The following is a 144,179-nucleotide window of genomic DNA, read 5'->3' as shown; positions in this document are numbered from 1 at the left end:
TTGGAATGAGCTGCTTTGTGGAGAAGGAAGAACAAATTAAAATTTGAATGTGTGAATATTGGCTTTCCCATACGTGTGTACTATCAATACTGGATATAAACCATTATCATTGGTCTTTCAGCTCTGTAATGGTGATAGTGTATAAATGTGACCAAATGAACCCGTCCCATTTGTACACTCTCCGAGATAAATAACACAAGGATGGCTTGTTTCAAAAGATACTAAATAAATAAATAAATCGAATAATAAATAAATAAATCTAAAGAATTCAAAGGTCACAAAAAAACACTTTTAAAAAGTAGTGAAAATTGCAGATGTACAAGTTCACGATGTAGCGTGAAGTGACCTGTTGTGAGCTTCATAATATGTTTTAATTTGTCCCACTCTACCTGTGAGCAGGAACAGAACGGTATAGTCCCTCCCGTTAGCGGCCTGGACCCACTGTGCAGCCAGGTGGCTGTAGGACTGGTCAGGTGACACCATGGTCAGGCTGCGTCCCACTGGCCACACGCTTTCATCAGCCAGGAAGTTCTCTTTGACAAAGCGAAGGGTGTTGTCCGAGGCGTTGTGGAGGCCGCACTGGATAGAACAAGGGCAACGATTAGAATCTATTAATAAATTGCGATTTGTTCGTGATTCATTTTTGTTTGGCAACACTTTATATACAGTTCATAAAAGGGTATCCGGAGAACTCGCCAGTTTACCAACTCGCCGCAATTTAGTGCATTTTAGTTTTACTTCACCTTCATTTAAATTGCATTGAATTGAGAGAGAGAGAGGATAGTTGTTTAGAGTTAACACTAGAGAAAGTAGGAATGCTAAAATGTTAAACACCAAAGTACCGAAACAATGTAATTAATTAGTAAACATCCTGAAATGGTAGGCCTACTTGTCATTGGTATTCACACATAGGGTACTCACCTTTTTATCATCATCTGGCTGACCATTTCATTGCACAAAATAATTTGATCACTAATGAAGACAGCGTGTTAGCATAACAATGAAGACATTGATGAAGAGTCTTCGCCGCAGCGACTTGATAAACTGGCGAGTTCTCCGGTATCCCATAAAAGTGAATATATCAACAGAAAACATATGTTTATTATTTATTTTTTCTTTCTTTAATGAACAGGACACATCCAAAGCATTCAGTACTTTAAGCCCCTGACATTTGTTCTATAAAACGATGCTACCATCTGCAGGCTCATTACTGAACAACTTATATATATATATCTAGCCTAGACGTAAACATATATTTGTTTCCTTGTCTTGAAGGGCCACGTGTGACCGTGTTGGGTTGTCAGATAATGTCAGACCCTATTATAGATGATACACTTCTTGCGTCTTTGGTCTGACTATTCCTTAAGTGTTGTTATCAACTGGTAGAGATGATGGATTACCTCTCCTGGATTTGCGATTTTCTCTTGCACTCGTGAGCTCCATCGCAACGTGTCCCGATTCAAGACCTTGTAGTTGCCAGAGAAGACCGCTTTGATGTCACTGAGACTGAACGCACACACTGCTGACCGGCCAGAGTTCACCGACCTTAACAGGGGACAAACAGAGACACTTGGTGGATCAATGCAGAAAACACACATCATGTCATGCAGTTAAGACCTGAGGCCGATTCTAAAAAGAAAATCTTCTAAATCGTTCTAAAACTGTTTTCCGATATGTCAAGGATCCCCAAAACAATATGTATTTGGCCCCGACCCCATCTCAAAATACCCCAAAGAAGCAAAGATTTTAGTTATAAATGATCGCTTTGAAATATTTATATAATATATAAATATTTGTATATATTATATTCAAAATGTTGCCCACATTTTCGCGATTTTTCAAGAATAGCAGATCTACAAACTCATAGTGTGGCACAAATGTCTTTAAATCTTCTGATGAATTGAAAATGGAGGACCCTTATGTAAACAAGTTTTTGCTGGTTTTATCCTCTTAGCATATTTTGTATTGACCTGTACTTTCGTTGAACTGTACCCAATCTATCTAACATTTTCAATCAATCAATCAATCGGCAAAATATAAAATGATGCTTTTTATCTCAAAATAAAAAATGACACGGATGCTTTAAGGGCCTTGCAAACGGGGAGCGATAAAACGCGCCGGCTATAGTTCATTTTCAATGAGACCGGAGAAGTCGCGGTGCGACAACGCAAGCGTATTTACGTGAGTGCGGTCACGTGAGATCGTTGCGTGTGTGCTCGTTACGTGCACACGCCCGCGACTCACCAGACCTGGATTCTGTTTAGCTTTTTTTGTTACACTTGCGTTGTTGCGCCACCTCTTCAACACACCTGGAGAAGACCTGTGTTGATCCAGGCAACAACGCCTGCGTTCCTCGCTTCACGTTTGCAAGGCCCTTTACCGGTTTTAATGGGTTAACAACCCAGCCAGAAATGTATTAATTTATTAGAAAAAATTAAGCATTATGATTTCAAGTTATAATTGAACCAAAAGTATGAAATACAAATATTTTAGATCACTCACCACTGAGAACGGAAGATGCCATAAAACATTGTGTCGTGCACAGGGGCTCCCTCTGGTGGCAGTAGGGTGACCACATCTTCAATGACATTGTAGGGCAGCTCGTTGTCAGACTGGCAGAGCAGCTGAGCTTTAGCGAACGTGGTCCATCGTCTTTGCAGGGTCCGCTGGCCCCCCACGTCACTCTGACATCCAAGAGGACAAAAACAAACGCTCGATAAGTACAAAAGAAAAGTCATAGTATAAAATAGACAATAAGCTTCTATTAATATATTGTCCCTGTTGGGAGGACAGGGCTTATGGTAGGGGAAATAGCCAATAATGCGCTTTTGCACAAAATAACACCTGGACCTCTTTGGTGGGGACGAAACAACTACAAATAAAGGTAATAAAGCCTTCTAGCATGGAATTCTCCTTTAAATATGCCAATTCAAGACAGGAAAACTGTGCCGTCATTCCTACCGTGCAGATCTGGGCAATGCGAGAAACGGTGAACTTATCGATGAAGTCGTACTCTCTGCCCACTTCACTGAAGAAGAAATACACTTTCTCCTCACTGGGGATGAAACTGGAGCTGATGAAAGTCGGATCTACCAGTCAAGTAAAAAAGAAAACATCAATGTCTGATGTGTGTTTCACGTCATGTTGGCACGATATTACGGGGTTCCAATCAAAACAAATGACAAAATCACCACATTCTTTCTCCCAACCCAGCTGTGTTTGTGGGTTGTGAAAGGGAGTGATGTTTTTTGCAGAGAAGTAAAAACCATCCACACACATGGACCAACAATATTGGCGGGTTCCTATTCTGGGAATGCCATAATAGGCAAAACTAGCCAATCTACAAGCTCAAAACGTTGTCACGTTGCAACATGGTGTGGGCTTGTAGATCAGCTAGTTTCGATGAATGCATTTGGTGAAGAGGGGGGAAAAGGAGGGTGCCTGTGTGTGTGTATGTGTGTGTAAAATTTGAGGCAGCAGACTCACCCTCCAGCCAGCCCAGCGTATCGTCCAGCTTGAGGTCAACATGGCTGCCCACGCTCAGGTGTCTGGAGAACACCGGCCGGTTCCCTCTGTAGTCTGCCACGGTTCCAGTATATAACTCTCCATCTGAAAAACACACATTAACACTGCAGTCTGCTACGGTTCCACCATGTAACACATGACATGCCACTGTCCCCATCTACTGTACACTGACATGTGTCACCTCAACATGGCATTTGTTACTTTGACATTTTACGATTTTGAAGCTTAAAACTTCTGCATGTGTGTTGTTGTTGTTGTTGTTGTTGTTTTGTGGCTAACCTGCCACCTGCCACCACTTCACCATGTTACTGCATGTTTCACATGTTTAACCTGCCACCTGCCACCACTTCACCATGTTACTGCATGTTTCTCTGGCTGTTTCTCACAACACGTCTTGCATTCTTAGTCTTTTTTACTCTACCACAAATGTACAGAATGTGATATAGATTTCATGTTAATTACTAGACAGATCATGATTTGCCTGGTATGTTTGTGATTAATTAACTTGTTTATTGTAAGTCCCTCTGGATAAGAGTCTTTGTTAAATGACTAAATGTGATATTATAAATTACATGCGACGAGTTGTGAGTTTATACATCGGCTATTATCAGTGCGTGCAACAATGTTGTATGACGGAGCAGCATTACACGCCCCTGTGTCGATCCACGGTTCATTGGCTCTCATCGGACCCCCCAGGACCCCCCAGGACCCTAAACATTTCTCCTCTGAGCTACACCAATCATTCAGAACTGCGTATGCATGACTCTCCTTATGAAACATGTCTTACCCACAGTGACGGCAGTGTTGCGTTGGTAGGGATCATACGGACAGCGGCCTCTTCCTTCCTCTGGCTTGAGGCTCGTCATTGACAGCATCTCTGTGGTCTGAAGATTCATGACAAGCAAAATGACAAATGAGGAGGATCAAAGATGCATGATTAACACTGTCAGGATAAATTATATGTAGCTTGCGGAGCTAGTTCAGTCAGATATACTCGAGGGGTTTCATGCCGTGCTCAAGGGCGCACACATATGGGGTTACTATGCTGCTTTACTATGTGGGTGTATTCAGTGTGTGCCAGACCCACACGTCATTCGCTGATGTGGCAGTCAGCTGACCAATTGGGTGGGCTACTTAAGCTCACTAGACTGCATGCTCTTCCTGCCTTCCTTCTGCTATGGTTCCTGGTTGTTATGTGATGTTTGCTCCCAGCACCACCCCCACCGGTGGGTGGTTTATGTTCCCCATGGGGGTTTTATTATATATCTATCTCCTTGCTCTTAATGATGGTGTTTGATTGTGCCAAGCAAAATGTAGCAGAGCCAAACGCCAAGATAAAATATTATATGCACACTATTCTATATTCTATAATAAATATTAGTTTTAAATCTATTTGTGAGTTATGTGACTGAATGATAATTATGCACTAAACATCTCTGAAATGGACAAAATGCTACCAGCTCTTCTATTATGTAAAGTCATAAATGACAGTACAGTGGTCAGTTGGCAAATTATGAATCCTTCTATGAAGAGATGAGTCAATCACCCAGAGAATTAAAAAAAATACTCCTTTAACTTCTACGAGGTTTGTTTGTAGGTCCTCCCGCAGCAGGAAAATGCACATCACACCTACCAGAGCTACAAGCATCCTTATCATCAGAGCTATAAAGAACTCTCAAGTTAGGAAATAGATATTTACAGGAAGTATCACCGTTTCAATAAGGAACACAAATATCTTACAATGTAGGTGCAGCGCGGGCTGAAGGCGAAGGTTCCACAGGCGTACAGGTGCGTCGAGTTAACAAACTGCAGCACTCGGATGAAGTTGGGACAATCCATCTGCAGATGGAGCAGAAAATCAGGACAATAAATCCAAAGGGCCTGATGTCACCTCTGGAAAAGCCCGGCACATGATGTGACATATCAACATGTCTCCTAATGGTGGGCATCAAACATTCAACATTCTCACACAGCTTGTAGATCTGCTATCTTTGGCGAATTGATTTGTGTCGAGTGAAATGCGAGCGTACCAAATGCATGTCTTTACAGGTCAGTTTTGTCAAGTATAGTGTTTAAGTCCTACTGAATTTGCTGATTTATTTATTTTTAGCCGGTACAGATTTTTCTCAACCAAAGCGAATTCATCATAATGTATGAGGGGAGGATAAATAAACATCTCAGCGATATGATTATTGTGAACGATTAAGATAAATGATAATTTAATAATTATCGTATCGATAATCGTATAATTATTGTCCCATCCAAACTCACCCCCCCCTATTACAACCTGTGGGTGAGAATATAGAATATATAACATGACTTCCCAATGATCCCAACACCTAAACCAGTTAGCAAAGGTTTGCATCTGCAATATCACTTCTCCAGACTAGTTTGGTGTAGTGAAGTTTGCTGAATAATAAGATTATAACGATTACCTCTTAACAATTCCAAATTAACCCTTACAGATCTGTAACTCTGATGGAACCAAATGGACCCTTATTTGTACACTCTCAGAATTATGCTGGTACTTGAAATTAAGAAAGTTTGAGAATTGTAATTGTATAGCAGATGTGAAGTCCACGTACAGTACCAGCTCTGACAGTGTGATAAACCCGTTCCGTAAACGGTTCTAAATGTGATGCCATTCCCATTTTGTATCCGGTTCTTACGGATATGTAATATTTAACAAAACTAGGACAGGGAAAAGATGTTCTTGACTTGCCATTTTCTTTCCTTTCATGGAACATTGTTCCAGGTCTTTCTCTGACGGAGACCAGTCCAGCTGAGAGAGGAATGAAGAAGAAAGGAAGACAATCAGGTCAATGTCACATCACATGACCCACACACAGCTGTGTTTGTCAAACCACTCACATCTCACATTGCCTGTACTTAATTAAAACTTAAAACAGACAATTCTATTGATTGTCACCAGAAATTAGTTTCACAATGCTATTTAAGCACCTGTCCACAGGAAGTTACAAAATGAATGAAAATTCATCCAGCATTGTTTTTAATGCATTTACAATACCAAATCAATTATCATTTGTACTGTAAATCGTTATTGGTGTATAAATATCGAACCAATGAAAAGTATAAACAAACTTGTGACTAAACAATAAGTACATTCGATCTATTGGAACACAGGTTAGTTTCTTTCCATTTCCAGTCGTTTGGACAAACAAAACAACGTTTCCAACTGACAGTGATGATATATTTCCACAACATGGTTAACGTTAGGAGATCATGTTGCAAACAGATCATCACAGAACACACGTAAGTTTGTGCATTTGGTGTCCAGCAGTGGTTCCCAAACATTTTCATGCCAGAAACCCCAAATGAATGTGTTTGGCTGCCGACCGCTCTGAAAATATGTGTTGCTCCAGGGACTCCTGGAGGTAGCATAATATTTAATAGGGTTAAAGTGGTTAAACCGCTTTTGACACCATATTAACTCATTTCAGGACCACCTGGAACCCCTTCCCAGGACCCCTGGGGGTCATCAGACCCCACGCTGAGAAGCCCTGGCGTCCAGGGCCAATCAGCCCTCCAGCTGTAAATTGTAAATTGTACCTTGCTCCTCATGAGCAGAGCGTCCTGTTGGCTGACGTCCAGTGACAACACCGCGTCCCTCGCTCCCACATACAGGGTGTCTCCGTCGTCGCTTAACAACAGCGTGGTGGTGTTGCTAATATCAGCGCTGCTGAAGTGGGTGAGGGTCCTCCCCGTAACACCTGCCATTGACAAGGAAAGAGTTAAAGGAGCAGTGCGTGAAAGGAGGTACGTGAATACGTAAAAGGAGAGAGAGAACTCATACACAGGATAGAGGATAAACAAGTGAGACTGGCAGTGATGACACAAAGAAATCAGAAAGCATAGTGGAACACTATAAAATAAATGGGGGGATCCGCACGTAATTCCGACGGAGCATTAGTCCGACGGACATGCTCTGCTCCCGTGCTTGCCGTTATGGTTAGGTTAGGGTTTGAGGTGGGTTGTCATTCGTCGGACCAATGACTAGTCTGAACTAAGTACTGCACCTGTCGACTACAGACATCATTTGGCCAATCATATTCGACTATACGAATCCTTAGTCGGGGACAGCATTAAACAGGACTCCTGTAAGACTGAAGTTATGTATCTCTCAGGACCTTTCACTGCTTCGTCTCAACCATTACTCTATGGCTCTGGTCTCAGCCACCGCGGTGTATTTTTTGACATTCCGTTTCTCTCCAAAGTTGAATGCTGCCACTACTGTTGGAGCAGCCATAAACTACACAGGTTCATCCCGATGTTCTGGGCATCTTTGTACAGTTAGTGTTAGTAAAGAGCAGGTAAAAGAGTAACGTTTGAGCAGACTAACATCAGTCACTCTACCATTCAATGTAGTAGAAGACCTGCGAGTTTACACCACAGATATGTCGTCTCCGCCTACAGGAAATACGTTTGCTGCGACCATGAGACCCGTTTCTGAATTTGTCGTAGTAGTAGTAGGCAACTACAGCAAAAAGAAACATGATTTGACAGAGTGGCAGTCGAATCAGTTTGATTGCATAACATAAAAAATGTTATGCAACAGAGAATCATTATGTCTGACTTGCTTTGTTTCTCCCAATAAATCATGAAACTATTTGTTAATTAATAAAACAAATTAGGCCAATCTCTAAGTCGAATCATGCAATCAAAAAAAGAAAAAATCATTGTCACAGCCCTGGCCACAGTCTGTGCCACACCCACTCATCCACTGCCCTGATGACTACCTGGGCCCACCTGTGTGTCTCACCTCACCTGCTCCCTAATGAACCTAGTCTATATATAGCCCTTGATGCTCTCATGTGGTTGTTGGTTTATCAGTTTGCTCTGCCTTGTGTATTCATTTATTCTTGCCTTGTAAGGTGTACCCGATTTCTACTTTTGCCAAGTAAAGACTTTAAGTTTATTCCTTGTGTCCGTGAGTTCTACATTTTGGATCCTTACCTGGGATGGAAGCCTGACAATCATAGTAAACTAGAGATTGGTAGTCGACAGTACGATTTCGATTTTGAATTGTCGACAAATCGACTAAACAAGGTCAGGCCTACTCCTGTTACTGCATTCAAGGACTGCCTGTAATCATAACAGTCCAATGCTTTCATCAAGTTTTATAGGTACATATGGCCATCCATAATCCTGAACCAAAAGTCTGGTTCATGTTGTGTAGGCCACAACATGGCCTACACAACCAGCATTTGGTTGTGTAGGCCAGAGGCCAGAGGCCTACACAACCAAATGTGCTCTAACATCAACACGTTGCTGTGGGGACAGTATGTACTATCCTGAACACCCATGAAGTGAAAGAAAAATCCATTTGTCCGTGTTTCTGCTCTGTTCCATGAATCATCATCCATTTGTTAATCTTTGTGATCTCTTATCTCTCTCTCTCATGGCAGACGAATGCAAATGGTTCGTGTCATTTGTAAGTAAGCCTCTGTTCATATTTCCAAATATACTGATAAGAGTCACCAGTCACCAGAATACAATCTTTGTGACAGGTTGTGTTGGTGGAGTAGACACGCACAATCCAAAGAATCACCGACACACGCTCTTCACTTTCTTATTAAAGCTACTTAATAGGCAACTTTAGGTCACAATCATGGCATTTTAGTTGACGATTAATTGACAAATTATTACGATTAGCAATTTAATTGTGTTTTTGGCATTGGAACAGTGCATACAGTATACACATAAAAATGGACGTTTCTTTTTGGCTTTTAGGCAGTTTTCTTTTTTGGTCACACTGAACCGGGTCTTGTTGTTTCACTCTATTGACAGCAGGTGGCACCTCTCATCCCTGAGCTGGATTTGTCTGTATCTACTGCTTTTGTTTACATGTGATTGTACTATTACATGATGGCCCTGGAGAATAGACTGACACCACGGCGCGTATTCAGAGCGTCAAGCTGTGACTCCGCCCACCCCCGGGGGAAGTTGTGATTTGCTCTCGTTCACTGCGATGCAATTTGCTGCATTTCCAAAACAATAATGCGCAGAGTAGCGATTATCAAACGTATTTGCAATGCCATACGTTGAAAGATCTGTTGCCCGTGGACAAGGCACGCTACCTCTGCAAGTTAGATATTATCGGCATAGATGTTTGTCCGTATGTGATTAAGGATTGGACCAAGTTGCATTGGCAGCCAAAGAAAATTCTTACCCCAGGCTAAAACCGGATGTGACATTTGTGGTCATTACTGTCTAGCGTGGTGTCAGTGTATGGTGTTTTCAGTTCACTGTACATTGTGGAGCGATGTACTTAGTTTGTTTTCTAAAACAGGCCACCACAGGCACAAATAAACTTGTGTTGGGGAAATTATTTTAAAGATTATTTAATGACGTTAAAACCAGGTTATTTATACCACTATCACAGTAGAAATGTAAGCCCTATATACACTTTGTTGTATGACAAATGTGCAAAAATGTGCTCCTATTGTTTTTGAACAAATTTAAATGTGTGGCATTAAAATGTGCACCTACATTTGATTTGAATAGTTTATTATAATTAATATAATATGTATATTAAAGATAAATGTTTAACATTTCTTGCAGCTATATCCAGGTAATATATGCCAATAACACTGCAGAAATGTGACTATTATTTCACCTTTAGCACTCATTCAAGTGTTCCACTCACCCATGGGGAAGGAGACTCGAGGGGTTAAGGCACTCACACCGCGTGGGCTGAGGAGGGTGACCAGAAGGAACAACGTGAGGGACAGCAGACCTCGGAGCTCCATGACAGCACAGAGGAAGCAGACAGACGGCCCTGGTGTCACTGTGTTGGTATCAGAGACAGTAGTGAGAAGTAACTAAGTCAATTTACTTGGTGTTGAGTCCTGTACTTAAAAAAAGATTTTGGTCATTTTATCGTCTACTCAGGCTTTTGTGAACACCCCCAGACAGTTTCAGTTTCAGTCACCAGAACCAAGGACGGTGTTTTCGATGAATCTTGTATAGGAAGGGGGCGGGCCTGCTAAAATGAATATCAAAAATCTAAATACTGAATCAAAGGTAGGGAATCAAACTGGCTGGGGTAGACGATGAAATTACCAAAAGTTTTTATTATTTTTTATTATTATTATTATTTATTTATTTAAGTTGATGACTTTTACTCCTTAACATTTCAAATAGAAATACTGTACCTTTGACTTTACTGCATTGAAAAATGTGTACATTTCTGAACATGTACTGAAAATGTACTTCGTATTGACTACTAACGTATTTACTTGAGTATATACTTTGCCCACCACTGATCAGAGACGTGTTGGACAGGGCGTCCGCCACAGCGCAACCTTCTTCCTCTGGTTTACGAAGCTGCACGCCATTTCATCTGTAACAGGAGGAAGTCAGAAGAAAAGAGAAGCGTGTACAATTGTTACCTCAGTGCATTCGGAAAACGTGATTCAACGCGTCATGGAAATTCAACCTCTCCTGTATAAGCACTCCTCACGCCAACCCAAAAACCGATTACCTGACGGAAAGGAAAAGAAAAGCGAGCGAGTAGCCAACAAATCAAGACAACTTGATATTTTGTTATATGAGAGAGAGAGAGAGAGAGAGAGAGAGAGAGAGAGAGAGAGAGAGAGAGAGAGAGAGATGTTGCTGTAAGTGAAAGTCACGTTCGTTAGTGGTAGGCCTACATGCTTTTACAGGCTTTGAATACTCTGTTCTCACACAAGTTTCTAAATACTGCCTTTGTGTCACAGCAACCTTAAACCTATTAATACTTGTTATTAACAATTTGAACATTTCATAACTAATGTTCATTCTGCTTTAATATTTAAAATATAGCATACTTAATTATGAATTACTCCCACATGTAAACGGATAAAAAATAAGCCACCAAAAAGATGCATCTCAATAAACATACTTTAGGTCAGTGTGTTCACATCTAGCTAGCGGCTACGCATAGTGAATGCCTCACTACATCCTTACCTAACCTTACTTAACCACACCAAAGCCATGACTAAGCAATACTTTTATAGTGTGTGTCTGCATTATAAACACGACAGTCCCGGCACCTGTGGTGTCCCTTACTTACGCCACTGGTCCACACTCCATAGCCTAATGCAAATCATCAATCTGTGGAGTCCTTGAAATATACAGTAAGTTTGAGAATCACTGAACTAAAGTATACTGAAATCCTCAGTGCTTATTTTACTCTTAGTGTACAAATGGAACCAAATTAACCCGTAACCCGTAAGCGTCAGTTTGGACCGCTGCTGTTCCCCGGACCCCGAGGTAGAGAATCGGGTCCTTACAGTTCACACTATAGCAGCTACCAAGCTACAGCAGGCCACAAGTGATTTCCAAAGGGCGCCAGTGACATGAAGGCATACTGTATGTCAAACTGACACCTGACGTCTGTCGCTGCATGAAGAGCTACAAAAGCTACAAATAAACACTAAGCTGTGCTTGGGTGGCTGTGTGCTCACCACCGCAGAGGATGTGGGTTCGAATCCACCGTGGTGCATCCGGCTTCGCTGAGTGTCTACACAAACATTGGCCCGTGTTCGTGGCAGGGAAGCCGAGCGGGCAGGGTGATATTAATCACTGCACAAATTCCTACTAGCTGGGGCGGCACCTGTCAGCAAGGGAGTGTTGGAGGAGTAGGACGAAGCGAAGGGTTGTCTAAGTCCTCCCGGTGGGAGTTCCTCACTCGCAGGTCAGCCAGTACGATACAACAGCTGTGACAACACACCAAATGTATGTGGGGAGCATTGGGGACTAGCATTGGGGAGAAAAGGGGTTAAAATAAATATGGCCTCAACTTTTGTCAATGACTTGAAGGGTCAATCAGTCTCTAGTCTCTACAATTCCTTCTTGTAATGGAGTGGGGGGACTCACTCTTGGCGTCAACCATGTTCTTTTTTAAAGCAAGAAGAAATACTGAAGCCAAGCTTCTCTATTTGTATGCAAGGTCATGATTAACATTAATCTTCCAAATGTTTATTTCACAAATGTTTCCTTGCACATTCCAATCAAATGATTAATATATATGTGATGTGGCGTTATGCTTAATTTATCCTCACTTATGCTCGCTTGATAAAAATAACAAATCTACATGGTTTCAAAGTGCGTTGCACTGCGACGCTGTGACACTGCCACATAAAATGGGTGAAACAATGTATTTCCTGGCCTGGTATGAGTATGAAAGAAAATTAAACATACTGGGGAATAACAGGGGAATCAATATGTTGGTTAAACTAGGGTTGAATATTTAACACTGAAATGTAGTGTACGGAGAATACAATATAAAGGGTTTTGTGTAGTTGAACCATATGGTCATCAATTTTCTGTTGACAAATGACAAGGTTTGATCACAAGGGGAGCTGTGGGGAAATGTGTGTGAGCAATATTTTTTAGGAAGCTATAAAAGAACAGGAAATGAGGCGCCGAGCCTGGGTTCCATTTTGGGCAGTAAGAGGTTTGGTGTGATTATGTTGCTTCTCCAAACACACTCTTTTAAAGGCCAATACTATACGCCAATTCAGAAGTGAACACAAAAAATGCCTGTCTGACCGAATAACTTTGCTAAGGGAAGGAAAGAAAGTTTGGTAGGGCAGCTTCTGAGGTGTTGAGCTCTGACAAACAATCAGAGATTGTATAACAAAGGACCCAGCAGATGATTCCGGATTTAAAGGTCGGGTGAGCAGCATATATCATTTATTTTTGACGGTATAAGCAATGCCTTTTTGTTTTCTAACTTTTTTCTGACTACCTAATTGACTAAAAGATGATCTACAACGTTTGGATTACTTTGGATACTCGGATTACCTTTTGGAATACTTTGACTTTGGGGCACCTTTGAAGGGACATTGTAGGGGAGAATTTAAAGGGAATTGAACATTTAATTTACATTTTGAAGGGATTGATTGCTCAAGTGTATGATTTTGGTTTGATCTATCTTTAAAGAATATAAAGATATTGCAATTTCAGTTAAAAGTAAATAGTTTTGTGTTTTCTTGTGCTCTACAATACTGTTAGTTTCCAGTATTTAGAGTTGCTGTCGCAGGTACAGGACCTTTATGTCTATATTTTATTTAATATAACTCAGACTTATTATTTCAATAGTCCTGATTGTTATAACGCGATGATAGCTTGCAGATCTGTTCTGTTTTGGGAGGTGATATGCAGTCTAATGGAGTGAAGCTGCACGATTGTCTTTGTATTGTATTTTGTCTTCTGCAAGATGATAATCCTGATCAGTGACAGTGTTGGTTTGCTTCAATCTACCTGGTGAAATTAATAACAGAGCTGGCTGGAGTATTGTAACTCTTTCAATGGTTCTAGACAGAGTCCTCTCCTGTGGAACTGGATATTATTAACCCAGGAAAGTGTTTTTTCAGAAAGCTCCTAGGATTTAGAACAGTGGTTTAGAGCAGTATAGTTCTCAAAATAGCAGATCTACAAGCACACAGCACGCCACTGGAAAAGCGGGAAACTAAATGATTAAGGAACAGCTCTTTCTCTCTCTGCCAGTTGGAGAAAAACAGTAAATATGTGCAGTAATTCTGCAAAGGTTTATTATATTAACCTAATTTACTCTGTAACTATGTTGTCTGTAGCTAATTTGACCCGCACTGCCCAAACTGACTACAGTGTTGTTACACACGCTGACGCAACTCTATTAAAGTGGGATGCTCAAAATGCTGTTTACACAGAATACACACTAGCCATGTGATTACGACCCGGAAGTTTCATTTATGGTAGTCATAACGATGAGTCTGTCTCTTTTACAGCCACAGGTCTCTAGCCCAGTGCTTCTCAGGCTTGTTTCATGCCAACTAAGGGCCCCCAAATCAACATGTACTGGGCCACAGACCCCCATCTGAAAACAGTTTGTGCCAGGGACCCCAAGAAGAGAAGATTAGAACCAATGCTATAGAAGACATTGTCCCTTTAATTGCGACCATGCATAGGTCACATTTACTATGATATATGGTCACGCCTCGTGACATCACGCCTCCATCTCCAGTAAGACGCCACTACATATTTTCTTTTTTTCTTTCTTTTATTCCCTGAACTGGAAATAAGCCTATAGGGGTTTATGCCACTTTAACCCATTCTGAACGGGAACCCATTTTGGTGTTAGCATCATGTTATGCTTTAGCTATTTAAAAATAGCAGATCTACAAGCTCATAGCGCGCCACCGAGTGGCGCGCTACGAGCTTGTAGGTCTGCTATTTTTGAAAAATCGAAGAACGACTGTGACATTTTTAGAATCTGATCTCAGGTCAGAATGGGTTAATCAGACCAGTGTGTGTCCAGTGGAAACCTCGTATGAATCTGATCTCAGGTCAGAATGGGTTAACAGTTTAACACTACTGCCTACTAGTGACTAGTACCTTATGATTAATGGAGGCAGGAGAGTCATCATTACTATGAAATCCCCAGCATGTGACTTTGATGACTATTTACTTGGAAAAGGAAGAAATACATGTTCATTTGATTCAGTGCTGCTGTGTAGGGCTGCAGCCATCCAGCCGTTCATTTATTTTTATTTTATCTTTTTAATGTTTTATATATCATGAATTGACTAACAAATTAAATAAATAGCTCAAATAGTTGATCTACAAGCTCACGACACTAAAACTGTTTTGACATGTGTTTTTCCTTTTTTTTACATTTCTCCTATGACATGCCTGAAAGAGATTGATGGTTAATCAATAATACTGCTGCTATTGAGCATAGAGGATAAGCATGACAGACCAGCTAACTATCCAACACTGTAATATGCCGTTTCCTTTCATTTGACCATGTGAAGATGATTCACAGCAGCACACCAAAGTGTCAAGGGGTTTTCTACAAGAGGACCTGCCCCCAAACACACTCTGTTTCAGAGTGTCAAGAATGATTAACGGCATGCAGTATTTCCGCTATTTTCGAGAAAATAGCAGAAATAGCAGACATGACATATCGCAACGCGTTGTGAGCTTATAAAATAGATTGGCTATTTTTACTACATTTGTATTTAGACCCGTTGAACCCAAGGGGCCAGTGAGGCGCTCCAACATTGAAGCACTGGGCCCTAGTGGTATGAGGAAGGATTCATGACGAGGAAACCCCGTGCAGCTGAGCTTTAACATTGAGCGCTCGGTTGCACTTCCGCATTTGACCACCAGAATTTGGAGGTCAAATGCGGAAGTAGACGTTCTGAGACGGTCCTTCCGTGTGCTTCAAAATGCCACTGAGCAACTTCCACTGACATGAATAGTGGGAGCTTCGCACCAGATCAGTCTCTATCCTTCTCTATACTCTATGGTTGAACCACTTAAACCCTCTAGGCTTATTGCAGTGGTTTTCAACCCTTTTCATACCAAGGCCCATTATTTATTTGGAATTTGAGCCACGAACCACCATTTGATGAGATTTAGGGCCGATTGAAGCCCTACACACACCGTCTGTGAACGCCGCGCGTCAAAACAGCCGCCTCCGTTATTTTCAATGAACCTATCCCACACCGGCGGCGTCCGACGCGCGTTCACGCCTCGCCTGACGCTCCGATACGCCACCGTTCTATTTTCCAGGAGTTGCCGCGCGGAAACGCCACTACAGCGCCGAAACAGCGGTAAAATAGGAGTATGAATCGGCCCTCCCCTTAGCCTCTCAGACCCAAAACTACGATATTCTGTTATCGTTGGATAAGATTTTGATCACAATTGAATGTATTGCTGATGGTACAATTAGGAGACATAACAGGCAAACGTTGATCAAAACAACAATTCTTCTACATTCTCTAATTGTGTAGACTTTTTGTAAATTAAGTAATGCAACTGGACCCTTACGGGTCCATTTGGTTTCATTTTACACTCAAGAGTTAAAGATCTATAATGGTCCATTTTAGTTACCAACTCTCCATCATTGCTGGAGACCAACTGGAACCCCCTCAAGGACCACTGGACTGGTTGAAAACCACTGGCTTAGTGAACTGTACTTGGAGTGGACCGCCTTTTTTCCATCTACGCCAACTCTCTTCACCAAAAATAGCCAATCTACAATCTCACAACGCATCGCCCTCAACGTGTTGTGAACTTGTGAGCATACTTTTGGCTAATAATTATATAAAATATGAATTCTGGGGTTCACGTGGTTAATTCTGGGCAGTCTAAGTGTAGAGGTCCGAACAAGAGTACTGCAGTCAGTGTACATCAATATCATTTAGTTCTGGTCATTGATTCCTAATCCCTGCGTGTTTACTCTTTTTATTATCACCTTTTTTACTGCTACTGTAGCTGTATAGCCTGTTACATATCCTTTTCTGTATCCGCGTTTCATAACTGCTGCTTTCATACTGCTGTACTGTAGTGTCTTGATGTCGACTGAATTTACCCCCACGGATGTCTGTCTGTCTGTCTGTCTGTCTGTCTGTCTGGGCAGAAAACCTCTAATCTCTTGTGAGCTTGTAGATCTTGTGAGCTTGTAGATCGACTATTTGCTATTTTAACTTGTGAAAAAACATGAAAAAGTTTAAATAGGGATATACAAGGGCTTCGCCTGTCAGCGACGATATATGGTTTAAATAAACAAGACAGATTGCGGGCGGCGGTGGCAGAAGGCTCCATTGACAACACAAACTCGAGACGGGACTGCCGGAGGCACGTCTGCTACATCAAAATACCTTACAGCCATTGTGTCGGATCAAAGGTAACCCCACCTCTGGAGGGACAGAGATGGGATGGAAAGGAAAGACGAGACACAGCACAAGACAAAGACTGCGGAGATTCACGCTTTGATCCCTGGATCCAGGGGACATTTTCTGTACTGTCAAGGATCCCCAAATTGATATGTAGCCTATTTTGACTGTGGGCGTGCAGACCCAAGATTTTAACTGATACTAGTACGGCCACGGCCAGGCAGGCTCTACCACAATATCAAGAGGCAGACCGCCAAATTTCTGAACAGTTTCCACCCGGCTACCGTTAGACTGCTGAACAAGCCCTGATAGAGATAGCCCTGATAGAGATAGAGAGAGGGGGGAGAGAGGTGGGGTTGATAGCTGGAGGGAGAGGGGGGGTGGGGGGGGAGCCTATTTCACCCACGCATTAACCACTGAAACCTGAACGCGCTGATCAGACGCGGTGTCAGCGCAACAACCCCCGCCAACGCCACGCAAGCTGATGTTTTCTGCTTGTGCCTTAAGAAATCACTGCCAAATTGACGAAAGTACTGTACTTATTAAGCACAGTTTTGAGGTACTTTTACTTTACTGGAGTATTTCCAATATTCTGTAACTGTTCTTTTATCACTACATCAAGGCAAATATTGTACTTTTACTCCACTACAATTATTTGAAGACTTTAGTTAGTTACTAGATTTTTAGAAAACATACCGGTACATTAACCACATTAACATACATTAATATAATAGCCGATGTGCAGTACTTTTGCTTAACCCATTCTGAACGGGAACCCGTTTTGGTGTCGGCATCGTGTTATGCTTTAGCTATTGAAAAATAGCAGATCTACAAGCTCATAGCGCGCCACCGAGTGGCGCGCTATGAGCTTGTAGGTCTGCTATTTTTGAAAAATCGAAGAACGACTGACATTTTTTTAATCTGATCTCAGGTCAGAATGGGTTAATCAAGACCAGTGTGTGTCCAGTGGAAACCTCGTATGAATCTGATCTCAGGTCAGAATGGGTTAAGTAAAGAATGTGAGTACTTTTTCCACCACTGCAAATTCCATTTGACTGTTGCACCACGTCTGAACTGTTGCTGTCACGTCTGTGATGCACTGTGACCTCAAGTGAAACAGGCCAGAGTAAATACAGTGTATCGATATTAAAGAATTTTGCATGTCATAATATCAGGTGTTTTTAGCTTTAATGTTCCAGATTGTTTTGAAATAGCTAAAGTTGGAGGCTATATCATTATCTACAAGCTCGGCCCATTTCAGTGACACATTTTGAGCTAGAGCTGCTAGACAATTTTAGCTACTAATACTGTCACAATATCAACATTGAGGTATTTGGGAAAAACTCAATATTATCATATGAGGTTTTGTATGGTTTTACAAAGTTTAACTGAATGTTGAAAAGCACAGTTTCGACTGCCTCTTTGGACCAAACAGAAGAAGAAAAAGTATTCCAGGTATTCCATATGCAGGCAAATCCTCAGTGCTTAATTTCAACCGTTGTAAACGGGTCCATTTGGTTCCAAACACTTTCAGAGTTAAATTAACACGTGGATTTTAGAGGAGATTTGGAGAGGAACCGAACAGCTGTTTATCTCTCCCTCTCCCTCTCTCTCTCCCTCTCTCTCTCTCTCTCTCTCTCTCCCACCCCCCCTCAGTGGCTACCTCCTGTTTTTCCTCAGAATAGCAAACATTCATGAACTCTCTTACAAACAGTAAAATGCTAGTAAGCAGATGTACATGCAGACCTTGCCAAGTTCTTCACTCCAAATGTCACATGTTTAGGTTTTGCGTGCGCCGTGTACCGTTTATTTATTTAAATTCCTGACCTGATACCGCCGGCACCACATTAATGTAGTATTATTACTATCGGCGTTGACAAAGTAACATGGAAAGTTATGATATGATTTCATTGATATAGTTACAGTACAGTTACTACGTCTTGGCGCCATACTCACACAAATGTGATGCTCTCAACGCCCTGTGCATATGCACGGTTTTGCAACGTGACTTTTTAAGGCACAAACATGGCAGGCAGGCCAAGAGCGAAGCCTTAAGGGGTGCCTGAGTGACCCATACTAGGCAAGCAAGTGATCGCACCGAGCAGCCAGTACGGCACACCGATGACCGCGCTGTCCAAGTTGTGGACAGAATAGGTCATCAAGACATGTGAAGCAAAACAAGCGTTCCCCGGGATCTGGGTTTTTGGCATGCCGTTCTGGCTCCGACGGTAACACATGCTAATGCATCCCATGTCTACAATGCGTTATAAACATAATGTATAATGCATTTTAATGTGCTTATACAACTGTATAATTGTAGTTATAAGCCCACACAATACTACTAATGATTTAACGGTAATCATAAAGCATTTTCAATGACTCATAAAGTATAAATGCATTGTAAAATAAAATGGATGCTTATAACACTGCAACAGTGCATACTAAAGTGCTCTTGTGTGCTTATACTATAGGCCTAGTGATAATTGTTATAAAGCATTATGCGTATTTGTGAGCGATTATAACTGTAATTATACAGTGATAAGTAAATGATAATGCATTATAATGTTATGTGCATTATGATGTTTAGACATGGCATGCAAGCAAGTTACCAGGTTTTTTCTGCTGTATGGGTGTGTAAAAGGCGTAAAAAATAACATATTACTCTGTAGACAGTAAAAAGTATTGCATTAGGCTATTTTAAAAGAACAGTATAGCCTAATATGCAATATTACATCTAGAGAGAGAAGAGGCAGAAAGCAATTAAGTACATTTACTGCAGTGCAAATTTGAGGCACATTTTTCGATTCCCACTGTCAGCAGCCATTTTACCATTAGTGGTGAACTTGAACACATTAATGCATTGCTAATTACAATCCAATGATTGTGAACTGTACCCTTCGCACAGCCTATTTTGACATAATTTATCATTGTGTTCCCAGTTCCAATGTTATTCACTCGTATATTTGTTTCATTACTTCCAATTGCACAAATATATATAGCCCTATATATATATATATAATATATATATATATATATATATATATATATATAGGGCTATATATATATATTTGTGCAATATATATATATAGCCCTAATAATATATAGGCCTATATGACACCTTTTAGTCCTTTATGTTTTCTCTCTCCTTGATTGAATGAAATTGGTGGCCTTCTATGTGGACCTATGTGTTTTTTTGCACCTGGTGTCTAAAAGCACATGCAGTATGCCTACCTAATTTGCTGGGGGGGGGGGGGGTGTGCTACATGTGTATACAGAAATATTAGAATTTTCCATGTTCCATTTCTGTTTTCTCCATTGCTCTTCCTCTCTGCCCCACTTTTCTTTCCTGAAAACAACGAATAATATGGCTTGTACAAAAACTAATTAGGACTACTACACCTGTAAACCTGTTATGTGACACACACACACACACACACACACACACACACACACACACACACACAAACAATTCTTGAAAATGTATCTTCTATTTACTTAAAAAATGGGGACTCTGTGAAACCCATGATACTGAACAAACACTCTAGCATATCACTGTCAGAATATACACCATAGTTTAACAAGTATGGAAAATATATAACTTACACTTACAGCAGCTTTAAGTCAATAATCCACAATGTACCCTATTTCTTCCAGCCCTGTTTGACTTGCCCAACAAACACACTGGTGGACTCTAAACTGCAGAGTGCAGCAGTCTGCACACAGCATGCGGAGAGAACACGTGCTGTCCTCAATTCAGCCTCAACCTCAACTGTAGATCAGCTCTAGTCGGCAAGCGACACCAATGCGACACCGTCGTACGACGCGGAGTAGCTGTGAAGAAGGCTTTAAACTAAAGCATCACTGTCTGAAACGCAGGCGAACAACCGTGCGCGCTTCGTTTGAATGTAAAACAGGGAGGGAGCATGATGCTGTGCTGTTGATAACAGACATAGTATTATGGTCTGTTTAAACAGAATTAAACAGCAGTCAGTGTGGTCTTACTCTTACATATCTTCTGTTGTTGTTCTTGTTGTTGTTGCATAGTATATCCAGCTCGGCCAGCACTTTCTTTAGGGACGCTTGTCTTTTCTCTTTGGGTTCTTGTCTTCTTCCTATTTTCTTTTCTGGTTAATGTGTGTTTTCAGCAGGAGAACATCGTCCATAATGTTTCTAACCACAGGACTTTGCTCTCTCTCTCCCTTTCTCTCTCCTGCTCCTCCCCTCCACACACACACACACACACACACACACACACACACACACACACGCTGACTGACTGACTCAAACTCGCTCACACGAGAGCAGTACCAGTCTGCGACCCTCTGACACTTTAATCCAAACAGCGCCATCTACAGCAATTTAGCAAGTCATGGAAACACGCACATAAACGCACGAGCGCGCCACGCAAACACACACACAGAGAGAACAGCGACCCACGAAGACTGACTGACTGACTCATTCATTGAAATAGGCTCTATGCACAGCAGACATATTAGACGCCTCTTCCTTATTACTTCCTTCACAGATTTTACCAATTATACTAGTTGTTAATTAAGGCTCTGCGTTGTCTGTTCCATTCTGGTCAGAATCAGGATGCACCCAAAAGCTGCCTGGATAACCACTCCCCCTTGAAAACATTTAATTCTCGCAGATTGGAATGAAATGTTTTCAAGGGGGACTCTGGGGGAGTGGTTAACCAGGCTACACAAAAGCCACTTTAAGATGTAAAAATGAACCCAGAAATACAGGCCTAAAGTCAAAGTAATAATGCCACAAGGCAGAAAAAGTACAGGTAGTTTACAAGAAAAATAAATGTTCACAATAAAAAAAACGTGCTCAGAAGGCGATGATCTGCTATTGTCAAAAACCTTGGAAAATTAAGTTTGAAAAATGTGGAATATTTGAACACAAATCTTGTATGGGGTCCCTCCCTGGCACAACATATTTTCAGATGGGGGTCTTTGGCAAAAAAAATTGGGACAATTGACATGAAAAAGTAAAACACATACTTTACTATAATTGATATAGCCTACATAAGCCCCAGTGAGGCCACAGTGGCTGGCATTGATGCTACACCTGCACTATCCCAGCTGATTTAACCTATTTTTTCTCTTCTGCACACAATGTTGTACTGTGGAAAAACACTACTATTCCCATGAGGTTTGTACAGACAGGTTTGTGCATATAGGCCTACATGTGTAAAAATGTGTGAACAATGGAGATAGCATACTGTATGAATTAGTCTATGAATTTCATAGCCACAGTCGTGTCTGCATACTTTGGCCTATTTTGTGAAATACAACAGCTAGGCTACTTTTATGTGTTAATACTAGTATGTATCAAAAAGAAAATCATCCTCAACCCTTCAGTTAAATTCAAAATGCCTGTGTACTTATAATGGCCTTAATTGCTGCCCTTGCATTCAGCCTTTGTGAATTCACCCCACCAAAGCCAAGTGGCATTGCCCCTAAATTCATAAAACTACAGGCCTGGTACAATAGGTCCATACTGTGTACATTATTTTAATTTAAATGTTGTCCATTCCAAGTTGTACTCACTTGACTTTAGAAGGTCCCAATGTTGCATTCTGGGTCTCCCCATGGACACAAACCACTTGTTGCACGATGTTTGGATTCCCACGTGGGAGACCTGGGTTCGAATTCCAACCAGGCCTTACATAGACGTGCACGACACAGCAAGGGATTTTGCAGCTTGTTTACACAGTCATTTCTGGCCTCCAGCTTAAAGGCTGAACTCTGTGGATCCTCTGGTTGCGTCTTGGTTTTTCATCTTCATTCCTAATACTGAACTTCTTCCACGTGCACTTGGACGTTGTGTTGAGCAATTATGAAATGCATTAAATCCACCTGTTTTGTTATGACGAGCGGAGCTGCAGCTTACAGTATAAGACTAGACGGATGGTCACTCTCCCTGAGGACTGGCCGGGTAAGATGGCAGGCTAATATGGGAAAAGGAGATTTGAGAGGCTTAGCAACGACCTCGAAACGGCTGTGCAGCACACGATGCAGGGAAATGATCCAGTCTATCCTCACCCATATCTAGCGTCAAATTACTGGCATATAGCTTCATAAAAGATTATGTAAAGATATTGAATAAATTAGAGTAGCCTAAATGCATTGTCAAACAGACTATTCCGGAGTAATCTAACTTCTGCTGTGATTGGCCGAGCTTTGCATAACGTTTGTAGTAGCTAATTGGCTATTCCGGCGTAATCTAACTTCCGCTGTGATTGGCCGGGCTTTGCATAACGTTTGTAGTAGCTAATTGGCTGTTGTTGGTTACATAACCAATCTATGTTTTACAATTGTTTATAAAGACTTCCATTGAAGGGGAAGAAGACCAAACTATTCAAGCGTTATAGAAGTTTTCAAATTTGGGAGGGGCCTATGTAAGTGACTGCGGCAACCACACTTTTCTAATTATTATTATTATTATTATTATTATACATATTGGTATCATTGACTGTCTAACCAACATTTCACTGCACATAGAAGCATGACAAATACATCTTAACATTACCATAACACTGACACATTATTATTATTATTATTATTGGTTTACAATGAAAACCTGCATTTCCGGTCGGTCGGTTGGTCGCCTCATGACATCTATAAGGTCACGAGGAGTGATGAGGTCAGGGTCGTGATCTTCATATATAATGTGAAGATCACGACACTGACCTCATCAAACCCTGGATAGCCATACATGGAGAAGACTGGATAGAGCCAGTAACTCTACATCTGACCTCAAACCTCAAACCCTTCTATATATGGAGCTGACCTGTTCTGACACTTCATGTTGATCCTACCCCACCCGTCCTTCCTCTTCGATGCCTTCCTTTTGACTGATACCTTTCCATTCAAACTCTAGACAGGCCCTCCCCAAAGTTATTAGTGCAGCCACGCCCGGCAGCTGGCGAAAACTAGAGTTCTCAACAGGCCCGAAAATTAAGGCCCGACCCTACCTGTGCCCTCATCAAACCCTGTACACTCAAGACACTGCCCCCACTGCCACCCTTTGATCTCCATATATGGAGCTAACCATTTTGTTGGGACATAACTTTTTTTTTACGTAAACCACACCAAGGAGTTGCATTGGTGTGGTTTACCTTAAAAAACGTTTTGTCCCAACCCAACCATCTCGTCTCTGACATTCCATATGTTGATCTGACCTTGTGTCTTAATTGTGTGTTAAATATGTTCTGTCCCTTTAAGACAGTGCCTTTAGACAGAGTTTAGTCTAGTTAATTAGTTGAGGGCATACATGTGTGTTGAGCACTGGTTGCAGCCTGCTAGTACTAATCAGTTCAATTAGTCAATGAGTCAGTTCTCAGTTGGAAAGCAGCAGACAGTGCATTTCTCCTCTTATGAGCCACAGGCCCAAAATTTTACAGGATCTGTGATGTCATGCCGTACTTTTTATTGTGTTTTTTCTATTAATGTCATTAAGGTCCACAGAATGAGAGGCCTGCTCTGCCGGAAACATTGCGAAAAAAATAAAGTTATGGCCATTTCTGTATACCACACCATGTAGACAACCAATATAAGGCAACATTCCCCAAATTTCAAGTACCATGTGACAATGGTGACATGTCAAACTAGGGGACTTTCATGATTCTGAATACATTCCAAGCATTTGTTTTGCACGGAAAACACTCCTTGGCCTAAAAACGGCCATAGCCGTCATCACAAATGTGATGAGGTCAGCACAAAAGTGATGAGGTCACAAGTGATGAGGTTATGGACATACAAAAATGTCCATAACTTCTTTTTCGTGATGTTTTCGGCAGAGCAGGCCTCTCATTCTGTAGACCTTAATGACTCAGGTGCTCAGGTCAATCGGGTCAATGGTTGAGTAGAGTGTGCTCCAGCTGCTGGTATGGTTTTTAAGTGTTGTAATTCTCAAGTGAAAACAGGGACCTGGTGATGTAGCACTGCACACATAATGTTAAGCCTTAATTCTTTGTCTTGTTGGTTTAAATCCAACTGGTGTAGTCAGTATTGTGTGTTTCGGTTATAGTCACCAAATGCAACCTGATTGACTATACTTTTTAAGGTATGTCTATAGGTGTAATGTAAACATGGCACAATCTGCATTAGGCCTACATACCGGTACTCATAGTGTGGGAATATGTTATAAATTATTTTTAAATTGCACACTTAGCAGTTAGTAGCACAGTAAATTCAGTAATAGTAACACAGCTACAGTATTAGTAGCTCCCAAATCACAGTGACTGTTGTGTGCAGAATCTGATGCATTTGGCCTGGTTACAGCGTCCAGCCACTAGAGGGTGCTGTTAGTTAAGGAGTGAAGGAGCACATGCTTTTTGTGAATAGCCTAATATTGAGCATTACAGTCTGGGTGTTTCCAACTCCATGTTATAAAAAGGATCACACTCGTGTGAAAGGAGTGGTGCCTTTAACATGATAATGTATAGATCCACATGACGTCACAGGGGCGGAACAATGACGAATAGACCTACACACAAATAATAAGGAATAGACTTACAAACAAATAATAAGGAATAGACATACATTTAAATAACAGCAAACTTTAAATGTGTTAATCCTTCACCGCATATGCAATTTTTATTTAACCTACAGCAGGCTATCCATAAACACGTGTCCTGTTACCAGTGAACCATGGTGGGGACAAAATCCCCTGGGGCCTGCAGCGGGTTGCCGACTGGCCGTGAACCAGTTCACCAGGTGAGGATTTCAGGTAGCATAAACCTTGTGCTATACTTGTTTTTCAGCTATAGTTTACCTTATGCTGGACCAGCATACACCCACAGATGCCTGTTATGACCCAGCTGCTATATCTTTGATTCTAGTCCTGTAGTGGTGTCTACTGTCTGTGAGAGGCTCAGGTGTCCCCACTCCCCACCGTATATGGCCTGGCCCTGGACCGATAAAGTGCTTTGTCTCTGCCCTCTCACTTTTATAAATCCCATTCAATCCCATTCCAAACTCTGCACAGTCTGGCGGTGAAGGATGGTTTATAGTCTCTCGAGACAGACTGTTGAGTGTTGACCCCGTCAAATGTAAAGGAAAATGGCACTGTTTTACCTTTGTTTTGCCGCTTGGTTCCCAGATTGTCCAATTAGATTACTATCCATTGGTCGGGGGGGTAGGACCAAGGGATTTGGGATTAGTTTATAAACATTTTGGTATTTGTTTATAAACATTTGTGATTTGTTTATAAACATTTGTGATTTATTTATAAACATTTTGGGATTTGTTTATAAACATTTGGGATTTGTTTACAAACATTTGGGATTTGTTTATAAACATTTGGGATTTGTAAGTCTCATGGGGGGGGTAGGACCACTACCAGTCTCATGGTCGGGGGGGTAGGACCAAGGGATTTGGGATTTGTTTATAAACATTTTGGTATTTGTTTATAAACATTTGGTATTTGTTTATAAACATTTGTGATTTGTTTATAAACATTTGTGATTTGTTTACAAACATTTGGGATTTGTTTATAAACATTTGGGATTTGTTTATAAACATTTGGGATTTGTAAGTCTCATGGGGGGGGTAGGACCACTACCAGTTTACCTGTAGTAAGTCTCATGGTCGGGGGGGTAGGACCAAGGGATTTGGGATTTGTTTATAAACATTTTGGTATTTGTTTATAAACATTTGTGATTTGTTTATAAACATTTGTGATTTGTTTATAAACATTTGTGATTTGTTTATAAACATTTTGGGCTCTGTATAATATGTTGCCTAGGGCCTCAAAAGGCCTAGAACCGGCACTGCTGGCCCTGGACCGATAAAGTGCTTTGTCTCTGCCCTCTCACTTTTATATATCCCATTCAATCCTATTCCAAACTCTGCACAGTCTGGCGGTGAAGGATACATGGTTTATAGTCTCTCGAGACAGACTGTTGAGTGTTGACCCTGTCAAATGTAAAGGAAAATGGCACTGTTTTACCGTTGTTTTGCCGATTGGTTCCCAGATTGTCCAATTAGATTACTATCCATTCACCATACTCGTACACCCTTCAGTTCAGATGTCAGATGTCAATGAGAGAAATGATCTGTCTATACTTTCTTACAATTTGTACACTAGCATTGTTGCACTCGGCTCACTGATCAATAAAGAACACTTATATTTACTTATCTCATCCTATGCTGATGGTAAATAGCTGATGGAGTCCTGCACTGTCCCATATGTGGCAGGGACCCCCAGGGGTTCTGGGGTTCATCAGGAATATCTAAGTGTAAACGCTTTAACCCTCAGCTCTCAACTTGTCACAATTGCGTTATGAGCTTGTATAAAAAAAAGTTTTTTTGTAGTTTGTACGGGTAGCCTACCCCAGGCCAAATATATCCTAAAGGTGCAGTTTCTTGACATGACAGAAGTCTGATAATCACTGCCATAGAGAACACCAACTTGTTATCTCTACGCTTATGACGGCACAGAGGGCATAGCAGGGCAGACCATCAGGTAACTGTGGGTTCTAGAAATGAGTGGTGTAGCCTACAGTATGTTCCTTTAATTTAACCAGACACCGCGTGACGCTGCTCGCGGTTTCCTTCCAGAACTCTGCTGTGCTGCATGCCCTTGAGTTACATCCAGCATCATTCACTGACAGCCTACAGTAGGCCTACAGGTAATGTTTAGAAAGCGGCATAGGCTAAAAGTTCTACGCGATTCATGTAACATTCTATAGGCGTTAGGCTATGAATGAATAGCCTAATGTCCTTGATGCTGTGATGATGCCCTATATCAGCAATATGGGAGCAAGTTTATATAGCCTACAGTTTCAACCATATGGCTTTGCAAAAATGGTAAAGGCTCAACTTGTATTATTAACGGGTAGAATAAGACAACAGTCTTGCACTGTAGCGCTGATGACTGTGTTGCTATGCAATCGTTCTGCGATCTGCATAGTGCAGATGGCAAAAGCGATTGTGAAATAGGGGAAATTTCCCTATTTCATAATAGAATCGCTGGGGATTGGGGAATTGTGCGAAAGGAATGGATGTAGCTTACAAAAAGAACCAATCAGTTATTTCGGGGGGCGAGCGACACCCTCGTACGGCGGAGAGTAAACGAGCCGCTCCGCTGCAGCGCATCTTTCTACTGCAGTGAAATAACGTCCCGTTAGCGACCAGCACACACCCATGCAGTCAGTCAGTCACCCACTGACTGCTGCTGTAGCCTATACTCCTATTAGCCTGTTATCTGTCACTTGTCACTGTCACATATGATATAAAGGACTAGAATACTATAGTGACGGGATTAAAAAATATATACCTGCTTGTCTGATCCAGAGGAGGTAAGACAAAGATCTTATATTGTTGTTAAAACTGCATGGGACCATGCCATGGGACGCGATGATGACGATGTTGATGATGAAGGTTAGGCTGGATATCGTAGCCTACATTCCTTTACATAATTTAATCATCATGGCATGGGCCCAAATAATACAAAAATAAAGTGATCTTTTGTCATAGGCCTGCAGCTATTTCTGATCAGTGTAGGCTATTGTTATATATTGGCTAAGTTAGATGAAGTCAGACATGGAGTCAGGACAGGTTCACATGTATATGATGGCGCAGTGTGCCTGGAGACTTGCCAAAATGTGACTGTGTGGTCCTGTATAGCATGCAGTGTAGCTGACTGTACGCCTATAGCTATGGGTGAATGTAGGCCTATACTGCCATGAAGCATGCTGTAAACTATAAGAACAGATGATTGGCTGCATGTCAATTTCATGTTTTAGATCAATTGTATAATTTCCACATGCTTGCTTTGATATAGTGTTTTATTCTTAGATTAGATTATTGTGAAAAAGTATACTCAAATAGATTCATTTTATTTTCCCTGCAATTTAACTGATTAGCAGGCTGTAGGCATATACTGGTGTAGTGGTATATCATTATTTTAAATAAATGTTTACCTTACAAAATTAGCTCCATTTAGTCTGTGTAAATAAAAACAAACCAGTTCGTATTAACCAATGGAGGTCCCCCTCCCGTCCTCCATGCAGAAACATATGGCCTACAGAAGCAAACGCTCAAATATATTATTTAAAATATTGTTGCATGACACTGTATAATGGTATAAAATATAGGTATTTCCCACTCACATTTCAATCATATGCCTTCACAAGGCTTGTATTAGGTGTTATTGATGTCAATATATATTGCCATTTAAACGAAGAGATTCATCGTTTGCTGCAGATGTTTTGGATAGATCTATATTCTATATTGTAATGACCTGCATGGGGCCCTGATCTATTGTCATGACAACAACTTTTGTATACAGGAACACACATGGTCCTCGCAAATTAACCCCATCTCCCACTGTTTGACACATATCAATTATAACACAATACAATACAACAATTTCACAACAAAGCAAAATTTTTCGGGTGAAAAAGCAAAAAAGCCTTTATTAAGGTGTTTACTTCATCATTGAATTGGGTTTAAAGACACCGATTTAACTGTGTTATAACCAGACCCACCTCTGAAGGGTGCAGTGCATTATTCATTTGTCAGACTTTATCAGTTTATTTCAGCTATTTATGGTTTAAAAAAAGACGAATGTCAGTATAAAAGCTCAGAACGGATCACAGGGTGACAGTCACTGCCTTAAGCACCATGGACAGTGACATGTAGCCTACCATGACACACTCAAATAAATAAAATATCCATTGGTTGCAGTATACCAAATTATGAAAATATGTTTTTGCCATTGTAGTGTGTCACATGTACTGACTGAAATATCAGAGGCTTTTAATAGTATTGTTTTATTTAATCAGTCAACAAAACCTCAAGTGACCATTATCTTTCCAAGATAGGATTGACTTAGCCTGGAAACCAGATGAATCTGCCATAGGATTGACTTAGCCTGGTAAACCAGATGAATCTGCCATAGAATTGACTTAGCCTGGAAACCAGATGAATCTGCCATAGGATTGACTTAGCCTGGTAAACCAGATGAATCTGCCATATAATTGACTTAGCCTGGAAACCAGATGAATCTGCCATAGGAAAAACTAAATCCCTGGGGAGATTGGTATGGCATCCCTCAGTTTGAATTAGCCTAAATTTAGCTCACCCCAGAGTTGTGGCTGACCAATCAGAGACCATTCAAAGTGAGACGTTTTTTTTTGTTGACGTACGTTGGAATCCGTTTGTAACCGCCCCTTGGAAATACATTATCCACACCAAAGTTCCAGACTAATATCTATGGCATGCAGGGATATTAGTCTGGCCATAGGATTGACTTATTATTACGACTGCAGGTCGCAGTTAACTATGAAATTGTGCATTTCTCGTTGGTCTCAGTCAGCCAGTCTGTCAGTCACGCTCCGGCGAAAACTAGAGTTCTCAACAGGCCCGAAAATTAAGGCCCGGCTCTACCTGGGCCCTCATTGTACACTCAAGACACTGCCACCGCTGCCACCCTTTGATCTCCATATATGGAGCTGACCTGTTCTGACATTCCATGTTGATCATGACCTCGTCCAACTCTGTACACTCAAGACACGCTCCATATATGGCCAGCACAGAATTCATTCCATTTGTTGATCTGACGCCCTGTTCCAAAGTGCACAGCAGTCTACTGTCACCCAGGCGGATAAAGGGCGAGGTCGCTTCTCGGCCTCAGGCGTCTTACTGGTCTATGCAGTCTAACAGTCATATTACACTAGTATGTCCTGTCACAAAACTAAATCTGCTCTTTGTCTAAATTAAATAATAAATAAAATGGTAATAACATTAATCGAAGAATAACAGCATTGATCTCTTGGCTGATCTCTTTTCATGCTTGGCAGAAGAAATAAACTGTGGCCTGCCCCCTGCTGTTTGCAATGTTTCCGGCATGAGAGAACCTCCATGAGTATAGGCTATATAGCTATTAAAATAAAGCTCACTCAAATGTAACATACCGGTAACCACTTTCAACCTGGCATTCCTAATTCATTCATATGTCATTGGTTGCGCTTGCCTGCGGTTGCAGACACTAAACACAAAAACAGATGTCCCATGGTACTGATGCCACACAAATGGTATTCATTCAATGTTCACATTTTTGGTGACACTCATGGCATATCTTGCACAGAGTCACGACCACCCTTCCTGGCGAAGGAGCGGCTGGGTGAGCCATCTGCCTTGACCATTAAGACAAAAGCGTTGACTGTTTAAAATGTCACCCATGATTGTTTTTGACCCAATTTGTGAGAGCGTCTGTGGAATCTTTTGACCAAAAGGCTACAAGTAATTGATTGTATTCATGTACTGCAGACTGTGCTCTTGAGACGATGTCGTAATGTCATGCGATTTTGAAATTATGTCTGAGAGATGTCTTTGTGAAAGTCTCCAATAAGTAATGAACGGTCACATTTGGGAGCTAGCTAATATGCCGAACGCTCCGCAGAGGGATGCTTTTGCTTGGTAAATAATCTACTTCTAATTCAACACTTTGGACGCTGTCATCGGGAAATTCTATCACAAGGGCACCCCTGTAAATAACATTTTCATCCAAGGAACCCCTGAATTACATTGTTAGAACCTTACATTTATGTCATATACTATTTTGGTACACAAATATGTAAAACGTTCCCCCTAAATTTGAGAGAATAGTAATTTCCATTACGACAGACAGACAATAACTCCTTACTTGACATTTAATCCCTATCCCTAAAATCTGAAGGAGTAATATTAGAAAATGTGTTTTACATATGTCGGCCTCCTGGTGGCGCTGGTGCAGATGTGAAAAATTACATAAGTTACATTGTAGACTTTGTCTTTGCTCTGTTACATACAGTCACATTTCTTTGCACCATACGAGGGACTCTAACATCAGACCATGATGGCGAAGGACATGGCACCCCCGGTGTCCACTCTGTCCCCGGCACAGGTGGATTCTTACCACCGGATGGAACCCAAAACACTCGGGGTGAGCAACCTCATTCATGGACTGCACTCTTTAAACACACCACATACACTTGCACAACACTGCACTGATATATGCACACTGTGTATAGGAACCATGCAAGCACACAGCATCTTCTATGAACATGCCTATTCTCTTTCGTACTGTTGTTGCTATTATTCTTAATTATTGCTTTGTTATTGTTGTTGTTGCTGCTACAATATTGAGGCACCAAAACCAAATAATTGTACTCTTGTGTACTCCTATAGAACATGTTACATGCCTGCACGCACATGCACACGCACACTCGCATGCACACACGCACGTACGCACGCACAAACACACACCTACACCAAATGCACTGATTCATTCTATCTCCTCCCAGGCCATCCAGATCATCATCGGAGCTCTTATTCTGTGTCTGAGTGCCTCCGTTCTGCAGATTCATGAGGTCCACTTCACCTCAGACGTAGCTCTGTTCCTCATCGTTGTGGTCCAGGTCAGTGCCAACACACACACACACACACGCACGCAGGCATGCACATACACACACAGTTCTATTATTATTATTATTATTATTATTATTATTATTATTATTATTATTATTATTATTATTATTATTATTATTATTATTGTTGTAGTAAAATGTTTCATTGTTGTGATGTACAGGTGTCGTTGTCTGGTTCAGTGCTGGTCCACAGTGGGAGGTTTCCATCTCTCTTCTGGGTGAGTTTTAATTACAGAACAATGAATAATGTAAACCACATTTACCGTACCGTCCCAGAAACATTCAAAATATTGTTTGTTTATACTATTTTGTACACCGATTAGCCAAGGTATACTGTACATACAACATTGCTTAATAAATAGTTAATTATGTGATTAATAATCTCACTCCTGATACCTATGTATGACAGAATAATAATATGTTAGTAAACAATTATAGTTTACTAATAGTAATGCTATGTCACACTTGACTTGAGTATAGGGTACTGTGATTGCCATATCAGCAATGATTTAAGTTTGGTATTGTATGGCAACTGACCAATCAGCCTCACACCGTTTGAAGTCACCATGTCAAACATGAAATAATCAAGGTTGCCAACACTATTGATGTTGCATTACTGGGTGTGTACAATGCATACTGTGTATACATATAGGCAGGCAGGCAGGCAGGCTGACTGACTGACTGACTGACTGATAAGAGATGCTGTTTGAAACTCACTGAAATCACTGTGATGTGCTATATGTATGTGAGCTGCTTGTTGCATGCCATGTGTATTGTGTAGGTGAAAGTGGTGCTGGTGCTGCATCTGATCAGCGCTGCGTTTGCGACGGCCGCCCTGGGCCTGATGTCCAAACACCTGCCGTACCGCCAGGACTCATACCACTGTGAACACTGCCGCAGGTTGGAGCTACACGCTGTGGTATAAACTCTTCATTAGCCTTATGGGCATGGGCGTTTTTGATGACACTTAAACTTGCGATAGCCGATTTACGAGCTCGCAGTTGTGAGCTTGTACATCGGCTGTTTTTGGTGTGGGACACCTTCGCGCGATGAGTTATAACTCAAGCTTTAGCTTCTACTAACCTTGTGTCACCACGCTTTCCATTGTGAAGGAAAGCCTCATTAACTCTACACTCTACTCTACACTCTACTCTAGATCCCATCAGATCCTTGTCCATTTGGGTGCCACAATGTTATTGTTCCCCTATATACACGACAAAACAAAACATTCCAAAAAGTACTTCAAGAAACTTGATGGATTCATGAGTTTTAAGCCCTAACCCTGTCATTCAGGAATTATGTTTGGGAGCGCAGATCCCAAACATAAACTGGCTGATTCTAGATCGGATCAGAAAAGTGTAAAGCGAGTTGATCCCATCATCCCATACTAGTCTATTTAATCTCTGGGCCCAAACTTTTGGCCTTTCGGCCTGGCGGAGACAATTATGTGAATTATTGCATGTCTAATATAGCAGATCAATCAGTGTATTGGTATTTAATAGCCCCACTCAATCCACTAGCTTACTGTGGTCAAAGATATACAATTAAATTCTCTGTCTCCAAGTGATAATATTTTTGGTATATCTACATTCGGATTCATTAAAATTTTAAATGTGATGAAACTGAAGGTCTCATCGGTATATATGACCTTGTTGAAGAATTGTGGTGAATAAATTAACAATTTACACATCAAAGTGCAACTATACACACACTTGCCTGGTGCAAGAATGAAACAATGTTTGCATACTGTAGAACAATTCACAGACACTGCTCATTCACTTGTGCTGCTCAAGTTCCGACAATCATGTATGGGCTCATCCAGGGGCGGCCTTAAGGATCGGGAGGCCCCGTTCATGACGTCATCATTTTAATAATTAATAATTGTATATATAAAAATAAACTTTAAGGTATAACTGGAAGGCAGCATAGGCTATACAATGATGCAATCGCAACTGTCAGCGCTGCTAGTGCAGTGAGTGCACACACTGGGAAGTGGGAACAATTGCAACCAAACACAGGTCAACATGACATGACAGGTCAAGTACCTGCAGTGATTATTAGCTGCTGCCAACTAGTGGTAAGTGGACGTACAGGATGAGGCTGAATAATTGACAAGGCTGATTGGAACGTTACGATGCAATGCAACATTACTACTACTACTACTACTACTACTACTACCTTACTACTACTACTACTACTACTACTACTAGCCTACTACTATACTACTACTATTTCTTTTTCACAAACAAAAACACAAAAAAAGGCAGCCACTGGGCTCATCTAAAAATTTGTCTAAGTAAATTCATGGTTTTGCGAATGAATTAACACGTCATTACACTCATTGTGAAATACATTGCAGCATACTGAACATGATTATCAGTTTCTACATTTCATCTTAGCTCCCTCTTATATTTTTATTATGTGCAAAAGCTCCTAAAGTGTTTCACTTTTATTCTTGTTAAAGGGTAAGTTTGGTGATTTTAGGCCTATATGTTATTTGCATTTTGCATAGTGCTTGGACCTGCAGGGAATAGTAGCTGGCATCCCTATTGTGTAATTTGTAATTGTGCTCACAGTTCATATAGTAATGTGAGTTGTGACCTTTTGTGAAATCACCACATTTACACTTTAATTTACAGCAAAGGTGTGCATAAATAACAATTATTATCAATCAGTATAATATAACAGCAAATGGCATGTATCATTGATGAGACACTTTATAAAACAGATAAAGGTTGGCCTGTTAGATCAATGGTAGATCTTTGACCACAGATAATTGTTAAGGGGGAGCTATTTTGAAATAATAAACACCACAAATCAAATTCAATCATATTCAACTGTATTGTTGAATACACTCCAATGTAGGTGAATCAAATCCACAATAAAATAATAATAATAATAATAATGTACATTTAATTAAAAAAACAAAAACAGATCCCATAATTATGTCTTTGTCTGCAGCAACATTGTTTCAGGAAATGCACTGGGCTGATCGAGCAAAAGTGTAAAGTAAGTAATGCTCTTATCAAGCAATACCTTTTTGTTTTCATCCAAATGTATTGAATTATAAAGGACTCTTCGGAAGCCTTATGAAATGTATTGTAAAAGAAAGACATGCACTGTGACTGAACCTACAGCATGACTGGTGTAATGTTGGTTGTGTAAAAATTGTTTTTTTGTTATACTTGAATGTAGCAAAAAAACAAGGAAAAACAAATGTTTATTACATTTTCTCACAGAATGTCTGTCACCTAACATGTTTCTTTTTCAATGCTGATATTGTCAAATTGTGCACAACAACAACAATAGGACTGTAGTCTAGGGTTTCGAGAAGTTGACATACACAAGTCCTGCCTGGGTTTACTTTCTCAGAGCAGTTCTAATTCCATAACCATCTAAGTCCATAATTTATTCTGTCCCCTCCCCAAAAAGGCCTATCTGTCCTGACCTTATAGTATATATATAATAGAGAAGGCACCCAGAGGAAACCCTGAGGCGAAATGGACATAGTGGCCGAATTTGTCATTGCAGCTCGAGCCAGCGCTGCTCCGTTGACTATCATTGCGCACGTTCATGTGATTGAGGCCATGACACGTGAACGAATGTTTCATACGTGAACGCGCACAAACGGCACAATGATAGTCAACGGCAGTCAACGTATGTCCACCATGCATGTGATTGATATGTGTCTCTTCTCGTGGATGGTCGTGGTTAGCTGTTGATCGACGGCATCCTGGGAACCCTGGTGATCTTCTTGGTTCTGGAGCTTCTGCTCTGTATCACCGCCATGATGTTTGGACTGAGTGTCATGGCTGCTAGTGGAACTCAGGTGAGTCCACGTGCACTTATTTTTCTCTGCTCCTTTTGTCACACTGGACAATGCTGTGCTAAATGTCTTTTTATTATTATTATTTTCTATTTTCCCTTGTGACTGCATGGGACCCTGGGGCTCTGCAAGTATTCCCCTCTGCACCAAATGTCTTTGCCAAATACAGCATATTTACAACTTCACGACGCATCGCAATGTCGTGTAGATCCACTATTTTCGGCAAACGTTCACCCCATGACGCTATAGCTATTCAAGTTAATTCCTTATGTGTCTAAGTTATGCTACCTATAGACAATTCCACAGAGGCTTGCCTGGGTGCGGCCATTACTGAGGTGTACCATTAAGTGCAGCAGCACTGATTAGCTACACCTGGCCTACGGAGCACCTGCTTCATGGATTACACCTCAGTAATGGTGTGCACACCTCTGTGAATTCGTCTATAGCCCTTCATTAGCAAGTGATGTTACCAGCTCTTCACACTGTTTCGTTCATTCATTCATTCGTTCGTTCATTCTTGCAGGCTCCCAGCCATCATCGGCCGGTCTATCCTCAAAGCCGCCCTCCAGCCATCCCTGCAGTGCAGGCTGCTACAGCTGCTGCTGCAGTGATGCCAGCTCCATCCCCTGTAGCGCAGTCCCCTGTGGTGCAGCCTGCAGGACCACAGGTAACTCTGATTATTATTGCTTTATTAGCTTTAGCAAACTGCATCTTTGTTGTGTTCTTATATGTAATGTTGTGTTCGTATATGTAATGCTCAAGCATTACAATGAAAACATTAGAATTTATTGTGTAATTAATTCTATAACTTAAAATAGAACTTGTTAGTACAAAATACTGTTTTTCCTGACAAAGACTCAGGGATTCAGATTCAACATATCTAATGTATGGGTGCGGTCCAACACTCACAATTTCATCATGCATTCAGATTCAACATATCTAATGTATGGGTCCGGTCCAACACTCACAATTTCATCATGCACTTAGTTTCCTAAACTATAAAACAGTTAGTCGTGTTTTCACATCCTTTACTGCACATGTTTTAAGTGTGTTCACTGAGTAAGTTGTCTCTGTCTCTCCAGCAGGTGGCAGTAGTTGTGACAGAGCCAGACTTGGAGCAGCTGGAGGCGGAGGAGGAAGCCACCACCCCACCTACTGAACCACAGGTGGAGCCCATTGAAATTGAGATCATTGCTACAGAACCCTGAACCCCCGCCCCGCCTCCCCAACTGTGTATTTAAAGGGATAGTTCACCAAAACTATCGATTACTCACCCCATGGAGACTTGAATTCAAGTATATTTTTTTGTTTTTGTCTGATTCCTAAGCCAGCAGTGGTTACGTCTCCATAGAGAGAATAGGGAGCTGGTCATCAAATTATTGGCTTGAATGCGGACAAAATTATCCCTGAATTCAAGTCACCATGGGGTGAGATAGAAAATAATTCAGATTTTGGGGGTGAACTATCCCTTTAAAATCCTGTTTATTTTATAGTGTTGGTGAGAACAGCAATGTCCCAGCCTGGACAGCTCCTGTGTACGGTTCACTTCATAACATACAGGGACGCCTCAACGACTCACACCCACACTTAAAGGGAAAAATCACACTTGTGTGAAGTGAGGGGCACTCTTATCATCATACATCATTTCATTTCATCATACATCATTTCATCATACATCACATTCCGTGCTCAGCCAATTTGCTGAGCACTGCTCATACACACAAACACCCAAAGCTAGGAGGGGCTATAGCGCCCCTAAAAAATGTTTTCAACATCATCTCCATATATATATATATGGGTCCTCACCTATTTGTGACCGTGGCATTTGTGGCATTGCTGTCTACATTCTCTGTGTCTGTGCTCTGTATCTGGACGGTTCCACTGTGTCACCATCATGGTCATTTCAAACAAGATTTCAAACAAATGCTTCTAGTTCATCATGCTAAACCTACAACCAGGACGAGAAACGTTGTTGTTTCTATTAGCTTTTCAGAATTTAGATGATGGCATCGGTATGCAGGTTTCTGAACTGTCCATGCCCGCCGCCTCTGAGAGTGAGTAGACAGAAATGGTGCCATCTTATAATGAGCATTAATGAGGACCAATTCATATAAATATGAGGTTGAAAAGTGCAGTAAGTAAACTTGAGGTGTGTTTACCAGTCAGAATGGATGCTGGGGAGATTAAGCGTCCATATAGCTGCTGCTACAGGAATGATGTCATCGTGTTCTAAACCAACCACAAGTTTACCTCCAACATGTGCTCCAATGGAATCTTTGCATTGGGTTTTGGTTTTAGATGAATTAAGAAACTCAGTAGCTTGCTCTGTAGCGAATAGAGGAAGATGTATCCACAAATCAACATTTAACAATTTTTGAGCCACACATCCAATTAAAAGACGTTTAATATTATGTTTAAGGACACTATGGCTCCACAATTCACAGTTGAGATATTATCGTGTGTGATTTATGTCGTAGAACAAAATGTACAATTCTATAGACTTATACTAAAGCTGCACTATGTAACTTTCCTCTTCTCCCCCGGATTTGAACCAGGTTCATGCCTGCGCAAGTGCTGCATTTTTTTTTACCATTGAGCTAATAGAGCTGGCTGCTTGCTCAGGGGAAGAAATTAATCTTGACCATCAGGTCAAACTTTGTGTCAGATCCTGTGTCTAGGTGAGACATGACCTTCCACGATCTAAATGTCTCAATAGAAGAGCAGGGAGACAAAATACAACCACCCCAATTGTATATATTGTATATATTCTCTACCATTATTATATGCACTTTGACAAAATAAAAGTGTATTCATTAAATAAAGTTACATAGTGAGGCTTTAAATATTTTCCAAAGAGCATTTAGTAGTGCAGGATCACTTGGCTTTGTTTCTTTGCTGTCACTCTCACTTCAGTGGATCAGAGAACTATGCCAAGCTACCGGTTAGCTAGTCTGGTTACAAAATACTATGTTTGGGCTACAACGGCAGCAAAAACGGCCACTAACAAATCTACTATACTGTGAAAAACAATCATATCACCGTCCCAAAATGAAGGACCGCCCTAAGTCTTTGCATTGGTTCTCCGAATTGTTTCCACACAATTTTAGTCCATTCATTGCATTTAGATGTCACCAGACATACAGTATAATTCTCAGCAGGCTTATGTATGATCGTGTGGCTGTACGTCAAACTACTCTTATTTGCAAAGATTCAGTGCGAGATGACACCTTTTCCCTATTCATAGACCTAAAACATGTTCCCTCACTTACTATACAACTGCTGAAATGTTTGATATAGTACGTGTATGTTAATTTGAGGATATTTAGAAAGTTTAAGAAGTTATGATATTCAAAGTTATATGAATGTAAACACTATATATAACTGAAGCGTTGAAGCATTGTAGTTTTCCATGCCCTAAATGTCATATTGCGTTAGCGACGTCTAGCGAAGGTAATTGATGTTGACCACAGACACTGCTGCATGTATTGTTGGTGAACACAGAAGAATGTCCATAATCTTCGACGAAAATACCACGAAAATATATAGACATAATGCAATGCACTGTATCTACAGCTGCTATATGTTTCTTAGTTTATCATGCCATGTGTACAGCAGTGTTTTTCAAGCAATAGGATATTACCCACATTTTCTGTCGTGATATCATGCAGGTTTGTCTGGGTTCAGAGTAATCCAGCGAATCAGTGCAGTCATATCTACGGTATATTCAGTATTAGGCCTTTCTCGTTAGAACTGGGCTTTTCTCCAGACCCTATGGTGCTTTGATTGATCTTCTCTTTAAAAGCTGTGGTCAAACAATTTAGCTCAATCACTCTGTTGTGTCTGGGAATATCTGTTTGTTGAGGCCCCAAATGTTGCACTTATTGTCCACAGGGACAGGGTCAAGATCCCAGTATTACCCTCCCGTCACACATACTTATTTTGTTTTTTACTTATGAATAATAAGACATCAGTAATTATTTATCAATCTACAGTATCTATCTATATCTATCTCTTCCATTGGCCATCCATTTATTTTGGATTGTTAAAGGTACTACTGTGTTTGAATAAAAGGTTCCATAAATTCAAATATATATCGTGGATATGGTTTTCATTGTTTTGTGTTATTGTCATTGCAGATACAATCTGTGATTGTGTTAACACATTTTATTCTGTAAAGATTGCCAACATGTTTCGACCAGTTAAGGTCTTTGTCAGTTCTCGCCCTGATGAAGACCATAACTGGTTGAATTTTCTTTTTAGAATAACTTTCTTTATAGAATAAATTTGTTTTTACTTTATTTCCTCTCCTCCACATTTTTTCTCCTCGATCTCCTCTTCTTTTTTTAATTCTACATTCCTGCTGATCCTAGACGCAAACAAACTTGTATGAGCATGCATGTCGTGCCAAAATCCACAGCCTGTGCAAAGCCCTCTCTGATGTGTCACTCTTATCAGCTAAATTAGTTTTTAGTTGTTCACAGTGTTGATAAAAGCTGATTAGATGTCAACAAAGAAGGAAGTGTTATCCACCTTGTTTATGACGCACGTCATACAGAAGGGAGGGGAAGGGAATGGAGGGGAGGATACGCCATTAGATTAGAACCTATACAAGTGCTGTGGAAGGAGGTGAGGTTGGCGCTGTGGGTTGGCGGAGTGCACACCAGGGAGCTCTCCCATCTTCAGGACAAGGACATACAATACAATATATATACAATACAGTATGGTGCTTGAGTAGGGCAAAGATAATTATGAAGGACAAAGGACATCCTAGACCTGGACTGTTTGGACAAGATGTCAGAGCCCTGAACGAGGACAAACAAATTAAATTAAGAAAAAAAAGCAAAGAAGTTTAGGGATAATGGGTTTAGCGTGTAGCCTACGTACTGGAGCACGTGTGTTTGCTTTGGATACACTGATTCTTCTCGTGCTATTTGGTTACACCTTGTATTGTGCACTGACCCTTATTTTGTCCGGTCAATTCTTTGTCTCTTTGTGTTATATGTCTTCTGTTAATAGTAGACGATTAACAACGCTGTTAAAAGTTCCGATAACAGGACAATAGCCTGGAGTTATTGAATGCTATTGTAGTGTAACACACCTCCACCTTACATTCTGATAAAGCAACAAATTTGTAATATCAAGAACTCAGCTGACAACAACTGACAATATAGTCGCTCATTGAAAGACTTGCGTGTGCGCTTCTGAAGAGGTCTCATTGCAATTGTTTAAATGTCACTGTAATAATACTATTAAGTAAAGGCGTGACTCATTTCCATTTTCCATTCTTCTTATGAATAGTTTAACTGGGTTAACTATAGTTTAACTCCGTAGGTTAACTCCTCCCTGGTTTGAGCCAGTTGTTTCGATAAACACTGCAGTGGTTTTGAGCATAATACTCAAATACTATCTCTACATCAGTGGTACTGGTTCCAAAAGTGGGGTCCGGGGACCCCACTTTGGGGGAGTTCCAGGGGGTACCCAGCTAAATGATAGATTAGAACCAAATGGACCCTTATGGGTCTGTAACTCTGAGTGTACAAATGGAACCAAATGGACCCTAACAACATCAAGGAAGTATGGCTACGCAGATGACCTGGCAATTTTGCTCAGCAAACCAACCTGGGAAGCAATAGAGGAAGGCCTCTCTAAGGACATGAACATCCTGTCTTCATACCTGAAGGACTGGCGCCTGAAGCTCAGTGTTGAGAAGACTGTGGCAACAATGTTCCACCTCTACAACAGGGAAGCAACCCGTGAAGTCAACACCCGGCTAGAGCCCCAGTCCTCCCCGACATACCTTGGAGTGAAGCTCGACAGAACTCTGTCCTTTAAGCAACACCTGGAAAGCGTCAAGGGAAAGACCACCGCCCGTGCAGCACTGATAAGGCGTCTAGCTGGTACGACATGTGGAGCGTCCACGAAGACGCTGCGCATCTCCACCGAGGCCCTGGTGTTCCCCACCGCTGAGTACTGTGCCCCAGTCTGGAGCCGTAGCCCTCATGTCCAAAAACTGGACGCTGCCCTCAACAGCGCCCTACGTACTGTCTCTGGATGCTTACGAGCCACTCCAACCAACCAACTGCCAGTCCTGAGGACGGGTGTGGGACGCTTTCGTGCATCCATGCAGAAGTGGGGTCTCACAGACAGTGCCCACTGCGAATGTGGGGACCCATTACAGACTGTTGAACATGTGCTGACCAGCTGCCCTATATACCGGCCACCGAATGGCGACTGTGGGCTAATTGACCTAGACAATGACACACTGGACTGAAGGTCTAAGGACATACGACAGAAGAAGAAGAAGAGATTTACATTAACATTGATTTAACAATATAAATTGGGATCCCAGAGATAGAAATGGCATTATATGGGGGTCCATAGACTAATGCATGTCAAACTGGGGGTCCTTGAAATTTAACTGGTTGAGAATCACTGCTAGAGCTGTAAAAATCTTCTCTTCCCTGCATGGCATATCTTTTCAAATGGGGGTCCGTGGGCTAATTAGTGTCAATTTGGGGATACTTGACATGAAAAAGTTTGGGAACCACTGCTCTACATCATGTATTACAATCCCCTAGCCAGTGGTGTAAAGTAATTAAATAAGCACATTTACTCATGTACTGTACTCCAGTGCAATTTTATTCCACTATATTTGACTGTTGTAGTAGGCCTGGCTAGATTAAGATTTATATTATTAATAGAAAACATAAGTCATGCATGATTGTGTATTATTATAGGTTAAGACACCCACAGCGCATGGTAAATTAAAGGGGAATTGCAACTTTTTATTTAATTTTTATGTTTTCACATAAAGATGAATCAAATGTATAGATAAAGTGAGGAAAAACTAGAAAGGTATAAATTATAAGCACAATACAATAAAACAGACAAGAAAAACAAAAAGCACAGAAACAATGCATTTTCTAGCTACACAGAGAAGCTTATTAAGTAGCTTAGCCCTTCTAGGATCTAGACCCGAAAAGGATACCAAACATTGTTATAAGCAACCTTTTAATGTCAAAGGCAAAATCTGAAGCATGCAAAAACGGCCAAATTAGCCCAAGACACCTTGATTTTATTCAATATTGAATTAACAATAACAGCAGTTTAACCACTTAAAACCTACAGTATATACTATACTTTGACTGGAGTCCCCAGGACTATATACTGTAAGCCACCCTCCCCACCAAATCTTATCACCAAAAATTTCAAACAACAAGTTCATAACCCTTGCTCCGGAATATGGGACGATAGCTCAACTGTTGTAGTCGGATGGTAATCCGTAAATGGGGTCGTGCAGCTGCAGACATTTTGAAAAGAAAAGATAAATAATACAGGGATTATAATTATATAATAATAATAATAGCTCAGATTTATATTTATATGCACACACTCAATATATTTAAACACACACCTACAGTATACAGTATGTGTGTGTTTGCCTACCAACTAATGACTTAATCAAAAGAGACCCTCCATCTGCAGCTGGGCGGTCTGCAATCCCCATCCAGGCCAACCTAAAGCTCCACCACACCTCTGATCAAAATGATGCTGTATTCTTCTAATGATATTTGGTTACACCTTGTATTGTGCACTGGCCCTTCAACTGTCCCTGGTGTGTCCATTCCATTCGCTGACACATAATAGCTTTCTGTCTTAGAGGAGCGATTAATAACTTCAGATAACACTCTGGACAATAGTGTTGAGTTTATTGAACGCTATTGTATTACGTAGTACAGTAGCACTGGCTCATTCATGATTTATCTTTGTCATTTACATTCTGATAAACCATTGTTTTATATCAAGAACTCAAGCCACAATAAAGCGCTCATTGAAAGACTTACGTATGCATTTCTGAACAGTGCCGCTGCCGAATTCTCACACGATAACGGACTTTGGACAATGGTGGCTTGGACTTTGTTAAATGCAACTGTGAATACTATTAAGTAAAGGTGTGACTAATCTTCATTTTCCATTATACTTATGAACAGTTTATTGGCTTCTGGTGACAATATTTTAACAAGAAAAGACAAACCTATACCTCCATCATTATACTGGTTTAGCAGAGACATACAGAAACATTAAATAACTAATAAATACATGTATAAACTTTCAATGTACATGACAAGTAAAATAGCAAAGACCAATATGGGCACTGTAAATGGTACAACTCAACTAATGAAGATACAGATCGCAGCAGCAATACACATCAATATACACATCAGCATAGAAAGTGAATGTGAGCCTGCATGTTCACAACTTACTGTAAACGCTACAGTACTTTTACATTCTTATATTTCATTGTATGTTTCATTGGATTCACTAGCCTCTTAAATATGTACATTAATTAATTACATATCAACTAGCATACATGGATAATGTATTCATAATGTTTACATTTCACCTTAATAGATGTACAATAAGACATACTGCATTGAACAATAGCATCAATTTCACCACTCAACCCCTATACTTCACTGACTAGTGTTCCCCAGGGCTCTATACTAGAACGCACTAGTATTTCTTACCAATTTTTTGGCCGAAAACATCTACAAACCCACAGCGTCTTGCAAAATGTTTGCTCCAGAATAGAGACTCTATAGCGTTGGTGTGGTTAAACTATACTAATACATACTAGTGCAGGTCTTTGACTGTTGATTGGAGCTCGATCTTCTTTACTGTTGTTCAGATGGTCACCTGGAAAAACAAATCCATATTGTTACATGCTGCTAATTAGCTTACTGTAGATACAATATAGAAGACTCTCTATCCACCAACGACTTATACCCCATAGTACTTTCTGTAGCGGAGTCCCTCCAAGTCCCTCAAATAGCAGATCGACAAGAATATGCAACAAATATTTTCTACGATTTTTAACCCCCCTCCAAGAATTCGGATCCTGGGGTTAATTAAGTGCACCAAGGCTTACGGAAATAGAAAATCATATTAATGTGATATTAAGTAATTCTGCGGCACCCCTGAAGTTGTGTAACGGTAACGGCACCCACTTTGAGAACCATTGGCCTAAATAATGATCTTACCTGCTGCTGCTGCTGCTGCTGTGGCCCCCGCTGACGGCTCCATCTCAGGGGTTGACTGAATAGAAACCTGATTTGTTCCTCTTGGGAGCGTCGCCCTGTTTGCAGAAGAGTCACACCTCAAACGGTGAGATCTAGAACTAGCACGCAGTGGTGTAAAGTAACTAAGTACAAAATTTACAATTTTGAGGTATTAGTAGTTTACTTTACAATTTCCACTCTCTCCACTACTCAGGGCCGGATTAACACCTCTGAGGGCCCCTGGGCACTGAAGGGCCCCTCTTCACATGCACCCAATAAAATGTTTTGCTGTTTAGGGCCGTTTTGCGGCGGTTTTATGCTCAAGGGCCCCTGGGCACATGCCCAAAGTGCCCATATGGAAGATCCGGCCCTGCCACTACTACATTTATTCGAAAAATGTGTTTAGGCCTACTACTAGTTACTTTTAGATTTAGATTATTATTACGAAACATACAGTAACCACTTCAGCCCTGCTATATGTACATTTTAGCCATTTGAAAATAGCTGATCTACAAACTCTTCTCCAAAATGACTACTTTTACTTTTGGTACTTTAAGTACCAAAAGTATTTCTATAAGTATGCATTTCTATTATGTAGCATTTCTATAATGCAGTATTGATACTTTTACTTAAGTGAAATACTCAATAACTTTTTCCACCTCTGCTAGTACGTAGTACAATGGGATTTAGGCTATGTATATATTTATAGGCATAACTTTGCCATGCTTACAGCGATGACGGGCGTCTGTCGTGGCGATGGCGCCGATGGCGTTTCTCTATTTGGCGCTGGCGAGCGGGAGTAGTATTCTGGCAGTGAGTCCTGGGGAGGCTCTTTCATCTGGTTATAGTTAGAATCCCCAGTGTCATCATCGTCTGTCCTCGCGCAGCACCAGCGAACCACCTGATTATGTAAAGAAGGTATAAGGAGATTCTTTGTTGTGAAACTGCGCAAATTAAACACACCAAGAGCAGGTGCACTGAATTACAACCACTGTCCATGACCAAATGAGATCACAGGATAACGGCCAACACAGCATTATTGCAGCTTCCATGGCCACTTACCAAAGAAACCACCCTACCCTCGACTTCCCTAAACACTTCCCTTTGTCTTAACAGTTGGCCTTAGTGCCACTAAGAATATTCACTAGTCCTCGGCTTGACATTACTCTATGCAGCCTTGTCCTGTAGATGCGGTGGGTGTGTCAGTCTCTAATCTTCCTCATTGCCAAACAGATCTCATTCATTGTTGACTCGCCCCTACATTGTTGTTGATTCCATACCTGACGAGGACCCACAATGGTCGAAACGTTATATTTTCTTCTCTGCAAATAAAGTGCTTGGGAGCTCAAGATCAGTGTGCGGACTGCCTTTCTTTTTCACCTAACAGAAACTCAAGAGAGGCTGCGATAATAAAACACAACAACATTAGCACAGATATCCTTGTAATACCAGAGCAATTAAGCTTGCCTAGGCTATAGGGCACACAATGTGTTAAGTCTCACATGCGCACGCACGCACACACACACACACACACACACACACACACACACACACACACACACACACACACTTTTGACTACTCAATCTCTACACGCACATTTGTCAAATGGTTTATACAGGTTATTTGTATGCCAGCTGCGCTATATACAGTATGGCACCTCAACTGCCCCAAATAACTGCTTTTTTGTCACGTAGTAACATGTTTAAATATATTTTGGTATAAATGTATGTCAAATAATCAAAGCGAGTGTGTTTGATAACTTACCATCATGATGAATATGATGAAGAGTAGCAACAGTATGGCAGCAGCTAGCACCAGTAGAGCAATGCCCCATCCGGGTACCCAGTCTGAATGCTCACTGCTTCCACCGTGTGGAGCCACAGGGGTTTCAGTTAGTCTGTCGTGGTGAGCATCTGTTGTTGTTGGCTGTCCAATGGGCTGGTCCTTTGTGGGCTTTCCTCCTCTGCTGGTTGTGTGAATGGTGATATTATCCTTTCTGTTTGAACTTGGCTTAGTGGTTGAAACCAATGTCACGTCACCAAACCAGCCGTTTATTGTGTTGGAGGAAGACATTGGCACTGTAGAGGCAGTGTTTGTGGTGATTGTAGTCGTAGGATCAGCAGTTGTGGTCAGAGTAGATGTGGTAATGGTGGATGTAGACTCTGGGGTAGTGGTTGTAGTTTTAGTTTCTCGGGTGGTAGTTGTAGTTTCAGGGGTTGGAGTTGTAGGGTCTGTGGTTGTAGCTGTAGTTTCAGGGGTTGGGGTTGTAGGATCTGTGGTTGTAGCTGTAGTTTCAGGGGTTGGGGTTGTAGGATCTGTGGTTGTATCTGTAGTTTCAGAGGTTGGGGTTGTAGGGTCTGTGGTTGTAGCTGTAGTTTCAGGGGTTGGGGTTGGAGTTGTAGGGTCAGTGGTTGTAGCTGTAGTTTCAGGGATTGTGGTTGGAGTTGTAGGGTCTGTGGTTGTAGCTGTAGTTTCAGGGGTTGGGGTTGTAGGGTCTGTGGTTGTAGCCGTAGTTTCAGGGGTTGCGGTTGTAGTTGTAGTTTCATGGATTGTGGTTGGAGTTGTAGGGTCAGTGGTTGTAGCTGTAGTTTCAGGGATTGTGGTTGGAGTTGTAGTTTCATGGATTGTGGTTGGAGTTGTAGGGTCAGTGGTTGTAGCTGTAGTTTCAGGGGTTGGGGTTGTAGGGTCAGTGGTTGTAGCTGTAGTTTCAGGGATTGTGGTTGGAGTTGTAGGGTCAGTGGTTGTAGCTGTAGTTTCAGGGATTGTGGTTGGAGTTGTAGGGTCAGTGGTTGTAGCTGTAGTTTCAGGGATTGTGGTTGTAGTTGTAGGGTCAGTGATTGTAGCTGTAGTTTCAGGGATTGTGGTTGGAGTTGTAGGGTCAGTGATTGTAGCTGTAGTTTCAGGGATTGTGGTTGGAGTTGTAGGGTCAGTGGTTGTAGCTGTAGTTTCAGGGATTGTGTTTGGAGTTGTAGGGTCAGTGGTTGTAGCTGTAGTTTCAGGGGTTGGGGTTGTAGGGTCTGTGGTTGTGGCTGTAGTTTCAGGGGTTGGGGTTGTAGGGTCTGTGGTTGTAGTTGTAGTTTCTATGGTTGTAGTTGTAGGTGTAGGGGTGGTAGTTGTAGTTTCTGTGGTTGTGGTTGTAGTTGTAGGTGTAGGGGTGGTAGTTGTAGTTTCTGTGGTTGTGGTTGTAGTTGTAGGGATTGTGGTTGTAGTTTCTATGGTTGTAGGTGTAGGGGTGGTAGTTGTAGTTTCTGTGGTTGTGGTTGTAGTTGTAGGTGTAGGGGTGGTAGTTGTAGTTTCTGTGGTTGTGGTTGTAGTTGTAGGGATTGTGGTTGTAGTTGTAGTTTCTGTGGTTGTGGTTGTAGTTTCCGTGGTTGTAGGGGTTGTGGTTGTAGTAGTTGAGCTTGTAGTTGTAGTCGTTGTAGAAGTTGTGGGTGTGACGGTAGTTGTAGGACCTTTTGTAGTCTGATGGTAATCCGTATGCTGTGGTGGTGCTTTGAAAAGAAAATAAAAATGATACAGAGATTATAATTATATGTACACACTCAATATATTAAAACACATACATACATACATACATACATACATACATACGCATAGACACACGCACGCACGCGCGCGTGCGCACACACACACACACACACACACACACACACACACACACACACACACACACACACACACACATACATACATACATACATACATACAGTGCATACATACATACGGTATACTATACATAAATACTCTTTTGTCAATGTAGTTATAATGTACAACATTCTCTCTTACATTTGTCAGTATATGTCTGATTCATCTTCAGCTGGGGGTATCTGTCGCAATTCATAAGGAATATACTTTTCACAATCATGCTGTTGATGAACTTTGTGTCAAACATAACGGTGGCATTCGCTATGACACCAACTGATGCAGACCTGTGGATAATGGCAATATTAGAACAAGGGCAAAGCAAACAACCTGGTGACTGAACTGTAACATATTTTCATCATGTACTAGTTTTCTTGATTATTCTTAAAAGTATTGGTATGGTGTGTTGAAGTTGAAGAAGAACAGTACCTGAAGGACATGGTTGCAACTCCATCATATGACTTATAAGTTGGGCATACCGGCATATCGGAACTCGGATTAATCGCCTCACAATGGTACACTGTGTCGAGCTGCAAAATATAACACAATGTTTGAAAACGTACACAGTATAAGTCTTAATCAGATTCCAACAGATGTGCGTAATGTGACGTCTGCTGGTTGCTGATTTTTCTGCCATGCATTTCTAAATGCATGGCAAAGTTGGGCTAGTAGTGTTCCTCCCCGCCCCTTTTCCCTATGCAGAAGCAGACTTCAACATAACTATTATTGTTAACAAAGTCTTAAACTAGCAACTGTAGACACATAACTATTATTGTTAACAAAGTCTTAAACTAGCAACTGTAGACATGAAATGAATCAAGATTGAGCAACTGCATGGCCTATTTTTCACCTAAAATGTATGTATAGATTGTTCACAGACAAGATGGGTCGAGACTCCAGAGTGTGTCTATTTCCCCTCTCCGCCTGTCAGCTCTCCGGACGGGTTATGTTAACTGCCTTTCTCGAAAATACAACTCCACGATGAATGTAGCAAATAAGATATCACTATATTAGATAATAATTTGATTTCTTGTTGAACTCAGTTATGTGTAGCGCAGAATATCCATAGCACAATACACAAAATGTTGAAAAACATGTTGTGGACATGATCCCTTACGGGTCTCAAGCCATTTCATTCCAAGGACCCCCAAATTCACATGCATTTAGCCACAGACCCCCATCTGAAAATGTTTTGTTCCAGGTACCCCTTTACAAGATGTAAAATGTTATTTTCTAAATGCTATTTTCAAATAGCCAATGTATATATGGTTACTGTTAGGGACCTCACCAGTTCATTGACTTCCTATTTAAGAGTGTATGGTATCATGGTTACTGTTAGGGACCTCACCAGTTCATTGACTTCCTTGTACAGTTTCCCAAAGTCTGTTGAAGAGGAATCCAACAGGGAGCTGTTGTAGACCCTGTTTTCAATCTGCATGGGGATGTAGAAATCCTGCATGAATGCCATATAACCTGTGGAGGGGAGGATATAGAGAGATTGTGTTGGTTGAGTTGATTGATTAGTGTTTGTTTGTTTGTTTGTTTGTTTGTTTGTTTGATTGATTGATTGATTGATTATTAAAATAGGTTCTACAAATCAGCAATATATGTGAGCTTGTTCCATTGTTGTATGACACCTCAAACTGAACCTATTGACCTTATGCACACGGCTGCCATCTTGCCAGCAACGTGCTAACTAGGTGCAATTTCCCATAGACATATAAAGCCTCTTCCGGCTCTGGGCTGTCTGTATCTCAACCGAAGGCAACATGGAGGCAACGGTATAGGCGATGGCGATGCAGGTTCAGGTTTATTTGTCATATATATTGTATAAAATACAATGAAATTATTTTGCTCCCAGCACTCTCAGTCTTACAGACAGAAATACACCAGTGTACTGTATACAGGACAAAAAACTATAGTCCAAAAGAGAGAAAAAAAAAGATAAATTGTTTTCAATAAAGCAACCTCCGGCTGCCTCCTGCATTATGTGCAAATTCAAAACAGGTGGTACGCAGGGTGATATCTAACAAGCATTTCCAAACTCCAACACTTTGAAACAAAATCACATGCAAGGAATTTATTGACAGGAAGTAGCTCATATATCTATGGTGGATTTTTATGAAACAAACACTTTGCAGATAGAAAGAGGATAATTCAAGCTTTCGGTATAGCTGCAATGTTGGTGAGTTTGACATAATTTAATACAAACCGATAGGAATTTTCTGTTTGTATGTATGGGCTGTCAATCAATGGGAAATTGCATCTAGTTAGCACCTTGCTGGAAAGATGGCAGCCGTGTGCATTAGGTAAATTCCTTTATGAGGCTGCAATCCTGCAACTACTGCTGCCGATTTATTTTGTTCAGTATTACATATACTGTATATTGTTATATGTTAAAGAAAATAAAACGCACTAAGGTGGGGGGAAATGGCCACACTCCCAAATAAATGGGGAGGCATACTTTGGTTAGACATAGCATTGGTTAGACATAGCATTGGTCCGACTGGATTAAGGTTGGTGAGGTTTGCGTTAAAACGACCGGATTAAGGTTGGTGAGGGGTGTGTTAAGACTACCAGATTAAGGTTGGCGAGGGGTGCGTTAAGGGTTGGGAGAGGGTTAAGGTTGGGTTTAGGTGTTCTGCCCCGTGGGAGGTTTAGGGTTAGGGTGAGGGTTTGAGATATCGGACCAATGGTACTCATGTCTAACCAAAAGCATGCAGGCCTAAAATAAAAGAGAACGCATAACTGAGCCACTGTCTTGGTTCCTTAATAGTCGTTTGTGTGGCTGAGCATCCCCTGCTTAGGAAAGCACACACCTACTCATGTCAGATGTATTTGTCAACGAATCAATATGAATATTTCTGGATATATATACTGTATATTTTTAAATAATCGTCTAATTGAATAGTCTGATTAACAAGTAAACCCCCCTGGCCTGGGCCGTGGCTCAGCGGTCCAGGCACCTTGGCTGGTAATCCAGTCTGGCAGTGTGCCGTGGGTTCGATTCCTGATCCCAACGGCCTTTACGGCATGTCACCCCCCATCTCTCTCCCTATTTCCTGCCAGCCTACTCTCTATCCCTGTGGCGAAAGCAAAAAAAAAAACCCCAGAGTCCCCCTGATAATACTTGGTCAGTCGGCTCCTTTATTCCCTCTACACCAAATCTCTTTGGCATCTACAAGCTCACGTTGTGACATGTTGTGACTACTATTAATCCAGAGCGAATTACAGTAAAGCATTGCTTACAGGTTTAGAACAACACAGTATATAATTATAAATAGTCATCAAGAATCATAAGCAAAGCTAAGAACCTATAGCATCTGTCTAACAGTAGAATATCTGTAAAGTGAAGCACAGCTAGACTTTGTTCACTGAATTTGCTGAATTCAAGTCAAATAATGGTGGCGCACACACTAATAGCAGAAATAGCTACAAATACAATTGTGGTGGTGTCTGTTTGCTAGGATTGCGCTTACAAGCATTCCACTCAATTGCCTCTGTCTTGGGTCTAGGGCGGCTTATTATCCCGCCCTGTCTTCACATATTGTACATGTAGGCCTATACAGTAAATATTAAACAGGCACATTTTCTTTTTAATTCCTATTTTAATCTTTAGCTTATATATTTTACATTTTTAGTTTTAGTTTTTTGCTTAAAAGGGTATGCTATTGACACACTATTTCTATACTATATTCCACTACGCTAAGTTTGATTTGATGACTTTGATTTGATGATTCAGGACTCTTGAAAGAGATCCTAATAAAGTCAAAATCAATACCGTTACAATTTATCATTGTTGCTTTGAACCTATACTAAGTATCATGTGTGTCTCCAACTGCTGTCTATATGTATTTATTTTCAGGAGTATTAGCTTACTTTATCTGTTCATACAAACCATCCAATGCCAGAAACCCTGTTACAAAACAAATAAGAATTTGCACCATTGTCTTACCTGAAATAAACGAAAGCAATAAGCATGTGAGCCTGCACGTCTGTTGCAATGACGGTGCCATGTTGATGAGAGGTGTGCAGAATCACACTGGGCTAAATACAGCTCCTTGACAGATGTAGGCCTATTATGTGATGTTATTGGACTAGTTTATCCTTGAGGATAGCGTTCCATCTCAAGGGTTTTATGCATGGGCAGGTCCTATAATAAATCACACCTCTGTTTTATTAACTTGTGATTCACTGATTAGAAAGGCATATTTGATTAATGTGCAGCCTACTGTATTTACATTTGGTTTAAACGTTTGTGCGTAAACGTCAATGCATCTGTAATAAAAGTAGTACATCCGGACAAGCCTACGCAGTCAAATCAGGAGTATTTACTCAACTCATGTGTTTACACAAAATAAACGTTTACTGTGTAAACGAGTTTCGGAGACACTGCTCAGTTAGATACGGAGATGGAGATCTCTGTATCTGTCTGTCCCTTTTGTGCCCATATATGAAGATCACTGAGGTCATTATAGTGTATGCCCATTTTGAAGTTTGAAGTCAGCCCTACAGGGCCAGGCCCTACAGGAGCCCTACAGGGCCTGCAGGCCCTACAGGAGCCCTCAGACAAGGTTTCTTCCACTATGCATGCACCTCATGGTACCATGGTACCATGGCACCATGGTGAACACCCTTAACCCTGTAAAACCCGGATTCATTTATAATTGCAAAAAATTGATTTCAACCTTACTACTACTTTTTACTACTAGGACTTATCAGAGGATGTAGTAATAATAATAATAATAATAATAATAATAATAATAATAATAATAATAATAATAATAATAATAAATTCATAATTTACATTTGGGGGATATCTTTCACAATAATAAATAAAACATGTTCTACATTCTAATGATCACAAAAAACATATATTGGACATTATAGCCCACATTTGGTGTGCTATTAAATGATGGGTCGATTATTTAGTGTGAATTATGTGTGATTTGCCTGATGTGATACCCTCTGCCTATGTTGGTTTGATTGGTAACGTAATGTTCTTATTTGTTCCCTTAATGCCTAGTTGTACTGTCTTCCATGGTCCTAAACGACAAGTGCACAGTTCTGTGTTTTGTCAAAATATGTATAAAAACTATAGCCTGCAAAACGTCTCATTGCGCAAAACGGACTTTATTCTGCGGTCCTTTTTGCCCTCCTGCGGACAATTTGAATATTACAAGTGAGGCGCTTGCAACGCATTTGATTGATAGGCCTATGTAGGCTACGCATTGCAATACCTTTTTGGATACATTGTAATACATTGATTGCAATGTATTTGGTGATAGCCTACCTGCAAATTCAAATCTAAGCCTTTGGACCTTAATTTAAAATCCACTACCGGAAGTATGTCTACATTTTGTGCTGAATCTAAACAGATTACAGATCAGAACAAGCAAAATCTAAAATGTAAATAATAATAATAATAATAATAATAATAATAATAATAATAATAATAATAATAATAATAATAATAATAATAATGGGGATGATGACGTTTAAAAAATATATACCGGTATTCCACTTTATTTTGAAGTCCACTGGCGGAAGTGTTTATGTTGTCGTCGTAGACGTCGGCTCCGTCTTATGAGCAGTTTTAGAACTTCCGGTCTGAGAGCTAGCAGCTTTAAGACATCCGGTTGCTTTCAGAATAAAATAAGGTTATTTAATTCGTTAATTAAATAATTTTTACATTACATTATTAGTATTATTATTACATTACAGTTATTGTAAAGACACACATTATGTTTCTGTGTAAAAATAAGTAATTAAATAACATAAAAAAGGTATCTAAATGGTTATTGCTATTCACTGGAGTGCATGGACTTTATAAAGTGGACACTGGACAAAAGACGGCTCCGCGAGGCAACTATCTGGACATACCCACGCGTCCGGGGAGATGTCCTCTACCACCCCACAGTCTCCGCTAAGCGGGAGAGGTGTAAAATTCAGAGCAGCAGACCTTCTATTGGGGTCAACACTCAAAAAAGTGCCGTTTCCAGACCCAGAATGGACACTGGACAAAGAGGCCTCCGCGAGGCAACTATCTGGACATACCCACGCGTCCGGGGAGATGTCCTCTACCACCCCATAGTCTCCGCTAAGCGGGAGAGGTGTAAAATTCAGAGCAGCAGACCTTCTATTGGGGTCAACACTCAAAAAAGTGCCGTTTCCAGACCCAGAATGGACACTGGACAAAGAGGCCTCCGCGAGGCAACTATCTGGACATACCCACGCGTCCGGGGAGATGTCCTCTACCACACCCCAGTCTCCGCTAAGCGGGAGAGGTGTAAAATTCAGAGCAGCAGACCTTCTATTGGGGTCAATACTCAAAAAAGTGCCGTTTCCAGACCCAGAATGGACACTGGACAAAGAGGCCTCCGCGAGGCAACTATCTGGACATACCCACGCGTTCAGGGAGATGTCCTGTACCACACCCCAGTCTCCGCTAAGCGGGAGAGGTGTAAAATTCACAGCAGCAGAGCTTCTAATGGGGTCAATGCAAAAATATGTACCGTTTCCGGACCCAGACTGGACACTGGACAAAAGACGGCTCCGCGAGGCAACTATCTGGACATACCCACGCGTCCGGGGAGATGTCCTCTACCACCCCACAGTCTCCGCTAAGCGGGAGAGGTGTAAAATTCAGAGCAGCAGAGCTTCTACTGGGGTCAATGCAAAAAAAAATACCGTTTCCGGACCCAGACTGGACACTGGACAAAAGACGGCTCCGCGAGGCAACTATCTGGACATACCCACGCGTTCAGGGACATGTCCTGTACCACACCCCAGTCTCCGCTAAGCGGGAGAGGTGTAAAATTCACAGCAGCAGAGCTTCTAATGGGGTCAATGCAAAAAAATGTACCGTTTCCGGACCCAGACTGGACACTGGACAAAAGACGGCTCCGCGAGGCAACTATCTGGACATACCCACGCGTTCAGGGAGATGTCCTGTACCACACCCCAGTCTCCGCTAAGCGGGAGAGGTGTAAAATTCACAGCAGCAGAGCTTCTAATGGGGTCAATGCAAAAATATGTACCGTTTCCGGACCCAGACTGGACACTGGACAAAAGACGGCTCCGCGAGGCAACTATCTGGACATACCCACGCGTCCGGGGAGATGTCCTCTACCACCCCACAGTCTCCGCTAAGCGGGAGAGGTGTAAAATTCAGAGCAGCAGAGCTTCTACTGGGGTCAATGCAAAAAAAAATACCGTTTCCGGACCCAGACTGGACACTGGACAAAAGACGGCTCCGCGAGGCAACTATCTGGACATACCCACGCGTTCAGGGACATGTCCTGTACCACACCCCAGTCTCCGCTAAGCGGGAGAGGTGTAAAATTCACAGCAGCAGAGCTTCTAATGGGGTCAATGCAAAAAAATGTACCGTTTCCGGACCCAGACTGGACACTGGACAAAAGACGGCTCCGCGAGGCAACTATCTGGACATACCCACGCGTCCGGGGAGATGTCCTCTACCACCCCACAGTCTCCGCTAAGCGGGAGAGGTGTAAAATTCAGAGCAGCAGAGCTTCTACTGGGGTCAATGCAAAAAAAAATACCGTTTCCGGACCCAGACTGGACACTGGACAAAAGACGGCTCCGCGAGGCAACTATCTGGACATACCGACGCGTTCAGGGACATGTCCTGTACCACACCCCAGTCTCCGCTAAGCGGGAGAGGTGTAAAATTCACAGCAGCAGAGCTTCTAATGGGGTCAATGCAAAAAAAATGTACCGTTTCCGGACCCAGACTGGACACTGGACAAAAGACGGCTCCGCGAGGCAACTATCTGGACATACCCACGCGTCCGGGGAGATGTCCTCTACCACCCCACAGTCTCCGCTAAGCGGGAGAGGTGTAAAATTCAGAGCAGCAGACCTTCTATTGGGGTCAACACTCAAAAAAGTGCCGTTTCCAGACCCAGAATGGACACTGGACAAAGAGGCCTCCGCGAGGCAACTATCTGGACATACCCACGCGTCCGGGGAGATGTCCTCTACCACCCCACAGTCTCCGCTAAGCGGGAGAGGTGTAAAATTCAGAGCAGCAGAGCTTCTATTGGGGTCAACACTCAAAAAAGTGCCGTTTCCAGACCCAGAATGGACACTGGACAAAGAGGCCTCCGCGAGGCAACTATCTGGACATACCCACGCGTCCGGGGAGATGTCCTCTACCACCCCACAGTCTCCGCTAAGCGGGAGAGGTGTAAAATTCAGAGCAGCAGACCTTCTATTGGGGTCAACACTCAAAAAAGTGCCGTTTCCAGACCCAGAATGGACACTGGACAAAGAGGCCTCCGCGAGGCAACTATCTGGACATACCCACGCGTCCGGGGAGATGTCCTCTACCACCCCACAGTCTCCGCTAAGCGGGAGAGGTGTAAAATTCAGAGCAGCAGACCTTCTATTGGGGTCAACACTCAAAAAAGTGCCGTTTCCAGACACAGAATGGACACTGGACAAAGAGGCCTCCGCGAGGCAACTATCTGGACATACCCACGCGTCCGGGGAGATGTCCTCTACCACCCCACAGTCTCCGCTAAGCGGGAGAGGACTGAGAAGCTACTTTAATAGTTTAGTAGTCACAGATTTGATAAATAAAGCTTTGGAAAATAAACAAGTGTACAGACCACAGCTACTAGTATCAGTTTGTGTTATGAAATGAGGGCAACTGTCATAACTCTCATATCTAAATGTGATAGCCATACCTCTACCATGAATTGCAAAATACTGTAAGGCTAAGTATTTTTGCAGTGGACCAAATACATTAACCAGTTCTTGTTCAGGACTGAATCCATTAGAACAACATCCAAGCCCTTACCAAAAAGCAGTTTATAAAAGTGTACTAAGTATACTTAAGGTAAAAGGTGCTTGCTTTAAAGGTATTCAACTAATGTATTTTCACACACACATTGGCTTCTTTGGCAGTGTTCATGTGCAGGAAGACAGCACTAGTGTAGATGAATCACATTTAAATCAAACCAACAGTGTTCATGTGCAGCCGATAAAGCCTGAAAAGAATAGCAGTGTTCATGTGCAGGAAGACAGCACTAGTGTAGATGAATCACATTTAAATCAAACCAACAGTGTTCATGTGCCTATAAAGCCAGTTGTTGGAGTTGAGGAAGACAGCACTAGTGTAGATGAATCACATTTAAATCAAACCAACAGTGTTCATGTGCAGCCGATAAAGCCTGAAAAGAATAGCAGTGTTCATGTGCAGGAAGACAGCACTAGTGTAGATGAATCACATTTAAATCAAACCAACAGTGTTCATGTGCAGCCTATAAAGCCTGAAAAGAATAGCACTGTACATAATCAGTCTGTACAGACTCTGAGTCTAGATGCTGTAGAAATAGATCACTCGTATAGCACTGTACATAATCATTCTGTACAGACTCTGAGTCTAGATGCTGTAGAAATAGATCACTCGTATAGCACTGTACATAATCATTCTGTACAGACTCTGAGTCTAGATGCTGTAGAAATAGATCACTCGTATAGCACTGTACCTAATCAGTCTGTACAGACTCTGAGTCTAGATGATGGTACTGTTCAGAGTGTCATGGGACTATCTAGTGCTACATTAGGACCCTTCAAACACAGTGCCATTGAACCTACTACCTTTACTTTGAAGTCTTCAGAATGGGACACTGTAAACTCCTTAAGAGTCAAAGGACATAGACATTTTAAGATGTATGAATGGCAAGAGCTGTTTGCCAGCAAAGTCAAGGAATCTAATCCATACTGTATAATCCGTTTTGTTAATCACCACTGTTCTACCGCTGTCGTTAGAAAATCAAGCAAGCCATGTCTGACAATCAATGGCGCCTGTCGGCATACTTCATGTGAGATGACCTTTAAAATACATCTCCATTCATTCGAAGACGGCATATTTCATGTAGCTTACACTGGCAACATATATCACACAAAGGACAAATTGAGAGGTAGATACATTAGAAGCACAGAGCGTGCAAACTTGGGTAGATCAATGATGAACCGATTTGCACATAATGCTTACATTGAGGCAGTGAACAATGCAGACCCAAGGTCTTTAATAGCTGGAAATCGTAGTGGAGTTGGCAAAGACACTTCTTTGTACAGGCAGGTCAAATATGAACAGCGGAAACAAGGATGGAAGGATAACAGTGAGATCAAAGCTTTGATGGACCTTAAAAAAGAATGGGAGGATAAAGACACAGACAGTGTTGTTGTAAAAGGATTCATTCAAGTTATTAAAGTTAGTCCCCTTAAGGTTATATGTTTCAGTGAAGCAGGAGTGAAACTGTGGCACAATGCGACCGCACAATGTGCCGCATCATGGGATGCCACAGGGGGGATCATTAAGACTAAACTAACAGAGAAAAGGATTTTGTATTATGAAATTATAGTAAGTTCATTTAATTCATCAACTCCTGTTGCATTCATGATCTCTGAAGAACATACTCAATCGGCTATAGAGGAACTACTCACACAATTGAGATGCAAAGAGAAGGAGATATTTGGTATAAACACAACACCGATTCAGATTAATAGTGACAGGTCCATAGTGCTTTTAAAAGCCAGTATGCGTATCTTCAATCAAGATAGCATGAGTATGTACTTGTTACGCTGCTGGAGAATAGTGGTAGGAAAGGCAGATAACAAAGATTTAGATTTCTGTACCATAAGGGCATGTAAAAGTCATTTGATGAAACAGGCAAGTCACATTTGCAAACAACAGTACATACACAGAGATAAGAGGTATAATATGGCTATGTACATCTTCAGCACTTTAGTTAATGCCAAAACACTACAACAAACAAGTACAATAGTACGAGCTGCTTGTATTGTACTTGGTAGTAAAAGGAACTCCAGCGTGGTGCAAGCCAGTCTTGACACCATCATTTCTGAGACACAGAATCTAGCGCCACAGAAAGAAAATGTTGATGCAAAGCATGATCAGCAAGACAGTCCATATGACACTGTGATTGATCATGACTTCTTTGGTGATTTTGAGGATGTCAGTGAAAGTACATCTCCCTTCAAAAAACATTTTGAAACAGTAAGGACTGAAGCCAATGAAGCAATGAAAACCACCAATGACACAGGTGAAAATACCTACCATGGGGAACTGATTTTAAACAAGCTGTTCAAGATGCTCTCAACTATTCCAATATGGTCAGATCTCCTCTCAGGTGATTTGCAGAGATTCTCTGGAGCCTATGCTGCACAAATAAACCTGTGTAAGAAAAGCACAGCTATTTCTGAGGCCACATTCAAAAACACAAAAGTGTTGCTTTTACGAAATGAGAAACACAGACTTGACGAATGTGTACAGCGCATGCGCTTATTTTACAACCAGTCAGCCATAGATTTCTGTGACAAAGCAGCATACAGAACAACACAGGTAGAGTGCGTAAACCCAGCACCACCTGTAGAAAATTGGAACAAAAAACGAAAATTGCCAAAACATCTTAGGGGCTCTTATCAACACCGGCCATCCCCACATTCAAAGATGTTCTTACAAAATCAAAGCTCAGCAAGTGTGCCAGACAAAACAAAGCCACAAAGCAGAGGCACAGAGACAGGATTTTGCAATAGTATATGCAGGTTTGCAAATAATGAAAATAATTGTTGGCTAAATGCAACTCTACAATCTATACTGCATCTACAAGTAGTACAAGATAAATTGAAACCATTGACACCTACTTCGATGGTTCAGTTGTCATCTATGCCGGGGAATTTAGCAGCTCTCATTCAAGCGTTTTTTCAAAATCCAGGTCACACATTTGATTGCAAAACAATCTGTGGTGTCACTCAACAACTAGTGAATAGCATCCCAGACTTGGCTTTAGGAATGCACAATGACCCATTAGATTTTATACACAAACTAGTAGTTTGGTTGAGTATGTGTGGTGTCCACACAGTTGTTCAAGCAAAACATACAGACATCTGTACATTCTGTGCCTGGACAGTTGAAAGCAATTCTTCTATTACTAATATTTTTGCATTACCGCTGCCACAGAAAAGAGAGTCCCTCAATTCTCTTTTCGAACACTCAATCATGGAAGGTGTAAGTCCAGACAAATGTACAACATGTGGTTGTGATATGAAGCGACAAATATGTTGGAATGACTCTCCCGATTTCATTACTCTTTCTCTGTCGCGTGTTACTGATCGTGGGGCGGTGAGCCGCAAGCATGTAGAAGCATCTGGTGTAATCGAAATTCCTATTTGTGATGGCGGTAAAATTAAGTATAAGTTGGCCTCAATCATTTGTCATATAGGCTCTATGGCCAAAACTGGACACTTTTGGGCAGACTTGATTTATGACAATGTTGTAATTAAAGCAAATGACACAATGATAGAAATCTTACCAGCAGCAAATGCTGTGCGAGAGTCAAAAATAAATGGGTGCTTATATTTCTATGTGAAATGTGGTGATGCTGGCATCACAATAGACAAGGATAATAACAGAACAATAACGGAGGACAATTTGGAAGAAGATGATGTGGTTTTATGCAATGAAAGTCTAAATGACAATATGTGTGAACCCATACCATTACCAATTCTAACATTTCTACAACAGACATCTGCTTTCAAAAAATGTCACACACGGCTTGAAGAAGCAGCAGCACAGGACTCAACATTTAGACGGAAACTTGATAAATTCAATCTAGCCAACACATCAGTGTCATTAGTGTCTCAGAAATGTTCTAGGACAGACGTATGCACCATATTAAACAGCTTTGTAGAATACACACTTCGGTCTCCTTTCCTTGGAGATGACCTGCTTTGCCTGAAAAGTCTTAGTCTGTATAGTTGTACTCAATGTGGTGACAAGGCCTTGCCATCTACAAAGAACATGTCACAATTCATAGTGCAGCCACTTGACGTGTCACAAAAAGGCATCTTAGACACTATTGCACAAATATTACCTGCTCAATCTGAACAATGTGAAACATGTCAGCAGGAAAAGAGCTTATCAACATATGAAGTAATTAACAGCCCACAGACCTTACTTCTCCTGTTAAGAGTTGGCACAAAAATTCCAACTACGTTCAATTTATCCTGTCTGTACCACCAAAATGAGTATGCTTTGACCAGTATGTGTGTATTTTTCGACAGGCCACCATATGCGACATTGTACATCCGTATAGATGATAAATGGCATATCTGGACAAATGAATCGAATGACACAGCAGGCTATACCTTTGAGCTGATGCAAAGAGCATCCGCTCAACAGCACAACAATACATTAGGCACAAGTAGTTTCTATGTCGTGTCATACGAGAAAATAAAAAGTAAAGAAATAATCAAGTTTCGTCAGGACAAACAAATGCATAAATGCACAGACAGATGCAATCAACGCACACAAGTGACACCCATTCCAAAGCTAGAGGTAACTCCTTCACCTGACTTAGCTTGCGTAGAGAAAGCTAACGGGTGGCTGTGTGATAAGACAATCGATCAGTACCATCAGCTCTTGCTATCTCATCTTGTTGACAAAAGGGCATATATTTGTCCCAGCATTTTTGTAAGCCAACAGTTAATGAGTCTTTATTGTGGTGACATCAGCATACTACCAGATGTACCAAGAACATCACAGAATTGGTGGAGATATGAGTTGGTAATATTGCCAGTCAACCTCCAAAAGACTCATTGGGGAGCAATTGTCATAGATTTCTCTAAAAAGACAGTGGAGGGTGATAGCATAGTCTTAGATGTTGTTCTAATGGATTCAGTCCATACGTATGAACAAGACCTGGTTAATGTATTTGGTCCACTGCAAAAATACTTAGCCTTACAGTATTTTGCAATTCATGGTAGAGGTATGAATATCACATTTAGATATGAGTGTTATGACAGTTGCCCTCATTTCATAACACAAACTGACAACAGTAGCTGTGGTCTCTACACTTGTTTATTTTCCAAAGCTGTTCTGTTTGATGTGAGTCTCAACACTTTCCAAACAGAGACTGAAAAGCGAGATATCATATTGTATGAGCTGACAGGAAAAAATGTATTGCTATGAGTACATAGTTTAAGTACTGCACTGCACTAAAAGGCTCTGTTTTATCTATGTTGTAGGAGAACTTCGACAATGGAGGATGCGAGGGACGCCAAATGACACGTCCCCACGTGATTTAATCCAATAGTGCTTACTGTGATCATCTAAAAACAAACGTTTGAAATGTTTGGACTGAGCTGGTTTTGCTTTAAAAGTACATCTAACTTTTGATCAATTTGTGTGTGTGTGTGTGTGTGTGTGTACAATGTTTGCACTTAATGTTTGCAGTGATGCTTTGCACTATACCTTTTTATACATTTGAGTGATGTGTGCACTTAGGTACATTGCATGTTGTACCATATTATACATTTGAGTGACGTTTGCATTGAGGTACATTGCATGTTGTACCATATTATACATTTGAGTAACGTTTGCACTTGGTACATTGCACGTCTTACCTTTTTATACATTTGAGTAATGTATGCACTTATAGGTACGTTGCACTTATAGTACCATTTTGTACTTTTGAGTGATGTTTGCACTGATTGACTTTGTAGTTTTTGCATGTTTTGCATGTTTGAATAATGTTTGCTGTATTAACACAGATGCGCACACACATGCAGTAAATTGATCAAATCTGTGACTACTAAACTATTAAAGTAGCTTCTCAGTCCACATTAAGACAAATTGTGATGTTTAAAAACAAATATTGTAGGGATTTGGAAACTTTAAAATGAGCGTTTTATTTCTGATTGTGATGACCATTATTTTGAAGAGTGATTTTTTCTTCTTCTGTGTAACAGTGAATGAAACTGTATGCCTTTTTCTTTCCATTGAATTGATTGATTGAATGATTAATTAAAAGGTATTTATTTCTAACTTTCAAAGCCTTGTCTGTATTCTTTTATTCTTTTATAAATGTAATGCTTGGAGAGGGCCACTTTATATATACAACGATCAATCGTTGTCACCTCATCTATATCTGGGGCAGGAATGTACAGCACTGTAAAAATAAGCTATTACTGTTAATGGCCCATCTACATAGTGAATGACATTGTTATTCATGCTGACATTAGTGTTCAAACACCAGTAATTACCAAAATAATTAGTATTACTTTGCAATTGCAATTGCATGCAGCCAGCTATGAGCTATGAGTTGGTAATATAGTTGGTGACATTTTGTATATATCACCGTTGCCAAACAAATATGAACGGGACTAGACTAGAAAGCCAAAAACCAAAGAAGCCAATGTGTGTGTGAAAATACATTAGTTGAATACCTTTAAAGCAAGCACCTTTTACCTTAAGTATACTTAGTACACTTTTATAAACTGCTTTTTGGTAAAGGCTTGGATGTTGTTCTAATGGATTCAGTCCTGAACAAGAACTGGTTAATGTATTTGGTCCACTGCAAAAATACTTAGCCTTACAGTATTTTGCAATTCATGGTAGAGGTATGGCTAATGTATGTTAATGGCCCATCTAACATTACCATTGTCATTCATTGTCAATTGACATTAGTGTTCAAACACCAGTAATTAGGTCTGGGTCCGGAAACGGTACATTTTTTTGCATTGACCCCATTAGAAGCTCTGCTGCTGTGAATTTTACACCTCTCCCGCTTAGCGGAGACTGGGGTGTGGTACAGGACATCTCCCTGAACGCGTGGGTATGTCCAGATAGTTGCCTCGCGGAGGCCTCTTTGTCCAGTGTCCATTCTGTGTCTGGAAACGGCACTTTTTTGAGTGTTGACCCCAATAGAAGCTCTGCTGCTCTGAATTTTACACCTCTCCCGCTTAGCGGAGACTGTGGGGTGGTAGAGGACATCTCCCCGGACGCGTGGGTATGTCCAGATAGTTGCCTCGCGGAGCCGTCTTTTGTCCAGTGTCCAGTCTGGGTCCGGAAACGGTACATTTTTTTGCATTGACCCCATTAGAAGCTCTGCTGCTGTGAATTTTACACCTCTCCCGCTTAGCGGAGACTGGGGTGTGGTACAGGACATCTCCCTGAACGCGTGGGTGTGTCCAGATAGTTGCCTCGCGGAGGCCTCTTTTGTCCAGTGTCCAGTCTGGGTCCGGAAACGGTATTTTTTTTTGCATTGACCCCAGTAGAAGCTCTGCTGCTCTGAATTTTACACCTCTCCCGCTTAGCGGAGACTGTGGGGTGGTAGAGGACATCTCCCCGGACGCGTGGGTATGTCCAGATAGTTGCCTCGCGGAGCCGTCTTTTGTCCAGTGTCCAGTCTGGGTCCGGAAACGGTACATTTTTTTGCATTGACCCCATTAGAAGCTCTGCTGCTGTGAATTTTACACCTCTCCCGCTTAGCGGAGACTGGGGTGTGGTACAGGACATCTCCCTGAACGCGTGGGTGTGTCCAGATAGTTGCCTCGCGGAGGCCTCTTTGTCCAGTGTCCAGTCTGGGTCCGGAAACGGTACATTTTTTTGCATTGACCCCAGTAGAAGCTCTGCTGCTCTGAATTTTACACCTCTCCCGCTTAGCGGAGACTGTGGGGTGGTAGAGGACATCTCCCCGGACGCGTGGGTATGTCCAGATAGTTGCCTCGCGGAGCCGTCTTTTGTCCAGTGTCCAGTCTGGGTCCGGAAACGGTACATTTTTTTGCATTGACCCCATTAGAAGCTCTGCTGCTGTGAATTTTACACCTCTCCCGCTTAGCGGAGACTGGGGTGTGGTACAGGACATCTCCCTGAACGCGTGGGTGTGTCCAGATAGTTGCCTCGCGGAGGCCTCTTTGTCCAGTGTCCATTCTGTGTCTGGAAACGGCACTTTTTTGAGTGTTGACCCCAATAGAAGGTCTGCTGCTCTGAATTTTACACCTCTCCCGCTTAGCGGAGACTGTGGGGTGGTAGAGGACATCTCCCCGGACGCGTGGGTATGTCCAGATAGTTGCCTCGCGGAGCCGTCTTTTGTCCAGTGTCCAGTCTGGGTCCGGAAACGGTACATTTTTTTGCATTGACCCCATTAGAAGCTCTGCTGCTGTGAATTTTACACCTCTCCCGCTTAGCGGAGACTGGGGTGTGGTACAGGACATCTCCCTGAACGCGTGGGTGTGTCCAGATAGTTGCCTCGCGGAGCCGTCTTTTGTCCAGTGTCCAGTCTGGGTCCGGAAACGGTATTTTTTTTTGCATTGACCCCAGTAGAAGCTCTGCTGCTCTGAATTTTACACCTCTCCCGCTTAGCGGAGACTGTGGGGTGGTAGAGGACATCTCCCCGGACGCGTGGGTATGTCCAGATAGTTGCCTCGCGGAGCCGTCTTTTGTCCAGTGTCCAGTCTGGGTCCGGAAACGGTACATTTTTTTGCATTGACCCCATTAGAAGCTCTGCTGCTGTGAATTTTACACCTCTCCCGCTTAGCGGAGACTGGGGTGTGGTACAGGACATCTCCCTGAACGCGTGGGTGTGTCCAGATAGTTGCCTCGCGGAGGCCTCTTTGTCCAGTGTCCATTCTGTGTCTGGAAACGGCACTTTTTTGAGTGTTGACCCCAATAGAAGGTCTGCTGCTGTGAATTTTACACCTCTCCCGCTTAGCGGAGACTGGGGTGTGGTACAGGACATCTCCCTGAACGCGTGGGTGTGTCCAGATAGTTGCCTCGCGGAGCCGTCTTTTGTCCAGTGTCCAGTCTGGGTCCGGAAACGGTATTTTTTTTTGCATTGACCCCAGTAGAAGCTCTGCTGCTCTGAATTTTACACCTCTCCCGCTTAGCGGAGACTGTGGGGTGGTAGAGGACATCTCCCCGGACGCGTGGGTATGTCCAGATAGTTGCCTCGCGGAGCCGTCTTTTGTCCAGTGTCCAGTCTGGGTCCGGAAACGGTACATTTTTTTGCATTGACCCCATTAGAAGCTCTGCTGCTGTGAATTTTACACCTCTCCCGCTTAGCGGAGACTGGGGTGTGGTACAGGACATCTCCCTGAACGCGTGGGTGTGTCCAGATAGTTGCCTCGCGGAGGCCTCTTTGTCCAGTGTCCATTCTGTGTCTGGAAACGGCACTTTTTTGAGTGTTGACCCCAATAGAAGGTCTGCTGCTCTGAATTTTACACCTCTCCCGCTTAGCGGAGACTGTGGGGTGGTAGAGGACATCTCCCCGGACGCGTGGGTATGTCCAGATAGTTGCCTCGCGGAGCCGTCTTTTGTCCAGTGTCCAGTCTGGGTCCGGAAACGGTACATTTTTTTGCATTGACCCCATTAGAAGCTCTGCTGCTGTGAATTTTACACCTCTCCCGCTTAGCGGAGACTGTGGGGTGGTAGAGGACATCTCCCCGGACGCGTGGGTATGTCCAGATAGTTGCCTCGCGGAGCCGTCTTTTGTCCAGTGTCCAGTCTGGGTCCGGAAACGGTACATTTTTTTGCATTGACCCCATTAGAAGCTCTGCTGCTGTGAATTTTACACCTCTCCCGCTTAGCGGAGACTGGGGTGTGGTACAGGACATCTCCCTGAACGCGTGGGTGTGTCCAGATAGTTGCCTCGCGGAGGCCTCTTTGTCCAGTGTCCATTCTGTGTCTGGAAACGGCACTTTTTTGAGTGTTGACCCCAATAGAAGGTCTGCTGCTCTGAATTTTACACCTCTCCCGCTTAGCGGAGACTGTGGGGTGGTAGAGGACATCTCCCCGGACGCGTGGGTATGTCCAGATAGTTGCCTCGCGGAGCCGTCTTTTGTCCAGTGTCCAGTCTGGGTCCGGAAACGGTATTTTTTTTTGCATTGACCCCAGTAGAAGCTCTGCTGCTCTGAATTTTACACCTCTCCCGCTTAGCGGAGACTGTGGGGTGGTAGAGGACATCTCCCCGGACGCGTGGGTATGTCCAGATAGTTGCCTCGCGGAGCCGTCTTTTGTCCAGTGTCCACTTTATAAAGTCCATGCACTCCAGTGATGAGCATTTATGCATTTAGATGACTTTATTATTACTATTATTATTATTTAATTACTTATTTTTACACAGAAACATAATGTGTGTCTTCTAGCATCATATAGCATCATTTAAATGCTTAATTTGTAGTTTTAATGTGCAAATGAAACTTTTTTTTCATACTCTAGAGGGTACTCTTATTTTGAAGAGATCGTCCACCGGAAGTCTTAAAACTGTTCATTAGAACTGTTCACTAGACGCTGCCGTAGACGTCACTCTCTAGCTCACCCACTGCTCACCATAAATCGTTGCAGCCCGGCGTTGAGCGCTGAAGAATTTCTCCGTTGTTTCTGTGTTTCCAGTCACCAAAACGTCGTACGCAATGAGGTGACTATGATACTTTACATGTGTATTTATATAAACGTCAATAACATGGACACGAGGACGGGACGTAGTTTATATGTAGTAATAATAAGCAGCTAGCTGTTGGCTAAACCGCGCGTGCAGCGTGAGATGGAAGAGGAGGCCTTGTGAACACAGCTTAGCCAACGTGCTAACGCTGCTAGCTCAGCCGAATGGATGAATGGGGATGGATTTATTTAGCAAAGAAATGTCTTGGTCACTTATTATTCTATTTTTAAAACATTTTCGTAATGGCAAATAAGCTCACAACGCGTCGTGGGCTTGATCCTCGGGGGTTTTACTATTTTCACAAGCAAGCATAAGCACGAGAGAATGAATGGGTTCAAATGGGGGTGGTGTGTGGCAACAAAGCAGCCGACCTAACACTAGTGGACAGACGGCCGATGCTATATCGATATATCGGGATATTTGGTCAACATTTTATATTTTCCCTAGCCCCAAAGTCCCACTCCTACACTTGGTGTCTAATATTTAGGAGTAGGACCCACAATGCTCACAGCACATCAAATAGTGCTGTGCTTTTAATGCACATACTAGGTATGTTTTTTCTTGGGTGGCATACATACTTTATGTATATATATTTTTGTTAACTAACATGTTATTTCTGCTACAATGTTGAGAAAGAACCAAAAAAATTGAAAATGACTTGTATACTCCTAATCTATGTAAGATCGATTTTTGATTAAATACTTTATTAATTAACAGTTTGGAGGAGAAAAAAAAACCCCACCGCAAGCCGAGGGCTTATTTCCATTGAGGTCCTGTGTGTTAGATTCATTGAGAAATTTAAAAACATACAATAGGCTATATAGTATATACAATAGTTTGATTATTTTCTTAATTCAGTTTAATTTAATTTAATAACTGAAACTTCTTTTATATAATCAATAAATCGATTAATTTCATTAGCCACTGAAGTATTTCATGCAAGGCTTCTATTGTTGTTATACATTACATTCTGATTCAAGTGTTTCCATATTTCAAGTTGCTAAATCATGTCTTTTTGTCTCCACAGAGGCGATCGGGGCCGGGGAAGGGGAGGTCGCTTCGGCTCCCGTGGAGGACTCGTACAGGGGTAAATGACAAATGTTGTTCCTCTGTTACACTGCATCTATTCATTGTTAACACTCCGATTGCCCGGGGTTATTTAATCCATTAAATCATAGCGCACAGCGATTTATAGCAGTGGAGCACTTTTCCCGATGGACCGGATGTGGATGTAGCAGCTAAATGTAGCCAAAACACTCTAGAGCCGATCGACAACAACGGGAGGTTTTATTAATTCTATCGCGACTAGTGACTGGACCGTGGTTGGCCGTCTAACACAGGATCTTTTCTTAGAATTGGACGGGATGATTTAGATCGCGAGTTATTAGCGTTTTAAGATTGTCGTTCTCGTCGGCTAAACAGAGGGGTAACATCGAGTATTGCGCAACAGGCGCTCCTAGGCTGTGGAGCGATGTGATCGGTTTTCATATCAATAAACTTTTGTCTTTTGGATAAAACTTCATCCTGGGCGCTATGTGTTACTAATTTAAAGGACAGTGAACTTCGTCCTGGGCGATTGGGGTGATAACTAACTAACTAACTAACTAACTAATGTATGGCATAATTTGGCATTTATGGAATTCATGCAACTTGTATAACTTTATCCTGTTCCGTTTTTTTAGGTACCGTCCCTTTGTGCCACACATCCCGTTTGATTTTTATGTGGTGAGTAAAGGAGTATGCTTTGAGTGAACATCTGTGGTCATGTTTCTTTCAGAGAGTCAAAGTTCATCCTTATGAAAAGAGCTGGTGATGTATTATAGGAATGATGATTGAAAACAATCTGAAGTCAGGAATCAAGATCGTTTTCTTTTCTGAAGCCTTTTGCGGCTTGTGGTGTTTTCAGGGATTTTGTGGAATTAAATGATACAATTTTCACTGAATTGCCCCAGAATTAAATTTTGTACGCTAGGGTTCATCAAATAGATGGATGATGCTGAAATCAGCATAATTGAATTACCCTATTTCTTGAGTGGTTTTGTAACTTGCAAAGATCTCATATGATTGATGAAAACATTAAAAGCCTATAAATAATATTAATACGCTTTTTATCTATTCACCAATGTTATATTAGGGGCCTACAGCTATAGATAACAAGATTATTAGCAGTAGTCATGCGTTGCATTTGTTTAATGCATTTTTCTATCCTGTTGAACGGGATTGGTTGACGAATATATATGCCTCTGGTAGAATACATGCATGTCTTTCGTACTAAAAACGTTTGTTAAAATTTAGAACTGCGTTGTGCTAACCCTATGTGCTTGTTGTGTCCAGTGTGAGATGGCCTTTCCCAGAGTGAAGCCTGCGCCTGATGAGACGGCGTTCAGTGAATGTTTGCTGAAGAGAAACCAAGACCTGAGCCCCACGACAACTGAGCAGGTGACCCTACACACACCCCTATGAAACTAATTGATGAAATAACTTAATGAAACAATTTATTTATAATGGCTGTCATAAGTGAAAGGTTTCAATATGTCTCAAGATATGAAATGCCCTCACAACACGTGAGCTTGTAGATGGGCTATCTCAAATATCTTTGCATGCCACCATTGTGTGGCAAAGTAACACCGGAGTGGTTATATAGAATGCAAAATAGAGTGGTTGTTGCAAAATAGAGTGGTTGTTTCCGATGTTCTTTTGCCTCAGGAACTTGACCTGCATGTCCAAGCACTGCTGCTTTAACTCTTTGTCTTGCTTGTCTTCTCTTTGTTTAGTCTTCCATTTTGTCCCTGGTCACAAAGATCAACAACGTCATTGACAACCTTATTGTTGCTCCTGGCACCTTTGAAGTGGTGAGTCTTTATTTTTAACATGTCAAACATTAATGCAAGCCATGTAGCCTATACTGTAAGTTAACTACATTGAGTATAGGATGCAGAATACTATAATTACTAGAATCTATGCTGAATGTAATGATTGTTCCTAAAGTGTTTTTTGTCATTTTAAACATGGATAAAAATATCTTCTAAGATGAGGAATATTGAGATCGGATGCATTATTGCATATTCCAAAATGACTTATTCTTAAAATACATACGACTACTAGCGAATATTGGTAGTGTTGGTAAATGACCACATTCACAGGGGGTTTAGCTCTTATGTCACACTCATGGTGGCATAACCTCATATTTTATGCATGTTATAGGTGGAAGCTTTCAAGTTCCACAAATAAAGTATAAATCTTCAAAAACGGCACAAATAGTAGATCTATTCTACAAGTTGCTATTTGTCATATAGCGAAGTACTATATACGGCATAACCGCTTTAACTGTATACATATACCACCTTGCCTGGAGAGCAAAATGTATGAATGTTTCTTGTTGCATTGTTCACAATACTCTGCTTTCCCCCCCATAGCAAATTGAAGAGGTGCGTCAGGTGGGATCTTATAAGAAAGGTACCATGACGGCAGGACACAATGTTGCCGACCTCGTGGTCATCCTCAAGATCCTTCCCACCCGTAAGTCAACACAGAGGGTGATGTTTTCATTCAAGCTACATTTAAAGCATTATACCCTATCCGTATATTCATTTGGAGTATGTTAGCCCATTTAGGACGGGAAGCCCTTTAGGGGTTTTTACCTTTCAAGACTGGAACCCTTTTGGGGTAGTTATGTACAGGATATAGCATTTTTCTTTTTTTATATATAATTTTTGAATTTGAATTTTGAATTTTTTCAGAAAACTGGCATTTTTAGAATCTGATAATGGGTTAATACAATATATAGTACATACATCTGGCATTTATTATTATGAATTATTATGTGGTCAAGTAGGACACCTACTGGTTGACGAGAGGTATTGCATTGAATTCTGGGCGGGACATGAAAGTTCCAGATTGCAGCTTTAAACACGCACGCGCGCTCTCAGACGTTTTTGAATGTCACATCTCTGACGTATTTTGTCTCATAACAGTGGAGGCAGTCGCTGCGCTTGGCAATAAGGTAGTGGAGACCCTTCGCACACAGGACCCCGCTGAAGGTGAGTTCTGATTCTGTGTGTTATTTTAGTCCATGTGTCCAGGACCCAGAATTAACTAAAAACATGAAGTTAAAGTAATTCTCCATATTGCCATGTCTAGTTTAAAGTAATTGATATATAGACTCTCTTTACTCTGGTTTAAAACAATAATAACTACACATGTGTGTGTGTGTGTGGGGTGGGGCGGACACAAAATATTGTCAGTCAGATATTTATTTTCTTCCCATAATCCCCTTTTCTTCCTGTCATTGTCAGTGCTGTCCATGTTGACCAATGAGACGGGCTTTGAAATAAGCTCGGCTGATGCCACGGTCAAGATTCTCATCACCACTGTACCCCCAAATCTGCGCAAGCTGGACCCTGAGCTGCACTGTATGTATCCACACGCATGAACTCATTCACACAATAGTACTCGCATAGTGGGGTTGGAAAATATGGATTCTTAGATTAATCGTGATTAATTCATCCATTCACAAATGTCAAATTGATTATCCAGTTGACAGTGACACATCTTCCATTTGTTCTTATGAGTAAATTCATGTGTTTTCATTATGGATCATTAGAAAGCACTTTGTTTTTTAGTCACACACTCGGGTGGAAATAAATCATGTATTTGCATCGCGATGCATCTGTAATTGGATCGTAATTAGATTGTAGCCCTTCTTTTTGAGAAATGCACATATGGATGTGGACTGCTGTTATCACTTGACTAATCCAAACTGTAGACAAATCCAGAGCTGATGGTCTCGCTGTGCCTCACTGTCTGCTACGGAGGCATCCACACCCAACTAACTAACCTCTCCTGACGAAAATAAAGCAAACAGAAGTGTAATATTTCTCGTTATTTCACATGGTGATTACAAAATACAAGCCTAAAATTACTGATGAATGCAGATCCGCTAGTTTGAGCCGATACATAAACAAAATACAGGTCAACTTTTATTTTATATATTTTTCCTTTATCTAATGTAATTCTGTGCACTACACTTCCTCTGCCAACCTGTGGATGGCAACGGACTGACCTCATGCTTCCTTCTATGCATGAGGAGTCCAAGCCGCTTCTTTTCACCTGACGGGGAGTTTAGCTTTTCTTTCTTTCCATCTTTATTGTCTGCAATAAAATCCCTCTGTGCAGCGCATATTTCTGCATCGACGTCATGATACCACATGATCAAAAGAACCTGTTTAGAGGTGAACTCAATGCAGTACTTTGACTCTGGATGTTTGTGTCTACAGTGGATATCAAGGTGCTGCAGAGTGCCTTGGCTGCCATCCGTCATGCCCGTTGGTTTGAGGAGAACGCCTCTCAGTCCACGTAAGAAATCCCCTCTTTCTTATTCCAACCTGGCATCCCTGTACTGGGACATTAGAGAAAGACATTTTAATAAAATGTCAATGTTTTGAAAATGGTGAATAGAGCAATAGAGTGAATAGAGTGTGGCGGTGGCTGGGGGAACCAGCCTGTCAGATTTGTACTGAACCACTTTCTTTTCCTTCAGGGTCAAAGTGCTGATCCGTCTGTTGAAGGACCTCAGACAACGTTTCCCTGGGTTTGAACCCATGACCCCCTGGATCTTGGACTTGCTGGTGAGGCCACAGACACCTTGCTAATGATAAAACATGAGGCTATTAACTATTTGTAGTGTCCCCATTCGGTCCAAAAGTAGACCATTTAGCTATAACTGCATTGATCTGTATACAATATACAACTTATGTATGCGCACTCCCTAGAGGCCATGGAAAAACATTTGTCCCTGCATCCCTCCACATCTGCCGGTTATAGCGCCACCATGAGGCCGATTTCTGCAAAACACAATGCTGCACATGTCCTGCTCATCCAGAATTCTATCCTCAGAGACTCAGTGATCTGGCTCTGCATTTCCTCAACAAAATGAAGAAAATGGTTGCAAAATAACTAACAAACTAAAAACATGTTTATATTACTCAACATTTAACATCTCATACAGTCTTATCCTCCTGGTGGAGACCTGTGCCCAGAAGGGCACATTATCTAGTTTGCCAGCTTATGAATATTTGTTTAATATGCAGTAATTGAGCAAACCATGCCTGTATCGTTCTGACTTTTGGAGATAAAACTCGTTGATCCATGAATTTTAAGTACCTGGCAGTGGGCTATCATCCAGGTACCAGAACTAAAAAGTTGCATTCCAGTAACCATGCTTCCCTTTCTCCTCTCACAGGGTCATTCAGCAGTCATGAACAACCCTTCCAGGCAGCCGCTGACCCTAAACGTGGCTTATAGGTTCGTAACCTTGTACAGTTAACGCTAGGCCAGTCACAATTATTACGTCATCGTCTAATTGCAATTATTTAGCATGTTGAAAAATGTTCATGCATTTTCAAATTGCAGATCTACAAGCTTGCAGTGTAGATCTGTGTTGTAAGCTTGTAGATCAGTATGTATTTGAAAGTATAAAATTAAGAGTCTGTCATTTATTTGTATATTTCAGTTGTCATATCTGCTCTGTGCAATTTGATTATGAAGCCTAAAAAGGCAAATGGAAATATAATTTGTAATGTTCAATGCCCAAAAGTAAATTGAAATTATTTGTATGACAATTAATCGTCAACTTTAATTTTGCAATCATGACAGCCCTAATTTAGACATAATTCATTCTTCTGGAAGATTATTTGGAATTTAGAATGATAGATTAACTTTAGGTCAAGCTTTCCTCTGTGGTCACGGTGTAAACCAGTCTTCTTGACTTTGGTCTCCTGTTTGGTTGCTTTTCTAGACGTTGCCTTCAGATGCTCGCTGCTGGACTCTTCCTGCCCGGATCAGTGGGCATCACGGACCCCTGTGAGAGTGGAAACCACAGAGTGCACACTGTCATGACTCTGGAACAGCAGGTACATCTGCTTGTCACCATCTGCCCTCCACATTATTTATTTCATAGGATCTCTGTCCTCGTCGGGTTTACTAGAACAGGGCATTGTTCTTGTTCTTTTATAACTGACTGACGTATCATTATTTATTTTATCCAGGACATGGTGTGTTTCACAGCCCAGACTCTGGTGAGGGTTCTGTCTCATGGAGGCTACAGGAAGATCCTAGGCCTGGAAGGAGACGCCAGCTGTAAGTTGATTTCCTTTACTAAATGCATGCACGCTTTCACTGTCAACACTTTGAGTGCCACCTTGTGGCCAAAAGTCTTAGTGCTTGGGTGCCACTGGATACAGGCAGATCTTATTATGATGCACTTTTCCACTAGCTTAAATGCATGTACCATTAGTGCTAGCAAGCTAATGCAATGTCCATCTTTCTTTAGAAACGTGAATGTTCTAATCGAGATGCACCGTAAAATCAGACATGACCTCTGATCGGATAAACACGACGGACAGTGCCGTAGTTTCAGAGAAAACGGCGTCTAAAGATCGTGACTAAAACAGAAGCTAATGGGTGTGCACATGCATAAACAGTGCGGACGGGGCCCTGGAAACCAAGCCTGGCAACCGGAGTGATTCCAAAGATGGAAAGCGAGGCCTTCTTATATCAATATAAAACGCCTTAGAACGAGTATACTTGTCCTGAGCACAAATAGTTTTTATTTGATAGGAAGCATCAAATGTATTAAACATATACTATACTTCGTCGACTAATTTATTATGCGAGAATAGACTATCTACAAGCTCACACTGCATGGTATTGCAACGTGCGTGTGTGTGCTTGTAAGTCTGCTATAAATCATCCTGATTGATTTGAAGTCATATCGCTGCTGAGTCAGTACTACTACACATAGAAGAATACTATTGTAGTACGCCTTCTCTGAGCTTGAAAATTAGCAAAGGGAAGTAGGGGAGTATTTTGTAGGCAAATCCTGCCTATTTAATTTGCATTATTCATGATCTGAAAATGTACAGTACGCCGTGTTAATGGATGATATTCTGGCCTGTCAGACCTGGCATCTGAGATGTCCACATGGGACGGAGTGATCGTCACGCCGTCAGAGAAGGCGTACGAGAAGCCCCCGGAGAGGAAGGAGGAGGATGAGGAGGTGACGGAGGAAGGAGCTGACGGAGAAGACGAGAGCATGGAGACCCAGGAGTGACAAACTTTAAGGTAGGAACGTCAAGCCTCATTTATACTTGATTTATATAGTCACAGTTGGGCAGAAACCTTGTATCTTTTGTAAATCAATGCCATAATGTTATACATACTTTGCTGGGTGACCATTTTGTGCACAAATAGATCTACACCAGGGGTGCCCATTACGTCGATCGCGTTCGACCAGTCGATCGCAAGCGCTGCGCAGGTAGACCGCCCTGACATGAAAAAAAACAATCCTCGCCTCGGGCAGGCGGCGGCGCGGCGGCGGCTTTAAAACCCCCCACAATGCAGTGCCTTGTTTTCAAGTGTGGGGAATGTCGGGTCTGTTCTGTTGTTAAACAAACAAATTAAAAGGATATCTATCCATCATTGTTCATATAGCAAGATGCGCGCGGCAAAGAAGTTTCCATGCAGAGTGGGAAGAAAATTTTATTTTTCACGATGTCACATTCCAAGTCCAACTGCGTTTGCCTTACTTGAGCCCATCGCTACATTCATGTGCTTCCCATTCAGAAGCTGATGTTGATTCCATTGCCTCGAAAATAGCAACACTTTTTAACATGAACTCTTCTGCGTTGGAGAATGAGATCATGGCACTGCAGGCTGACATGCAGTTAAAGTTGCGCGCCCGCGATGGAGAGTTTTGGAACTTACTCGTGGAGGAAAAGTATCCAAACATCAGGACTTGTGCAGCCTCGCTTACAGCGTTATTTGGCTCCACATATTTATGTGAATCAGCGTTTTCCCACATGAAGATAATTAATATCGTTCCACGTTGACGGACGATCATTTGGAGGCCTGTTTAAGACTAGCTGTCAGCAGTGACTGTCCGGATTACGCAGCGTTGACGGACTCCATTCAGTGCAAGGCTGCAAGCAGTCATCTGATTAAAGGGAAAGTTCAGATTTTTTTTTACTTAAATTGTATGAAATACTTTCCATTAATATAGTGGTTGCAACTGTAGGCCTATTAATTGATTGCCAGAGTCCTGTGGTAGGAGTTCTGCTCTGGTTGAGTTGAGTGGTGCATTATTCCTTCATGTGATTGTGTATGCTTTTTATGTGTGATACTTTTAATATTTGTAACATTTTATGAGCAATATGTTATTACAAATTGTAATTGATTGACGTTATTACAAAGAGTAACTTTAACAAAATAAAGGTGGTAAATAAATAGAATTGATTTTGAAACCGTACTAATTCCTTAATGTTATTTATTTTGAGTATTTTAAGCAATGGGATAATATTTTTTTGGTTGGTAGATCACCTTGAGCTGGCAATTTTAAAAGTAGACCTCAAGTCAAAAAAGTGTGGGCACCCCTGATCTACACACACTGTGATGCGGTGTGAGCTTGTAGATCCGCTATATTGCATGACATGCTATTGTGAGTGTTTCAATATAGTTTTTGCTCCTGTATAAATTATATAACTGCCGTGTATGTTTGATTCTGGTGTAACTTAAAGCATGATTATTGGGAGTAATTCTGAGATGTTTGATGAATACAGGCAATGATCAGTTTGTATTTCTCATCTTTCATTCTAGTTCACCACAAGAAGTTTTTTTTTCTTTTCTTTTTTGGAAGTGTCCCTTGTCCCAGGCTGAAGCAACTGTCACAGGCCTCGACCAAACTGCACCAACATGTTCAACTCATCTTTGATTGCTCCCTCAATGTCCTTAGAAACAAATTAGATATTCATGTCATTGTTCAGTGTTGTTTTTTTATGGGTTGTTGTACTTTGTAAAAGCAATGACTAAATTAAAGTTTTGTTTTTTTATTATTTTAGTCGGTCTCTCTAGTTATTTTATTCTGTGTGTTTCAAAAGTGCTTCATAGATTATCAAAGATAATCACTCATCACAGACAAAGCTGAATTGTGCTTCTCCACAGACCTGTCAAAGATGACCTGAGGGGTCAGGATGGTTCATGTAACATTGCACAAGGTCAGACCTAAACCATTCAATTTTTCATAACCAAAGATCTAAGATGAGCTGAAGTGATATGGTCAACCTTCTTGTTATTGGCAAGTACTCGAGCAGCAGCGTAATCAACTGTAGACGTCTGATCGATTTTTACGGCGACCATGATTACAGTAGTCAAGTGTACAGTACATATGATGACAAAATGACCAAGGACCAAATCAACTATTCTATTTAGGCGATAAAATGACTAATGTGCAGGACAGACTAACTGTGACAGCCAGGATATGTAAATATGTTGCATTGACGCAACAAGCAGTTGCATCAACGATTTTAACTAATTTTAGTTAATCTTCCGTTCATTGTAGAGCCGTTGAGCTCCAGTGTGATTGTTTGTGATTGGGTTTGAACATATGCATCATGGTCTCTTTGGAGATTGATAAAGTGAGGTCGACCTGGACTTCTGAGCTGCCGTATGAATAATTATCAATTCATGGCTTTACTTAACAAATGCTTACATGTGTCATGATCACTTTTAACCATTATCTATGGCAGTAAGAGGTCTGCTTAAGCACTATTTTATACTTTGTAGTGGATACAAGCTGTTGATGCTTGCTTGTATCCACTACATCTGCAAGCTCACATGATGTGCTTGCGCTGTGACTGTGAGGACCACTTTTCAACCTATCTTCATATAATGGGTCCTCACTAATGATCATGATAAAATGGCACAATATTTTTTTTCTACTCTGTCTGTCTCATAGGAGGTCTGAACAGTTCAGAAACCCGTCCACTAGTGACATCGTTAGGCAGATTTTGTTTTCCACTTTTTTATTTTTACAAAATGTTAGGATTTGTATTATCGTGAGAACGATGGCTTCCATTCCACGGGTTTCTGAATTGCCCACAAGGTGAAATGATGCATAGTACCATAGTGGCGTTGAGCCAAATGCCGATGAGGCCATATTTTCAAATGTGAAAATATTTGACAAAGATTTAGAGATGCCTGTTTTATCTGAGTCATCACTTTACTGCCTGGGAACTCTGATCCTACATACTTACCAGCTTTCTTCCCACCTATAATGTGGTGCTTTACACATGCGTGCACGCACACACACATTGTGCAGCAGGTTTGAACAAGTATTGTCATTCCTAAGTAAGTGATGAAGGGTTGAGGACTGCTGGGTTATTTTCTGTGTTTCAGTAGACTGCTGGGATCTTTTCTGTGTTTCAGTTAAACTGTAGGTAGTTCAACTTCTTAGTAAACTGTTTTCACGCACAAACTAGGCTTTTGTAGAAGTTTTGTACTTCGTACTTTGTACTGAAAAGGTTAGACCTTATGGGTCCATTTGGACAATGGGTTTTAGTACATAGGTGTGAGATTTTGATAAATGCACTATAGGTCACATGTATTGAATTAAAATGATTATGTAAAAAAACGTCATTTTGGCTCAAACCGTTTTCAAATGGTTCCACCTAACAACCTGTACACTGGAAGCACTGAAAATTGAGATAAGACGAGTTGACACATCATTTAAAACTATTGATTATTTAAGTGGAGGAACAAGGAACAGTATAGTGTATAGATGATAACATTGATTATTGAGGCACATCTGAACTATGAATAATAGAATAGAATAGTAGTGTAGAAAGATACGGTCAAGCTGTTTCATATTATGTGTATGTAGGTCAGGTCTACATACAAGGCATTTTATTTTGTTCAGTTTCCTTACAGCAGCAAAAATACCAAAAAACAACCTCGTGACAATGACAAGGTGGAAGACGTGTCGTGTAACTCTCATAATCCGATCCCACACAATTGATTTGATCCTGCTGGGTGTGGTCTCTCCGTGTGTGTGTGTGTGTGTCTGTGTGTCTGTCTGTCTGTCTGTCTGTCTGTCTGTGTGTGGGGGTTCTGGCACCCTTTTGTTAAACACTATTCATCCTAATGACACATGAAGCCTGCAATCCACTACTTGTTAATACTATCTACTCTGTATGGTAACTATATGTGTAGTTTATTTTAATACAATACAACTAGTCTAGTACACATGCAGTGTCTGGTAGATCGGACACATGGATAGTAGTACTGCCTGAAGCACATAAGCAAGTAGGCCTAATGATTGCCTCTTCTTCTTGAGCCACCAATACCAGAACAATAACTTGTGTTGCTGGCATCTAGGTGGTGGGTCGTTGGATGAGCAATATAAACTCTCAAATCTTACCTGGGTGAGGTATTGAAGACAAAAGTTGCGTATTGCACCATTAATACATAATCCCACCTCTGGGTCTCAACTTGTTTTACTCTCAGGGTTGAGTCTGTTTAACCCTCCTAGGTGGTGTGTGTGTGCGAGGGTGTTTTATTTATTTACTTTATTTTTTATAATAGTACCTATTTGTTTTTTATTATCTATTGATTTAATTTGTACATTGTATTGACATTGGGGGACACATTTTGACAGGAAAAAAGAAATGTTAGGCGACCGAAATAGACGTAGACCCTAACCCTATGCATTATTAGGCTTTATTTGAAATGGTGATGTGAGGTTGATGGGGGCTAAAATATTCATATATTCTCAGTTCATTGTGCATATAGTGAAGTAAGCACAGTGATACCATGGTGACTCAGTACACCAGTTAGTAGTTTTGGCACTGGGCAGGTGCCAAATCAAGCTGGAAAGGAAAATTAACATCAATGAAGCTTACCAACATACTGAAGCACAATGTACTCTAAAAAGATGGCTATATATTGAAACCATTGTTACGTTTTCCCTGTCAGTTGATCAACACCAGCAGATAACCAGCCAAAATCATCACTGTGTTCTGAGTCTCAACACAACCATATATTGTGATATTTTACAGCACTGTGTACATCCGTACATTGACAAGCTTTATGTTGATGCTGATCCTTTTCAGGCAGCACTTGGCACCTGCCCATGCCCACACAGAGCCAAAACTACTAGTAATTGGTGTACTGACCATGGTATTGCTGTGCTTAACTGACCAGCCAACTGGCCTGACCTGAACCCCACAGAGAATCTAGGTTGTATTGTCAAGAGGAAGATGTGAGACATGAGACTCGGCAATACAAATTATTTTTTGGCTGTTATCAAACAAACACCTCAACAGCTAGCTCGCCTAGTCCATGCCACGCACCATTGATTAAATAATTTGTTCAAAAGTAGCCCAGACATACATTAATATACTTTTCAGATGGTCGACATTTCTCGTTTAAAAAAATCATTTTTTTAGTGGTCTCGTAAAATATTATAATTTGTTGAGATAGGATTTTCATGAGCTGTACGCCATAATCATCGAGAAAAAAACAAAAAAGTTTTAAATACTTCACTTTATGCACACGGAAGAAAATGAACTTCTACACAATATTCTAATATTGTATATTCTAATTCAGTCACAGTCAGTCTGTCTGTCTGTCTGCCCTGATAGTAGGCCTAATGTGAAACTAACAAAATAAACTTCCGTGACGTGTGGTCTTGTTTTTCCTTCGTGCACTTTGCCCAATTGTGTAAGCTTCACATTGTTTTATTACAGCCACTCCTGCCTGTTTTTTTATTTTTATATTAATGTTCGTCATCATCGGCACAGGAGGGGTTTAACGTCTACTACAGTATAATGAGAGCGTCCTATAAACTTACAGAGAGTTATTGTGTAAAATAAAGGAGTTCCAAGCATTTGTGTTAAAATGCTTCCCAGATGTGGAGGTCGGACATGCAGAGTGGATTTCTTGCAGCTTTCCCATGGAACGCTCCCAAAAGAACAGATCTACAAGCTATCACACACCGCGAAATGAGGCGTTGTTAGCATGCAGATCTGTTCTTTTTTGCAAACGACACCGTGGTACGGCGGAGCACAAAACTTTAGAGGGAGGATTTTTGGGATTCTTGCCAGACCAGTGTGTGAGTCACAAAACTATGGTAGGGCCGAGGAGAGAAAGAGTTACTGTTTAACAAACGTTGGAGAAAGAAGGATTGATCCATTTGTAACGGCAAAACGCATCAGCAACATGGCACAGGTGAGCGCAATTTTGCACTATAATCTTAAAAATATATATATATATAATCCTATTCCCAATTATTTACTGTAAAGATCACGCTTATAGAATGTGTAGACGTGGGCGTTATGAGTGTTACAGAATACACTACAGTCATTTCTAACCTTTCCCTCTTATTTTCTTTCTTTTCCCCCCTCAATCTTTTCATTTTTACGCGTGGTTTTCACCGCGAGAGGAACTTGTGCAACGTTATTTATGGCAGATTCTCTTCAAACTTATTTTTTTCACAACGCATATAGGTACACTGAGTGACACAGTAATCCAGACAAGGACCTATATAGCCCCAGTATGTTCCCTCTGAGCGTAGGGAAAGGACACATATGGGGCTAGGTCGGGACCTACATAGTAGGCTACAGTAGACGGGTCATAATTTTATTTTAGACAAATAAGGGACGCTAAGCAGGAGGAGAATGACATTATCCAACTAGACAGAGGACACTTTTATGACAAGACGTGAGAGTGAGAGACTGTAACTTGTGTTGAGTAACTTGAGTTGTTGTGTCACTGCTGGGAGTGGGAGTCTGTCCCTCCCCCCTCCCTCATGACAGTCTGTCCCACAGTCTGTGGGACAGACTGTCATGAGGGAGGGGGGAGGGACACGGGGATCAAGTCCTGTGACGCTCACACAGGTGACATATAACTGTAGACATACAGTAGGCTATCTGTAGGCCAGGGTATTGGCTTGTGACTCAACCGTTTTAGTTTCAACTTTCAAGGTGTTTCAATTTGTCTCAGTGGAACCCAATCTGAACACGTCTATTGTTATACATTTTGGTCTGACGTGGTCCTGACTCCTGTCATTTGGACGGTCCACAATTCCTCAACTATCTATGCAGCCTGTAGGCCGAAAATCTCGACATTCTTGTACATTATCTAGGCTACTTGAACATGTGATTATGGTGAAGATTAGCTAGCAATCATTTGGCATGACCCTGGACAAATGCAAGGGAACTGGACACTTTTGCAAAGTGGAACGGAGGAGATGGAACAAAGTGGGCCCTGTGCAAATCTGTAACTTTACCAATGATCTATATCAGAGCTGGTGTTTTGTTTTTGTACTACAAAGTAGGATTTATGTGAAGCCTATTTGCTAATAATACACTTCAACATAGGTTAGGTTTTAGGGTTAGCATTGTTTGGTATGCAACACATATCTGGAACAAACTCCCAACAGAGAAAACTGCAGGTCTGTGGTTCTTTTAACCATCAGGTGACTTTATTCCCATCCATGTGTTACACTAAATATCTTCACCAATAGCCGATCTATAAGCTCACAACTCATCGCAATGTGACTCATTGAATGAGTTTTGCACTGAATGTGAATGCTCTTGAGTTTTGAGTAAAGAACTTTTGTTGAAAGAACATAAAGTGATTTACCTTTCAACCTGCCTATCTGGTATTGTTCCTGAGATTAGAGAAACACCTTGAATTTGTTTTTAAAATGTGGGTGAATCGGTTAGCCAAGATGTGAGTCAACCATGACTTGAACATCGGAGCCCAGGTTGCAGATATGTGGAAACATTCAAACTATGTGCTTTAAGCCAAAACGGATGTGACTCGAGAGCAAAGAAATGCTGCTCACTGGGACATAATGAAAACACAATGTGAGGTGACTGGTACAAAGGTCTGTTTAACTGTAAGGAATGGACACTTTCAGGTCATCCTCTATGGGTCCACTTGACACTCTCAGGGTTTTGTGCTCGAGCAGGACGCACAGGAAAAGGATACCAATTAAATCCTTTTGGATTTGAATGATTCCGGTTCATTAACGATTCTCTCTTAATGTACAATTCCTTAACAGATGGATAGATCTATTGATTCCACGAGGGAAATTCAGTTGTCATAGCAGCACCGCAGTATGAGACACAGGACAAATACCGAGAGATATATGTACGATCTAAATTTCAAGAATAACAAAATATGAAATAAGAGGGAGTAAATGGGTACTAACATACAGTGATTAGAAGTAAGGTACCAAAATACAAAGAGGAGATTCAGGGTCTTACTTGTCCCTCTGTCTACTCAGTGTCTACACATAACCAGTTGACCACAACATTTTTCTTCTTTTTTCAATTACCAGTCTACAAGCTCACAACACTTTTCTTTTTCTTTCTTCTTTTAAATGATTAATTTCGGTATATTATGACGAGCCCAAATCTTAAACACCTGGGATAAAGTGGTTAAAATGAAGAAGCTGCTGAAATGATTGTGATGTAGTTGGTGGTCACTGTGAATTAGAGTGCTGTCTAAATGACTAAAATGTGAGCATAACCCCTCTCTCCCCTGCTCCAATCCCACAGTGCTCTGAGCTGGAGAACGCCATCAAAACATTGGTCACACAGTTCCATTCGGCTGCCGGTGACAACAGTCCCACGCTGAAGACGGATGAGTTCAAAGGGCTTCTGTCCTCTCAGCTGCCCAACCTGACAAAGGTAGTGTACTTAACATGTATATCGTTGCTGTCGGACAGAAACCTCTTATCTCCATATTTTAAGTTGTGTTTTGTTTATAAATTAACGCCCTACTCATACTGCAACTACAACGTCACACAAAAGTAGCACAGCACAGCTTTGTGTGTCTGTCTGTCCGTTTGTCCGTGAAGTCATGTTGTAGACATCATCAGACGTCATCATTGTGATGAAAGGCTCACCTAAGTTCACAAAAGTGTGATTTCTTTAGAGTCTCTAGCCCCTCCTATATACAGCTTTTGTCAATATTTGCCATTGACAATGAAAGGAGAAATTATGTCAAATGTCTGCCAAATATGACCTAAATCTTGTCCCCACACTATTTGCTTTTTACAATTTGTCCACCAAATATGATTTTTGTGGCAACAGAAACATTAAATGCCATTGACAATTGATGTACGATGACAAGAGCGCCCCTCACTTCACACGGGTGTGTTTTTTTAAATACTGTATATCCTGAAAATAACAGTTTTGGACATATGTCCACCTGACAGATACGATATAATATACAGTATGATGCTCAACAAATTGTGACAGATAATTGTCTGTGACTAGCTAATGCCAGTCAGGAAAAACAAAAAACAAACAAATTGATGGTGGAATTATGGCCATGAAAAGCAAGATAACAGACTAAGGCAATTTACCTCTTCATGGCAACATTCATATTTCCTGGTAAGTGCTGTCAATGGCGCTGTGCGTTCTCAAGTGCATTTCCATCTCGTGCCACGGTGCACACAGAAAATTGCTGATCTACCAGCTCACAACGAGTGCAGCTAAGTATAATAAAGTTTTAATAGAGTCACTTCCACATTCTGAAACCTCCGTCAAAGTTGACTTGCCTTGCCAAATAGAGTACAGCCACATTGGTCATGACTGAATCTGATTATTCTGACTCAGTACACTGCCTCTGAACAATTCCATTGTTGTATGTCAGCCGGATGCCCCCAGCGGGCTGGACCCATTTCAATTGAAGTGGGTGAAACATAAGGCCATCTCTGCTAATAGCTGCCACATATTATTATTGCAATTCTTGCAATACATATGGCGCAGATGACAAAGCTCATTTTTCAAAATTTTGCTAGTTCTCAAGCCGTTAGTATTAGCCTGGGCAAGAACTATTGCTTAAAGGAGTCTATCCAAAAGTACAGGAATACAGGAAGTTCCAGTAAGGCGGGACAACATGTACTTCCTGTATTTCTGGTTATACATTTTCAGCAGCAGTTTTTTCCAGGCTTTATCTCCTCATGAGATGGAGATGAAACTGGGAACGATGTTACTTTGCATAGACATGAAGTAGTACGGTACATTTTGAATGCAATGGCTGTCACCCGGGCTGCGGGAATTTATATATATAATAGCAGGTGCTCTCCACACGCAAGTTATATGAACAAACTGACACAGGCAATTAACTAGGATAAGGCGCCGATACTGTGATACAGCATATTTATTAGGCCTAGTAATAGAAATCCGTCTTGAACATATAAATAAAATGAATGCAGAATCGCCACGCAGGCTATGGCACAGAAACCCATTAGGGAAAGAAATGGCATATTACACACAGTGTATGACAGTATCAAGGCGCCGATTATCAAAATATTAATTATAAAAGCCTATATATTATTATTATTATTTGTCACTGATCACAGAGCCAAGACACGTTCCTTGAATCTTTGTACCTTCCCCATACTAGCGTCGACTCCTCACCCCACCCAAACAAAAAGGATACACCGCCAGAAACATGCACAGACCCACCAGACTGCATGAATGACTCTCTCTCTCTCTCTCTCTCTCTCTCTCTCTCTCTCTCTCTCTCTCTCTCTCTCTCTCTCTCTCTCTCTCTCTCTGCATGCATAAACACAACCACACCCTTGTGTGAAATGGGCCTGTTTGAGCAGTTTTCCACATGTCACTGCTGGTTAACATTCTGACAAACTCACGTTAAAGGTGCAATCTGGGACTTATTCATTTTATAAATTATACCGTATAAAGAAAAGAAAGGGAAATAAAAAAGACCAGGGTCTAAATGTTAGTTGGGAGACCACCTCTAAGCCCTGCAGACGACATACTGTGATGTAAGAACAGCGAATAATAACCTTCCGTGGATTTTGGCTCATTTTGAGCAGAAAAAGGAGTAATAAGTGTGCGTGCACGTCGGATCCGTGTGTAGGCTGTCTAACACATTTGAGTAAAAAATTTAATATATATTAATATATATAATTATTATTTAATTACTGGATTAAATGACATTAAAGAAAGACAGATTTGTATGTTCTGGAACTTCTGGCACAGATGGAATTTGGTTAAAATAACATGCTGTTCTTTAAAATATCAATCATTTGGTTTTGACTATGTTTGTTTTAGGAAGGAGTTGGCAATACTAGAAGCAAGCAGTGTCTATCCACATTGGAGCTACACCGTTTCCATGATTCCATTTGAAGTTTTTCAATAATTTTGCATTCATGATGCAATCAATACAAGAATATTACTACGGTCGATGCTTATTGGTCAGTTCAATTTGAGGTGGTATTAACCACTTCCAACCTGGTGTCCCTAAGGCTTTTCCATAATCTACAAACTCACAAATCGCCAAATTGCGACTTGTATACTTGTTGATCTACTATTCTCGCATTTCATCATAATCATATATGAGAAAGTATAAATCAGGGTTTAAGTTGTTTATGTTTTCTCTCTGATTGTTCCTATAGGGTGCCGGCTCGGAGCAAGGCCTGACAGATATCCTTCAGAAGATGGGCGTGTCTGATGGCGAGGGAATCTCCTTCAAGCATTTCTGGGATTTGATCCAGTCTCTAGCCATCGGCCAGCACGGTCTGCTTAGTGCGGAGAAGGTTTCCAAATGCACCTGCATAATGATGTGAGGAACACCACACCGTCGAGCACAGACGAGGCCAACTCCACAACTATTCCAAAACACACTACGATGCACTTTGAGAGTGCGCTAATCCTTCGGTGTACTGACAAACACATTTAACCACTTGAACCCCAGCGTTAGAGGGCAGCCATAGCTAAATGGGTAGAGAACCTGGGAAGCAGGAGGTCTCCGGTTTGATTCCCCGCCGCAGCAATGTGCAGTGGTGTCTCTGAACAAGACTCTTCACCCCCCCCCCCTGCGCTCAAGTCTGACCACTTGGGCAGCATTCAGCTGGGTGAAGCTGAAAAACAAAATGTCCTAGTGGCATCAAGTACTGTAGGTCTAATTATTAGTTCGCCAAACAAAGCAGATCTACAAGCTTACAATGCTTTGCACGAGAATACAAGTACAGTTGCGATCCCGGTCCATTTTTATTAAGTATAGATGGTTCAAGTGCTTAAATGAGATCAATTTGCTTAAATATCTGTTTGGATTTAATATGATTTAACAGGTAATGCTGCAATCCTTAACGTTCTAACGCGGGTCCCCCAAGCGAACACGAATGTCCAAATGCCAGTTGAGCTATAAGGGTAAGCCTGTTTGGGCAGAAGATGAATTGCAGGTTGAACTTAATGCAATACCACTTGTCAACCAGTAGGTGTCCTTCCTCACCACAGGATGTTATAGAAGAGCAGCTAAATGTGTTAGTTATGAGTTATGGATTGCAGCTCCAATTTGTCTTATTGTATGGTAGCTACATTAACGCTATTATATGCAGTTTACAGTATTTTTTATTTACATTTTATAAAAAAAATCCTGAAAATTCCTAAAACATGTCACAGACTTGTAAAACGTTTGGGACAGTAACTATACTAGTATCTGCATTAGATTGCTTCATCATCATTATTTTTGCCAGTGCCCCCCCCCTGCAGTTACTATATTTATATTTTATAATTATCTGTATTCTGGCCTATGCAAACGCAATAAATAATAGAAATGTGTTTTTCCGAATTCAGTTTGGTGGTCTATGATTTATCCTTAAACGACAGTAATTGTAAAAACTGTATATCATAAGAAACAGTAGCCTACTTTGTGAACCTTTACCATGCAAATGTTTTGCGGTCTGTTATCAAACTGCACTTATCAGTGGGAGCGCATTTTCATTCTTCTAGTCATGACTGTCATGTCAGTGATTTGCATAGTGTGCTTGCCTGCTTGGGAGTTAAACCAGAAGTAAAACAAACCGCCTGCGGTTTCCAAGGGGCCAGTGAGCCTCTCCAACGTTGAAGCACTGGGCCCTAGTGGTAAGAGGAGGGACTGCAGGCGGACCCGTGGAAGTATGACGAGGAAACCCCGTGCAGCTGGGCTTTAACGTTTGCACTTCCGCATTTTGGGCACCAGTTCAGTCTCTATCCTTCTTTATACTCTATGGCGGTTTCCGAGGATAAACCAGAACAGACCATATACCAGTTCAACCACTTTCAACCTGTGGTCCCTATTTCAGGCATATCATTCTACTAGCCCACAGTGTGTTGGTGAAAACCATAATTTTATCAGTTGCAAGGATTTAAACCGTAAACATAATGAAAAAGATTAATTATGTTATGTTCATTGTGACTGTGAGGTATATTTTAACCAGGAGAGTGCGTTCTCTCCAACGCATAAAGACTCAAAATACGGGGAAGTTCTGAAGCAGCAGACAGATGAAGTGGCGCAGGCAGGCAGAGAGATGTTCTCGGAGGTCGGTTTTATTTGCAGAGTACAGAATACAGCAGAGGACAAGTAGGAGCCTGGCTGACCACCGTGGTGGCCAGCCCAACTGAACACCATCCTTACATTGAGTCAGAATATGGTACATGCACAAAGGCTGAGGGACAGGCAGTTATTTTGGCCAGGTTCATCCTGGAAGGCCTGCTGAGACCCTAGCCTAGGTGTCATGACATATGTGTAAGCAGATGGTCAACAACTGAAATCATCTATAGAAAGAACATGAAGCTTGCACTTAACTTAGACTGTCCCATAAATGTGAAATAATAAATATGAAATGCAAAGCTCATAAGATAAATGGTGCATCAGTTATTCCAGCAATTAAGCAGTTACCGGTAATCAAGACAGTAGTTAAGTAATTAGTCAAGTAATTATCATCATAATAATAATTCATCTTCTGATTCAATCTGAGAATGAATGGAAACTAAAATTGTGCCCTCATATTAAAGCTCACACATTTGGAGATCCCAGAGTCCTTCTGGCCCAAAGTATAGTTAAGAGTCAAATTGCAGACAAAATCAAGACCAAAACAATCAACATGTGGTCTTGAGACAGGACTCAAGAAGAGGCCAGTCTGGAGTACAGTACGTACTAGTAGTATGTGTAAGACTGACCAAGGGAGAAGGTGCACCCTCGTTTAAGCCTCTTCCCCTCAACTGTACCTCGAAAGTACTCAAGATAAGAAGAGAACACGTACTTATTCATGACCTTGACCCTACCGAAGATGTCCAGCTCTATGTCCAGCTCTGTCTGCAGGTCATGGTCAATGTCACCCATCACTGTCTTGGACTTGGCGTAGAGGGCGTCTTCCTTGGCCACTATTTGATCCAACCAGGCCACTTTGTCTGATTGCACCTCCTCTGCACTGTCCACCGTGCATCCGTAGAATCCTCGTCTGTCGCGTTGGGGCCAGGGGTCTTTCGCCATCATGGGATGGTCGTCTCCCATGAAGGCTGAGCAGATGGAGCTATCCTTGCCTCTGGAGCGGCCCACTTCGCATGCAATGACGCTCATGAGGAAGAGGGAGAAGGTGCGGAAGTTGCGCACGGATGCTGTAAACACCGCCGCCATGAAGTAGTGACCCCAGCGTTCACAGTTATAAGTGCATTGCCGCAGCTGGAACGTCTGCCGACAGAAGTCGTTGAACTTCGATGCCTTCAGGCCCTGTCTCAGGTCGGCGAGGGAGGTCAGGTTCTTCTGGTCTTGGAAGTTGTCAAGGAAATGCTCAACCGCATCATCGGGGCTCATGAACTTCCCGGCCAGAAAGACAGAGAAGGTTTTCTTTTGCACCTTATAAATGCTGTCGTTCAAAACGTAGTACAGGTCAGAATCACTTTCCTCTCTCGCGTTGTACCGGATCTCCACAAGTAGATCTTGAATGTTAGTGAGATGTTTGAACGTTACTCTCTCCTGTGGCTCTAAGAGCCAAATGGGCTGTTTCTGGTGATCTTCTGGAGCATATTCAGGAGCTCGTCTGTGTTCACTCTGCTCAAAGAACAAGCTCCAGGTGAGCCCCTCCAGACAGTCCATGGATTTATACTTTTTGCGCAGTTCAGCAGGTACAAACATCTGAGGGTGTGTCGGCCATTCCAATTCATTATAGTACAATGTTTTTCCTTGGTATCCCAGAACCGCTTGTCCTCTACGACAGGGTCCCACCATTGTTAACAGGTTGCCCCGTCTACTAAGTTCCGCAGTGACTCGACTGCAGCTGTCATTGTACTTCCAGACGACGTCATCCTTTGTCAGGATGTCACCGTCACTCCTGACAGAGATCGTTGAACTGTACAGGTGCAGCCTCGTGTGCACGTCGAATGATCTGAGGGTCTGTAGCAGGTGCATCGCAAAACTGATCTCTTTTCCTAGATCGCAACCGATGAGCCTCACAGAGTCTAGACGCCCATATTCACTCTTTATGGCCAACACGGCCGTGGCGAGGTCCTCCGGTACGTAACCGCCTAGCTTACACGTTCCATCGGCGCCACTGCTTCCATGACCAACCAATGAGATGTGCCTATGTCTATTTGGATGGGAGATGGCCCCAGTGAGAACATGCAGTGCCCCCTTGTGGTATGTTAGTAAAGTTGATAAACCAGGATGCCTTTCAAAGAGGGACATGGCCGCCTCGATCACCACACTGTCATTCTCCATGATCACTATGTAATGATGGTCATGTGTAGGTGGAACCTCACACAGCGTCACATTTTGATTGGAGGACGCAATGCTTCCCTTAGATGATCTGTCAAGATGGTTGAATCTATAAAATTGTGAAGGATTTAGAATGAATAAATTGCATGATTTAGCACAGAAATGCGCTGACACTGAAATGAGATAAAGGCAGGGCAATTGATTTTTTCCCCCTCCTGTTCACTAGCTGGAGAGACAGGGAGACTCCTGCTACTGAACAAACACTCTAAGCAACTACTTCTATGAGAATATAAAGCTATTTTACACATATTTTAACAAAAATATAATTTTAATACCCTACCTTTAAGCCTGACTTAATTATCGTGAGATGTGCTCCAGAAATTGCTGACCTACAAAGCTACAAGCTCACTCATTGCGAGCTTGTAGATTCGCTATTTTTTTTGTTGAATGTATGTTGCAAAGTCAGTCAACAGACTCAACACATAAATGGTATGATTTGCACAGAAAAGTATTGCCACTGAAATGAGTCAGAATTATAATTTGTCATGATTTGGGCATGAATGATGAATGAGAATTATTTTGGACTCACATTTAAATAAATTGACACTGAGCAAGCAGCTACTTTAATTTTCATGTAATTTGGATATAATTATTAATTGTGTTGGGAAACTAGATTACACAAATACACAACAACAGGACCTGTTGCTTTCCACTGGATCAGGGGTACAAACAGCATCACCAGAATTCCATCGGGTTGGAAGAATGTCACCCTCTGGTGGACGGATTTCACGATGTGGCCTGTACATGTACAGAAGTAAGTTACAGGGGACAATATCAGACAGATTAAGAATGGTGATGAATTTGATGATCACTTATAATGATCAGATTGAACATGTCCCATGAGCTTTATTAAATGGGATGCTGCTGACATAGGCTACATTTGCTTTTCAATTCTATCATACAAGAAAAACAACAGTGCAACAACAGCAGATATCTCACCAATGTCCTATGTCCAGATTCTGGGTACCGGTACTCCAACCTAGAATTAGAAACACTGTGAATGTTCAGTACACAATCTACCACAAATCTAGTTAATATATTTTTTTAATTTTCATTATTAGTTTTTATTTTTGAACACAGAATACAGAAACCTATCATCAGCCATGTAGAACCTGGAACTTAAACACACACCATACACATTGGCACATAGGCCTATGCCACTTTGAATATCAAATGTATACCCATGTACAGTAGCACACAGAACCTACAAGCATCTTAATGTACTGTGACCTTTTATGACCTATGGCTTTTTGTGAACTGTTAATATTCAATCAATCAATCAATCAATCATGTTGCTGCTATTGTTGCTTCAAGGCTAAGGAGACCAACCAAACAAGATAGGCTTACATCTCTTTTTTTGTTTATTTTTAATTTTCACTTATATCCTCTTCTTTTTTCTTTTTTTGGAGAACAAACTAAGATTATAATTAGGCCTATAGCGTCCAGCATAGCTATGACAATGTCAACACAGTGCAGATTCAACTGAAATGATGATGTTTCACATACGTCTGACTCTAAATTTAAAATTTGCAAGTTATGCCATTAACCACATCCCCCAGGGATAGAAGCTATATGCTCCAACGCAATTTCCCCTCAACACCAAATCCATAAATAACAAAAGAATCTACAAGCTCAGCTCAGAATCTTTGGACACATTATAATCCCTGAATAGCGTTACTAGGTTTCATGTGATTAAATCATAAATAAAAAGTAAAATAAAGTTCTTACCTGCATTGCAGGTAACTGCATTAACCATTATTATGGGGTCCAGAGACAGATGAAAAGTTACAAAGAGATAAAAGTGAAAAGTCTGCATGGCAACAGAAGGATGATGTAGCCTATAAAGTAAACGATGGGAACAGCAAGTAGAGAGCCTGCACCGTGCTCATGTCTCACTGTGCTTTTATGACAGGCCATATTTAACTAGATAAGATGGACAATGACACGTTTATTTAACATGAGAGCATAGTAGTATAGTAGACAAGACACTTGATGAATGCTGCCAAAAGTCTGTTCAGTATTTCAGGCATACTATATGCCCTCTTATACTCTTATATTAAGCAGACTACATTACATTTGATTTAATGTAGGCTATAAGAAACGAAGTTATATAATGATATGAATAATAATAATATAATATAATAATAATGAATGAATAATAATGATAATATTTTGTAATGCATCTTTAGAATTTAGACGACAGGTTGACATCAGTACAATAACTAGTAAGAAGTAAAGCAGCGAATAAACAACTGACAGATGGTTAAACAACACACTCATTAATAATAAATAAACTGCTGGCAGATAGAATGATACGTGATATAAATGAAAAGTGCATTCATTTGAAAAGATAAGTTTCAGTTCTCATTGATTGATTGAATAATTTATTAACAGTTTAGCAAAGGTCATGAGGAGATTATCTATGTTTCAGAGTCAGACCAGTTTCGGTTTTTTTCATCTTAAAAAAAAAAACATAAATATACTAATTTATGCCTTTCATAAATGTATATTACGGTAGTAGATGAAAAGCCTTTATTTACTATTCAGCACTCATACCCGGTCTAAAGCCCGCCTGCTGTATCGGGTCATTTAACAGTCTATGATGGAGACAAGTTACGTATCCGTTGTAGACCGGATCTGCAACAACTGAATAGACACCAGTCCCTGCATGAACAGAGGTTCCTTCCTGGCTCGTCCTGTTGGGGGCGGTAGTGCACCGAAGAGGCGGAGCCAAAGCCAGGCATTAGCATTAGGCTCCGTCTTATGAGCAGTTTTAGAACTTCCGGTCTGAGAGCTAGCAGATTTAAGACATCCGGTTGCTTTCAGAATAAAATAAGGTTATTTAATTCGTTAATTAAATAATTTTTACATTACATTATTAGTATTATTATTACATTACAGTTATTGTAAAGACACACATTATGTTTCTGTGTAAAAATAAGTAATTAAATAACATAAAAAAGTTATCTAAATGGATAAATGCTATTCACTGGAGTGCATGGACTTTATAAAGTGGACACTGGACAAAAGACGGCTCCGCGAGGCAACTATCTGGACATACCCACGCGTCCGGGGAGATGTCCTCTACCACCCCACAGTCTCCGCTAAGCGGGAGAGGTGTAAAATTCAGAGCAGCAGAGCTTCTATTGGGGTCAACACTCAAAAAAGTGCCGTTTCCAGACACAGAATGGACACTGGACAAAGAGGCCTCCGCGAGGCAACTATCTGGACATACCCACGCGTCCGGGGAGATGTCCTCTACCACCCCACAGTCTCCGCTAAGCGGGAGAGGTGTAAAAATCAGAGCAGCAGAGCTTCTACTGGGGTCAATGCAAAAAAAATTACCGTTTCCGGACCCAGACTGGACACTGGACAAAGAGGCCTCCGCGAGGCAACTATCTGGACATACCCACGCGTCCGGGGAGATGTCCTCTACCACCCCACAGTCTCCGCTAAGCGGGAGAGGTGTAAAATTCAGAGCAGCAGACCTTCTATTGGGGTCAACACTCAAAAAAGTGCCGTTTCCAGACCCAGAATGGACACTGGACAAAGAGGCCTCCGCGAGGCAACTATCTGGACATACCCACGCGTCCGGGGAGATGTCCTCTACCACACCCCAGTCTCCGCTAAGCGGGAGAGGTGTAAAATTCAGAGCAGCAGACCTTCTATTGGGGTCAATACTCAAAAAAGTGCCGTTTCCAGACCCAGAATGGACACTGGACAAAGAGGCCTCCGCGAGGCAACTATCTGGACATACCCACGCGTTCAGGGAGATGTCCTGTACCACACCCCAGTCTCCGCTAAGCGGGAGAGGTGTAAAATTCACAGCAGCAGAGCTTCTAATGGGGTCAATGCAAAAAAAATTACCGTTTCCGGACCCAGACTGGACACTGGACAAAAGACGGCTCCGCGAGGCAACTATCTGGACATACCCACGCGTCCGGGGAGATGTCCTCTACCACCCCACAGTCTCCGCTAAGCGGGAGAGGTGTAAAATTCAGAGCAGCAGAGCTTCTACTGGGGTCAATGCAAAAAAAAATACCGTTTCCGGACCCAGACTGGACACTGGACAAAAGACGGCTCCGCGAGGCAACTATCTGGACATACCCACGCGTCCGGGGAGATGTCCTCTACCACCCCACAGTCTCCGCTAAGCGGGAGAGGTGTAAAATTCAGAGCAGCAGAGCTTCTATTGGGGTCAACACTCAAAAAAGTGCCGTTTCCAGACACAGAATGGACACTGGACAAAGAGGCCTCCGCGAGGCAACTATCTGGACACACCCACGCGTTCAGGGAGATGTCCTGTACCACACCCCAGTCTCCGCTAAGCGGGAGAGGTGTAAAATTCACAGCAGCAGAGCTTCTAATGGGGTCAATGCAAAAAAAATTACCGTTTCCGGACCCAGACTGGACACTGGACAAAAGACGGCTCCGCGAGGCAACTATCTGGACATACCCACGCGTCCGGGGAGATGTCCTCTACCACCCCACAGTCTCCGCTAAGCGGGAGAGGTGTAAAATTCAGAGCAGCAGAGCTTCTACTGGGGTCAATGCAAAAAAAAATACCGTTTCCGGACCCAGACTGGACACTGGACAAAAGACGGCTCCGCGAGGCAACTATCTGGACATACCCACGCGTCCGGGGAGATGTCCTCTACCACCCCACAGTCTCCGCTAAGCGGGAGAGGTGTAAAATTCAGAGCAGCAGAGCTTCTATTGGGGTCAACACTCAAAAAAGTGCCGTTTCCAGACACAGAATGGACACTGGACAAAGAGGCCTCCGCGAGGCAACTATCTGGACACACCCACGCGTTCAGGGAGATGTCCTGTACCACACCCCAGTCTCCGCTAAGCGGGAGAGGTGTAAAATTCAAACAAATATGAACGGGACTAGACTAGAAAGCCAAAAACCAAAGAAGCCAATGTGTGTGTGAAAATACATTAGTTGAATACCTTTAAAGCAAGCACCTTTTACCTTAAGTATACTTAGTACACTTTTATAAACTGCTTTTTGGTAAGGGCTTGGATGTTGTTCTAATGGATTCAGTCCTGAACAAGAACTGGTTAATGTATTTGGTCCACTGCAAAAATACTTAGCCTTACAGTATTTTGCAATTCATGGTAGAGGTATGGCTATCACATTTAGATATGAGAGTTATGACAGTTGCCCTCATTTCATAACACAAACTGATACTAGTAGCTGTGGTCTGTACACTTGTTTATTTTCCAAAGCTTTATTTATCAAATCTGTGACTACTAAACTATTAAAGTAGCTTCTCAGTCCTCTCCCGCTTAGCGGAGACTGTGGGGTGGTAGAGGACATCTCCCCGGACGCGTGGGTATGTCCAGATAGTTGCCTCGCGGAGGCCTCTTTGTCCAGTGTCCATTCTGGGTCTGGAAACGGCACTTTTTTGAGTGTTGACCCCAATAGAAGGTCTGCTGCTCTGAATTTTACACCTCTCCCGCTTAGCGGAGACTGTGGGGTGGTAGAGGACATCTCCCCGGACGCGTGGGTATGTCCAGATAGTTGCCTCGCGGAGCCGTCTTTTGTCCAGTGTCCAGTCTGGGTCCGGAAACGGTACATTTTTTTGCATTGACCCCATTAGAAGCTCTGCTGCTGTGAATTTTACACCTCTCCCGCTTAGCGGAGACTCGGGTGTGGTACAGGACATCTCCCTGAACGCGTGGGTGTGTCCAGATAGTTGCCTCGCGGAGGCCTCTTTGTCCAGTGTCCATTCTGTGTCTGGAAACGGCACTTTTTTGAGTGTTGACCCCAATAGAAGCTCTGCTGCTCTGAATTTTACACCTCTCCCGCTTAGCGGAGACTGTGGGGTGGTAGAGGACATCTCCCCGGACGCGTGGGTATGTCCAGATAGTTGCCTCGCGGAGCCGTCTTTTGTCCAGTGTCCAGTCTGGGTCCGGAAACGGTATTTTTTTTTGCATTGACCCCAGTAGAAGCTCTGCTGCTCTGAATTTTACACCTCTCCCGCTTAGCGGAGACTGTGGGGTGGTAGAGGACATCTCCCCGGACGCGTGGGTATGTCCAGATAGTTGCCTCGCGGAGCCGTCTTTTGTCCAGTGTCCAGTCTGGGTCCGGAAACGGTTTTTTTTTTTGCATTGACCCCAGTAGAAGCTCTGCTGCTCTGAATTTTACACCTCTCCCGCTTAGCGGAGACTGTGGGGTGGTAGAGGACATCTCCCCGGACGCGTGGGTATGTCCAGATAGTTGCCTCGCGGAGCCGTCTTTTGTCCAGTGTCCACTTTATAAAGTCCATGCACTCCAGTGATGAGCATTTATGCATTTAGATGACTTTATTATTACTATTATTATTATTTAATTACTTATTTTTACACAGAAACATAATGTGTGTCTTCTAGCATCATATAGCATCATTTAAATGCTTAATTTGTAGTTTTAATGTGCAAATGAAACTTTTTTTTCATACTCTAGAGGGTACTCTTATTTTGAAGAGATCGTCCACCGGAAGTCTTAAATCTGTTCATTAGATCTGTTCACTAGACGCTGCCTTAGCATTACAGGCATACAGGAGGAAAGGAAAGGAAGGACAGAGCCGCCATTTTCGTGAGGTCGAACGTGCAAAAAAGGTGATATTGAACGCTTTATTTGTGCATCTGTAAAGTAATTGGACGGTATTTTTTTAAGTAGGATTGAGAGTGTTTTCATTTCGTACAGAGAGTGTGTTGAAATAGCCAGACATTATCTCTGTAGAATAAATAGGATAACAGACCTCTCTGCTTTTTCTTTTTTTCCCCTTTTTTCTTTTTTCCCCTAAATATCGGTTCGTCGTACTTCGTCGTACCACGGTGTCTCTCGCCGAAAAAGGAACAGATCTACAAGCTATCAACGCGACACGTTGTTAGCTAGTGGATCTGTTCTTGTTTTAATACTTATATTTACTCTTTATGGTGGCTTTGGAACTGTTTGCCTTTTAACTTGCATGGGTTGAGACAACCATAATAATTAATAACTTAAATCGTGCAGAAATCGACGTCATTCCCATCCCATTGGGGCTGAAAGAAGGTTTTGTTATTGTTTACCTCTTTTACCACCACCTACAGCCTGAAGGAGGTGGTTACTAAACATTTACTAAAGTATTAAAGTCAAATTGTATTATTATTTTGTTTTGTCGTTGGGTTCCCAGCTAGATTGTATGAAAAGTAACTAGTAACTAGAGCTGTCAAATAAATGTAGTGAGTACAAAGTATTTTTCCCACTCAAGTAAAATGCAATTTCCTTTTACAAGTTTACTCAAGTACTGTATTTGTTATTTTCCATCACTGGTTATAGAAGACAAGATATCCGTATTGGTTAATGGGCCTACTGGGGTTTGGCACATGAGACACATGGTTTGACACATTATTCTACAGAGTTCTCTGAGCACATAGGGCTCAGGGAACCCCAGGGGTCCTTGATTGATTGGGGGAATTGTAAAGGTTGAGAATAATCAATCATGTCATGATTCTCTGGCCCTTTCTGACCTGTCAGAGTTGTAGTTATTTGTGTGATGTGATCCATGTAAATAATGCAAGTGCATTGCAGTGTTGGCGAGCATTAGCTCCTTTCTACTGGCGTGTCATCGTCACTCTGTCACTTTTTGCAGATGCCCAGACACTGCTCGGCAGGAGGCTGTAAGTCACGTGACACCAGGGAGAGTCGCAAGGCTGGCATCACCTTCCACAAGTGAGACCCACCTCCTCACAGTCACAACAATGGCAACATTAATGTTTAACCATTTGTGGTGCACTTTATAAAAATAATATTGTTCTGAAAACACAGAGGCCAACCGGGTGGAAGTGTATATGCTTCTAGGATCAGCGGGAATGTAAACTTAAAAAGGAAGTGGTGATCTGAGTGCTCCAAAAATGTGAAGGAGAGGAAGTAAAGTTATTAAAGTTTTTTTCAACCAGTTAAGGTCTTTATCAGCTCTCCCCTGACAAAAGTTTTAAAAGCGTATTCTGTAGCCGTCATGTCAGCTTTGATGTGTTGAATGACTTTTGGTTCAGTCTTTTGTGCCATATGTGTCACTCTTGTGTTCAGGTTACCGAAGGGAACAGTGAGAAGGAACCTATGGATCAATCAGTCCCATCGGGATGGCCTCTGGGAACCACAGACTGACTTTGTCTATTTCTGCTCCAAACACTTTACCCCAGAAAGCTTTGAGCTCATTGGATACAGGTAAAAGATAACTCTAGTAGGCATGTAGACAGTTAATCGAACTAATCAATGTTTTCCATTCTAAAAGATTCTAAACTAATCAATTTAATGAAATGATCAAATACTGGATAAGCAAGTGAATTTAGAAGTGTTGAAATTCTGAATCAGCTTTATTGTCACATCACAGAAGAAACAAAGTGGAAATTGAAATTCATTTTTGTGCATAGTTCCCATCGTATCATTATTTTTGTGCATAGTTCCCATCGTATCATTATTTTTGTGCATAGTTCCCATCGTATCATTATTTTTGTGCATAGTTCCCATCGTATCATTATTTTTGTGCTTAGTTCCCATCGTATCATTATTTTTGTGCATAGTTCCCATCGTATCATTATTTTTGTGCATAGTTCCCATCGTATCATTATTTTTGTGCTTAGTTCCCATCGTATCATTATTTTTGTGCATAGTTCCCATCGTATCATTATTTTTGTGCATAGTTCCCATCGTATCATTATTTTTGTGCATAGTTCCCATCGTATCATTATTTTTGTGCTTAGTTCCCATCGTATCATTATTTTTGTGCATAGTTCCCATCGTATCATTATTTTCCATAGAAGAAAGAAAGGGAAGAAGAAGAGTGGGGGACGAGGGGGGAAAGGAGATCAAACAAGAAAAACTAAATAATAAAGATAATAAATATCTACATATACAGTATCTACTATTAAAACAAAACAAAAAACGCAAAGAGAGTAAGAGACAAAAACTCAAACACTTAATTTTAAGTTATATTTTACCTTTTCATTGGTTTCTATATAGTGGGATCCGAAGAATCAGAGAAGATGCATATCCAACTCTGTTTGAAGTTACTCCAGAGATCAAACGTAAAGGAAGACCCAGGTAAGTTAAACTGATCTACAAACAAGCATTCTCTAATGATTACCTGAACTTGAAAGCTTGCAAAAACACAAAGTGTGTAATTGAGTAGTCTATTTGAAGTGTCCATGGTAAAACATTTTTGTTCAACTCTCCTTTTTATTTTGAGAAACCAATAACCTTCTATTCTGAACTTCAATGTCATATGGCATATGACACAAGACATATGCGATGCGAAGTTTTACAGGATTTTTGTCAAACAAAAGTGATCTTCTGTGTCTCAGGAAAATGTAAATTAACGGCAAAAAAGTCACTAACAATGAAGATCATCAATTCAAGAGCAAAAAGTTTAATTTTGGTGCCTTTTGAATGAAATGAAAAATGTAGTTGTAGTTTGAAATTTGGTTGTACCACTTATGTTTACTAATGCCTAGACCTGGAATATAAAAAAAAAAAAAAAAAAAACATTAAAACTGGTTGCCCCACTCTGCTAGTTATTAATCAGAATTTAGTTTTTGGTAAATACTTATATACATACCCTGTCGCCACAAACCTGGATAGCAGGGTCTTGTATTAATTCTAGAAAAACACAAAGTAATGGTGTTTATGTTCTCTCATACAGCAGCAACAATGGTGCTAAAAGAAGGTTTGCTTTAAGAATGATCTGGGTCTTGTATCATTGATACTGTTGAAGAAACCGACAATGAGAGACCTTTAGAGGTGGTCTATGACAGGCCAGTAGTAAAAATGCATCTTTTACCAAAAGTTACAGCCAGGTGCGAGAGGCCAGCAATGAAGTCCAGAAACGATAGAAAAAGCCTCACACATTGGTAAAAACTCATTGAGGCTCTTAGGATGCAAACATATATTATTGCGAACGCAGTGAGCACTTACTATGAGACCTAGCAGATCATGTCTGTCTGTCTGTGTGTCTGTGTGTCTGTCTGTCTGTCCCGCTATCCAAATATGGAGTGTGTTGCATCAGCAATCACTCAGCTCCATATATGGGCACAAAAGGGGCCAAGTCCACTCAGCTCCATATATGGGCACAAAAGGGGCCAGGTCCACATATACAGTAACAGCGGGAAAGACACACACACAGACAGACAGACATGATCTGCAGGGTCTCAGCTGCGTTCGCTTCCCGCGTTTGCGCGTCTTACTGGTTTAATTACAAAAGTGGAAAGAGTGACATAGTGAGAAAAGGTGACACAAGGAGTGACCGTTTCGGTCCTCAGACCATCATCAAAATTGAATGCATGTTGCCCATATTGGCTATGAGTAGGCCGTCAGTCCATTGGAAACATCAGAAACATATTGTTTACACTGAAGTTTGCCTCATGCAGTGTCCATTTAACACTGTGAATCCCCTCACATCATGACACAGCCACACAGCCATGTTTACATTACATCACAAAACCATTTGATTTAAAAAGCATAGTGTATCTAATTCTCGGTGTGATATACTTTTTAATATAATTTTGTATTGTCTAGGAAGCAGAAAGCAGAGCCTACCAGCCAGGAGGGCAGTCGAGAAGAAACTGAAGAGGCTCAAACCGACAAAGGAGAAGAAGCTCACAATGTGCCATCAACAAATGGATCAAAACACGACCAAGCTGTGGATGTGGAGACAGATCCAAAAACAACATCCTCTTCTCAAGGTAAGGTTGGGCAAAAAATATATTTCAAAACCGACATTTAACCAGTACATCCTAATAACCAAGAAACAAGTTGTATTTGTAATCATTTCCCCCCTTTTATCAATCATTCTAATTTGTCACAAAAACATTCAAATAGATTTTCTATAATCAATGAAATAGATTACTCTGATTTCCATCTTATATTATACTTCATTGTACAATGTTGACATGGAAAGAATTGTGAATATAGCCAAGCTACAAGATCAACTTGTACATTTAAAAATGTTGTTCATTAAAACTCTTCCATCGCCACTAGGGGGCGCAAAAAGTCCCTGACTGCCAGTTTCTATACATTTTTTAAATATATTTTTATTTTTATATTTTTCTAAAAATGGCAGACATTGAGTAGTAATCGTGGCAAAAGTTAAAAAAATTCGTCCAACCCCATGCAGGTCCAGCAGAAGAGGCTGAGGGCTCCTCCCAACAGCAGGGCAGTGTGTCACCCTCCTCTCCTCGCCCCGTGTCTCCATCACGCTACATGAGGCGGCTGCCCCCTCCCCCGGGATTCCACCTGCCCAAGGAGCACAACTACGCTCAGCTCTGCCCCCTGGTGGGTGGATAAGGCCTATCACAATTATTAGTACATACTCCCTCAATGGCAATTATTGTTTTAGATAATCTCAATAGGCTCTATGCACATGTTGGGAAGAAATTGGGCCCCTTTCTTAGTTCCATCACAGGTGTTACCAATTATTCTAATGAAGGCTTAAGGCTCTGTTCCATTTAGTGCAGCACACTGGTTCTTAAAGCTTTTAATTTCATGGACACCCATAACTCTGAGAGTGTACAAATGGATTGTTTGCACACTCTCATAGTTATACATCCGTAGACCCTTCAAGTAACCATGATGGTCCCAGACCCCACTTTGAGATCGACTGGTGTAGCTGACAGCCTGGGCACACTTGAACTTCCATGCGCGGCCAAAGGAAGCTATGTTTTGTAAAAAAAAACAGAAATGATGCAAAACACAGCTTCTTCTGTCCGCACATGGAATCTAAAGTGTGCTCAGACCCAGAGTGTTTCCAGCAGTGACCAGCACAATAGCAGCACCCTGACTCTTTGACCACAATGGAACACAAGTTACACAACCTTAATTAGCATAATTGGTAAGACATGTGAAGGATGTAAGGAAGAAGCCCACTTTCTTTCCAATATGGCTGCTGTGCTTAGAGCCTATTATATTTGCATAATCAAATCGTTTCCATTCATCTATGAATTAATCTGTTGGAAAATAGTGAAAATATCCTGTCTTTAGCATAAGATTAGTAAATATATGGCCTGTTTTGGTATTATTATTATTATTATTATTATTATTGGTACCGGTCATAGTCTTTTCTTTGTATATTTCAGTTGGAGGCTTTGTATTTGTTATTTGTCATATGCCTTGTGCAAATTGTGTTTACAAGGCATAAAAGGCAAACGGAAATGCATTTATTTACATAATCAATGTTCAATGCCAAGAACACATTGTCAATCACACTTTTTATATGGCAAATGAATCGTCACCTGGCTATAATTTCCTGATTGTGACTAACAACCAGGTGTGGAGACGGCGGTACGACCGGGCCATCGACTGCTTGGAGAAGGCCCTGCGGCAGCTGAACGCCGCCAGGCGACGGGAGAACCGACTGCGAGGTTCCCTCCTGAGGCTGCGGGAGAAACGCCTCAAACACACCCTGCTTCTGTCCAGAGACAAACCCAGAGGCAGGGGGGGAAGGATGCCTGGCAGAGGTGGGTCTGTCGCAGTTATGACATAATAGGTTATTATGCACAGCAGCCATTTTGGAAAGGCCATCTTCTTACTTCCGGGACCTTTCTCCCTACTTCCTTCCGTTTCCGATGATTCTAATTAAGGTTCTGGATGGACCGCCATAACTCTGAGTGTACAAATGGAACCAAATGGACCCTTACAGGTCAATTTGGTTCCTTTGTACACTCAGAGTTACACACCCATAAGGGGCCATCTCAACCCACTCAAAGACACTTTGAGATCTACTTGTGTAGCAGGGAGTTTCCAGTGAGCAGCACCCTGACACTGTTTGACCAGAATGGAACAGAGCCTTAATTAGTATCATCGGTAACACCTGTGTAGTAGGCTAGTAGGGAAGGAGCCCGGAAGTAGGAAGAGTTATTCTGTGTGCATATTGTCCTACCGCAGCTCAGAATCAAGTGAGTTGTGATTGTTTTGTTAAATAAGTATGACATCTCTCTATAATCTGATAGTATTCGGTTTATTCAGTAACATGGTTCTCCTTGTCAGTCCAGCTCTTTATTAAAAGAAAATGAAATTCAGGTAGGGATACCAATTTTATCCAGTCAGGAGCTTTAACATATTTTACCAAAAAACAGTTTGAACAAAAGCAAAATCACTTACACCACCTTTAGTTCATCAATTGCAATGATGTGTATGACAACTAATGATCAAATAACATTTCATGATCCTGACAGCCCTATTCAGAGGAGAGGCAGAGGAAAGACTTTCTTCACCGACAAACCCAGATGAGAATGACACGGATGCAGAGACTGAGGATAATGGCCTGTTCGTGGGGGAACTCGGGGAAGCTGTAGACTTGGCAGGCTGGATTCCCACAACAGACACGAAACAAGGGTCTGAGGAGGGGGGGTACTGCTTTTACTGTGGGAGAGGTCGAGAGGACAGCGGAGGTCACGTGGTACAGAGAGGTTCTAAGATGAGCAGAGACGGACAAATATCTCAGGTTAATAAGAGAGGCGCAGAGTGTGACAAACGCGTTTCCAAAGGGTTGGAGAGAAAATTCCAAAAGAAGCTAGTGACCGAGAGTGAAGCAGAAGATGACGTCTGCCGTCACCCTTGCTTCGCAGCCAGTAAGTCCGAAGACTTTCAGGTAGTCGTGATCGAAAGTCCTCTCGGAAAAAGCAGCAGCTCACAGCTACCCGCTCTGCAGCAAACCCAAGTTCACGTCGACCTGCAGCAGATGATGTCAGCAGGGGGTGATCACTTACAGCCCGGCCCAAGTTCTCATGGCATGCTCCTTGCAGAGTCGAGCGCAGGCGGCGTTGAACACGTCAGTTGGATAGAGGGCTGGATAGAGAGAAGCACAGAGGGACAGCTGCTTCTGATACCTGTCCCCGATGACAACAGGATAGTCAATTTGGTCCAGACAGAGGATGCAGATGACGACATGCAGACTATGGAAGCTATTGAATTCCCATTTCAAAACGACCGGAGGCTGATGGCAGAGGGCGACGAGGGACAGTGTTCAGAGAATATTTCAAGAGATGTGAGAGTGGCAATGGCCTCTGATAACGCTCAGGCCAGTCATCAGTGTTTGTCAGGCACTACTGTGGTTATGAGGGAAGATGTTAAGGAGAAACTTAAGGAACATCTGGAAGGATTTCAGCTTCAGTTGAGCAATGAGTTTATTGACTGAAAAAAGAAGAAGATTACGCCATTATTTTATTAAGAACACATTTATGTGTTATAAGACATTAGCCAACTGGAACTGAATAAAACAGATGTGGATTATCATACGCTTTATACCCAATTGGCTGTCGTGTTAAGTGGGCCCTGGTGAGAAACAAAGATTATCGATAGTTGCAGCTCTACACTCGACTAGTGTGTGTGTGTGTGTGTGTGTGTGTGTGTGTGCGTGTGTGTGTGTGTGTGTGTGTGTGTGCGTGGTTTTGTTTGGCTTGACAACAGCAGGTACTAAAAATCTTTGACATCTGCAAAAATGCTTTTGCCTTTTGTTTGTAACAGTGCCTAAGCAGTGCCACCCCCATGGGTCCTTGAGGGGGTTCCAGGGGGTCCCATATAGTTCATGTAGCATTGAAATCAGTTCAACCCTATATCAATGCCTATATCAATGGCTATTTAAAAATAGCTGATTGGCTATTAAGAAAAAATATATATATGGGGGGGAGAGAGTAAAATATTTACTGATGGGATCCGGCCAATTACATTAATTTGGAGGGTCTCTGGCCTAATGATCATTTCCATGGTTAGAAATAATGGCATCCATGTTGAAGTGCAAAGTGCAAATTAAGCATGAGAAAGAGTATAGTCTCACAAACAGTGATTGATGTCATGTGTACCTAACTGTCCAACTTTAGCATTATGTGCTTAAAGAATAAACACTGCACAAGCTACCATCCTATAGTCAGTAAGCATTGTCCTTTTTTCTCTCGATCATTTTAACTGTAGGCTATGCGTTCATGTGGTGTTATCTATCCTCTTCATATAATATCTGTTACTCATAGATTGAGACTTGACTTTAAAGGTCCAGTAAGTAAGTGATATTCTTTTGTTAACAATATGTGTCCAATAACTCTATATTATAATAGCAACCGTTGCTATAATGTTTGCTCAGTAATACATTGTATGTCGGGGGTCACTCACTATAATGTCCACAGGACCTTAGATGGATGGATCAGGACCACAGCTGCCCCCTCGCTGCTTTGTTAATGGGACAGTTAAGACTAAGAGACGCTAGTGCCACTCAGCCAGTAGGGGGAGCCCTTAGACCAGGATAGGGATGCTTTCAGCCCCCCTAACTGCATAACGTCAATGTACAACTGTTCTATTACATAATATCATTTAGCCTAGTGGCCCTAGACTACCGGTAGTTTTCAGCTTTGCAAGTCTCCAATAAGGTATGGAGTCCAGTGAATTATAATGCAGTATGTCTGGTGTCTGGTGTATAGTTTATATGTATAGTTTCATTATATAGATATTCCACTGTTACTTTCTTAGCCTACGAATGTTTCATGATAAATGCTTTTATGTGATGTATTCCCATGCTTTTGTTCTTGCTTAATGTAAGTCGCTCTGGATTAAGAGCGTTTGCTAAATGCCTAAATTGTAAATTGTAAACAGGTGCCTTACAAAAAAACGTGGCGAAAGACTACCTTAAGCAGCGACCTCCCATGATCCCATGTGGTTGCTTAGCAACCTCCCAAACATCATTCAGCTAGGAGGGGAAATGAATGTTCTTAGCTGGTTATCAGTGCTTCTATCATATACAGTATAGATATAACTAATGAACCTGTATTTTATTTAAATGAAAACAATGGAGGTAAGTACTTTTTACCAAATTCTAAATGACCTCAAGCATATTATGCATTATGTTCTGTAAAATAAAGAAGACAAAATACAGATATCTGTGATAGGCCAATATCGACTGACCAAACACTGGTTCGTCTCTCATCAGGTCAAAGAGCATAATGAGGGAGAGGAGACGTTCGAGGGCTTGGAGCAGGAGTTCCAGCTGGTTCTCTCTGAGCTGGTTGGAGGTGACAGCAGGGACAAGCTGCGAGTCACCTACCAGAAGCTGACCGACGCTCTGAAGAAGTCCCACGACAGCGAGAAGAGGCTGATGTCCAAGTGCAGAGAGCTGAACGCAGAAATGGTGTCCAACTCCACTAAAGTTGCAGCCGCCCTGAAGCTGTCACAGGAAGACGAGACCACCATCACAACACTCAAGAAGGTGATGTATAGGCCTACCACGAACACTGCAAGAGAGGATGTGCATTTGTCCATAATGTGCCAGACGAGACAGGAGAGATGAAATTGTTGCAAATGAAATGTTTTATTGCGGATTAGCTTTTAATAGGGAGAACCCCCCTCCTCCTAGTCAAGACGCTAGTGGTGGCAGTGCTGATGAATCTCCTTCTCAACTCTCTACGATTGAGACAAGGTGGAGTTGGGGATGAAGGGATGGAGGTGGGTTGCTCGTGTAAAGAGAATGACATGGTCAGAAGCAGAAGGCTGAGTCCAATCACCTGATTGGCTGACTGCAGATTGGCTAGAAGTACTCAAGGTTTCAAACTGTGAAAGAGTGAAGCATCCCCAGCCATAAAGTGTGAGAGAGAGATGTTCCTTATTGAACCTACGCTTAGTTACACTTTTGGTAGATCTTAAAGGGGGCATGAAACCTTAGGCTGATATTGTATAGTTTGCTTTCCAATTCAGTTTAAAAACAGCAGATTAAAAACATGGTAGGATATGGGCACATTGACACACCTAAATCTAACACACCCATTATTCATTTGATTTGCTTTAAGCAAATCAAATTAATTAACTGACATAGCAGATGTAGATGTACAAGCTCTGAGCTTGTTTATCTGCTATTTTTGAATCGCCAATGCTAAAATCTAAAATGACACAGATGCTTTCCCGGTTTGAATGGCTTCTTAATCTTCTGTAGTTTTTTAACCTAGCTGGAAGGCAAACGACAAAATCAGTTTTTATCAACATTTGTCGTTTCCTCAGAGTTTGAAGGACCCTTTTCATTTTCATTGACTTTGCCGTCAAACTCATCTGGCTGTACTTTTTAGGAGTTGGAGAAAGCGTGGAAAATGATTGACGCAGCTCATGATGAAGAAACCAGGGCTAAGGAGACCATCAGCACTTTGAAACAAGACATCGCACATCTGACACAACTGGTGGAGCAAGGAGCTGGTTTGACCTCATCAGGACAAGACCACAGGTCAGGCATTCTATTATCTCTATCAATTAGGAGGTGCTTCCTTTAAATATAGGCTCATTGCTTTAACCAAGAGATGTTGTGTATTTTTGAGGGGAAGAAATCTGACCAAATGTATAACCCTGAGTCTATATTAATCTAGTTCAAGTCTGTTGAGTGTGTCTATGTTCCCTCAAAACTATATTACCTCAACCTCATATTCTTCTATTATATTATGAATATAAGTCTTGAACCACACTTAGATTTTGTATATTCAATATTAATTATACTGCCTAGCAACACCATTAAGAAACCATTAGTAAATGCCTCATCTCCATTAACTTAACCACCAGCAATAACCTACTGTAGTAACAACCTAGCAACCACTAATAACCATTTAGCATCCACTAGTAAAATCTCTTCATCCGCAATAGTCCTGCAGTAACATATGTGTATACATATCATGCATGCATGCTTATTGTTCCCATAAGGGAACAATAAACTTGAATGAACATTATATCAGAGAGAACGTAGGGCTGTGGGAACATAGCCGGTATCACCCATTTCTGTGTCTTGTATCTTTCAGTGTCAATGATTTGCTTAAAATGAACGAGGAGTTGAACAAGGAGAAAGAGGAGGTGCTGACAACCTTGGGGAGTTTGAGAGAGGACTTAAACAAGGCAGCCATCACACAGCAGGAGATGGAGGCTCTCAAAGACAACAGCATGGAGACTGTTGCACAGGTACGTTCTAATGCCACACAAAACGGTTGCAAGTATAGGAAAAAGACAATTCTTCCTCATGTCACTTCAACTTCAAAGTACATTATTTTCCTTTCAGACCTTCTTTTGTGCAGTGGTTAAAAAGACAACACACATTCACAATACATAGACACATTGATTATATAAAACTATATAAAGAAACTACATTCAACTAACTAATTAGTGACACAATTCACCCACAATCCTTGCGTTTTGGTGAATAAGTGTCATAAGAGGTAACAATGCCCTTTATACCATGTTTGTTGTGGTCAAAAGTGTAAACTTGCCTTGAGGCTCCACTCCTGAATGTACAGTGACTACTATATGTTTGTGTCACTTCATAAATGAAGTGACACTGTGTGTGTGTGTGTGTGTGTGTGTGTGTGTGTGTGTGTGTGTGTGTGTGTGTGTGTGTGTGTGTGTGTGCAATCTGTGCATGCGTCCATGCACAGCTCCAGCAGGAGCTGCAGGTGCGTCAGAACGACATCTACAGGGAGACCAGGCGGAAGACCAAGCTGGAGAAAGAGCTGAAGGAGCTGAACGCCCAGACGGAGACTCTCCTGGAGGAAAACAAGACGCTGAGTCTGCAGAGTCAGAAACACACCGAGGAGCAGCACCATCTGGAACACCTGCTCAAAGACACAAAGGTACTCGCCACGCGCACACGAACAAAGCACGCACGCACGCACGCGCGCACACACACACACACACACACACACACACACACACACACACACACACACACACACACACACACACACACACACACACAATCAAACATGCTTTTTCTTTTTGTTTTTTAAGATCCTCAATGAGCGAGTGTCCAAGGATCTGGAACAGACGCAGCAGAGATGCAGCAAACTGCAGCAGGACGTGGAGCAACAGTCACTGTCCATGGAACAACTGAACCAAGAGAACCAGCAGAGATCCAACGATCTGAAGGTACAATAACACACCTAACACATAACCTACTTACACATATAACTTTGTGATGAAACCTTGTCATAACATAAGTCGAGACTTACACTCAAAGTCACTATTTTCGCACATAAGAAAAGCAAACAAAGCAGATTTTGCAAATGTATTATTTTGTTCTTCTTTTAAGACAAAATGTCCTGTTTTACTGTTGATCTACGGATCCAGTCTTCTTACTATAGTACAAATAGCAAAAACATCAAGTTGACATTTTTCATGGCACGGTAACTCCAACTCTACAAAACCTTGAATTATTGTTTTGAAAACAGCACAAGCAAGGTCAAAACTGTTCCTCTGGCTGTGCTCGCTGTGTTCAGGTGAAAGAGGAGCAGGTGGGTCACATGCGGCAGGAGATGGTGAAGCTCACCAAGATGAGAGAGGCTGTGCAGAAGAAAAGCCACCAGATGGAGGAGCACAAGGCCAACGTGGAGATGCAGAGAGACATGCTCAGAAGCCAAATCGCCACCCTGGAGAAAGGCAAGGGAGAGTGCACGCATGCATATTCATGCACTCACACATTTTGTATAAATGAATTGCATGGATCATACACACAGTTGCTGCACTGATGGCCTGGTGGTTAAGGCACATACCACATATTTTCTCTAATGCAGCCTGACATCGCAGGTTCGATTTCCAAGCCTATTTCCTGTCACTCTCAGCTCTCTCAATCAGTGGTACTCAAACCGCAGGGGGTCCCAAGTTGATAATCTTAAGGTGCAACACTGTTTTCTCACTCAACAGTAAACAAACTAACAACTGTACTGTACCCATTTTTGGGTATTTTGTTTTGGATGAAAACTAACGTATTAAACCTCAAATCTATATTACCTCCTCCTGCAGAAATCGAGGCTTACCAAAAGCAAGTGGAGACAGACAAGAAAACCGTAGAGGAACTGGTGCGAGAGCGAGACAATTTGAATAAGGTGCGTATACCTCACTAATGGTGTTTGCATCAAAAGATATTTACTGTACCAAAGTAAATTCTTCAAAATGTGTTGGTATAATGTTTTGTTCATTATAATCTAAATTATAAAGTAACTTGTGCGTAACCTATCGAATAATTTGAAGTAAAACGTACAATATTTGGCTCTGAGATGTAGTGGAGTAGAAGTATTGAAAAATGAACATACTCCAGTAAAGTGTAAAGTTAACTTTTTCTTTTTTAATAGTTTTATTTCTGCTCCAATACAACTCTGAAGAAAATATTGTACTTTAACTAATAGGCTACTTTTTAGATTTCGATTTTTATTACTAAACATACATTAACCACTTATAGCTCACTAGTCTATATATTTTGGTTATTTCAAAATAGCCGATCTACAAGCTCACAACACATTGCGTTGTGAGCTTGTACATCTGCTATTTTCTAAATACATTTTTAATAATGTTGAAAACTTAAACATTTTGCACAATGAGTAGTTTTACTTTGGGTACATTAGTGCTAGCCTAACACGTTGGTATTTTACTAAAAAATCTTTCTGAATTCCAAACTTTTACTTGTAAACAGAGTATCTCTACATTGTGGTATTGCTACTTTTACTTAAGTAAAAACACGTGAGTGCTCCTTCCGCCACTTGTCCAGAACATGACGCGGGCTGCGGACGCCACCCAGAAGCAGCAGGACATCGTGAAGGTGCAGGAGCAGCTGAAGAGGAACCTGGAGCAGGAGATCCGGAGCTACCGCGACGAGGCCCAGAAGCAGCGCAGCATCATCTACCAGCTGGAGAAGGACCGTGACCGCTACATCAACGAGACCAGCAGCCTCACGCAGAAGGCACGTACGTCTTGCATGCCGCGGATATGCTTTCAACCTCGTCTGTCCCTGCTTTGGGAATGTTGTTTTATGTGAGGCTTACACTCAAAGTCACTATTTATGTGTTTTGTTCCTTAAATATGCTATGATTCCCCCCCCCCCCCAAAAATAATAATCTGCATTTTCTGAAATACTGAAAATAGCAGATTGCGACACGTAGTGAGCTTCTAATTTAGATAATGCTATTTTCACTCTTCGTCATACAACTGCTAAGTATTTAATGTCTCAGTTTAAATAAGATACTCATGCCCAGGGGCAAGTACAGTGTGACTGTGAAATCTAAGTTGATTTTGATTGTTATACATGCAGTGAAATGCTTAGACTACAAGCCTTCCTCAACAGCGTATAGTGGAACTTTTTTATTAAATTCTTTATAATACTAAATAAGATTAGTAAATATAGCTGCATGTCAGCAAGGTCGTCCCATTCCATTGATGGACAAGGAATGTAAAAATCATGGAGGCTAAATAAGAACCCTAAAGGCTCACGCATATACTCCAGTTTTTAGGTGATAACTGATAACCTACTCGCCACGGTGGTTGGGAAAACTACAACATGGCGTCACAGTACAGTACAGAACAGTACAGTACAGTACAGTACAGTACACATTACTTCTCGTGATATTGGACGGTGATATCCTCATGCTGAGGTTTCCCGCTCTCTCCCACAGGTGCTGCAGCTCATGGACGATATCAAAGTGCGTGAGACAGAGATCTTTGAGTACAAGAAGAAATCGGCCGAGGCAGAGAGTAAAATCAAGCAGCAGCAGAACCTGTTTGAGTCAGTCAGCTTTGAGAGGAACCTCTACAGCAAAGACCTGACATCTGCTCAGGTAGGAAGGAGGATCCCACTGTAGTGGTTCTCAAACTTCATTTTTTATTAGGCCACAGACCCCCATTTGATGCCATTCTCTTGGAAGTTTACAGTAAAGTGAGTGTACAAATGGAACAAAATTGACCCAGTCGGTTTCATTTGTACACTCTCAGAGTTACAGACCGATTTTCAAGGACCCCTGGGGGTACCCATGCCCAACTTTGAGAACTACTACTCTAATGCCAGGAAGTCCACACAGAGTTGGATTCACTTTGGCTTGCCTCTGCTTTTGATATACCCCTTCTGGTCATACAGATTTTTCTTTTATGGCTGGGTGGGGATATGATTCATGCCTGCTTATGGTCAGAGACCGTCAGACTGAATTAAATACATGATTAAAAAATAAAGTAGCCTGGGTATTTATGTTTAATTCTTTCCTGTCCTCAGGAAGAGATGTTGGAGATGAAGAGGAAGATGAAGATGAGAAACCAGCAGCTGGAGCACCTGAAGGAGGAGATCAGTGGGAAGGAGGCAGCGCTGGTCAAGGAGCACCAGGAGTTCCAGAGGTCTGAGAAGGAGAAGGAAGCCCTGAAGGTAGGACTCACACCACTGGCACTGACTCCACACTGCTCCTCCTTCAGTTCAGTGCAGTGTTCATTTTCATTGAGTCTTACTCATAGTCTTTTGCTATCCATTTCACTGCTTTCCATTCAGTTTTAGTCATATTCTGAAATGTCTAGTCTAGTTTTATTTGACTAAATAAATATTATATGATATTATACCGTAGTCACTTTTTTTTACAGCTGAGTTAGTTGATTAAAATGTATGTTGGCAGGCCTTGAGCGTGTCGTAATGCCTGATTTATACTTAGCTGGTGTCGAAAGTAGCCGATCTACAAGCTCATAACATGCCACAGATGTGAGTTTGATTGGCTATTTGACCTTGTAGATTAGCTATTTGTGACACCCATGTGCAAACAAGCATAAAATGACATGTCTTATAGTTCTACTGGATCTCTTTTCCGCTAGTCACTCCCTAACAGTCTAGTTTTTATTTGTTGACGAAATTGTCTATAGATATATAGTCATAGTTTTATAGTCATCATAGCTTAGTTTTCATTTTTTTGACAGTGACATTTCTTTGTTGACGAACATTTTTCGTCACAGTTCTTGTCAACGCAATTAACAATGCATCACATAAAACAGAGGGGGGAGGAGGTCCTCAAGGTAGACCATTGTTAATCACATTTTCTTTTCATGTATTCAAATTGGAATACAATTGTATTTTTCTAAGGGAAAATACAATGCTGGGAGATACTTGCGTTCACTGCTCCCTACATCATTGCTATAAACCTATGTCTTTTGAAAACAGCACGTCTACAAGCTCACGGCGCATACGTTTCCTCCCAGGCAGAGCTGCAGTCCATGAAGCAGAGCGTGGAGGAGATGAAGCAACACATTGACAGCCAACAAGCAGAGGAACAGAGACTGCTCCGGGTCATCACGGAGGCTGAGAACCAACACATCCAGCAGAAGAAACAGCTGGACCAGGTAGAGTAGAGAGAGAGAGAGAGAGAGAGAGAGGTACGGCTGGATGACATCAAATCAATCGTGATTATTTGAAATGTTTGCCTCTACTTCGATTCAAATAAATATTATAGGCCTAGTGAAAATAGACGATCTATAAGCTCACAACTCGTTGCATTGTCAGCTCACAAGCTGCGTTGTGAGCTTGTAGATCTGCTATTTCCATTACTAGTATTATTGATTATTTATTTTGGGGGTACATTTTCACATTTTTAAAACGGCATTGCATTGATACTGAAAATGCACTTTGCAATTTGTACCTAACTCCAGTAGCCTACAAGTATTGCAATTTCCACCTGTTAGTAACATTTGACTAGGAGATGGAGTATCTTTGACTCTCAAGTACTGATGTTGAATACCTCATAGACCATATTCGCACGGTGGCCATCTTGCCAGTACGTTAACAATATTCCACCCCGTTGCCACCCTGCTTTTTCAATGCAAAATGCCAACATGACCGCCGTGTGGTCTATAATATAATGTCCCTCATCCTCACAGGTGATCAGTGAGAGGGACATCCTGGGCACCCAGCTGCTGCGCCGTAACGACGAGCTGGCCCTGCTGTACGAGAAGATCCGCATCCAGCAGTCTGTCCTCAACAAGGGAGACTTCCAGTACCAGCAGAGGCTGGAGGACGTCCGCCTGCTCAAGCTGGAGATCAAGAGACTCCGACGGGAGAAGGCCATCCAGGACAAGACCGTGTCCAGCGCAGAGGACTTGAGGTACAACATGGACGGAGAGAGAGAGAGGGGGGGGGGTGATTGATTGATTGATTGAATACTTTATTGGTACAAATGTAAACAGCACAGACGTACAGTAACCCTTGGGCTATAAAGGATAACACAAAAAAAGCCTTAACATATTTACAGAGGAGAAACGGGGAAATCGGCGGCAGTGTATATTCCCTCATTTCAATGTAATTTAATATCTGTATTCACGTGTAGTGAATACAGATATTATTCTAAATGCAGATGCTTTTCAAGCCCCTTTTGAAAGAAGCCAGTGATTCACATGGTTTAATGAATGATGTCAGGGCATTCCACATTAGTGGAAGTACAGTAGAATGAATATGTCCCTGTGTTTGTGCTACATTTGGGAGGTACAGAGAGAGGTGAGGATAGGTTTGCAGGTGGAGGAGGTGGAGGCTACAGCCAGATCGGAACAGGGATTGAGGGTTAGGATGAAGGCAGGTAGATTAGAACAGGCGTTTGGGCTCCCAATTCTTTCAATATAATATGCTGGCTAAAAGAAAACAGAAAAGAGAACAGTGAAAACAATAGCCAATCAAACACAGCATCTCACAACGCCGGTTTCTCACGAGTCGCGATGCAGTCGTGCAATCGGCTGTCATTTATTTCGTTGTCTTCTTAAGCGGGGAGATTAGAACCCCACAAAGATCATTCATCAGTTTCGGCTTTATTGTTTGCCAGTTCCAATCGATTGCTTGTTGTCAGTCAGTGCTATATTGGAGTATACTGAAGTATCATGGTGTCATGGTGTCTGCAGGCGGGAGCTGTTCCACATGCAGAGAGAGCTGCTCAGAGAGAGGACCAGGTGCAGAGCTCTGGAGGAGCAGCTGGAGAACCCCATGAATGTTCACCGCTGGAGGAAACTGGAGGTCTGTGCACGTGCGTGCATGTGTGATGGCCAATAACCACATAAGCTTTATACAGTATACTCGATTGACGAATGCTGTAAAAAGCAAATCAACAAGCTCACCTGTTGTATTGCATTGCAATTTTTGTATCATTATTAAATGATTATGTATAAAATAAAATCACACCCGTGTGAAGTGAGGGGCGCTCTTATCATCGTACAAACATCATCATGACGTAAAAAAAAGACACTATGCCTATTTGCTCAGACACTGTGTAACACGAAAATACTGATTTGCTCATACACATATGATGTAAATTCTCGATTCATTGTGAATGGGAATTTAATCATTGCGTAGAACAGCCGATTTGCTCAGACACGTACTACAGTATGACGTACATTCTCCATTCATTGTTAATGGGTTTGTGTAAGACGAAAATCTCCACTAATAGCTGAATATAGGAGGGGCTATGGCCCCTCAAAAGAAATCGTAAATGTTTGGAATTTGAAATCATTTGCAAATATTTTCCTATAATAACACTCCCAAAAATGGTGACACCATATTGAACTGTGCATGTTCCTCCATGGCAGGCGACCGACCCCAACAGATACGAGTTGATCCATATTGAACTGTGCATGTTCCTCCATGGCAGGCGACCGACCCCAACAGATACGAGTTGATCCATATTGAACTGTGCATGTTCCTCCATGGCAGGCGACCGACCCCAACAGATACGAGTTGATCCATATTGAACTGTGCATGTTCCTCCATGGCAGGCGACCGACCCCAACAGATACGAGTTGATCCATATTGAACTGTGCATGTTCCTCCATGGCAGGCGACCGACCCCAACAGATACGAGTTGATCCAGAAGATTCACGCTTTACAGAAGAGACTGATCTCCAAGACCCAGGAGATGGTGGACAAAGAGCTTATGCTGCAGGTCAATCACGCACGCACACACGCATGCACGCACGCACGCACGCACACACACACACGCACGCACGCACGCGCACGCACGCACGCACGCATACACGCACGCACGCACGCACACACACACACACACACACACACACACACACACACACACACACACACATGTGTAAACACCATTATCTCCAGTAGGAAACATTTTGTGGTGGCACCAGTTTCAGTGTCTGAAAACACTGTTTCAGGCGATCATGACGTTTGCCATCTCCCACCACAATGCTGCTTGCTTGTAGTATTCAGCTCTTTTCTCGTAAGGATGTCTGACATATTGTTGTTGGGGTTCTTTTTTTAGGAGAAGGAGAAGTTGTACGTGGAGCTGAAACACATTCTGGCCCGACGACCCGGACCAGAAGCAGCAGAACAGCTCCACCAGTACAGACGCACACTCATCGAGAGAACCAAGAAACTCAAGGTCATCTCATCTGTACCTTTCACTCTTCTACTCCGGATTTGAACATGGTTTACTGACATTTTTACCATTGAGCTAATAGAGCTTGCCTGCTCAGGGGGATGAGGAAGTGGAAGTGTAACGCCCAGGATTACATTAGATAATTGACACTGGGTGAATTAAATGGGTAGCAAAATCGTGGGATAAAAAAAAACAAAAACAAAACACTCTCTCACTCTAGATTGGAAATTAAATTTAAATTAATGAAAAGAAAAGTTACATAGTGTCGTTTTATTTATTCTTCTTGTATTAATTCCCTATAGGGAACATACATTTTACACAAAGTGTTTCTTAGGTTTTACACAAACATTTCCTAGGCATTAAACAAACGGTCCACCCATTTAAACCGGGAAAGCATCCATGTCATTTTAGATTTTAGCGTTCGCTATTTAAAAAAAGGAGATCTACTCACAGCGAGGGTGGGGGGGGGGGTGTATTTACTTTTGTACAAATGCCATTCTTAAGGAGTACTGATTTAGAAGTGCATTCGTAGAATCGGCCCTCTTACCAAACATGTATTTTCTTTCTCTCCTCAGGTGTTGACTGCAGAGCTGAACATGTTTGAGTCGTCAACGCAGGAGAGTAAGAAAGAGAACCAGAGGCTGGCCAACCAGCTGCAGGACATCAAGAAGAAGTACCTGAGTCAGAAACAGCAGTGCAGGTCGGATAAGATGATACACACCACTGACACCAGTGATGGAAAAATAATAATACTCACATTAAGTAAAAGTATTGATCAATACCACTGTAATGAAGGCAGCTCTCACTCCCTCTCACAATAGTTCCATATATGGAGACGACAGAGACATCTAGTGCTGACATCATGAAACTTCATATATGGATACTGTATATGCCCGTCATTGTGGCGGGCATTCAGCCGATTGGCAGTAGGCTATATAAGAATGGTTGTTGCCCTTGAGAGTTGATGAGGCTAGCAGCATTTGCTACACTCCTCGCGAGAGACTCCATCGCCTTCCATAAGAGACAGCACTATTTTACCTTCCAACCCAGATATCATTGTGTCGGATATTTCGACATCCCGATTAGGTTCTCACCAGACACCACTGCGGCGGCGGGTCCTAACTCAGACAACCAGCCCTAGTTTGAATAGTATTTTATAACCACAATGTACAAATTCTCTGTGAAAGTGTGGTATTCAAAATGGACTTGAGTGCAAAAGTATTGGCATCAAAATATATTAAAACGCGTTCCACACCCCCGCAGGGAGTGCAGTGCCCGGTATCGAGTCGGTTGGTCAGGCTCTGCCAGTGGGCCTAATGAGGCCAACTCCTTTCACCTGTGCAATTTCTCAGCCAATTGAGGCTCAACCAATCAGGCTCTGCCAGTGGGCACAGGCACATACACAGATCTCCATGTGGGACACCGGCTGACGCTACTTGTTGAGAATGTATGTCCCCACCTGAGAATCATTCACGGGAATCTACCTCCATCTCATTCCCTGGATGTATGTGGGTTTCCTTTGCAGGGAGGAGAGGGCCGCAGCCAAGGTGAAACAGCTGGTCATCCTGCCCCAACTGAACGACGGCCCACGATTCATGGGCGGCGGCTTCAGCCTCAACACCCCCGCCGTGAAATGATCGCCACCTGCCTTCCCCATCACACAAACATACAGTAGCCCTGAGTTAGAGTTGGTTGCGTGTGTCACGTCTCACATGGTGAAAATGTCAGATCTACACGTCCGTTCTTTTCACTGCAGGCAACCAACTCTTAATTGGGCGCACATTTATGCACTACACAGGAATTGTATGTAGATTTTTTTAATTGCCAACAGTGTTGTTGGAGTTATTTAATAAAGACATCGGTATAAGGATTTTCAGTGTGTTCTCGTGCGTTTCTCAGATGGAGGGTCTGCGAACAAGTGCATATTTATCTGGGGATCCCTGACATAGTGTTATCCTTCTACCCTAATGGAAAGGGGGTGCAAAGCAATATGCCCGTTTATCTGTCCGCCTTCTCCTACCAAACGACTCCGTTAGCACACATCTCTCCTTGCACGCGAAATCCTGCATTACTTCCACACAACTGTCATATTTACTGTACAAATATTACTTTTGTCTGACACACTGTTATTGCGCAACATTTCGCTGTGATGCAAATTCTCCATTCACCCACCCCTCCCCATTTAACTGCACGCACACACGCACGCACGCACACACAGGGCGCAGCAGTACAGCACAGTATGCTACAGCACAGCTACAGCAGTGAACAGCACAGTATGCTACAGTACTGTACAGTATGTTAAGGTACAGTACAGTATGGTACAGTATGGCACAGGAACACGCCCAGGGGGGGTGGCCCGGTTCCAGCAAGCCTTCCTGCGCCCGAACGGTCGAGAACTTATCTACCGTGTTGCAGCTTTCTGTGCTCGGATAGTCATATACATACATGCACACACACACACACACACACACACACACACACACACACACACACACACACACACACACACACACACACACACACACATTGCTATGTAATGGAGCGGTTAGGCACCGGCCAAAAACGTAGTATCCCCGACTTAGTATTCACTGACTTATTAATTTGTATTCGCCAAACATATTAATTTAGTATTCACCAATTTATTGGTATTCACCAACTTATTCATAGTATTCACCACCAACTTATTAGAATTCACCAACTTATTAATTTTGTAGGCTAGTGTATTGAAAGTGAAACGTACTGTGGGCTGTTATAGCGCCACGGTGCCACCATGAGGCCAGTTGATGCAATTCTATTGTAATTATTTTTTGTAATTATTATGAACCTCCCTCCAAGTGTTGTAACTTTAGCCCTTACAGTTTCAGAGAAAAAAAAATACTGTGAGTTTTTGCATTTTCTCATTATACGTCAATGGGAAAATGTCCCTGCTTAAAATGGAAGTTTGGATTGCTCTGTTTCATTAATGTGCAGTTTGTGCACAAAAAACAAAGCTGGAAACATTTGTTACAGTATTTAAGGATTTTATCTGCATGTCTACTATGAAAAAATAACGCAGTTCCGTGATGGGGTCCTATGAAAGTCACGCCCACGGCCTAAAGGCTCCAGACTTCCCAAAACAAACTGGTTAGGCTATTACTTGGCCTCACTCCCCGAACCCACTTCACCCCTGCCCACTTTGACAGGCTGGAATGGCTTAGGGTTGACAACAGAGTACAGCATCTTGCAATGGGTCTGGTCCACAAGATTCGATACACCACCAAGATACTCATGTAGCTGTCTAGGGTACATGGGACTAAATTATTTTCGCTCCTATGCCACCAAAATGTGGAACACCCTACCAACAGTCATTAAGACATGCAAATCCCTTGACTCCTAGAGACTGTAATTCTGCAAACTCTTAATAAATACATCAATAAATCAATCAATCAATCAATCGGTGGATTGTAGTAATAGACGACGTATAGTAGTGTAGTAGTAGTAGTAGTATTGCATTAATGCCACATCAATGTTTAAAGGTGGAGTTCATTTTAATGATTTATGTGCTGCTGAATATATATAAATAAAATAATAATGCATCATGATTTATCACTTAATGGTATATCTTGACCAAAAAATGCAAAGAAACTACTTAAATAATTACAAGTTGCAATATTTGCCTTTGAGATCAGTTTTTAGGAAATAATGAGTAAAGTTTAGAACATTTGGGACGCCAGGGTGAACAACACTCCAGTAGGTGGCGGAATTTCACAAGTCTACCATTAAACCCAAGGAAGAGTAAAAAAAGTCAGAATATTTACTTCCGGGGACTTAACACAAGGGGGCAAAAACAACTCTGGGCAAAACAAACCGAGTTAAAAAGGACATTCAAATATACAAAGTATATCTTTTTTATACAGATTTTGCAGGTATGCAGAGACGGTTTGATTGGACGGTTTAAGAGGTTTGGCTCGTCATCACAGGTTGACCCTGTGATCCCCTGTCCACTAGTTGGTCAACGTGTTAGCTAATGCTAACAACAACAACAACCAAGAATATATTTTTTATTTAACAAAATATTTATTTAAAATTTCTAACTATGGATTCCTGGGTTCGATTTAATGCTCAGAGTCAAGCCAAGGAGAGAGTTTTTAGGTAAGGATTCAATAATACAAATGATAATAATAATATTATTATAATCGGGGTACAAATAATAATGATCATTATTATTATTATCATTCATTTATGTGACTGTCATTTGTTGTGTATTATTGTCCACGTAACTGACCTACATTTTAATTTGTTCAAAGCCTTGAATGGAGAAAGTTTCGAATTCTGCTAGTCCACTGACTCCACACACACCAATGACCAATGCAATGCAACATTATTTGCAACTCCTTGCGAAACCATTTAAAAAGGCCAGTCCACACCAATGCAACTACTTGCCAAGTGCCATTTAATTTAGGTATAATGGTCGCAAGTTAGTATAGTTGTGCAAGGAGTTGCATTGTGTGAACTGGCCTTAACAAACAGGGCTGACAGGATTTGATGGGTCACCTGAGTCCGCCTGGGTCTTGGACAGTCGAAAGCAGTCCACGCTCTCTCGGTTGAATAGAGGGTATGCGCATGCATAAAGTGAATGGCAGATCGAGTGGCAAAGTGAAGTTAATGTTGTTTAAAGTAATTTATTGCAATCAAACTTTTCTATTTGAATGTATGGCCTGTCAAGGCCAGAAAGTAGGCTTTGACACTCAGTAGGCATTCCGCATAACTTCCAGGCAGGTACGATGATGATGATGTCACGCGCATTCCCTCTATTTGCACAAATCCTGTATGAGTCTGACCACCAAAAAATATTTTCCAAAAAGTAGCCTACTGCAGACTTGCAAAGAAAGAAATCCAAGCAAGGCACACTGTCTGATGAAAAGATCAATGATGTATTTTCTGAAGATAGGCAAGCTTCTTTCTTTCTTTCTTTTCAAAATGTAAGTACACTTACAAGTGTAAGTACACTGTTGCTCTCATTACAAACATGTTTACAGTGACGGATGGACGAAATTGATTATTCTAATAATAAGTAATATTGTCTCTAATAAAACTCTGTCTCCATTAAGCCCTTTGTCCCACAGCAGTGGTCTTCAACAGGGGGTCTGGTCTCAGAGGGACTACAGTCCAAATCTTTGTGTGATTGGAACTTTTGGAACATTTAATTAATTTAACCCAAATTGAAATACATTAACCTTAATGGGTTAATGTATTTCATTGTTTGTTGTGTATTCATATGTATTTGTCGTGGTGTTGTAACAGTATTCCTATGTGTTTGTGTATTGTAACAGGGCCACACAGTATGCATGTGCTCTGCTGGGCTCCACTCTCCAGAAGGCGGGTGGGAGCGTGGCTCTATTGAACACCATCAGTCAGCTGGAGACTCATATGAGTCTCACTAGAAAGCGTGAGTCACAAACCCTTATCTCGTTTTGGTTCTGAATAGAGATGCACCGATGCCATTTATTTCTTCCCGATTCCAATACCCACAACTTACCAGCATATTGGTCAGTACAGTACCGATCCGTACATTGTGTAATTAAGACATTTTCCAAAGGGACTTTTACAGGTCTGTAACTGTGAGAGTTATGGGAACGTTTTGAGACCCACTGATCTCGGCATAAATATGCATAGCTCCAAGTGCAGCTCCAAGTTAGTAAAATAATAATACATTGTACAGTAAGAAGGTAAAACAGTGGTGCAACATCAATTCAAAATATTACTATGAATGAAATCTCGTTATGTGCTACATAACATGGTATCGGAATGGCATAGACTGGCATACTTGCCGATACCCACATTTTAGGCAGTATGGGCAGCTTTTCCGATTCTGGTATCGAAATAACTAGTACTGAAGCTGAAATGTCGGGTAAAATCCACCATGACGGTGATAAAAAACACAGAAAGAGGCAAACAACCGAGCGGCCTGAAAAAGGGTCGAGATCCACGGCAATACTTCCATGTTGAACTTGATGTTGGTTTGTGTCTCCACCCCAGTGATGCGTTTGGGGAACTCGGTAGAAGCGTTAGAGGCGGCCAAGCGAGCCATCCACCTGTCGGACAGCGTACTGAGGCTGTGCCTCACCGTGTCCCACCTCAACAGAGCCATGTACTTCGCCTGTGACAACGTTCTGTGGGCCGGGAAGACCGGCCTCCTCCAGAACCTAGACCAGCACAAATGGAGCCAGAGGTCTTTCAGGTGAGAGTGATTTTATTTATTTTATTTAGTGAACTTTATTTAGCCAGGAAGACCATGTTGAGGTATAAAATGCCCTTTATGAGAGAGAGACGGCAAAGAGGGCACACAATATTGGCTATTTCTGGAGATTTGTAGAAAAAGAATGCACAAAATATAGTGCAATGTGTTCTACGAAGCATAGAGGGTGACGTGATATTGATAAAATATGTGTCACGGCACCAACTTTGAGAAATCCTGCCCTAGAGTCCCATTCTGGGGCAAACATTTGCCAAAAGGGACTGGGGCACTGTCAACCTGTAGGGTTTGAAAGTGGTCAAGTTCCCACCACCTGGTAGGTCGTAGTATTCAAATCAATTTAAAGCTTTCCTTTGGACAAATTGGCAAGAAATTGGCTTTAAAATGAATCCATGGAATATTTTAGATCTGGTTTGAGACTCTCACTCTCTTTGTCTCTGTCTGTCTCTCTGTCTCACTCTCAAAGAGAAGAATCAAACCTCACAGATTTTATTTAGCAGTAAAGGAGTGATGTTTTGAGCCCAAGCTCTTTGAATGGGCTCAAAACGTTACTCTATAGCGGCAAAATAAAATGTACCGACAAAGGGAGCTAACAGTGAGCGGCTCGATTGTTCTCTTTGACCTCAGTTCAGTTCGGGGCCAGCCCTTCAAGTAGTCCAATGTGCGATACTTTAATCTTGTACTCTCTCTGGCTGCCTCTTTCTGCCTCACTCTCTGTCTCTCTTTCTGTCTCACTCTCTGTCTCTCTTTCTGTCTCTCACAGGTATTACCTCTTCGCCCTCATCCTCAACCTCACCCGTGACCTGTATGAAATCCACCTCCTTATGGAGCACGAGGCCCGCTCCCACGGATCCAAGTGCAGCAGGGTCGCCTCGCCCTCGCCTCTGGCGCCGTCTCCAGTGTCCGTCGACCAGCATCTCTCCTTCCCACTGGACGCCGGCGATCCTGGTGCAAGCCTCCTTCCAGCCTCTGCGATACTCCCTGTCATGGTCGCACCGCTGCGCAGGTAGGCCCGTCACCATTATGACATTTTGGTTGCGAATTAAAGCTGCACTATGTAACTTTCCTCTTCTACCCTGGATTTCCTGTGCAAATAAGTGCTGCCATTTTTACCTCTGAGGTAATAGAGCCTACCTGCTTGCTCAGGGGATAAATTCGTGTCAAACCAGAAACATGATGGTGTCAGAGGTCATGTCTCACCTAGACACAGGATCTAAATGTCTCAATAGAAGAGCAGGGAGGTAAAATACAACCACCCCAATAGTTTCAAGAATCACGAAGCAGCTTTATTGTCACATCGCAGGTTTACAGGTGTAAAGAAGTAAATTAGGTGACATTCACACCAGAGAGCTTTGCTGCGATTAAAACGAATCCTGCTGCGCATTTTCAGAAAGTGCACTTCGTTTGGCAGGTGTGAAGGCTCATTCGAATCCTAATGCGTATCAAAGAACCGCATTCTACTCCGACGGGGGTTTCGCTTCACTTTAATTACAATTTACAATTCGGTGCAGGTGTGAATGCAATCTGCAGTAAATAAAGGAAATGAAGCAAACAATGTGGCGGGTGAGGAGCTGAACACAGTTGGAGACGGAGAAGGCATATTTTACGCAGCACAAAGATGTCCCGTTACCGTGGATAGACGTGGTCGAATGAGGAGACTGAAGCCCTGATCGAAATGAGGACGATTACATCAATCAATTGCTTAAGGAAACACATAAACTTGTAAACATTTTGTGCTGCTGTCTGTTATATCAGTGCGCTCAGCACTGTGCCTCCATGCCCAAAATAACAGTGCCTGGCTGCGTGCGTATAGTGAGAGAGAGAGAGAGGGGGGGGGGGGGTCCAGTCCCAGACGGCACCGCTGGCACGACACATGAGTATAATTTTATCACCATAGACTTCACTATGTAGGCTAGTTTATGAATGGAGACAGACAATAGCAGATCCACGTTTACAACACGTGAGATGTCGATCGGCTATTTTCAGAAAACTGAAAGAAAAGCTCTCTGGTCAACCAAACGGGTTTAAGCGGTCAAACCTACGGTGCCAAAGTGGCAACACATTGGTAGGTCCACAAATAGCAGCAGGTACACGCACATGAGATTAGACATAAGCTGCACAAACAAAAACATTGATTGATTGATTGATTGAACCACACCTTACCACTTAAAGAAGGTGTGATTGACCTTATGCACAGGCTGGCTTCCTTTAAAACAGGTCTGATTTTACCTGTCACTGTCAGCAGGTCAAAAGGAGAGAAGGTGATTGCCCCACATCTTTATTCCCCCCTCCGATTTATTTTTATTCCGACCTGTACATAGTTATCATGTTTTTTAGATATCTCCATTGTCATTGTTGTGATTGTGAATGAATGCATGGGACACGAATTGAAACAAGAGGATGCAAGGTCTTTCTTCGGTGCTGTCCTTTTCGACCAATGTGCCTGACTGTACCCTGCACTGTTAGCATTTTTTATTGTCTAATAAAATAATCAATCAATCAAAGGCGCCTGGAGCTGCTGACGGCGGTCCTGCGAGCCAACCCGCCCCTCCTGCTGGACCTGCTGAAGAACAGCTGCGACGTCTTCATCCCGCTGCACCGGCTGGGCCTGTACCCCACGGGGCCCGCGTTCGTCGGGGCCTGCGGCCTGGCCTCCTCCATCCTCTCCATCCTCACCATCCTCCACCCCTGGCTCAAACTCAAGCCGTAAATGACGCCATGACTCTGGGGAAAAAGGGAACCTTATGCAGCGTGTGTGTGCGTGTGTGCGTGCCGTGCGGAAATAAGGAACCTTGTGCAGCACGAGGTGTCGCGACGTGGAGTTGGATGCGACATCTGGTGGATGAATGTTGTTTATAGCACCTTTAAAACTCTTTGACTGCTAATATTGATTCAGTCTGTATATCATTAACTGCCGCTGGATGCAGCGGGATTCTTATTTTGAAAGTCATCAGAAGCATTAATATTGTAACCATGAGGTAGCGATGATTGATTAATGAGCCACTAACATCGACATTCTGTTCAAACTGAACATCTAAGCCTCAATTCAGAGGAAAAAAAAGCGTTTTAAGTTTGCGCTTACAATGGCGGTGGACGGGGGGAATAATTTAATTGGCGGACCACCACAGCGCAGCAGAGCGTTGCCAAGCGACGGGGACACTGCTAGATGGTGGATAGATGGGAGACCATTCTGAATCAATGAAAACCTAAAAACACGTGAAACACATCAACTACAGCAAGCGCCATTGGGAAGAAATGTGAAACACATCGGCAGTAAAAGAGACAACATGTATGCACTTGTTAGCGTGAACATCTGTTCTTTTTGACAAGCGACGTCGACATGCTACAGAGTATAAATGATGCTTTAGGAGTGGTGAAATCCGAAAGGGTACCATTTTGCAGGCTGTTATAAGGTCAAGCCATGAAGATATAGAAATAAGGAATCGTATGCATTTTGTAACCAGTGGCAGAGCAGAGGTTCATGGATTTTATGTTTTGGGCATTTCAACAGAGGTTTTCCAGCTTGCAGTTGTTTGTTTATTTGTATTATTTACGTGAACCATGTCCAAGCAGTTAAATCTCTTAAAGGAAGATGTTAGCTTGCCCTCTCTGGCACCTTTTGAACTAGTAAATTGGCAATAAAAACAAATATTTTCTTACTGTCCTGACTCCACAGCGTTATTAAATGCCACATTGCAGGGTAAAACAATGCTACAGATCGCATGCATCAATATCACTTAAAGCTGCTATAAGCAATAATATGTCAAAGTTTGAATGACCTTTATATTTATTTTTTTTGGAATTCAGACAGCCAGCAATGAGTAAAACAAAAATTAGTCTCTGACACATCTAGGAGCCACTGCATTAAAAGATTTTCCTAGAAGCTTTGTCATTGGTCGACCAATGACAAAGCTTCTATATTTTTTTATTTTTTTGCGAACTGTTAAAGTATTAAATCAATCAAGCCATCCATCCTTACTATCAATCAATCAATCCCACCACCACTGCAAGAAACAACCATAACCAACTTGGCCCTGTTGTGTCACTAGATGGCGCTGGTGGATAACATCTCCACCTCAGTGTCAAAGTATACCAAATCCCTCTCTAGGGTGCATTTGTTATCATTTGTACACTCTTGAGTTAAAAGAACGCTGAGGATTTTACAGTGACATGTAGGAGTGTCTAGAGACTCTAGACAGGTACGGCACAGGAGATTCCCTTCTCTTCACGAGGATTGTGTTGTGTTTAGCAAAGTTATAGGCTACTTTTACTGTGGGATTATCGTTTGTGGAACTATTTGAAACGGTGCAAGGATTTCCCCAGGTGTCTTCTCAAAGGTAATAATTAAGGTAAGAAAGGGTTCCGTTCGGGTACCGTACCAATTTACCAAATATCTTCTACTCTAGTCTGTCTGTTCTCTCACTCAGTCTGAGTTAGTTGCACGTTAGGTGAAGATGATGACATGTTAAATTAAGACGCAGCCGCATCTGCTTAACCACGTCCCGATACTTTTTGTGACATAAACTGATTCAATTTTCCGTCTTAATGAAATTCAACTACATGGAGACATGAAACCATAAAGTAAAAGTGGAATTAATAGAAATATTTCTAGGCTAAACAACGAACTGGTTGAACTAGAAAGTCTCAAGAAACTGCAGTTTTCTCTAAAAAGCAAAGCCATTAGCCTGGTGTACACAGCACAGGCTAGTTTAACAGACTAACAGTGTAGTCTGTATCATGACAGTCATGTTTCAGGGCTAAGTCTGTATCAGCTAACTAGTATGGAATATGGGCTGCCTACAGAGCAACATAGCCAATTGTTGTCATGAAGTTGTTACTGACACTTTAAGTATAGAGCTAAATGTTTGCAGGACAGCCAAGACAAGACCATACAATTTCCACCATTTCAGAGTTGACCAGAGAAAGGCTGTGTTGGTTGCCTGTTAGTTACCCGTAGGCAGGCGTGTGTGTGTGTGTGTGTGTGTGTGTGTGTGTGTGTGTGTGTGTGTCATGTTGAGACAAGACATATGTCCTGGAGGTGAGCTGCTGGATATGAAATTCTCCCATTGAAGTTCCCAACTTCCCTTGCATTCCTTCTACATGACTGTTTGGAATGTAGAGAGTAGACAACACAGTGCTGATGCTGTCAGTGATGGCAATAGGCTGTGATTATTATAGGCCATCATCAATGTTATAGCCTATAATATAGACATTGTGATACATTGTGAGCATCTCTGTGGTTTTGGAAATCGTACTATTATATTATGTGATATGGTGTGCAATTTTATTTTATCCCTGGTTTTAAAACGGTTTCAACATGGCCAGACGGACATACAGATTTGTCAGACAGACTGACAGACCATAGGACAGCAGAGACATACAGTACATAGATTAAACTGGTAATCATCAGTGAGCTGGATGCAATCTTACCTGGAGGGGAGAGAACAGATGGTGGAGATGAACGGAACACTGTCCACTGTCCACTTGTGGCGTTCCACAAGCAAGCATACTAGGGGCTTTACTGTTCCTAATATATGTAAACGACATGACATCAGCTTGTGACTGCAACTTGTTCCTGCTCGCAGATGACTCGGCACTGCTGGTCTCGGACAGTCAGGAACAAACTGCAGTTTGAAAAGGCCCTCTGCTCTGAACGCGGTAGAATCGGCACCTGGCTCGCTGATAACAAACTATCTTTACACCTGGGAAAGACGGAATCCATTCTCTTTGGATCAAATAGTATATAGTTATAGTTCCTTCCTGAAGGAAATCTTTCAGGTGATAAGATGGCCAGTTGGCCACCGATGTAATCAAAAAAGTCAACCAAAGACCAAGATTTCTGTACAGGATCTCCTCACTGGTCAACAAAAACACAGTGAAGACTCTTAACAGGAACCCAAGGTTTCTCCGACTATGCATGCACCTCTCTTGGTACCAAGTACAGCACCTCAAATGCCCTTAAAACAAGGCTCCAGACTTGCCAAAACAAACTGGTCAGGCTACTACTTGGCCTCACTTCCCGAACCCACCTCACCCCTGCCCATTTTGATACGCTGGAATGGCTTCGGGTTGACAACAGCGTACAGCATCTTGCAATGGGTCTGGTCCATAAGATTCGCTACACCACCAAGATACCCATGTACCTGTCTAAATACTTCCTTAATGTCAACAAAGTCCACACTCACAACACCAGAGGGAGTTCAACTAACCATGTGCAACCCAGATTCGGCTCAAACAAGGGACTAAATTAATTTCGCTCCTATGCCACCAAAATGTGGAACGCCCTACCAACAGTCATTAAGACATGTGAATCCCTTGACTCTCAAAGGGCACTTACGGACGGCTGCAATTCAAAACTGGCCCCGTGAATAAAGTCTGACGTCACGAGCCGCGGTGAAGAGCAAAGCACTGCCACCGCTCCACCCCTTTTAACTCACCACCGCTCACGTTGAGCTGAGCGGCTCAACGTTATTTCAGCTCCGGTGGTCACCTCACCACCGGAGCGGTGGTCACCTCACCACCGAAAATCCAGACTATGAATAGGCCTTTAGTCCCCCCTCACACCCCCTTTCCTCTTACTGTACTGTATATGTTTTTCCCTATTTACTTCCTTTCTATGATGATGACTTTTTATAGAAGTGTATATTTGTACGTCTATAAATGTTCTGATGAATTGAAAATGGTGGACCCTGTTGTAAACAAGTGTAATGCTTAATCATGGTGTCATCCACAGTTTTTGTATTGACTGTATTGAGTTTTTGTATTGGGTATCAATCAATCAATCAATCAATTACAGACAGTGGGGGAGGAGAGATAGAGACAGACAGTAGGACAGCAAAGACAGACAGGGGGACATTCACATATCATTGTAATGTGGAATACAGCGGACTGCTCAGTTTCGTCTGTGTCTACATTGTAATTATTTCACCCTGATATTTATTGTCCGTGCTTTTGAAGACACACAGCGTGTAACATGTAAACTGCATCTACATAGGCTGCTTAAAAAAAAGTTCCACTAAGCTCGTAACTACCCTGATTATCAGTGATTATGTCTTTAATAAACACCTGGTGTGTTTTAGCACGTGTTTGTTTGTAGCCGTGTTTGTGTTTGTACTAGCACGGAGCCACGGAATGTGGTGATTTGATTGGCTGATGTATGAGGATAAGAGCGCCTCGGGGTGGAATTTTTTTTATGGCGGTTTTATGGTGTTATTTAACACAAACGGCAAAATCTGGTAAAACACTGTTGTAAGGAGATGTATAGAGCAGCTGTGGGAGTATAGCAGCTGCATGTATCTCAGTGCAGTGACATTCTGTGATTATTTGCCATAATCACATTAACAAATGTATAATTCTCTGCCAAATACAACGAGACTGAGCGTTGGGGGGGGGGGTGGGGTGCGTCGCAGCGTCGGCTAGCTCAGGAGGTAACAGGGGGTGCACGGCCAAAAGATGTGCATGTTATGTCATTTGACTAATTCAAAGGCACTTTGGGAATTGTGAAAGTCTCGTGAACACCAACACATATTAAACACTTTACCACTTAAAGGAGGTGTAAGTGATGTTTTTGTTAATAAAATTAGTGTCACCCTGTTCACCTACAGTAGGTCAATGGTTCTCAAAGTGGGTCCTTAAGGGGGGTTCCAGGGGGTCCCCAGTCCCCTAGTTAATTGTGCATCAATATCAGTTGAACCACTTAATATAATACATTGGCTATTCTTTCTCTCTCCCTCCCTCTCCCTAATTCCCTGTGTGTGTGTGTGTGTGTGTGTGTGTGTGTGTGTGTGTGTCTCTCTCTCTCTCTCTCTCTCTCTCTCCCTCCCTCTCCCTAATTCCCTGTGTGTGTGTGTGTGTGTGTGTGTGTGTGTGTGTGTCTCTCTCTCTCTCTCTCTCTCTCTCTCTCTCTCTGGTTCTGATCATATGGGAGCCTCCCTAACAACCAGTGCCTTCATCGCTCCAAACACACACAAACGTCACCCAATCTCCCTATGGGGGCCAGTGTGTAATCTGACCCCTACATGGACATTCTTCAACACTGTACTTCATAGTTTACGTGTACACACACACACACACACACACACACACACACACACACACACACACACACACACACACACACACAAAGAGAGCCACAGTGAATAGCAGCTTCCAGTACATACAAGGCAAAGACAAGGCAAAAGGGATTGACAGGAAGGAGTTTGAGAGGAAGGCGATTGTTTTGAAGGTTTTTAGACTAGGGTGGAGTGATGGATGGGAGACAGTGACGTCATGAAACATGACTGGACAAAAAATGGCAATCTCAGTCTGTTGTGAGTTGTGACTGCAGCTGCAAGGCCAGAGCGGCCGAAGGCGAGGGATTTTGTTTTCACTGCTGTAGTCCGTCTGTAGGTCAGTCCGCTGGACCAATCAGTGTGAAACTTTGCATGAACACTCCCGCCCCATGCAGTAGGCTAAGGAAGAACCAGTGTTGTAGTCTAGGGTTTTTCAGGCGGTATACTGTATACCATAATTATTCCACTTCACATCGAAGTGCTTGGACACTATACTGAAAAAGGTGATTGGAGTGCACATTCTTCCTTCACCTGTCCCCCTGTGTATCAGGTACACTAATTCTTGTGGTTACAGAGGATGTACTATTTGATTTATTTATTTGTCAAATTTTTTGATTGGTAGAAAGAACACACCGCTGAAAAATCTTGTCCAGTATGAGATGATGCATGATGATGTACGATGATTAGAGCGCCCCTCACTTCACACGGGTGTGATTCTTGTAATAGGATTCATGTAATAGGATCGATATGATAGATTATCATTAAAATCGTGGTGTTTTGGCAATTAGACTATTTGAGTGCCCACTTGCAATAACCCAGGCAGATACCCACCCAATGGGCCCCGACCCACAGGTTGGGAATCACTGGAGGCTTAGACTGTATCACACCATCAGTTGACACATGTTTCCACCCTGGTGACGTGAGGTTAGTTGTCGTTTGGTGCTCGAGGCACAGCAACAGTTTCAACCAGTCGCCTCAGAGGTCGTGACATCCAAACCTGCTCATGAGTCATTCTCATGGACCGGGGGGCTTTTGTCAGAACAATAAGGTGGAAGGACAGAATTGTTACTCAGCGCGGAACACAAAGTGCTCATTGGCCTGCGTGGGGCCAAGGTTGCCGGCGCACTATATAAAAAGAGATAAAAATAAAAATGGAATCATGTGGAATGGATCCACATGGGAGCGGTGTGGCTGTGGCTCCATTGTGGATCTCAGACTGCCTGTGTGACATGACATCAGTCATGTATGACCTCATTCATAAAAAAAAGGCATCAAATGGGGGTGTGTGGCCTAATGCATAATTGCAATATCAAACTGGGGGTCCTTGAAATGACACATTCTGAGAAACAGTGATATACAGTAGATGGCCAGCCTCCGTGCCATAAAAAGTGCACTCGCCAATTGATGTGGTCCACATGCTGAAAGTTGTGGGAAGCTGATTGGGGACAGCAGTAATTCCTTCTGGGGACATTAGAGACGACAGGAGGGGGGACACGGGACAGTATGCCCTCAACCCCATGGGGATTCATTCATGCTGGCAATTCAATTAGGAGAGAGAGAGAAACATGGTCGTCTCTAACATGTCTCTCTCGACATCATCGGTAGGCAGGTTTGGTCTTTTTTGTATTTGTTCAGGTGGCGCCAGCCCCTCCTATGCCCAGCTTTGTGTGTTTTTGTGTACCTCATAGCGATGATTTGATTGGCTGAGCACGGAATTGAGATGATTTGATTGGGTGAGCGACGTACGTATTGAGGATAAAAAGTGAGGACAGACAATTGAGGACACCAGTTGTGATTGGCCAGAATGTGATGATGTACTGTACTGTATGATGATAAGAGCGCACCTCACGTCACACGCGTGTGATTTATTTTGATAAGGCTTCTATAGACGCCTTATCAGACGACATCACACTGATAAGCTCCAGCATGCGCGGATGGCGCATGCAGGCTGGAAGCACAAGAACCCCACCTCTCTTAAGATGCAATTGGAAAAGTTCTAACTGCCCTCACGTGTAAGAAAATGCCCCATCAAACTTTCAGATGCTGTTTTTATCCCAGTGTGGAGGAAGAATGATTAGGATTTTGATTGTGATCTCTCACTTTTGAAATATATAATCCATTGGTTTCTGTTTCTGTATGTGAACAATAATAGCAATTCAAAGCAGTTGTCCTCAAAACCACACCTACATTCGCTGTCATAAGAACGGGAGGTGCACTCGTGATGACGGCAGCGGAGCCTGTTTGTGCATGGCTGGCTGCACGTGCACCTGCAGCCCATCAAGTATACTTTATGCTTTGTCCCGCGATGGTGTCGCACATGCAGACCTCGCTCACAGCAGTCGCATCAGTGAGGACCAATTATATGAAGATAGCTTGAAAATGGGTGAAGTGGTCCTTTTAGTAAGATTGTTAACCCATTCTGACCTGAGATCAGATTCATACGAGGTTTCCACTGGACACACACTGGTCTGATGAACCCATTCTGACCTGAGATCAGATTCTAAAAATGTCAGTCGTTCTTCGATTTTTCAAAAATAGCAGACCTACTGAGCTTGTAGATCTGCTATTTTTCAATAGCTAAAGCATAACATGATGCTAACACGAAAATGGGTCCCCGGCCAGAATGGGTTAATGCAGGGCTTTTACTCGTAAGGGATTTTTTGAACCCCAGCATCCGTATTGTGGGGAAAGCTTTCGCAGAAAATAGCAGATCGACAAGCTCGCAAACGCGTTGCAATCGCGCGATCGGCTATTTTCAGTGAAAGCTGTCCCCACAACAAGTGGAAACTAAAAAGAATACAATTAATAGTACAGAGCCCTGAGGAATTCCGGTCAACCATGATGGGGCTTTAAGAGGTTACGTAAGATTGTGAATGCAGAGCCTTCACTCGTAACACAGCATTTGTCCACTGGTTATCACTACTGAAGTCCAAACCCGTGAGTTCTTCTTCCAGCAGTGATCAGGGACTCAGAGGTGAAGGAGGGAAGTGTTGTTCTTCTTCCAGCAGTGATCAGAGACTCAGAGGTGAAGGAGGGAAGTGTTGTTCTTCTTCCAGCAGTGATCAGAGGTGAAGGAGGGAAGTGTTGTTCTTGTGGAGGTTTCCTCGTGCTGGATGAGTCACACGGCGGTCAGGTCACACCTCTCAGGGCTGGATCATGTCACTGTTTCCTTTATGCGGGCCCAGTTCAGAACCACTGAACAAACACTGCACACAATGGACCAGCGCAGCAGGCCCAGAGGTCAAGTGTGTGTGTGTGTGTGTGTGTGCGTGTGTGCGTGCAATCCGTGCATGCGTCCGTGTGTGCACAGTGCACGAGCTTGTGTGCTTGTATTACTATACTTGTGAGGACCAATTTGAGATATAGACAGTAAGGACCATTATCCTGGTCCTCACAAGGGGAAAAAAGCGGCTGTTATCTGTCGTTAAATGTTTAATTGTATTAATTCATTAATTAATTAATTCATTTATTTGTTTGTTACTTAGACAAAGGTAAAACGATTCAGAAGGGGTTAGGGTCAGATATTTAGAAGTTAGGTTTTATGGGGTTAGTGGCGATGTCACACAATAGCCTAGAAATGGTGAGCTTGTAGATCTGCTATATTTTGGCTATTTTCAGCCATTAAGCCTATTATACACAGTTACACACACCTAAAATGATGTCATCACAAGTATACTAATATAAATCTGTGTGTGCATGGCGCATATGTGTCGTGTGTGCATGCGTGGCCAATGTTGCAATCAGTGCCAGTTCAGTGGCCACTGATTCATATTTATTTCCATGTTTGAACTGGGAGTTAGCAGCCTCAAGCAACTTGGATGCTATCTGCATCCAAGTTGCAACACACTCCGACTCTGTTGACAGCCCATTCATGAAAAGTCTGATTGTATTAAACGATGATAAGCTCCCCAATGTTTCATCAACGGACAGCTTGGGTTATCCTGCTTGTTTCTGTAAAGAAAAAGTGGTGTAAATAACTAAGTAAATGTAGCCTATACTCAAGTACTGTACTTAAAGGACTACTTCCCACGGCACCTCCCACCGTGGTTCAGAAACGGCGCATGTTTCCACAAGGAACGCTTCTTACCCTTTTCTGTACAATTAATCCAAAAAGTGAAGGGCTACTAGCGTGCTAAACTAATTTAAATGTAGGAATGGCCAAGAAAATCCAAGTGTAAACAGTTAAAACGAGCGTTTGAATCGGTTGTGGATTTTTGGATTCATTGTGCAGAAAAGGGTAAGACGCGTTCCTTGTGGAAACATGCGCCGTTTCTGATCCGCAGTGGGAGGTAGCGTGGGTGTGACCTCATCTCGGAGCTACAGAATGAGCGTAGTGCTGAGGGAACATTGGGGCTAGCTTAGGCTATGCAGGACCTGGAGTGATTTCAAATGAGTTCTTCCAAACTCAAACACATAGAAGCGAATATCATGGTTGCATCGAGTTTATTGACATGGATGGATGGATGGATTTTTATGAAACAAAATACTTGACACAAAGAGGATAAGGATAACCCAAGCTTTCCGTGCAGGTGTGTGCAATGATTTTGAGTACTAAGTATATTGTTTTTCAAGGGAGACTTTTCTGTTTCATGAATCGGCTGTGTTGCAACTTAGATGCAGATAGCATCTCTGAGTTGCTTGTGGCTAGATTAAATTGTACAGTAATTACAATTTAGGAATTTGGCAGACTCTGCGATTTACATGTGCAATATCAGAATAAACATGAACTAAATCAATAGGTAAATAGTCACATCGTAAGGAGCATATGCACTTTTCTGCCATGATAAGCAGGCTGGTGAACCCAAATGCAGAGACTTTACACAGAAGCAGGCCCGGCACCACGGGCGCCAGAGTGGGCCTTGCACCCTCAGTTGCAAATTCTGCCCCCTCATGTTGTTTTACTATATAAAACTCGCCATTTTCAACTGCCCCCTCAGTCATTTCATGCTGGAGCCGAGCATGCACAGAAGTCAGGTTAAAATGTATTTATTCAATAAGTGCAGGTGTAGAGGAGGTAGATGGAGCAAAGAGGAGGGTGTAAATTCTGTGAGGGTTGATGAGTTGATGGCAGGCAGGTGCGTCAACTGAGGTGGGGCGAGGAGTTTTTGAGAACTATGATCAGAGTGGAGGGATTTTTAATTGAGCGCAACACTTGTTGGAGCAGGTATAGACTAGTAGGGTCGCTGCCTATGGTCGCTGTGCAGAAAGTTAACAGACAGAGACATGCTGCGCACATAATTATAAACGGCTGCGTTGTTTACAGTAGGTGGTTGTAGAAGGCTGCTTGCCTGTCAGTGTTGCCAGAATTTGTGATAGAAACAAGCAACCAGGTCTGTGAAAACAAGCCCCAAAATTAGAGACCAGTTAAACTTTATTGCCTTATTTTTAGAGCAGTGGTTCTCAAACATTTTCATGTCAAAAAAAGTATTGAAAATGTATATGTATTTGGCCACAAACCCCCCCCCTGTCATAAAATATTTTGTGCCAGGGACCCCCAACAAGATTTGTATTGTAATGAGTTTGCAGATCAGCTATTTTCAAACAACGGATCTATAGCCGATTAAATATCTGCTACCCGCAACTTTCAATATTTACAAGCGACTTTACAGGAAAACATGCCCATCGTCGCTTATAATTAGCGGACTTGGCGACGCTGATGCCTGCATGGGAGGAAGGATGGATGCTTTGGAATGTTTGACTCCCCAACAGGGCGTGAGTTAGTTGTACCATTCTGCACTTTATCTGTGCAACTCTGTCTTATCTACCAACTGTTTACATACAGTGGCACCAGGGCTGGGAGAAGTACTCATGATACCACTGTATAAAAAGTCAAAGTTCTACATGCCAAACGTTACTCGAGTACAGAAAAAGTACAAGAGTATTGGCATCAACAACATACTAAAGAAAATAGCTGATCTACACGCTCACAATGTGTCCATGCTGTGACACGTTGTGAGCATGTAGATCAGCTATTTTCAAGTATAAATTATATGGCTTAAGTGGTTAATGTACGTTTTTACATAATAATCCAAATATACGTAAGTAACTTGTTGTAACTTGTAACTAAAGTTTTCAAATGATTGTAGTGGAGTAAAAAGTACATTTACCTCTGAGATGTAGTGGAGTTGCAGGTGAAAGTATACCACAGCAGTGTTGTTTTTGACAACAAATTTTTATTTAGTTTTGAATAAAGTTCAACGCTAGTTTTACATCACATTTTAGTCATCTTTTAGTTGACTTAAAATATCATAAGTCAACTAAATCTACAGTAGATTTAGTCGACTAAAATGTATGTAGCCAGGCCTTGATGGTGTAGTGATGCGCAGGAGCAGGGATTGAACCCCAGTCTTCCACTCGCACCATTAAAAATCTACAAATATCACACTATAAAAATCCATAAATCTCACACTATTAAAAATCTACAAATATCACTATTAAAAATCTACAAATCTCACACTATTAAAAATCTACAAATATCACACTATTAAAAATCTACAAATATCACACTATTAAAAATCTACAAATATCACACTATTAAAAATCTACAAATATCACACTATAAAAATCTACAAATATCACACTATTAAAAATCTACAAATATCACACTATAAAAATCTACAAATATCACACTATTAAAAATCTACAAATATCACACTATTAAAAATCTACAAATCTCACACTATTAAAAATCTACAAATATCACACTATATAAATCCATAAATCTCACACCATTAAAAATCTACAAATATCACACTATATAAATATCACGCCAGACAGACGCACATTCGCACAACCTATTGTGGTTCGGATCTTGGCTGGGTGCTACAATGGCATCATAATGATTGGTTTATACTAGCCGTTCTACAAGCTTGTAGATCTGATATTTTCAGATCGTGACATCCGTGTGCAACCAGTTATAAAATGACTTGTCTTACTTCTCCTGGATCTCTAGAGCCAAATTCCAATTCCAAAATCTCGGCCACTCGCTCACTCCCACTCGGTCACTCGGGTCATTCTAGCTTGACCCGGAAATGATTCGGAAACGTTCCAATTTTTTATGTGCTCCATCGAGGAGGCGAGTGGAGCCGAGTGGAGGAGCCGAGTGGGCTCTCAGAGACCGCATCAGACCGCATCAGGTGCAGGCTCGGTGGGGTATTTTGTCTCCTCGCGGCGATTTCTGCATCACGTGTACATGTTTTTTTCTTTCTCCAGTGACATAAGTCCTCCTCCTCCACGTGTGGCACAGAAAACACTGCTTGAAACCCGATATTATGCACCCCCCCACCCCCCATCCACTAGCGCTGCCGGCCGCTGCGGCTGACCCAACACACACATGCACGCAGACACATTAAACTAAAAAGCTTTGCTGCTTGTTGAAGAGACACATTTTCGCTGAATTAATAGAGCTTCAGAATGATAAAGTAGCCTATTTATAGCCTACATATGTGAAAGTGAAAGGACCACAACAAGCCACTGGCTTTATTGCATTATGTGATATAAGCATAATAAAAGTACATAGGCTATATAGGCTATATTGTGCGCACCTCAAAAGCTATTCATTTCTCTCTGTGCTGCTATGAATGACGGTGACAAAAATGTATTTATTTAATTATATGTGGACTGAAGTTTGAACTGAATATGTAAGTCAGAGAGACAATTCCTGTTATAGTGTCCGTTATTTGCAAAGACCGTCGGAGGAGGAGGGGGTGATTTATACGAGCAAAAAGGAACGGGCAGGTCAGGAATTCCCTTCACAATCATATAATATAAAAGGTGCGCATCCTGGCGCTTATTCATTATTTCAGGATAGCCTTGCACATGTTACCATACACATTGACTTCGGTTACATGCACAAAATGATGAATTGTCTATTCTGCAGTGTAGACTGTACGGCGCTGGGTTCGGAGTTGCAGTGATCCAGCTGTGTGACACTGTATTGTTCTACCACTTTTGCTTTGGCAATGTAAACGTATGTTTTCCATGCCAATAAAGCCCTTTGAATTGATACACGTCACGTCATAAGTGATCGCGGAATGTGCCGTCGCTTTGAAATGACAGCGTAGTAGTACATTCCGATTCTAGTCGGCAAATCCACTCCACTACTCTGTCCTCGTATCGAATCCTCTCCTCCTCGCTGGGGGTGGAGCTAAGGAGCGAGTGGAGGACGCGAGGGGAGTGAGCGAGTGTGAAAGTTGCGGTATTGGAATTTGTCTTAGGAGTCTTCTACTGAGTCTCCTATTGACTGATGACCAATTATTGGCTCAGGAATGCGACAAAAACAAAAAAGAAATTACCAAAAGAAAGTGTAATTGATTTTTGTGGGAACTTCTCCTTTAACACTGAAATACAGTACTTGAGTATGGGACGGGTACTCAGTTACTTTCCAGCAATCTTATCTAGGCAGTGTTTACATACGTTGGGGCGGAAAACCTACACTTATCCAGAGACATGTGGATTAGATCAGGCCTGTCAACACACGCACATGTACACACGCAAGCATGCATGCATGTAATTGTGAAATACTACAAAATCTTGCATGTACACATGGAACCAATGGTCCTCATCACTGATGATTTGACTGTGCATTCATAGGCTAAACTGTACTGTATAGTTGTGGTATCCGGCACATGTGATCAGAAATGTCTAGAATTGAAAATGATGTCATAAGTTTGTCGTCAAGCTGGGGGCGGGACACTGTAAAGACACTGAAAATGAATGTGTGTTTGTTTTCTTCTGCATTACAAGCTATAGTATTGGGCAAGTACAGGCCATGTTCTTTCTACTTTCCCGAAAAGTTAATCGTCCATTATAACATTTTGAGTTAAATGTTACCGCCGCTCGCATGAATGCAGACCAGCCTCTCGTCTTTAGCGTAAATAAAAAGAACGTTTTTGCTACTCACCAAAACAAAGACGGGTTGTGTCATTAGAAAGCCTACTTTCCTTAGTGGGAGCACTCTGAGCCCCCCACCACACGTATAAAAGTGTGTTTTTACAGATGTGATTGTGCTCTTTGAGCAAGATGACACTGTGACTTTGTGTTTGTTGTTCTGCATACTCAGTTATTGTACAGATGTATACTGCTGCTTGTTGCAGGGTATTGTACAGGTTTGATTGATTGATTGATTGATTCATTGAATACTGTAATAGTGAGAAATGTATACAGCATGTGGTACAATCTGACATTTAAGGCTAAAAAAGAGTCCTGAGGACCCGTTTCCATTGTGCTCAGATGTAATTGTTTCCATTGTGGTCCTATATGTAATTCAATTAATCAACCAAAAATAACACTAACACATCATCAACCAATACAAAACAAAAATGACCATGTACAAAGGTCAGCAGACACTTCTGCACGTCCCTGTATACTACTGCTTAGTGCAGGGTATTGTACAGGTGTATAGTACTAATGTATAATATTGTTGCTTCATTATGGATGGTGCCTTTTGTGATGTAATTCCTGTATCTGCTCCACATCAGTCTTACTTACTCTGTATCTGTAACTTAACTGCTGTCCGGCCTGTGGCGACTGAATTTCCTCCGTGGCATCAATACATCTTTACATCTTAGACAGCTAATAGTCCTACACCAGATGTTGTGGTTATGATGTCTTCACCTTTGACCCTAGCCTAGAGGAATACTTTATGACCAAGGACCTCAGAACGGTCGGCGCAAGGTATTCCTAAACGTAACCTCAGTAAAAATATGCCTAAACCTAACCTTATTCCTAAATGTAACCTCAGTAAAACTATGCCTAAACCTAACCTTATTCCTAATCTTAACCCCAGTAAATGCATTCTCATTATACCATCATTATTATTACTGTACCTTTATTATGTGTCCTTACGTTCTCCTTTATGTGGACATGTATACATTGACAGACAGACAGAGAGAGGAAGTCTGGTCTAATCTCAGCTCTGCCATACTTTCACCTAGATGTTTTGTTTTCATTCCTCATTTCATTCCAGGTGACAAAAATCAAACATTGAAACGATCACAGCAATATCAATTTAATGTCTCAACCAGAACCGCTGTCTCTCACGTCTAGTCGACTTGCGATGTGACGCGTTATGAGCTTGTAGATCGGATACTTTCATTAAATGGCATGCCCTGTAGGGACGCCAGCGTTAACGTGGCTAAAGTAAAGCAGAGGGACCGTCATTCATGATAGTGTGACATACTTTGGACTTTATAAACTGGGGATTTAAAGAGCTACAATAATGCAACCCCAGCTCCAATGAATTGCTCAACTGCCCATAAATTGTGATAGAGCTGACAGCTGGGGACTCACGTCAGCTTAATAACCACTGGTCCAAAAGTAAGTACTGTACTTAAAGGCTTAAAGGTATGCTACAGTATGTAACTGTATAACTATATATATATATAATATATATACAAAATATACAAAAACAGTGAAAACACCAAGACGGCAGTGTGTTTTTGCAGGTAAACTCTAAACACACTGCTCTGTCTGATGACTGAGCATGGCATAACGGTAAATGATGGGAAAAACATGTATTTATCGTTTTGTTATGTAAACATGCATGGCAAAGTTACACGTTTAGGTACAATTTTGAGGTACTTTTACTTCCTCTGCTCTCCGCTATCTCACAGGTCACTGGGAGGTTGGGGCCCCTGCAATCCAGTCAGTGTTTGCAATAAAGCAATAACAATTTAAGCTCATAAAGGATATGAATGGCCTTGTTAACCATTTACAAGATAGCTATGTCTCAAACACAGTGGTGGACCGTAATGAATTACAATTACGTGAGTACTGTACTTTTTTAGTATTAAGTTCTTGGAAGCTTATGGCTTTCACTCCGAAACATTTCAAAAGCAAACACTGACTACATTTCTAGGAAGTGACCTGTGTTTTGCTTGTAGATCAACAATTTGCACTATTGTGACACTGACTACAGCAATGCATCTTACAATAAATACACCGAATCTCTGTATGTATGTACGTCTGTAATCCACGTAACTCGAGAACCATTCCCCCCACTGACTTCAAATTCGTCACACTCGTGCGTCGCAGATGACCCGAGGGAGGGCCGTGTCTGGCATCGAGTCCACTGGACAGATGACCCGAGGGAGATGACCCGAGGGAGGGTCGTGTCTGGCATCGAGTCCACTGGACAGGCGGTTGTCCAGAACCGCCAGAAAAGGCTCTGGCCGTAGCCCAAATGAGCCAATTGATTGCCATGGCAACTAACTCTTATTAGTGAGCTTTCTGGCAAACGTTCCCCCTAGCATCGCCATGCTGCTGGGGTTCAAGTATTTATACTATTTTAAGAATGTACTCATGTACACATTTGACAGCAATTTGAAACTGTTCAGAAGTATCTACAGTATACTTTGACTCAAGTACTGGAATTGAGTAGACTACTTTGTCCACAACTGCCAGGAACATGACTAAACATTCTGGGAAGAGTGTCATCGTTGTTTATGATTCCCCCACAAAGCCATAAATGGCTTGTAATTCCTCTGTGTTCTTCCCTAAATGAGGGACAACACAGAAAAAATTACATTCTTCTAGTTGTTAACTGATATACATCAGTGATTCTCAAATGTTTTCATGACAAGGAACGCCAAATGAATTACATAATTTGGCCGCAGACCTCCATCTGAAAATAGTAGTGTCAGGGAAGACTCATACAAGTGTTGTTAAAATCTTTAAAATATATTAAAAAGAATGAATTAAAAAATACTAATATTTATAATAGCAGATCTACAAGCTCACAACGCGTCCCATTGCTATGCGTTGTGAGCTTGTATAGATCAGCTATTTTTAAATATGAAATAGGGTTAAAGTGGTTAAACTGATTTTGATGATATATATTATTATATATATATATATTATTTTTCTGGGGACCCCCCCTGGAACCCTCCGCAAGGACCCCTGGGGGTCCCCGGACCCCAGTTTCA

General features: G+C 41.8%; 9 protein-coding genes across 15 annotated transcripts in view; 6 read left to right on the top strand and 3 right to left on the bottom strand.

Moving 5' to 3' along the window:
* sema4ab (sema domain, immunoglobulin domain (Ig), transmembrane domain (TM) and short cytoplasmic domain, (semaphorin) 4Ab) overlaps positions 1-21,410 on the bottom strand; it is a 25,466-nt gene extending 4,056 nt beyond the window's left edge. For 2 of the 5 annotated variants that reach the window (XM_080787801.1, XM_080787803.1), the window contains exons 1-12: positions 21,204-21,410; positions 10,785-10,888; positions 10,193-10,333; positions 7,096-7,256; positions 6,248-6,307; positions 5,266-5,364; positions 4,313-4,409; positions 3,487-3,609; positions 2,962-3,089; positions 2,503-2,684; positions 1,401-1,545; positions 390-579 (exon numbers count right to left, since the gene is read on the bottom strand). In XM_080787801.1, the coding sequence (XP_080643927.1) occupies positions 390-579; positions 1,401-1,545; positions 2,503-2,684; positions 2,962-3,089; positions 3,487-3,609; positions 4,313-4,409; positions 5,266-5,364; positions 6,248-6,307; positions 7,096-7,256; positions 10,193-10,333; position 10,785 (1,327 nt within the window). In that variant the 5' untranslated portion in view covers positions 10,786-10,888; positions 21,204-21,410. Of the gene's footprint in view, positions 1-389; positions 580-1,400; positions 1,546-2,502; positions 2,685-2,961; positions 3,090-3,486; positions 3,610-4,312; positions 4,410-5,265; positions 5,365-6,247; positions 6,308-7,095; positions 7,257-10,192; positions 10,334-10,784; positions 10,889-21,197 lie in introns of all 5 variants that reach the window. The other 3 variants (XM_080787802.1, XM_080787804.1, XM_080787805.1) reach the window with 3 other exon arrangements.
* The window catches only part of chrac1 (chromatin accessibility complex subunit 1), a 269,061-nt gene extending 236,386 nt beyond the window's left edge, over positions 1-32,675 (bottom strand). Inside the window, exon 1 of the mRNA XM_080787819.1 lies at positions 32,664-32,675. The gene's annotated coding sequence lies outside the window, so the exon portion shown is untranslated. The remainder of the gene's footprint in view (positions 1-32,663) is intronic.
* Positions 28,376-40,641, top strand: LOC308332150 (uncharacterized protein). 3 transcript variants are annotated; one of them, XM_080787816.1, is made up of 9 exons: positions 28,376-28,509; positions 32,007-32,138; positions 32,500-32,613; positions 32,784-32,840; positions 33,404-33,541; positions 35,584-35,631; positions 36,338-36,451; positions 36,972-37,115; positions 37,534-40,641. In XM_080787816.1, the coding sequence occupies exons 2-9, from the start codon at positions 32,049-32,051 to the stop codon at positions 37,654-37,656; spliced, it is 828 nt and encodes a 275-aa protein (XP_080643942.1). In that variant the 5' UTR covers positions 28,376-28,509; positions 32,007-32,048; the 3' UTR covers positions 37,657-40,641. The 3 variants fall into 3 exon arrangements, with proteins under 3 accessions (XP_080643942.1, XP_080643941.1, XP_080643943.1); XM_080787815.1 differs by having other exon boundaries at positions 37,531-40,641; XM_080787817.1 differs by lacking the exon at positions 35,584-35,631 and having other exon boundaries at positions 37,531-40,641.
* Positions 40,642-68,283: 27,642 nt separating this feature from the next.
* On the top strand, positions 68,284-78,316 carry ilf2 (interleukin enhancer binding factor 2). Its single transcript, XM_080786947.1, has 15 exons — positions 68,284-68,400; positions 69,452-69,511; positions 70,107-70,149; positions 70,759-70,863; positions 71,199-71,276; positions 71,841-71,943; positions 72,399-72,464; positions 72,720-72,836; positions 73,701-73,779; positions 73,964-74,051; positions 74,666-74,727; positions 75,221-75,335; positions 75,471-75,561; positions 76,383-76,545; positions 78,076-78,316. Exons 1-14 carry the CDS (start codon positions 68,396-68,398, stop codon positions 76,532-76,534), a joined length of 1,164 nt encoding a protein of 387 aa, XP_080643073.1. The 5' UTR covers positions 68,284-68,395; the 3' UTR covers positions 76,535-76,545; positions 78,076-78,316.
* Positions 78,317-82,329: 4,013 nt separating this feature from the next.
* s100v2 (S100 calcium binding protein V2) lies at positions 82,330-88,869 on the top strand. Its single transcript, XM_080787478.1, has 3 exons — positions 82,330-82,482; positions 84,822-84,953; positions 87,695-88,869. The coding sequence occupies exons 1-3, from the start codon at positions 82,474-82,476 to the stop codon at positions 87,863-87,865; spliced, it is 312 nt and encodes a 103-aa protein (XP_080643604.1). The 5' UTR covers positions 82,330-82,473; the 3' UTR covers positions 87,866-88,869.
* A 1,347-nt stretch (positions 88,870-90,216) lies between these two features.
* Positions 90,217-93,641, bottom strand: LOC308331742 (uncharacterized protein; the record flags this gene model as incomplete). Its single annotated transcript, XM_080787232.1, has 4 exons — positions 93,562-93,641; positions 92,773-92,812; positions 92,473-92,571; positions 90,217-91,864 (listed from the first exon to the last, which is right to left on the bottom strand). The coding sequence occupies exons 1-4, from the start codon at positions 93,587-93,589 to the stop codon at positions 90,217-90,219; spliced, it is 1,815 nt and encodes a 604-aa protein (XP_080643358.1). The 5' UTR covers positions 93,590-93,641.
* Positions 93,642-98,411: 4,770 nt separating this feature from the next.
* On the top strand, positions 98,412-106,421 carry thap7 (THAP domain containing 7). The gene is made up of 8 exons (XM_080787231.1): positions 98,412-98,439; positions 99,456-99,535; positions 99,893-100,030; positions 100,826-100,906; positions 102,377-102,543; positions 102,975-103,132; positions 104,124-104,313; positions 105,031-106,421. Exons 2-8 carry the CDS (start codon positions 99,456-99,458, stop codon positions 105,990-105,992), a joined length of 1,776 nt encoding a protein of 591 aa, XP_080643357.1. The 5' UTR covers positions 98,412-98,439; the 3' UTR covers positions 105,993-106,421.
* Positions 106,422-107,630: 1,209 nt separating this feature from the next.
* On the top strand, positions 107,631-119,755 carry cfap58 (cilia and flagella associated protein 58; the record flags this gene model as incomplete). Its single annotated transcript, XM_080787230.1, has 18 exons — positions 107,631-107,636; positions 107,772-108,047; positions 108,898-109,049; positions 109,612-109,768; positions 110,239-110,433; positions 110,591-110,728; positions 111,079-111,238; positions 111,602-111,684; positions 112,344-112,535; positions 113,245-113,406; positions 113,835-113,981; positions 114,797-114,937; positions 115,472-115,695; positions 116,480-116,591; positions 117,409-117,513; positions 117,853-117,972; positions 118,545-118,669; positions 119,495-119,755. 18 exons carry the CDS (start codon positions 107,631-107,633, stop codon positions 119,604-119,606), a joined length of 2,607 nt encoding a protein of 868 aa, XP_080643356.1. The 3' UTR covers positions 119,607-119,755.
* A 2,026-nt stretch (positions 119,756-121,781) lies between these two features.
* pex11b (peroxisomal biogenesis factor 11 beta) lies at positions 121,782-127,866 on the top strand. Its single transcript, XM_080786972.1, has 5 exons — positions 121,782-122,100; positions 123,282-123,397; positions 123,988-124,189; positions 124,968-125,210; positions 126,710-127,866. Exons 1-5 carry the CDS (start codon positions 122,045-122,047, stop codon positions 126,912-126,914), a joined length of 822 nt encoding a protein of 273 aa, XP_080643098.1. The 5' UTR covers positions 121,782-122,044; the 3' UTR covers positions 126,915-127,866.
* Positions 127,867-144,179: the final 16,313 nt, after the last annotated feature.

Source organism: Protomyctophum bolini (genome assembly GCF_963924005.1).
Source record: "Protomyctophum bolini genome assembly, chromosome: 17".
In the NCBI taxonomy this organism is placed as follows: domain Eukaryota; kingdom Metazoa; phylum Chordata; class Actinopteri; order Myctophiformes; family Myctophidae; genus Protomyctophum; species Protomyctophum bolini.
This window is presented reverse-complemented; position numbering and strand designations above follow the sequence as displayed.

Excerpts from the sequence above, each read along its gene's own strand:
- pex11b (XM_080786972.1), top strand. The coding sequence starts at position 122,045 with ATGGATTCCTGGGTTCGATTTAATGCTCAGAGTCAAGCCAAGGAGAGA. Across the intron at positions 122,101-123,281 it reads GCCAAGGAGAGAGTTTTTAG|GGCCACACAGTATGCATGTG; the intron begins GTAAGGATTCAA and ends GTATTGTAACAG. Across the intron at positions 124,190-124,967 it reads TGGAGCCAGAGGTCTTTCAG|GTATTACCTCTTCGCCCTCA; the intron begins GTGAGAGTGATT and ends TGTCTCTCACAG.
- thap7 (XM_080787231.1), top strand. The coding sequence starts at position 99,456 with ATGCCCAGACACTGCTCGGCAGGAGGCTGTAAGTCACGTGACACCAGG. Across the intron at positions 103,133-104,123 it reads ACGCTCAGCTCTGCCCCCTG|GTGTGGAGACGGCGGTACGA; the intron begins GTGGGTGGATAA and ends ACTAACAACCAG. Across the intron at positions 104,314-105,030 it reads GGGAAGGATGCCTGGCAGAG|CCCTATTCAGAGGAGAGGCA; the intron begins GTGGGTCTGTCG and ends TGATCCTGACAG.
- LOC308332150 (XM_080787815.1), top strand. The coding sequence starts at position 32,049 with ATGATGGCGAAGGACATGGCACCCCCGGTGTCCACTCTGTCCCCGGCA. Across the intron at positions 32,614-32,783 it reads TCCTCATCGTTGTGGTCCAG|GTGTCGTTGTCTGGTTCAGT; the intron begins GTCAGTGCCAAC and ends TGTGATGTACAG. Across the intron at positions 36,452-36,971 it reads TGGCTGCTAGTGGAACTCAG|GCTCCCAGCCATCATCGGCC; the intron begins GTGAGTCCACGT and ends TCATTCTTGCAG.
- s100v2 (XM_080787478.1), top strand. Across the intron at positions 84,954-87,694 it reads AGCTGCCCAACCTGACAAAG|GGTGCCGGCTCGGAGCAAGG; the intron begins GTAGTGTACTTA and ends TTGTTCCTATAG.
- ilf2 (XM_080786947.1), top strand. Across the intron at positions 72,465-72,719 it reads CACACAGGACCCCGCTGAAG|TGCTGTCCATGTTGACCAAT; the intron begins GTGAGTTCTGAT and ends TGTCATTGTCAG. Across the intron at positions 75,562-76,382 it reads CCTGGAAGGAGACGCCAGCT|ACCTGGCATCTGAGATGTCC; the intron begins GTAAGTTGATTT and ends CTGGCCTGTCAG.